We start from the raw sequence: 120,512 nt of genomic DNA, 5'->3' as shown, positions 1-120,512 counted from the left end.
GTATTATTTATTAAAGAAAACATGTTCAGTTTGCATTGGCATTTTATTAATTTTTATAATATTAATACGTGCACATGATTTATTAATATTTTCTCTAGAGTTGAACATTATTTAGATAAAAAATTAATTAAATAACAATTCGAATAAGAAACGTATCTTCATTCGATAAGTATCGAATAAATAATTTAATTCCACGTGAATTGGTAGACTTGGAATAAATCTTCGAATAATTTTTGTCAGCTCGCATGTATGTATATGGCGTTGCCGAGCCTCGAGACACTAAGCAAATAAGGATCACGCACGAATGAAAATTTAAACTTTTACATTTTTCAATATGTTTTCATAAAAGTATTATAAATGAATTGAGTAGCATTTTCCGATGAAAATAAGTCCAAACTTATTTTTTATATATATATACGCATAATGTTATGAAAAGATCATAATATTATTGGAGATATTGGAGTGCCTGATATTCGTCATCAAGAAAACCTACTCTTAAGATTAGTCCTTAAAAAATTTGTCACAGATACTTAGAACTTTCTTCTGTGACGAATACTAAATGTGAACAGGAAGGTCTCAAGGAAGTAAAATCGCAGAACTAAGTCCTTTGCCTGCATATCGTAAAACTTGTAACTCTCTTTTCGTAAAGGAGAAAATATAAAAAAAAAACACAAGGACAATCAGCAGACCTCCTCTTTATAGACAACAACTAATCAGGGCGAAAAACCACCATCACCGACATTCTTTGCGACAGCTAATAAAGCTGCTTTATAAATATAAAACTTTAAATAAAATGTTTTATAAATATTTTCTGCATGTGCTAATATTCACTGCATACATAGCAGAAAAATTACATTTGGTACACATGAGGTGTCATGCACACTAGAACATTAAAACAGCTGCCACGGTTAAACTACTTATTATTTTCAATGACTATTAAGCTGTTCAATAGCTGACCAAGAAAAACTCATGTGTGCAAAATTTGTCCGTGAGGGTGGATACAGGATAAATTAGATTGCACGCTTTTCTGCACCTTTCCCTCTATCGGTGGTTTTTAAAAATTTTGAAAAAGTGTGGCCTGTTTTGGACATCTAACCACATATTATAGAATTTGTTCAGACTTTTCGATTGCAAGCTGTGGTCACCAAAAATAAAAAACCAAAAAAAGGATCGGAAAATTGAAGATCTTTCGAAAATAAAATATATGATCACTTCTTATATTAATTCCTTGATAATGTCGTATCATAGACAGTGTGCTCAATTTTTCTCAGATTCTTTGTCGTGTTATGCCATTTTTCAAATAAAATGAAAACCGAATTTGTCGACGTTTTTGCTGTGAGAAAGAATGTTACACATGTTGAGTTTACCGCAAGTGTCAATTCAGTAATTCTAAACGTTATCTAAATGTATGTGACATCAACCGAAATGTATACAGGGTGTTCCACAATTATTTTAACAGCCGAAAATGAGGGGTAGCTGAGGTCATTTGAAGTAACTTTTTCCTTTGCGAAAATGCAATCTGCGGCTTTGTTTACGAGTTATTAACGAAAACCACTGGCCAATGAGAGGTGACGGTGCAAGAGAGAGAGAGAGAGAGAGAGAGAGAGAGAGCGAGAATGTCCGCAGCACGAGGCTTGGACAGAAGGTCGGAACGGACTCGAGCCACGTTCGAAGTATTAAACACGTCACGAAGCATGAACTTTCCGGATTTCTTTTATTACGTAAAAGTGATATTTTTAAGAAAAACGCTGTTCACCTCTACTTTAGAACGTCTGAAGAATATTTACTAATTTTTCGAACTCGAAATAATATGTAGTTTAACCGTGACAGCCGTCTTAATTTTCTGGTGTGCATGACGCCTCATGTGTACCATATGAAATTTTTATGCAAGGTGTACAGTGAAGATTAACAAAGTTCGTAAATGATATTTGAATTTAAATAATTCCGTGTCCGAACAGAATTCAACGAACGATGCGCAAAGCTAATTTAATAAATAATAATCGCGTTAAAGGACATAAGGGATATGTTTGTTAGAGAAATATGAAGAATATTATCAATAAGAAACTCACCCATTTAGTTGAGGATGCATTTGCTGGCTAGAATTGTGGCTCACAATGTCGAAGGGCACTGACCTCGTACAACACACAGCTGATTCCAGGTCGATGACCGCAACATTCGAGGGATACTGTCGGAGGAACCTCTGGTATGGATATTTATGAAATTCACTTGCACTGCACGGTCACCAAACACTGACCACTTAATGAATCACTGATAATCCGGAAACATAACGAAATATCACTGAGACTAGTTCGCGGATAATCGTTTATGCGACTCGTTCGTTCGGGAGTCGACGTTTCACTGCCGAAAAATCCAAGCCTAGACGACCATGGGTGGGCCCTTGTCGTTCGTCGTTCGGCCGTCCGAGGAAATGACACCCGATACCATTTTCTTTGAACGGCCGTTAATTATATCCTAAGAGCGCCGAGTACCGTCGGTGACAGCGGGTCGGTCGCAGTTTACGTTCCTACACACCTTGTTCATTTAATATGGCGCCATGCCCGTCGCCGATCTTCCAAACACCGTGAGGTATCCTATGGAAGGGTAGAGTTTTTTTATGGAATCGTTCAATCCCTCGTTAAAAATTGGTGGCCCTGAAAAGGGCCGATTACAATTAGCGGTAATGCTGCTCGAAGTGTCTTCCTCCAACTTCGTTACACCATTCGGCACGGCTTACAACTTGTCGCTGGACTTTTTCCAATGTATCATTGGTTATCATTGCGACAGCTGCGTGCATCCTCATGACAATGTCATCGACATTGTTTACCGCTTCTTTGTACACCGCATCCTAGAAGTAGATAAAATTAATCTAAAGAAACAGTAAAAAAATGCAACAATAATTTGAAAATATTAATTTCTAAAATTACCTTTAGGTACCCCCAGAAATAAAAATCCAACGGATTCAAATCAGGCGATCGTGGGGGCCACGGCACAGGTCCGCCACGGCCGATCCACCTGTCTTGAAAGGTTTCGTCTAGATGGGCGCGAACATCTGTGGCGAAATCGGCCGGAGCACCGTCCATTTGATAAAACATGTTCTGCCGGAACTCCAAAGGAATGTCTTCCAAAAGCTCTGGCAGAACATGTTTTAAAAAAATTTTATACGCTGGACCGTCCAACCTGTTAGGAAGGATGTACGGCCCAACGATAAAATTGTCACAAATTCCGGCCCATACATTTACCGTGAAGCGAACCTGCGTATGGTGTGACCGAAGCGCACGCGGATTCTCGTCGTGCTTCATCTGTCCATAAAATATATTTGGAGAACGATGGATTTCGCGCTACTTCTTCCAGCAGCCACCTTGAATATTGAATCCGTTGATCGAAGTCGGTATCCAGTAATTCCTGCACCCGTACGAACTTGTATGGGTGCAGAGAATTGTCCTGCAGGATACGGTGTACGGTACTACGGCTGACACTAGAAAAAAAATACATACAAATGCATAAACATTTACAGATCAAGAACATTTTTTTTACATAATTAAAAATCATGGTTACTTTAATTGTGACTTACCCCAAGCGGCGACTGATTCCTCGCACACTTTCTGTGTCGTCCTCCTCTATCAGCGCCTGCACATCATTTTCTGATCGGGGGGTCCGCGCAGAGAATGCTCTACCCGCCCCCTCATCATTTAACGATGAAATGCCGCGGGAATAGAAGCGATGTGCCAATGAACGTACGGCATATTCCGTTGGTGTACGTAAGTTCGGGAATTCTTCCCGCAATCTCCTGACTGTCGCGGCAGCATTACCTTCGCATTGCGCGAACACCCAAAATATTTGATACTGCTCCCGCGGTTGATACATTTTGAAAAACCTCGCGACGAGTTCTTTGGCACTGTCTAATGCTTTCTGGCCCTTCTTCTCGCGTTGCGAGCACATTATCGTTTGAAAAACAAATGAGAACATAGCAAATTCGACGAATAGAGTGACGATTCGTCAAGAGTGTAACAAACGAACGTCGAATGTTCATTTGTTTTTCAAACGATAATGTGCTCGCAACGCGAGAAGAAGGGCCAGAAAGCATTAGACAGTGCCAAAGAACTCGTCGCGAGGAACGACGAACGACAAGGGCCCACCCATGGTCGTCTAGGCTTGGATTTTTCGGCAGTGAAACGTCGACTCCCGAACGAACGAGTCGCATAAACGATTATCCGCGAACTAGTCTCAGTGATATTTCGTTATGTTTCCGGATTATCAGTGATTCATTAAGTGGTCAGTGTTTGGTGACCGTGCAGTGCAAGTGAATTTCATAAATATCCATACCAGAGGTTCCTCCGACAGTATCCCTCGAATGTTGCGGTCATCGACCTGGAATCAGCTGTGTGTTGTACGAGGTCAGTACCCTTCGACATTGTGAGCCACAATTCCAGCCAGCAAATGCATCCTCAACTAAATGGGTGAGTTTCTTATTGATAATATTCTTCATATTTCTCTAACAAACATATCCCTTATGTCCTTTAACGCGATTATTATTTATTAAATTAGCTTTGCGCATCGTTCGTTGAATTCTGTTCGGACACGGAATTATTTAAATTCAAATATCAATTATGTACTTCGACTGGGTTGCTTATTGTTAATCTTCACTGTACATATCGCATACAAATTTCATACGGTACACGTGAGAAAATTAAAACGGTTGTCACGGTTAAACTACATATTATTTCGGGACCGAAAATTTAGTAAACATTCTTCAGACATTCTGAAATAAGGATGAATAGCGTTTTTCTTGAAATTATCACTGTCACGTGGTAAAAAAAAAATATCAAAAGTTCATGCTCCGTGACTTGTTCATTGATTCTGACGCCGCATACAGTACCTCCTTCAACTGTCAAACTCAGCGGTAAACGCACGTGCCGCTCGGCCGATCGATAACCATATGGTTCGCGCCAATTCGTCTCATTGGCCAGTGTTTTTCGTTAATAACTCGCAAACGAAGCCGCGGATTGCATTTTCGCAAAGGAAAAAGTTACTTCAAATGACCTCAGCTACCCCTCATTTTCGGCTGTTAAAATAATTGTGGGACACCCTGTATAGCCTATATATATGTATGGAAGTGACGCAGTAGCGAAGCTGGTGTGAAATGGATTAGAAGAATATTTTTTGTATTATCTCTATTTTTGTTTTCTTTATTTCTTCTTGTAGTTTTATTGCTTTTTTATGTAGAGTATTGTGTTTCACATTTTTATAGTATCCGTAATTATTAATTTATTTAAAATATCACATTTTGATATAAAATATTAGGTCTACCGAAAAGTTCTGTCCGTTTTTGAATTGAAATATAACACAATTTCCATACATTTAATAATATTTATTGTAGAATATACTTTCCATCGTTACTTATGACTTCTTGCCAGCGTGATGGCAACTTGTAAATACCATTTTAAAAAAATGATTTATTTTTAGAGGCGACGAACTCAACTAGTGCTTGGTTGACATCAGCTTCAGTTTTGAATTTTTTTCCTGTAAAAAGTTTTGCAAAGAGAAAAACAAGTGATAATCGGAGGGTGCTAGCTCTGGGGAGTATGGTGGATGTGACAGAATTTCCCAGCCTAGCTCTGCGATTTTCTAACGAGTCGCCAAAGCAGCATGTGTTCTGGCATTATCATCGGTAGCCATGTTTTCACGATCGTGTCTCACTCAATAATGACATGAGACACCTTTGTTTCAGTTTATTTAGGAGAGTACATGTGTGTAAATGCAATGATAAAGAGAGATAGTCATATATGTCTCAAATCAACATGTGCATATGGATTGAAACTTGAAGTGACACTATCGGACAGAACTTTCCGGTACACCTAATACTACGTCGAACATTACAATTTTTATGAACTAATACTTTGCAATGGAACATTACAATGTCGAGAATGACAAGCATCATAAAAATATGAAAAGCATAGATATATTTGGCGGTATGAGCATTTTATAAATGCCATATTTTTACGGGAACACTTTGCGTTTCTTACATCATCTGGAAAGCAAACTTCGTTTCTGTTGGAAAATATGGTTCCATGAGATATTCATTTTGTTGCGTACCAGGAATATTTGATCATTGCTTTGAAAACTGTTGCAGATAATTGATTATGAATTAATTAGTGAATTTTGATAACACGGCTGACAAAATAGGGTGCACTGTGGCGGTATGATTTTCAATATTGACGTGAAATCCCTTCTTCATCTGTAGAAATTTGTGATTTACATAATACATTTTTATACTGATCCATTGAAGCCTGTACTGTTTTATGTGCACGAGGTCCGAAATCTCCTTTTATCCCTTGCACGCATAGAAAAACTTGTGGCAAAGGAGTACTTGCTGCTGCTAAAGCATATTGGGCCGTATAACTGTGACACTTAATTAAAATCACTCGAGTAAATTTCTACTGCCTTTTCTCCTTTATACAATAATCTCCGCGTATATTGAAGCGATATTCGTAGTCCGTTTGATCCGTATTTATAATATATTAGGCATTACAATTTTTTATAGAATTTTATACTCACCTTTGCAATTTTTCTACTTCTTGTAAAATTTTTGGTAGATTTCATAAAGTTTTTCATCTTATATATTGTGTAACAGTTCGTTGAGCAATCATATGGGTACTTTCAAATTTTTTACCCATGATTAAGATGCTGTAAAATGAAAGCTGTTCGATTGGAATGGTAATGCAGCAGCTGATGCCCACTGTAGTAACATTCTAGTTGTCACAAATTTCTTGTCACTTCTAGCTTCTGTAAAGCGATCATACGTATATTTGTTAATATATTCAAATCCGTCCTTAATTCCAATTCCTTTCTCTATTTTGAACCATTTTATCCTTTTCCATTTAGCGCCGTTCGGCTTTAGTTTTCGAGATATTAAGGAAAATCTGTTGCTACTACTGCATTGAATTCTGTCTATGTGTGCATTACGTGGCATGGCGTGCATAAGCCGCCAATCTACATATACGTAACGGATGAATAAAATAAAAATAAATAAAAATATAAAAAATAAATGCAGACAGTAAAATATAAATATAATAAAAACAGTACTACTATAACGTTATTATTACTAGTATTACTACCATTAATAATAATAATAATAATAATAATAATAATAATAATAATAAAAATAATAATTAAATTAAGGACGAATAACTAGAGATAAATTAGCGAAGAACTGTAATTGCAAAGAACGCTGTGTAATCGACTGTTACTATTCGCTAACGAATCGAGGCGTTCAGTGGCCCTGACATTGAAACATACAAACACGAGTATAAAAACAGGCAACATGTACTTGTTGTGACGATAGCCAACAGCTGACTCTCAAGAAGTAAAAACACGCATATGATTTGATGACGTATTGTATAGGATTTGCGACAAAATATTAAGATTAAAATTTTGTATAACTAATATATCAAATATTTATTTTTAATATGACAGCTTTTCATTTAAAAGGTATTGTACTAATAGATGTTATTGTTAGAAAAGTATTATTTATGTATTTAAAACGCAGTAACATTTTTAAACCTGGGCTGAATGATTTGAATTTGTTATAGATAATAGAGGAACTAGTTTACTAGACAATGCAGAAAATGCTTTTTTTTGTAATCTTGCTATTACTTAGAATGACAAAAAACTCTCGTTTTTTGAACATTTTTGTCTGAGTCTATAACGATAATTTGAAGACTATCTTTTGTAAATCTCAGTAACTTATATCCGTGCTAAAAATTTGATCGAAATCGGTTAATTCAGAGTCGAGCTACAGGCGATGAAAGATTTCAAAAACTGCAGATTTCTTACAGTTATGGGTTAAAATCGTGACAATTCTGCAATTTTTGTCATCTTTAATTTGTCGTAACTCATACAACGTTAACCAATTTTGATAAAATTTTCAACATGCATATAAGTTACTGAGATCTACAAAAGTCATTTTTTAAATTTTCGTTATAGGCTTAGATGAAAATGTTAAAAAAAGGAGAGTTTTTTATTTCTCTTTGTCATTCAAAATAATAGCAAAATTTAAAAAAAGAAAAGCATTTTAGTCATTATCTAGTAGACTATTTTCTCCATTATCTCAAAGAAATTTTAAAGAAAGAAAGTTTTTAAACCAGTTTTAAAAAAGTTACTGCGTTTTAAAAGGTGGCTGAATACTTTTATGGGCCACTGTATGTACTTATGCCTGTCACGTGCCAAGGACACTCGCTGACAGAACAGTCTAGCTCGGGCTAATCTCGCTGCCAGATGTATTAAAAAATGTATAGGCTTGCATCGAGCTTAGATATTGTCTTCTAATGATGAATTCTAAGGAATACAATTCGCGCGCGCGCGAGATTTTCAGGGACATAGCGGCGACTCGGCCGTTACGCTCTACAGGGTGGTCCACACAATTATTTCAGGTCATAATTTCGATATGAATGCATTTACGAAAAAATGTCAAAGGAATGATGCAATTGTTAATTGCACACGCATCGATGCACTTAAAAAAATCTAAGGTCCTACTGATGTAGTGCTCTTCGAGCCATTTATCTTCCTCCTTTGGCATTTTTTCGTAACTGCATTCATAACGGAGTTATGACCTGAAACAATTCCGTGCACCACCCTGTATACTTTACACTGCAGAATTTAGTACCTAATCTTAAACTATACAGATCAAATGGATCCCTAGGGTGGGGTGCAGGGTCTTGGTAGGAAGAGTGTGAGAATAACCTGTAAAAGCAAGTACATTAAATCCTTTCCAATTAGTTCTCAGTTCGTAAACAAAAATTAACAATTTGGGAAGAGCAGATATCATTATTTGAGTCTCGCGGCTCATTTTTATAGTTGCTGATTATCAACAACTATAAAAACAAGAGTCGTATAATCGTATCTCCTCTTACCAAATTGTCCATATTTTTTAATATTTTTAAAATATTTGTGTACATTTATTTTAGCTTTCTCTTAAACCGCATTTCCTATGTTAAAAAATTGCTTGTTTTAATGTAACGTTTAAAATTACTTGAACTTACTCGCGATAAACTCGCCAAGTGTAACTTCGCGGCGCGTTGCAACAAAAAATCTGAGAAAAATTAAGCACTCTGCTTGGGATAGTATCTTATCAAGGAATTAATGTAAAAATTGACTATATTTTTCTTTCCGAGAAGTCTTCAATTTTCCAACTCTTTTTTGGTTTTTTATTTTTGATAACCAAGAAATCTGAAAATATACATTACAACATTACAACATTCTAAAAAAACACCGAAGAGGTAAAATGGGTGGAAAAGCGCGGAATCTAATTTTCCCTGTTGTCCAAATCAGTTTCGAAGAAACTAGATTGTTCAATGCAACACGAGGAATGCCCTGAATTGCGAAGAATAGCTAAGGAGCGTAGGAAATAGGAGCGTGTATTTCCCAGATATGTAATTCACCAGTGTAACGCATAAAATACGTTTACTTATAATGCAGGTATTGCGATATAATAACTAAAAGTTGGACTTATGTAGTAGAAAACTCGGTGCGAGCGCTGTAAAACTAATCCACTAGAATGAACTGAATAGAATAGTCGGATTATCGTTGCACATATTGAACGTAATTACGCCGTGAGAGAAAGAGAGAGAGAGAGAGAGAGAGAGAGAGAGAGAGAACTGCCGGTCTCCGAGCGAACGCCAATCACCGTTCGGCACCTAACGACAAGGATGATTCAGCAGCTATTTAAATCGCGCGCTACATCCCATTCGCGACTCGTGATGATTGTCTCTTCTAATCCCGAACACCTGTAATTACTACTACGGACAAGTTACAGGATTGAAATTTTGCCGATTTCCGTGGTCAGCTATCTGTTAAGGGCAATTTTGATCGTTTTAATCGGCTATGCCGCTTCGGCGAGTTCAAGAATTCCTGTTCGTTTCGCGACCAATGTAATTCTGATCAATTTTGAAGCTCTCGGGAATTCTTGAATCGTTGGCGATTGCGTCGTTAACCTTCTCGGCGATCTTACGCGTGCACCCTTTCGTCGTCCTCGCGTGCCGATTTTTGTCTCACGCCGATAATCAACTCGACAGTCCGATTATATAGGGTATATACAAGTGATATGCCACGATCACCATAGTGTTATTCTACATCTCTGGATCAGTGATCTGCTAAAAAGATGGACCGCAAAATTGTTCTTGACCTTGAAAATCAAGGTCAGAAAGTAAGTAATTTCTTCATTTAAGTTTTTGAGAATAAATTCGTAATAATACTCAAGTGGCGCGTCTGACCATGACGTATCAATTCTACTCCTCATCATACTATTGGGCTGGCAGGAAAGTAATTTCGCTATTTCAATGTGAAATAAAACTCAATTTTTTCTATGCAAGAAATGAACTTTAATCAGTCAAATATTTTCCATTCTGTTCGATGATATTTTGTCATCTTTCTGGTAACTTCATGATTCCGCGCTCATAAAACTTGTAGCCCTTACCAGTAAAAAACTGGTGGAATCAAGTGCGATTCGAGGCTATCATTATTATTGAAATTTTTACCATTCAGAAAATTTTGTAAACTTCGAAATAAATGATAATCCGTTGGTGCAAGGTCGGGACTATATGGACATACATCACTTCCCAACCAACCTCCAATAATTTTATACGTGTTGCTAAAGATGTGCGAGGCCTCGCATTGACGTAGTGGAACACGATTCCTTTGCAATTTGTCAATTCTGACCTTATCCCTTTGATTGCTTCCTCCAATTTTATAAGTTGTTGTCAATAAACATCTGAGACGATTGGAAGTACACAATTGTCAAAATACACAACTTTATAGACCCATCAAATTGACAGCATGATCTTTTTCTATTGCAATTTAGCTTTCGATATGATTTGTGCTGGTTCATCACACTTAGATCATGACCTTTTTTGGTTAATGTTATTGTAAACGATCCAGTTTTCATCATCAGTGATAATTTGTTCCAAAAAAGGGTCGATTGCATTACGTTTAAAATGCGTATTGCAAATACTGATTCATTATGTTAAGTGAATTTCTTGCAATTCATGCGGAACTCAAAAATCGAGCTTCTTAATAAGTCCAAGACATCTTATGTGATATTCAATTGTTGTGTGTGATGTATTTAACCTTTTTGCAATCTCTCGTACAGTCATATGACGATTTGATTCAATTATTCGAAATTCGACGCCATAAACTTCACATATCTCTTTGTGAGTCTCGGCCGCTTTCCTGCCTTCATGAAAATGAAAAAGTAAAATGTGTCGAAAATGTTTATTTTTGCATTTGATATTAAAATTGTACACGGAATTTGTTTCTATAGTAATCTAAACGTGTCAACTGCCAAAGCTGAAAATAACAAAATTATAACCTTAACAAAAGAATGACAATGACAAACAAAACATTATCTATTGGTGCAAATCGAAATTACTTTCTTACCAATCCAATACTATCTACGCGAACTTAACGCATCGTCCAAATCAGTTCTCTTGAAAACAAAGCCATAAATGAAAGAAAGTTACTTTTTCTTCTGGTTTTATTTTTGCATGCAAAATCACTATCCGACCGTAAGTATCGTGTCTAAAATCAAATCGATCAATTTTAGCTCGCCAGTGATTATCTCGTCTTTACCGGTATCACCTGAGTCGGTGTATAAGAACTCTAGTGCGAGGTTAGGTTTTGTACACAATGTCGAGCTCAGCCCGGGTGAACGACCCGTACTGATTATTTCTGCCTTGTTTCTGTCTTCTGTTTGTATAGTCGCGATGTATTTGTCGCCTGGGTCATCCTTGCAATAATCCGAATATCAAATTCGTTATCTATTTTCCGTTGTTTCCCATGCAGCGCTGTTCGTTAGGGCATTGTCCTCGTGCATTGTAACGAACGTTCGGCGCTGCTTAGTTCTTCCAGTATTCAAAAACCTCACTCCTTGCGACTGTAAAACGACTGTTTCGCTTTAATCTATTGCGCTTGCAAATTTTGCTACAACTTTGTAGCCATAAATCGATTTTTTGATCGTATCATTCATAAGCTTCATGACACATCATCACATTTCTTCATTTCATTGTACATTAAACTTCCCTCTACCAATCTTATTAATTAAAATATAATATCCAATCTTTTCATTCTTTCAACACCACTAGAACTTCTAACAACTAAGACGTTGCGGGTGGTGATCGTGACATATTTTTATTTGTTACTCGATGAATACTATACGTTTCAATAAAAAAGATTGACCCTTTGACCTTGATTTTCAAGGTCAAGGGCCTTTCTTTAGCCGCTCTCCATCAATCCAGAAGTATTTTTATACACCCTGTTGATTTCAACAGTAAAGACACACTATAAACTTCTCGGCTACCCATTGCTAAGGATAAAGAATTAGCTAATTTACTCATCAAAATTACTTTGCAGGATCCTCACTATACTGGCCTATCGATTCCATGAAGACACTTGACCTTTTTGATTTTTTCATTACCAATAGTATAGCCCAGTATTACGTGGATACAGAAGGAAGCTACAACTTATCGTCTGACCATTCTCCATTAATAGCAATAATTAACACTGCAGTAATAAAAAGAAGACTGTACTTAGACTCCACAACTCAAATACTGTCTGGGATGCTTTCAGAGATATTATTGCCGAGAGAGTTAACCACAACGTAAGCCAAAAAGTTCAGACCAACTGGAAGAAGCTAGGAGGGTGGTCCCAGAAGTATCCGATCTAACAAAGAAAACCCAAGAAATTTGGGAACAAATATTTTCATTTTTCAACATAATCTCCTTTTAGCTGGGTACACTTTTGCCAGGGGTGTTCAATAGCTTCGATACCCTGTTTATATCGAGAACCATCGAGTTCCTCAAAATAACCATTAACTTTAGACTCCACCTCTTCATTCTTGGAAAACTTTTTACCTCCGAGCCATTTTTCCAAGTTTGGAAAGAAAAAATAATCCGAGGAGGCTAAATCTGGCGAATAGGGTGCGTGAGGGAGCAATTCGAACTTTAACTCCTGGATTTTGGTAAACTGGTGCATTGTCTTGGTGAAACAACACTTTCTTTTTCGCCAAATGCGGCTGTTTTTCCTTGATTTTGTCACTCAAACGCTGTAGTAAATTCGCATAATACTTGCCGTTCATTGTTTTTCCTTTTTCAAGATAATTAATGAAAATTATTCTACGCGCATCCCAAAAAAGTGACGCAATGAGTAACCTGCCAGCAGATGGAACTGTCTTCGTCTTCTCTGGAGCTGGTTCTCCCCTTACAGTCCATTGTTTCGACTGTTCCTTCGACTCAGGTGTGAAGTGATAAACCCAGGTTTCATCCATGGTTATGAATCAACACAAAAACTCGGCTTTATTCCTGTGAAACATCGCCAAACACTCGATTGAAACATCCTCAGATGCTGTTTTTGTTCCATTGTGAGCAAGCGCGGCACCCATCATGTGCACAGCTTTCTCATATCCAAATTTTCAGTCAATATGCGATGTACAGTACTTTTTGAAATGCCTACCATGTCTGCAAGCTCATGCACTTTCAGTCGACGATCGTCCAATAACGCTTTGTGAACTTTCTTCACCATTTCCGGTGTGGCCACTTTATTTAGTCGACCACTGCGGTGTTCGTCTTAGCAGCTCGTACGGCCTCGTTTAAATTCTGCCATCTAATATTTTATTGTTTTAAACGAAGGAGCAGACTCCCCTAGAGTAGAATCTAGCTTAATTTTGATATTGGTTGGACTGAGACCTTTCAAATGATAATATTGTAGCACGTAACGATGACCAATTTTTTCCATGTTTACAAATTCATTGAGAGCGTTCACTATTAATGGCTGTCAAATAAATCAAACTTGAAACTTAAGCTTTGTAAGGTTGGTACTTTCGACCATAGTCATTTTTTAAAAACAATAACCGCCATCTATACCTCAGGCCGGGTACTTCTGGGACCACCCTCGTACTAGTAACTACATCTCGTTGATTCAACAAGCTGCAATTAAAAAATAAAATAAACGACAAAAGAAAAGCCACAGCAAAATGGAAACGTGACTACTCTCCGGCTGATAAGACGATCTACAATCGTATTAATAACGCACTTAAAAGCAAGTTAAAAGAACTACGGGAAAACTCGTTCCAAAACTATATTGTAAACTCCAACCGATATGACAATTCAATATGGCGTGCAGTCAAATCAGCCCTTAAACCGGTCAAATTAGATCCTCCAGTCCGTTAAGAGCAATCAGTCAAGAGCAATCATGAAAAGGCGACACTTTTTGCTTTGATACTGATCAGGAAATTGAGAACTACTTAGCAAAATGTATGAACTACCATTGTCCCGACTTTGCCAATTCAAATCAGGAATGAAATCGCTAAATTAAGTAATAATAAATCATCTGGCTTGGACCTAATAACACTAAAAATTTTGGAAGAACTTCCAAAGAAAGGCGTAGTTAGCTAACATATATGTATATTCAATGCAGTCTTCAAACTAAATTATTGGCCTCATGCACTCAAAATTGTAGAAATTATATTAATCTTAAAGCTTGAGAAAGTTCCTAGTGACATTCCCTTGATCCTCTTACAGACCTATAAGTCTACTGTCAGATACTTCGAGAATATATCAATATAATCCTGGATCATAAACTTGGCTTCAGACATCATCATTCAAGAACCCACAATACCACAGAATAGTGCACATAATAAGCAAATCTCACGAAAAAAGATGCATTCTTCGGCTTTCTTCCTAGACGTAAAGTAAGTTTTCGACAAGGTATGGCATGATGGGCTCCTGTATAAAATCGAGTCTGTCCTTCCTACATTCTTTAATTTTTTCATTTCGTACTTGAGGAGCCGAATTTTTAAAACGAGAGTAGATGGTGAAAAGACTGAAATCTATCCAATAAGAGCTGGCGTACCATGAGGTAGTGACATGGGTCCACACTTCTGAACTACCAACATCAACCACAACTACAATAGGAACGTTTGCCGAGGATACTGCAATATCCGCATGTTATGAAGAGCCTATTATCGCATCTACTTATCTCCAAAATTATCTGAATATATTTAGTGATTGGACCACGAAATTGAGAATAAAGGTAAACGAAGACAAATTTAGCCATATTACCTTTACTTTTTTAAAAAGGGCCGTTGTTCCTCATTTTCTCTCAACGACATCAATATTCGGAGCAATCAACAGTACGGTACTTAGGATTACACTTAGACAACAAACAGCCGCCACACATCACTAAAAAAAGGAGGCAGATAGACTACAAATTCAAAATCATGTTTTGACTCCTCGGCAAATGATCTGAACTATCTGTAGAAAACAAAATATTTCTGTAGAAAACAATAATAATTCCGATTTGAACCTACGGTATGAAGTTGTGGTGCAGTGCTTGGAAATCTAGTATTGCCATTATACTAAGAGCTTACCAAACCACTTACCAAGGAACCGGACAACAGAAGACTAAAAATAAAATGGCCAATTGACCTTAGATAAGATCTTAGAAAGTCTCCTTAATGGAGAAAACGTCATCACATCATCACGTCATCATGGACATCATATATCATATAACAAATTTTGCGATCTCTGATCCCGTGATGATTTTCTTATAAGGTACGGCGTTACTGTACCGAAGCAGCTTGCAAATTATTGACAACTTCATGCCGTGAGCGAACATCTCTCGCTGAAACTTGTATAAAGGGCGCAGTCATATGAGCACTCAATTGGCCGTAAGAGCTACCCTCCGCAATTCCCGTGTTCGAACCCTTGGAGGATACTTGTCGCGCCCGTTCTATCTCGCGTGGGCCGGAGTCCGACTTAATCCAGTGAAATCTTTGCGTTTTGCGTGGCACCTTGTCGGTGTCTGGCACCCGAACACCTCACGCTCCGCGTCGGATGGACCACGTGCGTGGTCCGGCCTAAGAGCCTTAGAATCCCGAAGTCGCCGCAATCTATGTCTTATGATTCGCGAAAAAGAGACTACGTCACAGTACATGTACTGCAAATTTCATATCGTATTATATGCACGTAATTTCAAAATACGTATCGCATACATTTATTTGATTTTTAAAATACCCGTGGATTTTTCAAATAGTACAATCATAGACTAATTTCGCGACATCTCTACCTATGGTAAATGTAAAACACTTTTTTGAGCTAATAGTAGAAATTTAGACATTTTATTGGCATTCTGGTGATTTTTTAGACTTTTCGCGATACTTTTTATTACAGTCTTCACAAAACAAAGAGAAAGATAGGTTTTCCAATTTTTATACAGCGTCTCAGGGGTAACTGCAAATTGCTACGAATCTTGGCTAGATTTTCGAGTTTTCTGTTGATATCTTATACCTGTGTTTTATGAAACTAATTACATATTTCATTTTTTACTTAACGATGTTGCAATGAAGTTTTAATTGTTTTAATTATTAATAAATTTTTTAATAAATTATATAATGTGTATATGACTTATGTTGTTAGATTTTGGTTCGAGAAAAGGCATTAAACTTTATACGAAGAATAGTATATTTCGTATTTGTTAGAACTGTAGAAAGCAATCGCTGCCGACACAAGGACGAAGCAAAACCGTGTACATAATATAGCGTTCTTCATTCAATAAACACACATACATCAACTTTCGCGTACTTTCGAACGTACGCAGATGACATGATTATTTTTAATATACAGTGTATATTTCAATATTTTCTCATAAAATCAAAGGGACTGAGCTTTTTTCTCGTTTTCTGGCGATGTTTTCCACCATTTTCGTGTTTCAATCGCATTTTTAAGCAGAGAAATGTATTTTTCAGAATTTCCAGAAAATTTTTGGACAAGTAGTTGACGTAACCGCAACGGTGCCTATCTTTGTTTTCATCGAATTCCTCAATTTGTACAACGTAGTACCTACAGTCCTACAAATAGACGCCATAATTGTAGTCTTCTACCGACCGACAAGCAGTCCACAGCAACAGGCAAGTGAACACTTAAATAATTAATATTTTGCATAAAATTGTCAGTTTTTTGCCGCGAGCATTACAGAAAGAAAGTGATCATTGAAGCATTGTCTTCTATTTTTATTACTCACGGCGCGGAATATGTTTTATTTTTCGACATTTTTCAATTTTTATAATGTCGCCTCGGCGATGATTGCAAATCGCATCGAATCCTATCCCGGCCGCTTTTCTCGGGTTTTTTAAAGGATTCGTCAATCTTCTTTTGAGAAAACGATCATTTCTTTATACTCTATCGTTGGGCCAAAAACTTTTTATTTTTTTCTAATTTTAAAAATAAATTATTTATTTTTTGCATATGCCGTGTTCTCGTAAAATCGAAGGGATTGTGTACCTTTTCGCGTTTCCTCGAGATGATTTCCGTGATATTTGTGAATTTTTCGCGTTTTATGGTTAAAAGTGTATTTTTCTAATGTTTCTAATTTTTTTCTATGCTTTCAGAAGATGCTAGAATGGTTTATTGCCTTCACATGGATCTAGCGACCTCAGTGCCATCTCGTCTTCTTCGAGCATAAGAAGGTTTGACTAAACGCTGTGAGGTCGCGCTGAGATACCGGCCGCGAAGCTCTCCATATCAAAAAGTAAGTGCTATGTTGAATTTTCAAATTTTCGTATCATAGAGCTATTCTCATGTCATGCCGCGAATGTTACGGATATCAATATAACCGAAATATTGTCTTTCATTATCTATTATGCTCGCAGCGTGGTATATGTAAATTGCATATTTCGATATTTCTTGATTTCTCGGCGGTGAAGTGATGCAAATTAATTCGATTGCGATTTCTTTTCTCGCGTTTCTCATTTAACTCTTTGATCTTGTTTAAAGGATATGATTATGTTTCTTGAACATAAGAGTCGGCCAGTGTCTTTTTTTTCATTTTTTATAACAATTTCATAATTTTTTAATAACAATTTTTCGTAAATTCAATGGTGTTGTATTACTTCTGCATTCATTCACGGTACTTCCTCGGATTTGCATCAGTTTTTCACATTCCTGTTTTCGGAACCGTATTTTCTTGATTCTCTAGTTAATTTGAGTTTGTTCGTGTACGTTATGAGGCTAACTATCTTGAACCATCTTGCCTTCATGGAGGAAATCATGGTTCGGCAAGCCATCAATTTAAATCTTACCCATACGACCGGCATGCATCAATTGTTGAGCGCTGCTTTAGCTTCTTGAATTGTTTAAACAATTAGATTCATATTTCAAACACGAGGGAATGGCAATCGAAACATCATCTTTTATTTTGTATTATTTGCGACGCGGATTCTATCGTAGGTTTTAATTTTTTTAATTTTTATAACAACTCTGTAATAGCTCCGAACTGCAAGAAATCTTGCAATACAATTATATAGGTATTGAAATTTATAAAATATTTTATACAATGTTTTGCAATTTTTACTTTAATAATTTGTTTCGTTGTAATTTTTATTTATGTGTGTGAATTAAGTAGATGAGAAATATTCAAACTAAACTAAATTTTTTGGATGTTTCAGTGGCGTAACAAGGGGACAAGCCGCTAAACTTCTCGAGAGCCGGTACTATGAAACAGCTATTTCACAACGCCCAACGTATCCTGTGAACACGCTAATATTAGACAGTCCGTAATTAACATGTGTAAGATTCAAATGTGCTAGACGACTTTAATGTCATATCTTATGTGTATTGAATTTGTTGATTTTTCGTTTCTATTATTTTCTACTTATAATGACTTTTAATATTTTTGAGTTAAAATTTTTGTTGCAATGATTAAAATTTAAGAAATATCAACCTTAATAATTGTGAATTAGGAAATTTGTAGTTTGTCAGTTTTATGATATCTATCTATAATTTCAGTGTTATACAATTACTGAAAGTGAAAAGTATGATGTTCTGATTGTATTTTGTTATACTTTTGTTACTTATTAACCGTTTGAGTCCCAGAAGTTATTCAGAAAACACGGTCGAAAAGTGGCGGACAGCGTAATAACGCTTGTCTTAATTGATTGCGAAGTGAACCAAGCGGCGCGATAGCGCTCGTCAAGATTGACAAACAAAACAAAAAGAAAAAAATGAAAAAAAGCAGCTATGTAATGTACGTGCGTTACTAAAGTTTGATCGCGACACAAGATCTGAACACCGCAACCGCGCTGCTTGGAACTCAGACGGTTAATTATTTTATTCGTACTTTTTGCAGGTTTTGAGAGAAGTGTTTGACGTAAGAAAAATTGAAGCCTACCTTATTTCACAGCCATATTGCGAAGAGGTAATTTAGTTTCGTTTTGAAATTTTGTTTCTATCCAGATATAAAATGAATTTTCGTAAAACATTCATTCTTTTAACATATTTTAGATACTTGGCCGCATTTCATAAACCACGGTCGTGATAAATAAAATGTCTGCATCCTTGACTGTGCTGATTCTTTTCGAAGAAAAAAGGTAGTTGTGACTAATCATTCATACTTTCATTTATGTTATTTTATGATTTTTATAATTTCTTGTCTTTAAAATGTTTTCGTGTGATTTTAGTAATATTAGTCTTGAATGAGGATATGTATATAGCTTGTAATGAATTATCATCACGACGACTGCAAGGATTGAGTTCTTGTTACACCTAAATCTAAATAAATCATTCATTATTTTTCATAGAGATGCTTTTCAGTTATGTGAGAGTGTTAAAAATATAGTTTTAATACTGTATAAATATTTGTAGACACAAAATAATATCGTAGAAGTCAAATTTTGTCCAAGATAATATAAATCTTAATTTTCTAATTATTTAAGAGTATTTACAAATCAGATATTATCCATATTTTCTAAGTCTCTTTTGTTCTTAATTTTTTGAAGATGTTATGTAAATTTTGTACTAATTCCTATTACGATTCGTAGAGTGTAATGTGAGTACAATTGACAAGGGAATTGTCAAATGCTCATGCGACGTCAGCTTGTTGAAGTACTGAGTTGCTGCGTTGCGGGTAGCAGGTGGCAGGTGGCATATGTTTCAATCAGTTCATCACCGGTGAGTCCGTTCCATTATGCTTCTATAAGAGTTTGTTAGGAATTATAGGGCAGAGTCGAAGACACACACACGCACGCACACACACACACACACATACGCGCGCGCTCAAATGATATATATACAGGGTGTCCCAAAAATGTCTCGCATCACGGAAATGTGGGGTAGCTGAGATCATTATGAGTAACATTTTCCTTTGCGAAAATGCAATCTGCGGCTTTGTTTACGAGTTATTAATGAAAAACGTTGACCAATGAGAGGCAATGGTGCGAACCACAACGTGATCGATCGAATGCCATGTGCTCCTACCACTGAGTTTGACAGCTGAAGGGGGAAGCCGCGTTCAAATCAATGAAGAAGTCACGGAGCATGAAATTTCGTTATCTTTTTTCACCACGTGGCAGTAGTAATTTTAAGAAAAACGGTGTTCATCCTTATTTCAGAATGTCTGAAGAATAATTACTAATTTTTCGGACCCGAAATAATATGTAGTTTAACCGTGACAGCCATTTTAATTTTCTGGTGTGCATGACACCTCATGTGTACCATATGAAATTTTTATGCAAGGTGAAGATTAACAAAGTTCGTAAATGTTAATTTATTAAATTTTAATTAAAATAACTCCGCGTCCGAACACAATTCAACGAGCGATACCGAAAGCTAATTTAATAATAAATAATCGCCTTAAATAACATGCAGGATATGTTTGTTTAAGAATTGTTAAGAATATATCATTAATAGGAAACGCAGTTGCCGTTCGAAATTGTGGGTCACGATATCGGTGCACTGGCCTCGTACAGTGCACAGCTGATCCCAAGCCGACGACTGCAGCGTTGAAGGGAGGGACCTCGGAGGACTGTCGGGGGGTCCTCACTTTCACTGCATAAAATCCGAAACACTGATACTCCAAAATCGTAGAGGTATTCTGTGGAGCGTGTGGGGGTTTTATTTACATGTTATCACGACCTTGAATGACCTTCATAATAGTTCACTGTATTCGCCTCGAAACACTCTATCAGAATGTATGTAAAAAAACATACTGTTCCATTTAAAAAAAAAACAGAATTGACCTTCATATCTCCTTGCCGCATCCATCTGAAGAAAAATTGGTAATACCAGATTATGAGCCCCCCGATACCAAGTAAGTTTGGTCTAATGCATTTTCTCCTATCTTCAAAAACAAGCGAGTTATTCAGGTGACCTATTTAAAATGCCCCACTCTGTACAGGGTTCCCCGGAAAGAATCATCCGATTTCAAAAATTTATATTTTAAAAAATTACACACAGAAAATTATAATTCAAACACGAATATAACGGGAAAATGTGCGAGTTTTACTTTTTATTATTTTTTTCTCAATAGGTGGCACTAGCTGTTTGTTCGTCTATGGAACAAAAGGCTTTCTGTGTTCTCTCGTTTGCGAAATGTGAGTCAGTAATCACTGTTCAACATGAATTTCGCAGGAAATATGAAAGTAACCCACCGACAGCTCAGAGTATTCGCAGATGGTATCATCAGTTCTAGGACACTGGATGCCTGTGCAAAAGAAAAAGGCCGGGGCAACCAGGTGTATCTGAAGAAAATGTTGAAAGAGTGCGAGAGACTTTTTTACGCAGTCCAAGAAAATCCACCATTTCTGCTAGTCGTGAACTTGGAATGCGAGAACTTTCATATCGCAATGATATCATACGTGTAACGAAAGGAAGTCATATTGAACACTTGTAAACAAAAACTCACACATTTTCCCGTTATATTCGTGTTTGAATTATAATTTTCTGTGTGTAATTTTTTAAAATATAAATTTTTGAAATCGTATGATTCTTTCCGGGGAACCCTGTATAATATTAATATTGTTGCGAATTACTGCATTTCTCTCGCGTCGCGGCATTTTATATTTACAATAAAGTACATAAACTATAATACAACTCAATTCAATTATGTTAGAGATCTTTGAATTTGAAACGTTGATCGCTCGACGGTCCGATCTCGACTCTTCGATTGTCCGTCGATAACACACCTCCGTGGCAACCTCTCTCTTCTATTATTCTTTAAGGAGTGGTTCACAACAGGGCAGTTTCACATTACAGCGACTTGATTTGGCCGCCGAATGAGCGGCCATCCCGGCCGCGGCTAATTTCGCTTCTGTTGACCAACGACAATCGAACCGTTAATCCTGCCAGCTTCAGTCCTATAATCTCGAACTATCGTTCCATCGGACAACTGACAAGTAACCTCCACCGCAAGTACTTCTGTCTGAAAAGTAGGTAAACAAGGAAAGAATGTAATTAGTTACCCAGGTGGTCTTTTCCAGACAGTTTACGTCCTGACATTTGTCCACCGACTCAAGGGAAAACCACCAAAAAACCTTGAGCAGAACGTCAGTACTTCTACGACGCGTAGAGCTCTAATCTCTGTCGCTCACCCTTCCTCTTAATTCTTCGTTTTGAGGCTTGAGCGTTTCTTTCTTGAAGAAGTTTTGAGAACGTCTCACTTGTAGACTTCTCGGGAGTTCCCTGCTCTGATCAATCACCAAAACTCTTCCTCGGATGCACCTCCAATCACCACATGGGTGACATGGGATCCGATGCATCTCTTTTTGTGGACCAGTCAGGAAAGGGTGTACCCCCACCTGAGAACACGTCCTCACTCCCCAATGGGAGGACGTAATCTTCCAGAGGATACAACTTCCTTCCCCCATCGAACCGTTTCTTCCACAAATGGAAAGAGCTCAGCGTGTCAGTACACAGATCACTCCCTCGTCTTCTGCGAAGAAACGTCCTCTTCTTGGGTGAGAGACAGTCAAAGGTTTCTGTGTACAGCGTCGTAGCGAGCCAAGCGGTTAACGTGTACGATCTTCAGTTTCGACTTCGGAGAACGAGTTACACGATAAATAATGTCGTTCAGGCGGTCCTGTACCACATAAGGACCTTCCCACGCGGACTGCAACTTGGGACATTCTCCTTTCGTCCTTCGTGGTTGGAATAGCCATACTTTCTCGCCTGTAGCAAACGTAATTGAATTAGCGTAAACATCATACCAAGATTTCATTTTGTCTCCGCTAATTCTCAGTCTCTGTCGAATAAATTTATGAATTTTAGCCAGTCTGATACGCGTTTGCTGAACAAACTCGTCCTCCTCATATCTTGAATCAGGCGGGAGTCCTCTCAGAAGATCCATTGGAAGTCGAAGCTCTCTACCAGTGAGAATCATCGATGGAGTGTTCTTCATTGTCTCGTGTCTGCTTGAGCGATAGAATAGTAAAAATAACGGTATCCAATCGTCCCAATCCCGTTGATGATCCGCTACAAACATTGACAAATACTGCAGCAGAGTCCGAATCAACCTCTCCACGAGCCCATCAGATTGTAGATGCAAAGGAGTAGTGCGAGTCTTCTTAATACCAAGCAGCACCATCAACCGCTTGAAGACCGCCGACTCAAAATTTCTCCCCTGATCCGAATGAAGTTCCAACGGTACGTCATGACGACTTACAACTTCTGTAAGAAGGGCCTTCGCAACAGTCGTCGCGCGCTGGTCCGGCAACGGAACTACCTCCGGCCATTTCGTAAAATAATCCACAACGACCAGCGCATACTTGTTACCAGCCGCAGACTTCGGAAACGGTCCCACAATGTCGAGAGCTACCCTCTCAAACGGTGCCCCGACATTATAAATCTTGAGAGGTCCATGTCCCCTCTCTCTCGGACCTTTCCTTGCGACACTAGTATTACATCGACGACACCAGTCTTCCACATCCTTGCGATTATCAGGCCAGTAAAATTTTCGACGTACCCTATTCAGAGTTTTGTTCACTCCGAAATGGCCACCCGCCGGTGTATCATGACAATCTGTCATCACCGAACTTACCATTTCTCTTGGAACCAACAGTAACCACTTGTTACTTTTTCCATCAGGGGATTCCCACTTACGAAACAGTAGATCCTCGTACACTTCCAAGGAATCCCAGATTGATACGAGATATTTAATTCTCGTATTCCTGTCCGAAATCTCCTGCCAATCAGGCCTCCTACCCTCTTTTTTTCTTCACAGGATGAAACCAATTTCTTCATCCTCCTCCTGTTTTCTCCTCCACTCTTCAAAATCAAATGTTTCGTAGAGTGTCCGCAGAACTGCGTCTCCATTTTCTTCCGTCTTCTCCTCCAGGCGTTTGCATCGCGCACAATCCTGCGATTCGCAAGGCCTGCGAGAAAGACCGTCCGCGTTCTGATGGAGTCTTCCTTCCCGGTGTTTCACCTCAAAGTCATATCCTTGAATCCGCTCGATCCAACGCGCTACCTGTCCTTCCGGATTCTTGAAAGACAGCAATCAACGTAAAGCAGCGTAATCGATTCTCAGAAGGAATCTACGCCCATAAAGGTAATGATGAAAATGTTCAATAGATTTCACTATCGCTAATAGTTACTTCCGAGTAACGCAATAATTCTTCTCAGCTTTTCCTAGCGTCTTGGAGAAGTAGGCGATTACTCTCTCCCGATCTTGCTGAATTTGAGAAGGAACTGCTCCGATTGCAAAATTTGAGGCATCCGTGTCCACAATGAATTCTGTGTTAACCGACGGATAAGAAAGAATGGGAGACTCCATCAATTTCCTTTTTAATTCCTCGAACGAATGTTCCGCTTCTTCCGTCCACACGAAGATTTTCTCGTTCTCGGTCAAACGATGTAAGGGCTTCGCAATATCGGCGAAATTCTTAACAAATTTCTGATAATAAGTGCAAAGACCCAGGTAACTCTTCAACTCGGTCTTACTCTTCGGCACCGGCCAATTCTTTACTGCATCCAATTTTTCAGGATCAGTTTGTACACCCACCTTGGATACTACGTGCCAAGATATTTCACTTCTTTGCAGAAGAAATTACACTTCTTCGGGCTCATCAGCAAGCAAACTTTCTTTAGGCGAGCAAGTACCTTCCGCAGACGTTGTACTTCCTCTTCAAAACTTCTACCGAAAATTATGATGTCGTCGAGGTATACCAAACAAATTTTCCAGTTTAACCCTCTTAAGACGTTGCCCATTAGACGTTCGAAGATAGCTGGTACGTTACAAAGACCAATTGGCATGACTTTGAACTGCCATAATCCAGTACCCACACAAAAGGCAGTCTTTTCCTTATGTACAGGATCCATGGATATCTGCCAATATCCACTTTGTAAGTCGAACGTCGAAAACCAACAGGAGCCATCCAAAGCGTCCAGCGTATCGTCTATCCTTGGAAGGGGGTACGAATCTTTCTGGGTGATATTGTTCAGACGCCTGTAATCCACGCAAGATCTGGTGGACCCGTCCTTCTTCTTGACCAATACCACGGGTGAAGACCAGGAGCTTTGAGACTTTTCTATGACGCCTTGTCGTTCCATTTTCGACAATAATTCATCTACTTCTGAACGTCGATGAAGAGGTAATCGTCGGCGTGTCTGTTTTATGGAAAGACAGTCACCGGTATCTATCTTGTGACATACTACGTCACATTTTCCCACCTCTTCAGAATCTTTCGCAAAAATATGTGCAAATTCCGTCAATAACTCGGCAAAAGTTTTCTTTTGCTCTGCGGACAGGTTTATAGAACATCTCTGATGAAGATCCTGAAGATGATCCGGTACTAATGCATTCCTGTTTTTCTTTATCTCCTTCGTAGCCGAATCTTCTCCATACTTCAGCAACGACACTTGCATTCCTTTCAAATGAAGAACCTCGTTTGTAAAGTCCAGTTGACAGGCATGCTTTTTAAGAAATTCGATTCCCAAAATGCATTCTTCCATCATAGTGACGAAGAAGAACTCTTCTTCGGTCTCGACTTCTCCAATGGAAACAGGAAGACGCTTTTTACCAAAAATCGGTAATCTCAGACCGGAGACTGAAAAAATCTTCACTCCTGTCATGCTCGCCGAACCATTCTGCCTTGTAGCATAAGATTCCCGTAGAAGGTTAACCGATGAACCCGTATCGAAGAAGATTTTCCTCTTCTTCGCTCCAACGATGCCTTCGACGAAGAAAATCCCTCGCTGAATAGGTTCCAAACGCAGCACGACAGGGTGAAAAACGGAAGATGAAGTCGGACTATCCCCCATTATTCCGACTTCTTGAAGTTTCCCTGCGAAGTCTCCTTCCTTGTTTTCTTTAAACAATCCCGTTGGAGGTGGCCCTTCTTTCCACAGCTCCAGCAATGCGGCAACTCCCGTTGATGACCAACCACTCGTTGAGAATGCCGTTCAGCCGCACGTTCCAGCATTTCCTCGGAAGTAAAGGGATGTTTTAAATTCCGTTCACACGTTTTTGTTTTTTGAGAACTTAATTTATTGAGAGCTTCCATCTCTAGAGCTCTGGTCACCGTAGCTCTAAGAGATGTAAAACTTTCATATCTCAACATTTTCTCCTCATCTCTTCATTGGCTAACGCCGTCACAAACTGAGAGACAGCCAAACGATCCCGAACATCCATTGGACATTCTGAGAAAGCGCATTGCGCCAGCCTCTCAATCTCCGTGGCCAATACAGAAATTGTCTCCCCTTGTCGCTGTTTATAATTTTGAAATAGAACGTAATTTAGCTTCGAAAAGTTATTTCGATCAAACCGAAACTCGATTGCCGAAACTATTTCTTGGAAGTCGAAATACTTATCGGCGGGAAGAGAAGTCAGTACTCCTCGAGTCGGACCATCCAACGAAGCAATTAAAGCCGCAGCTTTCTTTGCTTCGTCCCAGCCATTTATATTCGCGACCATTTCAAATTGAATTCGGTACTCATCCCATGACGTGGAACCATCATAACGTGTCGGCTTCACGGAATATCCTAATCCAGTTACGAGGCGTGTAGAGTCACGACACGCAGGCAACAATGGCACCGAATGTGAAGCAAATACAGGAACACTCGGAGTAATAGGCACACTCACGTTATATACACTATTAACATTATTTACAACGGTGTCCGCACTATTTACACGCGCCTCCGAGTGTTCCACCGACGAGAATGCCGCAGATTTTAAGACAGAATTTCGCAATGAATACGATAGCATCTGGCATTGGTTCTCGATCCTTGCTATCCTCTCTTCCATGCGAGCCTCTCGTTCGGCCGCAGCAGCTTGTTCCAGTTCCTCGCGCTGAACCCTGTCCGCTTCCCGCCTCGAACTGCCTCTGCTGCTCCTGCAGTTGCTCGCATAATTCTTGTCGGAGGTTTGCAAACAGGATCTCCAGTGCCGGCGTGACATTTCCGATCGATTCTTCGATCCCGGACGAGCCCCCAATGTTGTGAATTACTGCATTTCTCTCGGGTCGCGGCATTTTATTTACAATAAAGTACATAAACTATAATACAACTCGATTCAATTATGTTAGAGATCTTTGAATTTGAAACGTTGATCGCTCGACGGTCCGATCTCGACTCTTCGATTGTCCGTTCATAACACACCTCCGTGGCAACCCCTCTCTTCTATTATTCTTTAAGGAGTTGTTCACAACAGGGCAGTTTCACATTACAGCGACTTGATTTGGACTAGTCGCCGTAACAATATAATATATTAAATGAAAAATTACCAAAATTTTGTTTCAAATAACTCGTCTCGTATCGAAGGTACGTGTTATACGTGCAAAATGTAACTTTTTTCTTATATGACATTTTTCTCTATCGGTCAAAGTCTTCATGCTATGACTGCTTTCGTGAAAAGTGAAATTTCCCACTAAAATTGCCATAACTTTGTTGAAACTGATCGTAGAACGATATTCCGGTGATTAGAATGTAGGTCTTAAAAGTACCTTACAAATAATATTGTAAAATTTATCAAAAAGTGTTTTTCGGAAAATGGAGCGGGATTGAGTAGGATCTGTTAAAAGTGAGTTTTTTTGTAGCTTCAGCTTCGATTAAATTATGGAAAAAATAATTAACAGATATCGTAATAAAACTCACTCGAAAGATGGTAGAAAAACCTTGAAAATGATGTCCTGTAAATCTCTGTACGATATTTTAAACGCGAGTAACAAAACTTTGAATTTTATAGAATTTTCATGATAGGTGGGCAAAAGTAATTGGGCGGGAATGTACGGCTGTTACCTCACCTCGCACAATCGATGGTTGGCCAAGTTGAGAATTGGTGAGGATTGGAGGTTGACGGGGAAAGCAGTAGTATAGCGGAGAATAGCCTAATGGTGGGGAGACGACTCTCTAATAAAATAACCGCCGGTAGTAAACTTGAGACGGAATGAAAATAGTCCGATGTCGGTTGATAATTTATTCGGACTCCCACAGTCCACGTAAATCAGTGTATAAAATTGAAGCACGGCCTCCCCGTGCAACTCGTACCGCTCCCCGTCCACCACAGGAGTGAGTCACCGCTCGACTCCACAGAGCATGGCCAGGGCCCGACCCTTTGACGAGCCAAGAGCGAGGGGTGGTTCGGTACGCAGGGGTAGCCGAACCACGTACTGCCCGTCCGCCCGTCGTGAGACGGTGTTGACGAAATGTTCCCCGCATCTCGACTCATCAGGGGAGAGAACAGACTTGGAACTCGCTTCCTAGAACTCCCAGAGCAAAACGCAATTGCTGCTCCAACCTTTCCTCCGCGCGACAGTGCAGGGACGTCACGGAGGAATCGGGATCGTTCGCGGGCGTCGACGTGGCGCCCGAGACGTCCCAACCGAATACCGACTCATGCGCTATGGGCTGGCCAATTGTTCCGCGGCGCAGGCCGGGACCGATCACATCTCCATAACAATCGGCCACGATCAAAAGATCTACGAGGAGATCTAAGGTCGGATCAGGGTCCGCCAAGACGAGGTCCTGCAGATGCGGGTAGTCGCGAACATCGACGGTCGCCTTGGACGCGTACGCGGTTAGTCGCCGGAGTACGTGCACGGAATGCGGCATAGGTGCGTTCCCGCGCTCGGTCAACCGTAAAACGATGTCGATCCGCGAATTCACGCGACCCACCGGAACGTCCCCCGCACCCGTCACGGTGATAGCAGCGGGCCGTTTGGGAATGCGGAGGGCCTGGACGAGAGATTGGGAGACGAAGGTCGCCTCTGATCCCTGGTCCAACAAGGTCCTCAGCGGCCTTACTACCCCCCCTCCCTCCCGTCGCGTGACAGTAACCAAACTGGAGCGGTCGCGAGCAGTACGGCCCTGTTCCCGCTTTCGCGTGCGACGCAGTTGTGGACCGGAGATGTTCGTCGTCGAATCCCGCCCAGGTTTGACCGCGGTTGCATCTGGCCTGGCACCAACACCGGGATCCTGATGAATCAGGGTGTGGTGCGAACCATTGCAAATGGAGCAGCACGACGCGGAGGAACACGAAGTCGCGGGGTGTTCCGATCGGAGGCAGTTGAAGCAACAACAGCGCGTCCTAACAAACTCCCGGCGCAGGTTGGGCGCCACGCCCCTGAACGCAGGGCACCGGAATAACGGGTGGTTGTCGCCGCACTTCCGGCAACGGCTCGCCGCCGTTGTCACAATCGCGTGGGAGCGTACCGGTGGTGGAGGTTGGGCCGGCCTACGCTCCGCGGAGACAGTCGATGGCTCAGGGGCCATCCTGAGCTCCGTGAAGGACCCGGTCCGATGCTCCAGAAACTCATCGAGACTGGCGTACGTGGGTGGATCAGCGGCGGCGCGGATCTCATGTATCCACGCCTCCCTCGACTTCGGGTCGAGTTTCTCCACCGTGAGATGGACCAGCAGGTCGTCTCAGTGGTCCACCGGCCGCCCCAAATTCTTAAGTTCGGGCAACGCCTCGTTAGTGCGACGGCGCAGCAAAGCGAGACCGCTGCCGTCGCGATCGCGGGAGAGCGGCGCAAGGGCCAGGAAGCTCGACAGCAGCGCACTGACCACCAGTTGGTCGTACCTCCTGACCAAAGCCGCCCACGCGATGCCAAAGTTCGCCGCTGTCACGGAGTAGTGAGCGACCTCGGACGCGGCCTCTCCTTCTAATGCACCCTTGAAATGCTGCAGCCGCTGGACGCCGTGAAGAGTCCGGTTCTTCACGACCAGCGACTCAAACTGGTCAGAGAAATCGCGGTAACTGCGCCACGGGCGTGCTACAGGACTCTGGATCCCGAACCTGGCCCGCGTCAGCCAACGCAGACGCCCCGCTCCTAAACGATGTGACCAACTCCACGAAGAAGTCACTTGCCTGCTCAAACTCCGTCTCGGCACGCTTAAAGTATCCTTGCGCGAAATAGTCTCGGCTCTCACGGTCCTCGGCGGTGGCCTTCAATTCTAACTGAAGGTGGAGGAGTCGGTATGAGTCCCACTCGGTCCGCAGGCGGCAAAGGCGCTCTTCGGCGGCGGATTTGGAGAATTTTGCCTTTCCCAAATGCTTGAAATTTGGCAGGATTCTACACAGTCCGCCAATAGTGAGCTCCTGCTCCTTAGTGAGTTGCTGCATTTGGGAGGCGGGAACAGTAGCATTTCTTGACTTCTTAAGTTTACGATCAACTGCGAGATCGTGCGGTGGCGTGTCCAATGTACGTCGATCGACTGCGTGATCGACGCTGAAGATAGAGATGTCTGGATCTCTTCTCGCGTTCCGTCTCTATCCGGCTCGAAGGACCAGAAAATTTTGCGTACGGCGCAAACTAACCGCCGGTAGTAAACTTGAGACGGAATGAAAGTAGTCCGATGTCAATTGATAATTTATTTGGACTCCCACAGTCACGTAAATCAGTGTATAAAATTGAAGCACGGTTTCGATCAGTGTATAAAAGAGAAGCACCATTCAGGACCGAACAGTTTTATTAACTTAGAATTATGAATAGCCACATTATTTGTTGAAAAATCAAAGTTTCCGAGTCTTGTTCCTCTATAAATGGAATCTAAACATTTTCCAGGAGAGAGAGAGAGAGTTTTATACAGTTCTTAAAATTCATTCATCTTGGTATCTGGCGTATCAGTGTTCTCGTGGGATAATAAAAGGTCAAATCATAACTGTATCGCCACCAAAACTACGGTTCACAGTTACATCTTGCGTTTTGCGTGAATCATGCCAATGAAACTTAAAACCGTCTAAATTAAATCTTTTTCGTTCGAGAATATGATGTTTCTCCATCGTTTATTCCACGACATGTACTTCTTAGCAAACGCAAGTCTCGCTTGTTTATGTCGAAATGTTAATATGGAGGTTTGGACACTTTCCTATACCATTTAAAGCGCTTGCTTTTTTGTAAAATCTGTTGCACACGCTTTTTACTGACCGGGACATTTAATTCACAATGTATTTTAATCACTGTTACACTTTCTTTTGCGGCAGCACGTAAAGTTAAAGACTTTTATCTCTATGTCAACTTCGTATTTCCACTTTTCGAATAATTTGTGCCATAATTATCAAATAATTTAATAATTAAGAAATGTGATTAATTAAGCCAATTTTTCGGTTCGAAAGACCTACAACTTTGTATGCCTTATTTATACGCTTTCGTCGTTATATTTTCTCGCTGCTTGTACACTCCCCCCAATCGCTACATCTAGACTGCATACTTAAGTAATTAGTATGTAACGCAGAGGTTCGAGCTCAACAGAAAATTTGAACATCTACATGTGCTTGGTTTAAATCCTAAATCCGAATTTTTTCTTATCAGAAGTCATTTCTTTGACTTCCTATATTGTTTTTTTATCATACAGACCTTTTCTCATCAGAAATGAATCCTTCCGCATGAAGGATATATACCGTTTCTTTGAGTTTTCCATTTAGAAAAACGGTAGAGGCATCTAAATGGTCTAGTGTCATATCTCTCTGGATTGAAGGGAGGGACCTTGGAGGACTGTCGGCAGGACTATCAATTCTAGTAGCAAGTCATTTGCGAAGTAAAAACATGATGCGATGGTTCAGATGTTCAAGCCTTCTATGCCACAATTCCTGAGATTGAAAAATGCTTATGGCACTGTACATATTCGCTTCCTCAACGTTCATTCATATTAGTAGTTCCTTTAGCCTCAAAATCATCTTTACGATACAGATCACATTTATTTCATTAAAGACAGGTATAAAACCTTTACTTGCTAGTTTACTAGTAGACAATATATTAGCATTTAAATTGGAAACATATAAGACGTTTGAAATCATTCTAATTTCAGAATGTCCTTTAAGTCCCTTTAAGTCTACCCCTTTAAGTCCACTCCCCGTCGGTTGAAGAATTTGATTATCAACGACTATTATATTTCGTTTCGATATCTAAGTGTAATTTTTTGCTCACGTTTCTTCAGGAGTCATGTGATCAATAGCATCAGAGTCGAAATACCACACATTAATTTTTGTATCATTGATAAGAACAGCTTGTAATAATAGCACGGTTCGGGTTGGTGGGAGGATTGATATAAATTCTGCTAGTAGTTACGAGAGTAACAAAACTGAACTAAATTTTATTTGAACACACGTATACAGGAACTAGTAAAAGAAATGCTTAGATAATAAGGGAACAGAAACTATAATTTAACTTAATACTATGCGAACTATCGTGCGTCGCGACGCTGGTTGATTCTGCCGGTTTGTCTGCGGCTGTCTTTTGGCCGACCGTTTCCACGTCGTTATCCGTGAACTGAAAAGGAACCAGGCGAGTGTCAAATTATGCTCGGACAAGAAAAGGAGGGCAGGGTAATTTATTGTTCCCCTTGGGATAAAATACTACCCGTCCTGGAAAGGACGCTCTGTTCTGCGTTCTTTCTCCACGCGCCTCTTCCGTACCGTTTCCTCCGGTGACGCACTCAAGGAGCACCTAGGATAACCACGCCAGCTTGCCCCCACCAGAAGTACCTGGGTTGAGAGGGAGCATTCTGCATGTCTCTTTGGTGGCTACCATACATGCCAACTCAGCCATAATCTAGACAAGATTCCTTATCTTATCCACTTTCTTTCCTTTTATGATGACCAAAATATTATCAATCTCTGGGAAATAAGCAAAAGTTTGTCCTGCAACAATGTACCATTTCTTCCCATACCTTGGGTCAAATGAAATGTGATTAAGTTATTTTATCATTGGTGCAAAAATTGAGCTATGCCTGATCTTTTCTCCGGAAGAAAAGAGTCTCCTTCAAACAGGATATGGTGGCAACTATATAACCTATATTGAGCTATCTTCAATACCATTCTAATTATCTGGGCTTTCCATGTTTTGCGAAGGGGACCCCACATTTAGAAGCATCTTCCCGCGATCTTCGAAATAACAAACTCCTCTAATGATCACGAAACGTACAGGAATCTACGAGCTGACCGAAAAAATTAGATATCGGCGATCGCTACACTTCTTGCAACGCAAAATCTTCGAGGAAATTTTTTGGGCGCGACAGAAATAACGCGAAATTCTATCAAACGTTCCTCCGGGGAATAGACGGTAGCGTAAAGCTAGATGAGTTTCCATGCGTGCGAAAATCCGTGCTCTTCGAAATCAGAATTCGTTTCGCAAGCCGAAGTCCGAGCCACCTCACAAAAATCACTGAATGCGGCTTGCAGTCTCTGGCATTCCCCTTTTTCAACGCATCTCTCGCTTTCCTTCCTTCGTTCTTTCTTTCTTCCACACCCTTTTTCGCTCTCCTCTCAGCCCTCTCTCTCTCCCTCATTTTCATTAAACAACGTGGTATGTGTTCGCGCACCGACACTGCGATCGTTGTTCGGTCTACGGGGGTTGTAAATTCCCGACTCTAATTTGACAATGTGGTTCGCGATGCTCTGTGCCCACTTAAAGTAACAGAGCTGGTAGTGAAGGGTATTGACTGTTGCACTTTTTAACAGAAATAACGACTTTAATTTAGAAGACTAGTTATAGTACATGGAGTGTTTTCGGTCTGTGTGGTGTCGAATGATTGTTGAAGACTATCCGCGCCTCGCGATGTACCGGCCTTTTTATTGAGGAAGCTTCTTTGTGAAGCTCCCCCTTCCCGGATAGAGACGTGCACTGATTGGTTTTTGCCGAAAGTTATGTTTGTCCAATCAGTGCCCTTTTAAATTTTAGCAACTCCCCGAGAGCGACTGGTCTCGGAGAGGACGTGATTGTTTTATGACACGGTCGAAGGGTTTCCGCCGCCTTCGACGACACAACGGAAATTCCTCCAGGTCAACTCACGGTAGCCTCGAGTACCGTGTTACGTACTCGGCTCGAGATGACCCTTCGGAAATCCTAGGTTTACGACACGTTATGGTTGGTGGAATAGCCGAAAATTAGTTTTGGAGGCCGGATGGTCGCCAGACGTAAAAAAGGTCTTTATCCTATTGTCGAATCCGTGTCGTAAACCTGGTCGACGAAAACTCGACGGAATTTGTTCTTCCGTGCCGGAGCAAATGTGCGGCGCAGATGTGCTGTGGAGTGTCTGATTGCTTGTTTTATGGGTTGAAAAATGCGGATAGTTGTACTGGCATGAAATGTTCTACGAGAACGGAACAGTATGACACAGAAGAAATTTTTGAAACCGCTCGTGTTTCTAGCTCGCTCGACTGTGATCCTTCGCGATTTTTCGGCAGCGGCGAGGACCGATCCTTCGTACCCCCACCTTACTCCTAGCGGGTCTTAACCCTTATCACTCCAAGAATTTTACAGAGTGATTTGTAGCTAACGAATGAACCATTACAATGAACCATTTCATTGTAAAGGATCAGGAAATTTCCTTTCGACCCCATCCGCGTAGTATGCAGTTAATCCGAAAAGTCGTCATTTTCTTCAGAATTTGACATTTTATTAAATTATGACCCACAGATGATTACCGGAACTCGAGCCACCAACTAGTCTTCATAGATTCCTTTTTTGCATACTTAGTATAGTTAAAATGCTTTCCCGGGTATATTGCCTGCAACACTAGAACGAAAGATTGCGCACTTGTTCACATCGTACGAGTTCTGTAGTTCTGTCTCGCTTTGTATTGATTAGTGACAAAACAAGCCTGGCGCGGGTCTGCCTGCAAGTGTGAACACGTTTGGATGGTGACGGCCAGCCTGGCAAGCTGCCATCACGGCACGCGTAATGTGAACACTCTAATGTAAATAAAATGTAAGAATGATTTGGTTTTGGAGCACAGCCCGAGCCTGGCATGTAGATCGTATCTCCTGTTCGAAAATTGTCCGTTTTTGTGTTCAATCTGAGCGCCAATTAGGGAGAATTTACTGTACTTGGTTCGTTTGTGGACTCTCCGCTGGGCTTGGATACGAGATATACAAATTAACGATATACGCAATATACGAATATGAATTATAGTATTATTATATTATCGCCAGGACTGCTCTGGTATCTGTGTCATGCTCATGCCAGTTTGGAAGAGGTGATTCAGTCCACTCCACTTGTGATTCCCTCCGCTAGTAAAACGGCGAAGTAACGTCGCAAAAATTGTTACACAACGTTTTGACGGTCACGGCGGTTGTAACGCGAGTTATTTTTCCTAACCAACGCGGCAGCGAGAGACCGCGGAGCCGCTCGGGACCAGCGTAGGCTTGTCCGGGGATAGGTAATCCCCAGGGATAGCGTAGGTGCCCCTGGGCCTTAAGGTCCCGACCATGACTCCTGACGATACTGTCGCGATTTTAAGTGCACCGAGCCGTTGTAAACCGCCGTAGTCATATCGCCTTTTTATGACTGCCGTAGTTTTAATAATAGAGTTAATTAGTCTTACCGCTCTAAAAGACTTCCGGCCACTGCTTTTACACAAAGATTAGAATAAGGAAATATAATACGTTTTTACCAATCTAAACCGCGTATACCGAAAGTCGATCGTACGTTGACCCTCGAGCCGCGATCAGGCCGGAACAGTGAAAATGCAAAAGATGTAAAGTCCCATTATAAGTACCAAAATGCTTCGAAATAGATTTACTGTAAATTATTATAAATTGAAGTTAAAACTTATTATAATTTATAAAGTTATTGAACTTACAATAACTTGAAACTTACAATAAACTTTTCCTGTTTACTAATGATTCGTTCATAATTATTTATCAAATAGCATACGAAACTAAACCAGTTGTACCTGAGACATGTATTTACATTCCGTAAGACATGTGCGATTGCCACAACTTCAGACATTTGACGCAACCATAAAAAGGCTCGACGCGTGACTTTTTTTTTAAGTGGAGGAAATCTGCTTTTCAGACACCCCTGCCCGCCTGGGGGTGCAAGGCAGGGGTAGTGTGGGTTTTGCTCCACTAAAACCTCCACGGCGACCTTAGGACGCGTTGCCACTACTGGCGATTCGGGGGAATCACGGGAACACTTAAGTATACTACCGCGGCTCCTCCCGCCCGACCGGCCATCCATTGATGGCCAGCCGTGTTCCGGGGAGGAGTTCAATTCCTCCTCCCTATAAGCAGTATATAAGTAGTGCGGGGAGGCTGCACCCTGCACCGCTCCAACTTGGTGGCCGCATCTCAGGACACCCAGGACCCTTTCCCAGCCGCCTGGGGGGGGGGGGTGATGTATTTACTCCCCCCCTCCCCACTCCCAACGAGGAAGAACCGTCGTCTAGTGGTGGGAGAAATCAGCCGGCCAAAATAAGCGCCGGCTGAGACCAAATGTTGGTCCTCCCCTCGACGCGTGACTAGTTTGTGGCACACATTATTGAAACTTAAATCGTAAGGCAATGAGTTGAAGACCCGAAAGGGAGTTAGAACGAAACCGGTATTCGCTATGGCTCTTTTTCTTACAACGTCGACTTACTTAACTAACAATAAGACGCTCGCACGCACGCAGTATATGCCGAGTAATTATTGCGGACCAAAAGTGGGTCAGAGAAGAAGTCTCCTCTAGACGAGAACCGAAATGAATCAAAGTTGAAAGTCTCGCTCATCTCGATGTTTGACGCTTTATCATGAAGAATGTTGATTCAAAGATTCACCCTCTACCAATTGGTGGCCATTTCTTTCCCGCGCTTCACCCTCATTTCCCTTCACCTCATCACCCTCACTTAGAACATCTTACATGTTAAAAACAGCTAAAGAAGTGCCTTTCCAGGAGAAGGGCCCAAGTCTGAATCATCACACTGTATAATAGCTGGGCCACCACAGCAGGTTATGTCAAGACTGTGTCGGAGTAAAAAACGAGATGCAAACAAGTGAAGCTAACGCAATAATAATTGATGTTGTGCACGGCGCAAAGTAACAGCCGGTAAAAATTACAGCATAAATAAACTAAATGCTCTACAATTGTTTTCTAGAAACCAATATGGTAAGTTTACGTGTGCACACAAAGTCTCGAAATATGCTGTTGCGCACAGCGCAAAATAACCACCGGAGTCCACGTAAATTTGTGTATAAAATTGAAGCACGGCTTCGATCAGTGTATGGGTGCAAGGGTGCAGAATAAAAACTCGTAATTGCCACCTCACGGGGGAACGTTGACAATACCTCCGTTATTAACACGTTAAGCGCCACGCCGAATTTTTGCGCCTTTCCGTTCAAGCCACAGTAAGCCGTCAGGCGGGCCCTGCCGGGCAGCGCGCCGCTAGGCGAGCCAGAGTATAAACAGATAACGGGTAACGTAACCCGGGTTGAGGACCGGAGCTTGTCTTCGTATGTTTATCTTTCCACTTGCAGATAAACTATACTCGAGAGCCTGTCATTTTCTGATCGTAATAAATACTATGTATATACTTTGTTTATATCCTTATAGTCCCTTCTCCTTGGTAGAAGATAAAAAACTGAAAAGCGAGGCCTAATGACGCTCGAACGCGTAAGAAATCCTCAGTTGCATACATATCGTAGCCCAGTTTCGTTCAGTTTCCAAGTTTTCTCGTACTTCTTCTTGACTAGAAATTCAAAATTTTGTTGACCCAAAAATCAGGATGTCATCAAGTGATACGTCAAGTGAACAAATTTTAGTGCCTACAATTCGTCATCGTCGTGTATTGCGCTCGTCGAGCGATGAAAGCTCATCAGAGAATAATAAATTAAAATAAATTAAATTAAATTTTAATAAATTACATTAATGTTTTTAAGTATTCTATTCTATTCCTTGAAGCATTGACCAAACAAAAACCGATATCGCATAATTTAAATGTTCAGTCTCACAAATACGCAAGGACCGACACACGCGCCGCGATAGAAGAACGAAAAATCTGTCGCCGGTCCGCAGGGAAAGTCTAGCGCCGGTCCCTAGGGACCGGCGTGGCGCTTAACGTGTTAAATATGCGGCAGTATATATAGACACCTCTGGCCGATGTTCAAGGGGAAGCATTGTCAGGTGTCGAAGGCCGGTCGTTGCCTTGGCGAGGCAAAAACGCCGCGTTTACTTTACAGCCGAGGCGAGCGTTTGACAGTCGGGCCAACGTACGTCGATTGTGTTATTGTCTTGCCACCTCGCCGTTTATTCGACAAAAACGGCGAAACGGCGTATACCGAATGTCGAACGTACGTTGACCCGCGGGCCGCGATCCTGCCGGAACACTTGACATATTTACAAAGTCAGCGATTCCAGTAATTCGAAGACGCTACCCCTGTACTACACACGGGCGCTCTTGTGAGTCGGAAACTCCTGAGCGATCTGAACTATCGAAATTTAAACTACGGACTCCTCGGAGGATGAGATGTCATTGGTCGATGGTGGCGTTGAATCCATATTCAGACGATGTAATGAAATTGAAGGAGACTTACTGTGATTAGTCAAAATACAAAGGGGCAGTGGACAAAATAGGGAGCCTAACATCAGCTCAGGAGTGCAAAACTCACCAGCACACGAGTGCAATTTCTGTGAAAATTCCAGCGAAGACCAGCCGAATCACACTGAATAATCAGAGAAACGAAGAATAACCAGAATTTAACAAACTTAAATTAAGAACCCTAACGACCTATTGGTGCCTCGGGTACCTCGGGGACGCTACTCCCGTACTCGCTCCCCCTCCCTCCCGAGAGTGAGACTCTGCGAGACCATCAGTCGGAAGAATATCAATTTCAGTATTCCTCGAACGCAAAAATCCCGTAATATTTCGCAAAAATGTTGCAAACGAGACGGAATTTAAAAACTAATATCTTGGAAAAAAGTGACCACTACGATTACCACCAGAGACCACAAGACAAGACCGAACGTCAACAGTGGCCAACCCAAACTTTTGGAAGAGGAGCACATCTGCTCCTTCAGCAGATCGCGCAGCAACGATGATCGCCTTGATTGATAACGATCAATAACTTTGAATATTTCTAATTACTTAATATTTATAACGATTTATTTTGTAAGGAAGCTATTTGAGCGTTCACATGACTACTCTATCGTCTAGATTTCTTATAGAAACTAGCAAAGAGATTTAGGGGGGGCCAATAGTATGAGAATCAATTACCAGCAATTTTCAAGGCAAATTTGGGAAAATATATGCTGCGACGCCGTCCTGATCCACGCGATTACCCACACAGACGCGGGAAAGGGCGACTTCGGAATTCTAAGGCCCTTACGCCACGCCACGCACGGCCGTACGCGCGAGAAAAGTTCTAGAACGGGGCCTAGATTTCGAACACGGGAATAGGGATGGGTAACCCGTACGCCCGGGCGGATCTCGCGGACAGAATCACGACGCCAAAATGGGCTCTAGATTAAAATTTTAATCGTGTCGAGTGTTACAAATTCGTGCAGCCTCGTGACTGCACTCGAGAGCTCGCGCTCTTTATAATGGGCGGAGGATGGTCGTCCGCGGCGCGCTGATCGAGATTTCGTTACAATCGGGGGGCCTCAACGGCGGCGTCCGTCGGAAAAGCGGTCTGAAACGCCGACACTGCGGGGGTTCCAGAGCTCTTCGAAATCGTCAAGTTCGAAATTAAATCGGATCGCGAACCGTACCGGACCCCCCGAGTTGACCTAACGCACGCGATATCGGTGATCGCCACACTTTTCCCCTTGCCGGAACATCATGTGCCCGAGGAAACCTTCCGGGCGCAACGGAGACTCCGTGAAACTCCGTTAAACGTTCCCTCGCGGGAATAATAATAATTTATTGAAATGACCACAACACACACGTTTAGCAAGATATGTACAATTATTTGAAGCACGGCTTCCTAATAGGCGCAAGGGCGCAAGATGGTACTTACACGCAAGGGCGCAAAATGACATGTGATATTAACCTAACGCGGCCTGTGAACTGTCAGCCGAGGCGAGCCTTTGACGATCAGGTCAACCTACGTCGATGATGCGAAGTGTTGTTATGCCTCGACTTTTGCCATTTTCGGCTTTCATATCGTCCAACAATTGCTTCAAGACGTTCTCTTCTTCGGTCGTAAGATTTACGAGACCCTTCGGTACGTCGACGGCGCAAACTACAGGCTGTCTCTCTCGTTCTTTCGAGTGTACGTCGTGGTCCTTTAAATACATTGTCAGCCTATAGCGCGTCGTCAGGTCCATCCCGATTAGAAAGTTAGGTTCGAGACTTCCAACACGTGGAAGTAATGACTTAGCGAGGCATCCTCAAGAGTCAGCGCTCCCTGAAGCAGACATGACAGATGGGACTCGCTTTCGTCCGCAAGTACGACCATCCGTCGGCAGGCACTTTTCTTTCACTCGAGTTCCAGGCATGCTTCGGCCGCTTCATTATTTATTCCTCTTGGCCGGTTGTATCTTTACTTTGCGTCGGTTCTTGACCCGTTTCCCGACCGTCTAATGGAGTCCAATCGCTGTCCTGGCGCGTTCTTCCTTCCGCACTGCGAACAGAATGGTCCCATTTCTTCGCGAGGGGCCACGGCGGTCAGTGGGTCTCTCATTGTATTATGAATTGTCTTCCGGGAATTCGAGTCAAAGGAGCTGTGGTGCGTACTGCAGTACACGTCGAACCCTAGCATCGAAGTAGCGATAAATTCGATAAATTACAGGGTCGTAGTAATATCACAGCGTCAATGATGACATACTGAAGTTACGTCTGGAAGAAAGACACTACTGTACGTTAAATCCTTTCACTCCGCATCTTGTGATACAGGGGTGTCGTTACGAACAGTGCAAATAATGTGGTAAAATAACATGAAAGAATTATTTTCGTTTTAAGATACAGTTTATCTTTTTGAAACTCTTACTTAAATATTTAAGTAAATCAAATTCTGTATTTTGATTACCTTTTTGTATTACATTTTGGATTTAAATGAAAATATTAGTGACTCAACATTTTCTGGCAATAAACTATTGCGTTTTTCTGTCACTATATTTCCAGCTGTAGAGAATAAACTTACCGAACTAACCGATCTAGCTAGAATGTTCAAATATACCTTTGCCAAATTTAATAATGTTTCATAGTTTTTTAAAATTGCTCTCCCACCAGTCCATCAGATTTAAATTATGATTTATCTGTGGTTCTAACAGATATGTTTCGTTCTGAATTGCGATCACATATTTTCATCGGCTGTGTATGATATTTCGTTTAGCATATTTCTAATATAAGTTGAAATTTTATTTTTTATTTCAGTGTTATAAAAAGTTAAATTTTGTTTCGTTAATTTTAATTTTTAATTTTGTTAAATCAAGAGTAACTAATTAGACTACTAATTGGCAAAGGGAAAGAATTTGAAAGCGCTTTACAAATATTTTTCATTAATAGATCTAATATATAAACTCAGAGTATGAGAATGAATATAATTCAACTTCTTTCCTCGATCCTTCATATCTTTTGATAACATTGAAATAAGAAATAAAATTACGACTTATATTAAAGATAATCTAAATACACTTTCAAATGCGTTAGATTTTATATTTCAAGAAATAAATAATATTAAACATTTATTAAAAAGTAGCTTCATTGAACGAGAGTTGTAAATTAGGTTTGTCGTTAGCACGAAAGAAAAACCAGATGCTACATAAACATTCCGTTGGTGATATTGACTTTTTTACGATGTTTTCTTTTGTAGTTATCGGTTTAATTTTGTTGGCTAAAATATTGAAGGAATCTTCTGACATTCTAAAGTATTCATAAAATCTTGAATTAGTCAATTCATTGTTGATATAAAAGCAATTCTCTTCCCGATTTTCAGTTCCTCCAAATTGATTGGACACTCCAACTTCTTTCTCCTCTCTTTTTTGTACTCCTGTTTTTCTCGTCTAATGCGACTGCTACTGCAATTAAATCTCTCCTCGAAAACGAAGAGTTGTTTGTCATTATGTTCACAAGGGAAGGACTCCAAATATGACGCTCACTTTTTGATGAGATTTGGTACAGTGATAGAACTTATAAAGCTGAATCCAATAATACCCGGTTTTGTAAGCAGACGGCATATAGTTTTTGCTAATAAAAGGCCAGAAGGTCTCACTGTTTTACACAGCGAGACACCGCAAAGAGGAAGTCGGGAAGCATCTTGCAGATCGTTATTTGTTGCATCGTTTCTTTCGTGCTTGCAACGTGCTCTTTGCACGTTTCCTTATAACACGCATGCACACAAAGACTGTCGCGCACTTTTTGCCGAACTATTGGTGATCCGTCTTGATATTTTAGTAGAAGAGAGAAGTTTGCAAAGAATGATGCGCTATGCCTATCACACCAATCACGGCGATACAACTATCTCCGACATCTACAACTACGCCATCCGGTACACCGATCACTTCTTGTTGCTGGAGCTCGAGGAGATCAAGCGACGGACCACTGAGGCCGAGCCAAAAAACGTTGCGCGGTTGCTAGTTGCAGACTACCGCCGATTTACCCTGACTTGTGGTTCTTTCAAAACGAGTTCGTCTTTCATACGAACAAGGTTAAAAGCGACGAGACCACTTGGTTATTTCCATGCTAGACCCCAAATACCTGCAGGATGTGGCTAACATCATCAAGGCGCCGCTATCTTCCAGGCGATTTGTTGCGCTTAAGGCGGTCAACTTAAAGAAACTTACAAATTCAGCAGACAAACAACTTCACAATCTTTTTCCGAAATGGAACTCAGATGAAGTTAGCTTCATAGAAACATGCGGTCGTTGGAGGGCGACCGCATGTCCGACAAGGTGTTATGTATCAAATGGTTGGACCTGCTTCCCTCTTCAATGCAGTACTTTCTATGAATTTACAAGGTCCACAAGCTGGAGAAACTGACCCCTGCGGCCAACGAACTGACGGACAGCGGCCCTTCGATCATGGCAGTCGAACATCACGCCACTGCTTGTGCGAGTCCGGGACACACTGAACCCACTCCTGAGGTTATTATGGCGGAACTTGCGGTCTTCCATGTACCAGCTGATTTCCATCACTATGGAGGGTTTTTAGCATCTTGATGTTGGACCTCCAGCGAGCTTTCTTCCAGATCTCTGTGAAACCACTCCATTCGGCCTCTTTGACTTTCTGGGAATGCCTATTTGATGCCTATGCCATGTCGGAGACCCGCGAACAGCACCTGCAGCACTTGCGGCAACTTTTTGCCATCGTAAGGAAGCCTCACTTCTCCATTAACATAACGAAGTGCTAGTTTGGCAAATGGAAGCTGACTTTCTGGTGAAGGATAGCAACCACCACGACTATTGAGCTGTGAAAATATCCCTGGACATGATGAATTACTACAGACGGAGCATCCCAGAGACGTTGCAAGAACCTTGCAGCATTACAAGAATGACTTCCTTCGACCTCTCTGAGTTCTCTCATGAAAGCTCAGCGTCACGGAGAGGAGATACAAAGCAGACTTCGCGGCCGTTTCTTCAGAAGAGTCCTGGAAGGATGCCCCGTCACCATCAGAACGGATCACCAGCCTCTGACTTTCGCGGCAAGACCTCACCTCGCCAGCAACACCAATTAGTCTTCATTTTACAATTCTCAATCAACAATTCTCAATACATCAAGGGTGGCAAGAATGCAATGGCCGACCCGCTCTCTCGCGTCTGCACCGTGGCCTGTCTTCCTCCTTGGATCTTGCCATCATCGCGAAGGCTCAGGCTGCACGAACTGGAGATCAAGGACAGAGATCTGCACGGGAGTTGTTCGCCCGTATATTCGGGCAAAACCATGGGAGATTCCGTCCAGCGGACGTATGACATTATGTCATTTAAGAGAGAGATTCTTCTGGCCTTCAATGAGTAAGGACGTGGCCCGTTGGGCACAAGTCTGTGAGCCCTGACAGGACGACAAGGTCAACTTCCTCAACCGAGCGATCCTGGGTAATTTCGACGCGGCCAACGGCTGATTTGACTACTTCCACGTGGACATTGTCAAGGCACCTGTCGTCGAGGCGTTTCAGTATTATTTAACTGTGATGGACCGGTTTTTCAGATGGCCTTTGGCGGTTTCTCTGGAGAGTATGCGAGCGGAGACTATCGCCAAAATTTTCTACTCGCAATGGATCTGCATCTACGGCACACCTCTTACAATCACCTCAGACCCGGGACTCCAATTCGAATCAGCGTTCTTCACCGCCATGTCACGGCTCCTGGGCGCTTAACTCTTCTTACCACTCCCAGTCCAACGAGATGGTCGAACGGTTTCACCGCACACTAGAACCAGCACTGATGTGTAGCCTGCAAGTGCCTTGACTGGACATGCTGCCAACTGTCCTGTTCGGTCTCTGCACGGCATTCGAGGAAGACTTTAGGCCTCGCCAGCGGAGATGGATTTTGGCTCAATGCCCAGGGGAATTTTTTGTATTGGAGAGCATCCATACATCGCCTTCTGGGTTCTTGGAGAAGCTCCCTGCCCTAATAAGATCTATGCATGCCGTTACGGCGGAGTACCATTAATCGGGAAAGCCGTTCGTCTTTGCCAACCATCGGAGTTGTTCGGAGGTGTTCAAGCGGGTGGACACCATAGGCAAGCACCAGGTCGTGCCTTACACCGGCCCGTAGATGGTCATCAAGCTCATAAATGATTGACTTTTGTAATAAATTTACACGGAGACGAGAAAAGTGTCTCTACAGCGGACTCAAGCCAGCTCATTTGGAGTTTGCACAGTATTTGTTTATAACTTAACTTAGTCACAAACATTTGATTTAATTTCTAATTCTGTATATGTAATAGCACATAACAATATTTATGCAATAAAATATAGCTCAACCTTTTTACGCACTAGTTACGTTAATTAAAAATAATGACATTATCAGCCTTCCCGATCGCGATGCATGCGTCTCTTCGATTGATTTCTTTGGTCTAGTTTCGTTGACTATTTCCGATGTTATCTGCTGTTGGTATTCTTGTGCCAATTTGTACGCTGGTTTTATCTTATCAATTGATATACGTACTTTTTTTTTTAAATTTATACTAGGAAGTTTTTCTTTTTCCTTTCCTCTCTACTTTGAATGGTCTTTCTTTGGCTTTGTTTCTAGCTGGCCCTGTCTTAAACACAGGGATATCGGAAGGACGGTTAAGGACGATATATATACATATCTATATTATACATATATATATATATATATATATATATATATATATATATATATATATTATACATATATCATACTATATATACAAATTTTACTGTCGACGAATTATCCAGGTCATCGGGGCATTCATAAAATGTTTAATCTTCTGAAAGAAAATTATAATTGACCGTGAATGAAAAGGAAGATAATTGATTTCGTTAGGACTTGTCACATTCGCCAAAAAAATAAATCCTATTATCCGAAAGCCATGCAGCCAATGCTAATCACTGACACCTAAACTCGTGTTTTTGAAAAGGTACAAATGGATATACAATAGTTTTCCCCGAAAATGCCAAATTTCAGTATGCTAGGAATTGTATCCTGTGGTATTGCTACAGCCCTGTGATTTATTGCTAGGTTGATGCTAAAGTTAGACGGAGTCGGTTGAGTGTGTCATGGTAGCCTTATATGTATAATACCCTAATAAATACCCTGCAATCCCGATGATTTTTGAACATGTTATAAAGGACGAGATTCTTAACGAACATTTATTGGGACAATAATTGCGGCTCGCCCTTTGTTTCGGAGATATTTGCATTAAACGAGTGCTACAACTACATCGAAATTTGCCTATATGTGCTTGCATTTACCTTAACAATTGTTTCTGAGCCTCCGCACAGCCAGGGACGACGTCTGTGCCACTGTACGGACTCTCGAGCCGTTCCCAGCGGCCGACGTCTGTGTAGTGTGCGGAGCGCTGAGTGGCCACTTGATATACCATTACGTTATACAGGATATTCCAAAAATGTCTCGCAATCCGGAAATGGGTGTACGAAGCTCAGTTTTTTTTTTTTTTTTTTGTTTAACGTGGGGGAAATCTGCTGGTCAGACACCCCCGTTCCGCCCGAAGGGCGGGGCGGGGGTAGTGCGGGGTTTGACCCGCTAAAACCCCCACGGCGGCCTAGGGCGCTGGCGAGTAGCGGGGGAGCCACGGGAACTCTCAAAGAACACAATGGCGGTGGCCGGCCGCGTCCCAGGGGGGAGATTTATACTCCCCCCATGAATCATCTTGCTTCGGCGGTGCGGGGGACCGCGCCCCACACCGCCTCGTCACTCCCAATATGGGGAGGACAGCTTCAGTTGGGGGGGGGGTGGCGGGCGGCGGGCAATTAAACCATTAATCTGGTAAAGCTCAGTTCCGCTCATTGGCTCGGCCGTCTCGCGCCAGCTGATCTGGCCTTTCATTAGCCACTGTTTTTCACTAATAACCCGTAAATAACCGCGGATTACATTTTCGCTACGGAAAAAGTTACTTCAAACGACCTCAGGAATCCCCCATTTCCGGATTGCGAGACATTTTTGGGACAACCTGTATACTTATATTTTTGTCGATCCCATGTTTATAAATCGTGTCTTTTAACGTCTCTCCATGATGAGTGATCTCGTAGAAATGTTTGCACTATGCAGAGACTAAGTCTTTCGAACTTCTTTCACGAGATGCAGATTCTATCAGTCGTCGCTATGGCATCAATCAGTAAATATATTTCGTTTAACAGAAATTTATTAGAATGTATAAGTGGCAATAGCGATAATATCAGTGATAACTGTAGAGAAAAAAATTGACGATCAGGTAATCGTTGACGCGATTAGTGAATTGCATGTTAGTGAAAACGATGAACCAGAATGCAAATAAGCAGGCAACGATATTTATTTTTTCATTGGGAGGATGTGGATACACACAATGCACAACGGGAAGTTTTCTCTAAAAGAAGCGGCTCTCGCAACAATGCGGAAAATATAACAGATCCAATAACAATGTTCCAATTATTTTTCATTGAGCAGTTTTGCACGCTTTTCCACCTATTTCTCTCCTTTGGTAGCTTTTCATCAAATTTTTCGGTTTGCAAGCTGTGCTTATCAAAAATAAAAAACCAAACAAAAATCGGAAGATTAAAGATTTCTCGAAAACAAAGGATTGTACTTTTTGTATATTAATTCCCTGATAATGTACTATCACAAGCAGTGCACTCAATTTTTCTCAGATTTTTCATCCGGTTGGGTCATTGTAAAAAAAAAAATGAAAACCGAATTTGTCGACATTTTTGCTATGAGCAAGAAAGTTCCTACTTGTTTGGTTTACCGCAAGTGTAGATTAAGTAATTTTAAACATTATTACATTGAAATAAGCAATTTTTTAACCTAGAAAATTAAATTTAAGAGAAAGAAGAAATTGTGATGTGCACATTGCGATATACAATAGTGCCTCTCTTCCCGGCGTAATTTCAGTATGTCATCACTCACTCACACCGCGATATTACTGCGACCCTGTAATTTATCGATTTTCTCGCTACGTCGATGCTAAGGTTCGACGGAGTCGGTCGAACTTATGATGCGTCATGCGACGCATATCTTGCTCTCTCTCTCTCTCTCTTTCTGTGTGTGTGTGTGTGTGTGCGTGCGTGCGTGCGTGCGTGCGTGCGTGCGTGCGTGCGTGTGTGTGTGTGTGTGTGAGATAGAGAGTTTTCTGATTGAGATTAGATCAAACATGATAAAGTTTGGACAAATATTTCTGATTGCTCAAAATAAGATCAATCACGATGTACAGTAAAATCTCCTTATCTGTCGTCAGGACCGAATCCTAAGGAGTCGAGAGTAGTACGCAGGAATTAATTTCTTCGAGCCTTCGCGGCTCGCCTTTATTGTTGAAGACACCTCGTGAGAGAGAGTGAGAGAGATAGAACGAAACCCTAGTCGAGCGAAACTATTTTGCCGCGCAAGGGTTATTGCGACGGTTTATATAAAATAATCCGAGAGAGTTTTTGGTTTTATGTAACGAGAAAACTTTAATACAACTTGTAACAAAAAGGCGATGGGGTACAGTGTGTTTGAAAATACGTAAAAGGTAAAGGTAAGCGAGTGACGGACGAGACAGAGGTACGAACATGTCGAGAGTCGGAGGAAAACTAAAAAACTAATTAACTAACGTCTCCCGGTCGAGAGGTCCTCGAATTTATTGGGGAGAGCGTATTAAAATCGGTAAGGGAAGATCCTTGGGAAGGGCGAAAGCCTTTCCCGAAGATTCACCGACCGGGATGATCCGGAACCTAAGGTCCGAAGCTGTGTCTCGTCGTTTTTACTGTTTTATGGCGGTGTGTACGCCTCGCGTCGGGAAAACACGAAAAAGGCATCTGCACTCCCCGCTTTTGGAGGACGTGGCTTTTATTATGTCTGGTCCGCCACATTCACCTCCCTTCCAGTGATTAACGCTAAGGTAAAGGGTGTCCCAAAATTCACGCAAGAAATAATTTTGATAGAAAACACAGGTTTATAATTAAAAATTGTAAATTTTTTATTGATTTATATAGTATACAGTATAGGGTTATGTATGGAATAGCATATCGGGTAAATGGCCTCCACGACTTTGCTGGCACATACGCACTCTTTTGTTGAAATTTTCCATGATTGTTTTGCATAAATGTGGCGGAATTTCATTGATACAGCGCTCAATTTCCTCCTTCAAGGCGTGGGTGGTCGTGGGCTTGTTGACATAAACCTTAGACTTCAAAAAACCCCAAAGAAAAAAATCCAACGGCGTTAAATCGCATGATCTGGGCGGCCAATTCTGATCACCAAAACGGGAAATTATACGACCAGGAAATGACTCATGCAGTAATTGAATTGTTTCTCGGGCTGTATGGCATGTGGCACCGTCTTGTTGAAACCACATGCCGTCCACATCCATGTCTTGCAATTTTGGCACAAAAAACTGGATTATCATGTCGCGATAGCGAGCACCATTAACCGTTATTGTCTGACCAGCTGCATTTTCGAAGAAGAATGGTCCGATGATGCCTCCAACCCAAAATCCGCACCAAACAGTGACACGTTGTGGATGCATTTGTTTCTCAACAATCACTTGTGGATTTTCTGAACCCCAAATGCGACAATTTTGTCGATTAACAAAGCCATCAAGATGAAAATGAGCCTCATCGCTGAAGATGATTTTGTTCGAAAAATCAGCATCCACTTTTTGTTGTTCCATAATCCATTCAACGAACTCCCTTCGCTGTGCGTGGTCAGTAGGCTTCAGTTCTTGAGTCAATTGAACTTTGTAAGCATGAAGATGCAAATCTTTCGTGAGAATACGCTGTACAGAGCTTCTCGAAATGTCCAATTCTTGACCACGGCGCCGAATTGATGTTCCTGGACTCTCAGCAACACTCTCTCGAACTGCTTCAATGTTTTGTGTTGAACGACTTGTTGAAGGACGGCCAGACTGTTTAAGATCACTAATTGATCCAGTTTCTCTAAATTTTTTAATTAGTCTCTTTACAGTTGATGAAGTTAAATCACTATTCCGACCATATTTTGTAAGAAAATTGCGAACTGTTGCTGCAAAACTTTCATTCTTTACAAAATATTGCTCAACAATAAAAATGCGTTGTTCTTTTGTGTAGCGCTCCATTTTTAATAACCCTGAACTATCAGCTGTCACGCTGTATTTTTTTTTTGGTTGCGCACAAATGGCGCAAAATTCAAATCTTGCGTGAATTTTGTGACACCCTTTACAAACTTGGTTGAAAAAAAAAATTATACGTATGGAAGATCAACGTGGTAATCTAAAATATATACATTTTACTGGGTGAATATGTCGCTTATAATATTGATAATTGTATTAGTAGTGGACAGCACTTTTCTTGGTTTATAATATGCGTACACAAGATATATCGGAGTATATTTAGAATAAAATATGGGGTATATGTTTTGGTAATGAAATGATATAAATCTTTATGGGGAGAAAGAGAAAAAAATATTACTAATAAGTGTATTCGTGTGCTAACGGCATTCCGAAGAAATCTGTAAATTTTACTCTTCTGCCGGAACGTGTTGTCGTTAGTATGTTTGAAGTGCCTTGTGCTTGCACTTCTGGTTGCAGGTTAGTCTTGTTGTGTTGTGTATAATTGTTTGCGGCATCTTTTAATGAATGTGCTGGTTTAAGGCGGTCGACGGAGATTTTTGTGTGTTTTCCGGCGATAACAAGGGTAAAATATTTTGTAGCGCGGTCAATTACTTTATATGGTCTGTCGTATGGAGGCTGTAAGTGTTTTCTTACCGCGTCATGGCGAAAGAAGACTTGTTGCGACGTTGCTAGGTTTTAAAAAATGAAAGGTTTTTTCTCTCCGTGTTTAACCGGAGCTGTAGGTTTAATTTCCTTGATATGCTGACGTAATTGTTTTACGAAATCATTGGTATCCTGTACTTTATGGTTTTCGAAAAATTCTCCTGGTAAACGGACACTTTCTCCATATACTAGCTCTGTTGAGCTTGCCTGTAGATCTTCTTTGGGCGCTGATCTAATGCCTAATAAAATAATAGGAAGTCGTTGCGTCCATTTGTTGTCTTTTTCGGGTAGGATAGTTCGAAATCACTAGTACGCTCGTGTGCGATGGTAAAAACTTCTTTATTTTCGCGGGCTATGTCTTAGGACGAGTCGCGATGCAGTTAATGAGTTTTCTTTTTCCTTTCGCCGTTTGCTCTGGTAAAATTCTTGAACAACACTGATTGGTCAACCCCACGCGTTGAGCCTTTCCAATCAGCGCTGCTCATTTTGTCCTTTTTACCGCCTGCCCCTTACGCTCTTTGCGTATTTTCGGGACGGCGTGGTAATCGGAGGGGATGATGAGTTGCACGTGACAACGTGTGGAACTTTTCCTCCGGGTCACCCGCGTCGGACGCAGATGATTTCTGTGCTCCGTCTCACAACTCGACGCCACTAAGATGTCGTCGAGATATGCGTAGCAGAAATAAAGTCCCCTTACTACGGTGTCTATAAACCGCTGGAACGTCTGTGCTGTGTTTCTCAATCCAAAGGGCGTGACCGTGTATTCGAATAATCCGAACGGCGTCGTTATCGCGGTTTTCGGGATGTCGTCCGAGTGGACGGGGATTTTGTGGTACGCTCGTACCAAATCGATCGTCGAAAAGATCGTCTTCTCGGATAGCATCCTCGAAAAATCTTCGATATGCGGAATCGGATAGCGGTCGGAGACTGTGCGGGCATTGAGTAACCTGTAATCTCTACAGGGTCTCCATCCGTAATCCTTCTTAGCAACCATATGAAGGGCTGAGACCCACTGGCTCTTAGACGGACGGATGTGACCGAGACTCAATAGGTCCCCAAATTCCGCTTTGGCGTCTTTAAACAGCTCCGGCGATAACCGGCGCGATTTGCAAAATACCGGAGGACCCTCTGTCGTTGTTATATAGTGCGTTACGTTATGTCTTACCTGCCGTTCTGGGTGTTGGGTTGGGCGCACCAGGGTCGGGAATTCCGCCAGAAGCTGCTGGTACGGCGAACTCCCCATTATCGCCTTGATGGACTGCGTCTCCATCGTGGCGATCCTCCCGGTGGTCGTCAGCGTCGTGGTCTCGTCCAAAAGTCGCCTGCCTTTGAGGTCCACCAACAGTCCGTAGCGTGTCAGGAAGTCGGTCCCGATTATGGGTTTCGACACGCCTGCGATGACGAATCTCCATGAGAACTTCCGTCGCAGTCCCAGGTCGAGGTTCGTCGGCTTCAGTCCGTAGGTACTGATGGCAGCAAACAGCTCGCACTTTGGTTTGTCCAGGGGACCCTTTATGTACGATCGAGGGTACACGCAGAGGTCCGGTCTGGTGTCTATCAGATACTCCTCGTTCCGTGTCCTCTCTCGTACGAAAAGGCGGCAGGTTTTTGGCACATCACTGATCGCCGCATTCGATGTGCCCGTGCGTTTCCCGCGCTGTATGTGCACGGCGACCTGCATTTTGTCGATTGCGCCCCGAACACCTGGTGATACCAGCAGTGGTCTCTGTTCCTAGGGGACGCGCTCCGACGCCGCTCTTTAGATTTCGAGCGACCACGGTACTTAGACTGGTCGGATCTCTTCGGCGGACGCGACCGGTGCCGTTCCGCCATCCGCGCCTCTATTTGATCCAACCGGTAGAGCACCTGTTCCAGCGGATCCTACCGCGCCGTCGAGACGCTAGCCACTTGGTTGTCGGCTGTTCCTTCGTGGATCCGGTCCGCTATGTCCGCCAGCACGTCGAGTGTCAGACCGATTTGCGCATTGATGATGGCTTTTGCCATCGCCGGCAGCCTGTTGGCCCACAGTGTCTTGAGGCAGGTCTCCGTCATTGTTTTTCCGGCCAGACTCTGCATGTGCCGCAGGAGCTGGGGCGGTGTACGGTCGCCGATTTCCTCCTGCTCGAAAAGACTTAACATTTTCTTGTTTTCCGAGGCGGACGTGCGTCGTATGAGCGCCCGTTTGAGCGTCTCATATTTCTCGGTTTCCGGGGGCGCGGTGAAAATGTCCCATACCTCCTCTGCGTATTTTGCATCGAGTTGGGCCATCGTATGGCAAAATTTGGTGTTATCTGCCGTGATGCCGCTTATCGTGAACTGTGCTTCGATTTGGTTGAACCAGATCTCTGGCCAGTCCGGCCAGAACGGCGGTATGTGAATACCTACACGGCAAACTTCCGGCGTCGCGGCACTCTCGTGGTTCACTTCGGTATTCATTTTATTGTTTCTGTCTAACTGTCTATGTCTAGTCGCACTGCACTTACTACCGCACAGCACTAATAATCACGTCGTGGTCACCAATTTCGGGTAGGATTTGTTCGGAATCAATAGTACTCTCGCGTGCGGTGATAGAAAGTTCTTTATTTCGCGGACTATGTCTGCGGACGAGTCGCGATGCAGTGATCGAGTTTGATTTTTCGTTTCGCCGTTTGCCCTGGTAAAATTCTTGAACAAGCCTGATTGGTCAACCCCACGCGTTGGGCCTTTCCAATCAGTGTTGCTCATTTTGTCCTTTTTACCGCCCGCCCCTTACGCTCTTTGCGTATTTTCGGGACGGCGTGGTAATCGGAGGGGATGATGAGTTGTACGTGACAACGTGTGGAACTTTTCCTCCGGGTCACTCGCGTCAGACCACATGGCCAGTGGGTCGCTGGGTCTGCTTCGAGTACCCTTCGGAAACTCTCCTAATTTATGACGGTCTCTTTAGCTATTGAGGAATTTCTTAAAAGGCTCTATTGCAAACATGTGCTATCAAGGTTTGGAACTTGTCATCTCAAAAATAGCTTCTTCCAAGGAGAGTCATAAATTACGCTGGCCGTTTGCACGAGGACTGAAGATCCTATTGTGCGCACGACTGGTCGCTACAGCACCCCCTTACCAGTGCAAACGTTGCTTAATTCTACTTAAATTAACTTACATCAAGGTCTAAAACTAGTATGTACCAAATCTTACTCGGTACTTTTTACAATGATATTTACATGTTTCCGACTTGCAGTCTATCTAGAAATCGTACTCGCCTACCCGAACGAATACGAGGGTGTTCCTGTGTGAAAGTCGGCGGGCCGTCTGAGCTTCGCTCGTCGTTCGGTTTCTGTTCGTCGTGTCGGGTCTGTACGTACTCGTCACTGTTGTCGTCGTCTAATATTTAGGCGGGTTTGAGTCGGTCGATTGAGACCGTAGTCTCTTTACCTCGAACCCGCACTACGAATGTTTTCTTACTTCGACATACGACCGGGACTGGGTCTCGTACGAATTCTGAAGAGGGCTTCTTACCGCGTCTGTTCTGATGAATGTTGTCGCCAAAACTTTGAAAACGAAAATTCTCTTCTGACCGTGCCGAGAACGATTCACCGGTCGTACGTCTCCAAAATGATTGCGGAGCTGGCGCATCACCTCGGCTGGCTCTGTTTCGCTGGTGCTTTCGTTGCGAAACATTTTCGTGGGTAGCCGGATGTTTTCGCTGTACACCAGCTCTGCTGACGATGCTTGTAGATCGTCGCGGTACGCGGCGCGGATACCTAGGAGAACGGCAGGTAACGCATCGGTCCACCGGTCGTCGGCGCGACACTTTATCGCGGCTTTTAATTGTCGGTGGAGGCGTTTGACCGTACCGTTCGCTGCGGGGTAGTAGGCGGTGGTTCTCAGATGCGTGCACCCGAGCAACACGCTCAATTGTCTAAAGAGATGGGACTCGAATTGCCGGCCTTGATCTGTGGTGATCCTTGCCGGTGTCCCGAAGCGCGCGATCCACCCCGTAACGAAGGTACGCGCGACGGTTTCGGTCTCGATATTCTCGAGCGGTAAGACTTCTGGCCAACGCGTAAACCTATCGATGGTAGGTAAGGCAGTATCTATTGCCCCTCGACATAGGTAGTGGTCCTATCAGGTCGAGGTGCACGTGCTCAAACCTGCTCGACGGCGGCGCGAAGGTGCCTACCTGACTCGAGACGTGTAGGCCGACCTTTGCTTTCTGACACGCGAGGCAGCTTCGACTCCATTCTCGGCAGTCTCTTTCCATCGATGGCCAAACAAAACGCTGTTTTACCAGACGGATTGTCGCCTTTGCACCTGGGTGCGACAATCCGTGTACAGCATCGAAGACTTGGCGTCGGAAGGAAGACGTTACGAACGGACGCACGTTACCGGTTGAAATGTTGCAGTAGACGGGTGCGTCGTCGTTACACGTGCGTATCCGTTTCAATCCCAACGAGATATCAGGCGCGTTTAGGAATTTTTTATTTCCTCGTCCCGCTCTTGCGAGTCCGCTAGCTTCGAGTAATCTAGCGGTGCAGTTACGGCTTCGAGGCGCGAAAGTGCGTCTGCGACCACGTTGTCTTTGCCGCTAACGTGTTGAATGTCCGTGGTAAACTGACCGATGAAGTCAAGGTATCGAAATTGCCTCGGTGTACTCTTGTCCGGTTTCTGTCTAAACGCGAACATTATTGGCTTGTGATCCGTGTAGATTGTAAATTCGCGACCCTCTACCGCATGTCGAAAATGCTTTATCGCGGTGTAGATAGCAAGCAATTCGCGATCGTACGCGCTGTACTTCTTCTATGCAGTTGACAAGGCTTTCGTGCAAAATGCTAACGGTTGCCACGAACCGCCTTGTCGTTGCTGTAATGTAGCGCCTAACACGAAATCTGACGCGTCTACCATGATCGCGAGTCGTGAATCGTTGGAAGGGTGAGCCAATAATGCTGCGTTCGCCAACGCAGTCTTAAGATTTTCTAGCCCAGACTGCGCTTCGCTCGTCCATTGTAAGGGCGCATTGCTTTTCAGCTTGCGTCCTCGCAACAGTTGATTGAGCGGAGCCTGCAATGCGGTCGCGCCGGGTATGAACCTACAGTAAAAGTTTACCATACCCAAGAAACCGCGCAGTTGCTTAACCGTTACGGGTCTTGGGTATTCTTGAATGGCCTCGACCTTTTCGGCCAATGGTCTAGTACCCTCGGCGCTAACCTCATAGCCTAGAAACTTCAACTTCGATTCCGCGAACACGCACTTGCTCGGATTTACGACTATGCCGTACTCTTGTAGACGTGAGAAAAGCGTACGCAGATGATTTCTGTGCTCCGTCTCACAACTCGACGCCACTAAGATGTCGTCGAGATATGCGTAGCAGAAATAAAGTCCCCTTACTACAGTGTCTATAAACCGCTGGAACGTCTGTGCTGTGTTTCTCAATCCAAAGGGCGTGACCGTGTATTCGAATAATCCGAACGGCGTCGTTATCGCGGTTTTCGGGATGTCGTCCGAGTGGACGGGGATTTTGTGGTACGCTCGTACCAAATCGATCGTCGAAAAGATCGTCTTCTCGGATAGCATCCTCGAAAAATCTTCGATATGCGGAATCGGATAGCGGTCGGAGACTGTGCGGGCATTGAGTAACCTGTAATCTCTACAGGGTCTCCATCCGTAATCCTTCTTAGCAACCATATGAAGGGCTGAGACCCACTGGCTCTTAGACGGACGGATGTGACCGAGACTCAATAGGTCCCCAAATTCCGCTTTGGCGTCTTTAAACAGCTCCGGCGATAACCGGCGCGATTTGCAAAATACCGGAGGACCCTCTGTCGTTGTTATATAGTGCGTTACGTTATGTCTTACCTGCCGTTCTGGGTGTTGGGTTGGGCGCACCAGGGTCGGGAATTCCGCCAGAAGCTGCTGGTACGGCGAACTCCCCATTATCGCCTTGATGGACTGCGTCTCCATCGTGGCGATCCTCCCGGTGGTCGTCAGCGTCGTGGTCTCGTCCAAAAGTCGCCTGCCTTTGAGGTCCACCAACAGTCCGTAGCGTGTCAGGAAGTCGGTCCCGATTATGGGTTTCGACACGCCTGCGATGACGAATCTCCATGAGAACTTCCGTCGCAGTCCCAGGTCGAGGTTCGTCGGCTTCAGTCCGTAGGTACTGATGGCAGCAAACAGCTCGCACTTTGGTTTGTCCAGGGGACCCTTTATGTACGATCGAGGGTACACGCAGAGGTCCGATCTGGTGTCTATCAGATACTCCTCGTTCCGTGTCCTCTCTCGTACGAAAAGGCGGCAGGTTTTTGGCACATCACTGATCGCCGCATTCGATGTGCCCGTGCGTTTCCCGCGCTGTATGTGCACGGCGACCTGCATTTTGTCGATTGCGCCCCGAACACCTGGTGATACCAGCAGTGGTCTCTGTTCCTAGGGGACGCGCTCCGACGCCGCTCTTTAGATTTCGAGCGACCACGGTACTTAGACTGGTCGGATCTCTTCGGCGGACGCGACCGGTGCCGTTCCGCCATCCGCGCCTCTATTTGATCCAACCGGTAGAGCACCTGTTCCAGCGGATCCTACCGCGCCGTCGAGACGCTAGCCACTTGGTTGTCGGCTGTTCCTTCGTGGATCCGGTCCGCTATGTCCGTCAGCACGTCGAGTGGCAGACTGATTTGCGCATTGATGATGGCTTTTGCCATCGCCGGCAGCTTGTTGGCCCACAGTGTCTTGAGGCAGGTCTCCGTCATTGTTTTTCCGGCCAGACTCTGCATGTGCCGCAGGAGCTGGGGCGGTGTACGGTCGCCGATTTCCTCCTGCTCGAAAAGACTTAACATTTTCTTGTTTTCCGAGGCGGACTTGCGTCTTATGAGCGCCCGTTTGAGCGTCTCATATTTCTCGGTTTCCGGGGGCGCGGTGAAAATGTCCCATACCTCCTCTGCGTATTTTGCATCGAGTTGGGCCATCGCATGGCAAAATTTGGTGTTATCTGCCGTGATGCCGCTCATCGTGAACTGTGCTTCGATTTGGTTGAACCAGATCTCTGGTCAGTCCGGCCAGAACGGCGGTATGTGAATACCTACACGGCAAACTTCCGGCGTCGCGGCACTCTCGTGGTTCACTTCGGTATTCATTTTATTGTTTCTGTCTAACTGTCTATGTCTAGTCGCACTGCACTTACTACCGCACAGCACTAATAATCACGTCGTGGTCACCAATTTCGGGTAGGATTTGTTCGGAATCAATAGTACTCTCGCGTGCGGTGGTAGAAAGTTCTTTATTTCGCGGACTATGTCTGCGGACGAGTCGCGATGCAGTGATCGAGTTTGATTTTTCGTTTCGCCGTTTGCCCTGGTAAAATTCTTGAACAACCCTGATTGGTCAACCCCACGCGTTGGGCCTTTCCAATCAGCGTTGCTCATTTTGTCCTTTTTACCGCCCGCCCCTTACGCTCTTTGCGTATTTTCGGGACGGCGTGGTAATCGGAGGGGATGATGAGTTGCACGTGACAACGTGTGGAACTTTTCTTCCGGGTCACCCGCGTCGGACCACATGGCCTTTGGGTCGCTGGGTCCGCTTCGAGTACCCTTCGGAAACTCTCCTAATTTATGACGGTCTCTTTAGCTATTGAGGAATTTCCTCAAAGGCTCTATTGCAAACTTGTGCTATCAAGGTTTGGAACTTGTCATCTCAAAAATAGCTTCTTCCAAGGAGAGTCATAAATTACGCTGGCCGTTTGCACGAGGACTGAAGATCCTATTGTGCGCACGACTGGTCGCTACATCTTCATGACACATAATTCCTGCTTTGAGTTATCTATGAAAACGTTCAACCATTCCGTTGGCTTGCGGATGATATGCAGTTGTCATAAGGTGTGAGGCGCCGATCAAACGGGTTAATTCTCTGAATAACTGTGATGTGAACTGTCTTCCTTGGTCGGTTGATGTTCTCGCGGGAACTCCGAAGCGGCTAATCCAGTTCATCAAAACTTTTGCAACTGCTTCTGCGGTGATTTCTTCCCCTGGCCAGGCTTCGGGCCATCGCGTGAATCGATGATCCACGAACGTCACGCAGTACTTAAAACCTTCTGAGGATGTGATCGGGCCAACTATATCCATATGTATGTGCAGGAATCTAGCGCTTGGTGTTTCAAATTTGTCTATAGGTGAAGACACGTGTTTAGATATTTTTGCTTTTTGGCATTGTATACATGTTCGAACCCATTGTGTGCAATCTTTCCGCATGGATGTCCACACAAACCTTTCTGAAATAAGTTTTATGGTGGCCTGTGTACCTGGGTGGGCTAATCCATGAATCTGTTGGAAAACCTTCTTGCGAAATGACGGTACAATATAAGGGCGTGCTCTCTGTGTTGAAATATCGCAGTAGATGTTAGCTTTACACGGTTCAAAGAAAATAGATTTTAATTGTAGGTTTGTACCGGATTGCAATAAATGTTGTAATTCTTCATCATCGGTCTGTGCTGCGGCGAGAGCTGAATAATTTATCTCTTCGATTTCTTCGATTCTCGATAAAGCGTCTGCGACTACATTATTTATGCCCGAAATATGTTTTATGTCCGATGTGAAATGTGAAATGTAGTCAAAGTAACCAAACTGCCTTGGGGATTTTTCTTTCTTTTGATTAAAAACATAGGTAAGCGGTTTATGATCGGTGAATATAGTGAAGTTTCTGCCTTATACCGCGTAAATGAAGTATTTTATGGCTTCGTAAATAGCGAGAAGCTCGCGATCGTACGCGCTATACTTAGCTTGAATTTTTTGTCAGGGGGCGAGTGAAAAATCCAAGTGGTTGCCAATCGTTGTTTACCATTTGTTGCACAGTAATTGATAGTGGAGCATTTATTGCTGGATGTACCAACAGCGTGGCGTTTGCTAGGCCTTCTTTTACTGCGACGAAAGCTTGTTTGGCCTCTTCAGTCCAATTGATAGGTTTATTACCTGGCATTTTTGGGCCTGTCAGTAGGCCGTTAAGGGGCTTTTGTCGTGTCGCAGCTGCTGGTAGTAATCGACGGTAGAAATTAACCATCCCAATGAAACGGCGTAATTGTTTTACTGTTGTCGGCGTCGACCTTATGTTCGGGTGGGCGAGTGCCCTTCTCATCTACCTGGTAGCCGAGAAATTTGACCTGAGAGGCTCCGAATACGCATTTACTTGGGTTTATGACGGAAGCTATTAAAAAATCGTCGAGATAGGCGAAAACGAAATCCAAACCTCGCGTAACTTCGTCTATAAACCTCTGAAAAGTTTGAGCTATCCCGCAAAGGCCGAAGGGTCCGTATAAATACTCAAATAATCCAAAAGGCGTGATTACGGCGGTTTTTGTAATATCCTCCGCAGCTATCGGTATCTGATGGTAAGCGCGCACGAGGTCGATAGTTGAAAAGATTGTTTTCCCGTGTAGATTTTGTGAGAAATCTTCAATGCGTCGTATTGGATATCTATTCCGAATTGTTCGTGTAATCAACCCGCGGTAGTCGACGCAAGGGCGCCATTCTCCGTTCTTTTTCGAGACCATGTGCAACGGTGATGACCACGGGCTCTTAGAAGGTCGAATAATCCCTTGCTTGAGCAGCAGGTCAAATTCCACTTTTGCTGCTTTATAACGGTCCGGTGCGAGTCGTCGGACTTTGTGAGAGATAGGCGGTCCAGGGGTCGTTTCGATATGGTGCTCGATACTATGTTTTGCAGCACCAGGCGTGTCCGCGGGATGTGTAATTTCACTGTCTCGTGAAAGTAAGACGTGATATTGCGAATCGCCGTGGATTGTCTTGATTGTGACAAATTTGTCCCGTACTATCGAGCCTTGCGTATTTCGCGATGTTGTGCTATCAACTAAACATCTGTTCTTGATGTCGACGAGTAGCCCAGAATGACCCAGGAAATCCGGGCCGATGATTGGTTTAGCGATATCCGCTACAATAAATCGTCATATTAACTCGCGACGTAGTTCAAAATCGACTCTTAGTGTAATTGTCCCATATGTGGGGATCCTTGTGCCGTTTGCCGCAAACATTTCGTAATTTGAGCGCGGCAGGTTCGTCGATAAGTACGCCCGAGGGTAAACGGTCACGTCCGCGCCAGTATCAATGAGGTATTGAATCCTTGACGCTTTTTCGGTGATAAAAAGGCGGCTTGAAGGGAACTCGTCATATGTTGCCGCGATTATTGACGAGGATTTGAGTCTCCCGGATTCGCGGTGCACGGAGAAATGCATTTTACGGCTTTATCCGCGAAGCATGCGTGGTACCAACACATACCTTGTTTACTACGACTATAGCTACGTTGGCGTGATCTGCCTCGCGTGAAGTTTTTAGTGCGTGGTCGTGCTTCCCTTTCGGTTAATTTTGCTGTCAGCGTGGCTACTTGACGCGTTAAAGCGTCTACTTGCTGCGCCAAATTGTTGTCCGGGGCGGGTGTCCTGTCGATGCTGGCTACGTGTGCTCTCGGTGCGAGTTCTACTATTTTGTCGGCGAGTAGGCCGAGTTTCTCCAACGTCGTATCCGTGTGCGTAGCAAGGATTGCTCGTACATGCGTCGGCAACCGGTTGAGCCATATAGTTCGAACTATATTGTCCGGCACTGAACTTTCCAGCCCCCTTAAGTACCGCAAAAACTGTGAAGGTTTCCAGTCCCCCATTTCTTCTCGCTCCAGGAGTCGCTGAAGACGCGATTCGTTCGACTGCGAGAGACGCGATATGAGCGTCTCTTTCAAAATTTTGAAGAGATTTTCAGCTGGCGGATTGATAATTAGGTCTTGTACCTCGGTTGCATACTTGGTTTCCAAGTTCGAGGCTGCGTACCAAAACTTCTTATTCTCGCTTTTTATTCCCGCTATGAGAAACTGTCCTTCCAGTTGTGCAAACCACATAGCTGGCACCTCGGGTGTGAAACTAGGTACGCGTATATTAATTTGGTTTACCTCTACACCGGAGGCGGTAGTTTGGATGGGGTAGCACCACTCTGATCGCGAAGTTCGTATGTTGCCGAACGAAATGTCACTAAAAGTTGCTAAGTTCTCGGTTATCACGCACTCGCGGTACTCTCGGATCACGTCGGGGTCACCAGTTTGTCGCAGGGGTTACTGCGACGGTTTATATAAAATAATCCGAGAGAGTTTTTGGTTTTATGTAACGAGAAAACTTTAATACAACTTGTAACAAAAAGGCGATGAGGTACAGTGTGTTTGAAAATACGTAAAAGGTAAAGGTAAGCGAGTGACGGACGAGACAGAGGTACGAACACGTCGAGAGTCGGAGGAAAACTAAGAAAATAATTAACTAACGTCTCCCGGTCGAGAGGTCCTCGAATTTATTGGGGAGAGCGTATTAAAATCGGTAAGGGAAGATCCTTGGGAAGGGCGAAGGCCTTTCCCGAAGATTCACCGACCGGGATGATTCGGAACCTAAGGTCTGAAGCTGTGTCTCGTCGTTTTTACTGTTTTATGGCGGTGTGTACGCCTCGCGTCGGGAAAACACGAAAAAGGCATCTGCACTCCCCGCTTTTGGAGGACGTGGCTTTTATTATGTCTGGTCCGCCACATTCACCCCCCTTCCAGTGATTAACGCTAAGGTAAAGGGTGTCCCAAAATTCACGCAAGAAATAATTTTGATAGAAAACACAGGTTTATAATTAAAAATTGTAAATTTTTTATTGATTTATATAGTATACAGTATAGGGTTATGTATGGAATAGCATATCGGGTAAATGGCCTCCACGACTTTGCTGGCACATACGCACTCTTTTGTTGAAATTTTCCATGATTGTTTTGCATAAATGTGGCGGAATTTCATTGATACAGCGCTCAATTTCCTCCTTCAAGGCGTGGGTGGTCGTGGGCTTGTTGACATAAACCTTAGACTTCAAAAAACCCCAAAGAAAAAAATCCAACGGCGTTAAATCGCATGATCTGGGCGGCCAATTCTGATCACCAAAACGGGAAATTATACGACCAGGAAATGACTCATGCAGTAATTGAATTGTTTCTCGGGCTGTATGGCATGTGGCACCGTCTTGTTGAAACCACATGCCGTCCACATCCATGTCTTGCAATTTTGGCACAAAAAACTGGATTATCATGTCGCGATAGCGAGCACCATTAACCGTTATTGTCTGACCAGCTGCATTTTCGAAGAAGAATGGTCCGATGATGCCTCCAACCCAAAATCCGCACCAAACAGTGACACGTTGTGGATGCATTTGTTTCTCAACAATCACTTGTGGATTTTCTGAACCCCAAATGCGACAATTTTGTCGATTAACAAAGCCATCAAGATGAAAATGAGCCTCATCGCTGAAGATGATTTTGTTCGAAAAATCAGCATCCACTTTTTGTTGTTCCATAATCCATTCAACGAACTCTCTTCGCTGTGCGTGGTCAGTAGGCTTCAGTTCTTGAGTCAATTGAACTTTGTAAGCATGAAGATGCAAATCTTTCGTGAGAATACGCTGTACAGAGCTTCTCGAAATGTCCAATTCTTGACCACGGCGCCGAATTGATGTTCCTGGACTCTCAGCAACACTCTCTCGAACTGCTTCAATGTTTTGTGTTGAACGACTTGTTGAAGGACGGCCAGACTGTTTAAGATCACTAATTGATCCAGTTTCTCTAAATTTTTTAATTAGTCTCTTTACAGTTGATGAAGTTAAATCACTATTCCGACCATATTTTGTAAGAAAATTGCGAACTGTTGCTGCAAAACTTTCATTCTTTACAAAATATTGCTCAACAATAAAAATGCGTTGTTCTTTTGTGTAGCGCTCCATTTTTAATAACCCTGAACTATCAGCTGTCACGCTGTATTTTTTTTTTGGTTGCGCACAAATGGCGCAAAATTCAAATCTTGCGTGAATTTTGTGACACCCTTTACAAACTTGGTTGAAAAAAAAAATTATACGTATGGAAGATCAACGTGGTAATCTAAAATATATACATTTTACTGGGTGAATATGTCGCTTATAATATTGATAATTGTATTAGTAGTGGACAGCACTTTTCTTGGTTTATAATATGCGTACACAAGATATATCGGAGTATATTTAGAATAAAATATGGGGTATATGTTTTGGTAATGAAATGATATAAATCTTTATGGGGAGAAAGAGAAAAAAATATTACTAATAAGTGTATTCGTGTGCTAACGGCATTCCGAAGAAATCTGTAAATTTTACTCTTCTGCCGGAACGTGTTGTCGTTAGTATGTTTGAAGTGCCTTGTGCTTGCACTTCTGGTTGCAGGTTAGTCTTGTTGTGTTGTGTATAATTGTTTGCGGCATCTTTTAATAAATGTGCTGGTTTAAGGCGGTCGACGGAGATTTTTGTGTGTTTTCCGGCGATAACAAGGGTAAAATATTTTGTAGCGCGGTCAATTACTTTATATGGTCTGTCGTATGGAGGCTGTAAGTGTTTTCTTACCGCGTCATGGCGAAAGAAGACTTGTTGCGACGTTGCTAGGTTTTAAAAAATGAAAGGTTTTTTCTCTCCGTGTTTAACCGGAGCTGTAGGTTTAATTTCCTTGATATGCTGACGTAATTGTTTTACGAAATCATTGGTATCCTGTACTTTATGGTTTTCGAAAAATTCTCCTGGTAAACGGACACTTTCTCCATATACTAGCTCTGTTGAGCTTGCCTGTAGATCTTCTTTGGGCGCTGATTTAATGCCTAATAAAATAATAGGAAGTCGTTGCGTCCATTTGTTGTCTTTTTCGGGTAGGATAGTTCGAAATCACTAGTACGCTCGTGTGCGATGGTAAAAACTTCTTTATTTTCGCGGGCTATGTCTTAGGACGAGTCGCGATGCAGTTAATGAGTTTTCTTTTTCCTTTCGCCGTTTGCTCTGGTAAAATTCTTGAACAACACTGATTGGTCAACCCCACGCGTTGAGCCTTTCCAATCAGCGTTGCTCATTTTGTCCTTTTTACCGCCTGCCCCTTACGCTCTTTGCGTATTTTCGGGACGGCGTGGTAATCGGAGGGGATGATGAGTTGCACGTGACAACGTGTGGAACTTTTCCTCCGGGTCACCCGCGTGGGACGCAGATGATTTCTGTGCTCCGTCTCACAACTCGACGCCACTAAGATGTCGTCGAGATATGCGTAGCAGAAATAAAGTCCCTTTACTACGGTGTCTATAAACCGCTGGAACGTCTGTGCTGCGTTTCTCAATCCAAAGGGCGTGACCGTGTATTCGAATAATCCGAACGGCGTCGTTATTGCGGTTTTCGGGATGTCGTCCGGGTGGACGGGGATTTTGTGGTACGCTCGTACCAAATCGATCGTCGAAAAAATCGTCTTCTCGGATAGCATCCTCGAAAAATCTTCGATATGCGGAATCGGATAGCGGTCGGGGACTGTGCGGGCATTGAGTAACCTATAATCTCCACAAGGTTTCCATCCGTTATCCTTCTTAGCAACCATATGAAGGGCTGAGACCCACTGGCTCTTAGACGGACGGATGTGACCGAGACTCAATAGGTCCCCAAATTCCGCTTTGGCGTCTTTAAACAGCTCCGGCGATAACCGGCGCGATTTGCAAAATACCGGAGGACCCTCTGTCGTTGTTATATAGTGCGTTACGTTATGTCTTACCTGCCGCTCTGGGTGTTGGGTTGGACGCACCAGGGTCGGGAATTCCGCCAGAAGCTGCTGGTACGGCGAACTCCCCATTATCGCCTTGATGGACTGCGTCTCCATCGTGGCAATCCTCCCGGTGGTCGTCAGCGTCGTGGTCTCGTCCAAAAGTCGCCTGCCATTGAGGTCCACCAACAGTCCGTAGCGTGTCAGGCAGTCGGTCCCGATTATGGGTTTCGACACGTCTGCGATGACGAATCTCCATGAGAACTTCCGTCGCAGTCCCAGGTCGAGGTTCGTCGGCTTCAGTCCGTAGGTACTGATGGTGGACCCGTTGGCAGCAAACAGCTCGCACTTTGGTTTGTCCAGGGGACCCTTTATGTACGATCGAGGGTACACGCAGAGGTCCGATCTGGTGTCTATCAGATACTCCTCGTTCCGTGTCCTCTCTCGTACGAAAAGGCGGCAGGTTTTTGGCACATCACTGATCGCCGCATTCGATGTGCCCGTGCGTTTCCCGCGCTGTATGTGCACGGCGACCTGCATTTTGTCGATTGCGCCCCGAACACCTGGTGATACCAGCAGTGGTCTCTGTTCCTAGGGGACGCGCTCCGACGCCGCTCTTTAGATTTCGAGCGACCACGGTACTTAGACTGGTCGGATCTCTTCGGCGGACGCGACCGGTGCCGTTCCGCCATCCGCGCCTCTATTTGATCCAACCGGTAGAGCACCTGTTCCAGCGGATCCTACCGCGCCGTCGAGACGCTAGCCACTTGGTTGTCGGCTGTTCCTTCGTGGATCCGGTCCGCTATGTCCGTCAGCACGTCGAGTGGCAGACTGATTTGCGCATTGATGATGGCTTTTGCCATCGCCGGCAGCTTGTTGGCCCACAGTGTCTTGAGGCAGGTCTCCGTCATTGTTTTTCCGGCCAGACTCTGCATGTGCCGCAGGAGCTGGGGCGGTGTACGGTCGCCGATTTCCTCCTGCTCGAAAAGACTTAACATTTTCTTGTTTTCCGAGGCGGACTTGCGTCTTATGAGCGCCCGTTTGAGCGTCTCATATTTCTCGGTTTCCGGGGGCGCGGTGAAAATGTCCCATACCTCCTCTGCGTATTTTGCATCGAGTTGGGCCATCGCATGGCAAAATTTGGTGTTATCTGCCGTGATGCCGCTCATCGTGAACTGTGCTTCGATTTGGTTGAACCAGATCTCTGGTCAGTCCGGCCAGAACGGCGGTATGTGAATACCTACACGGCAAACTTCCGGCGTCGCGGCACTCTCGTGGTTCACTTCGGTATTCATTTTATTGTTTCTGTCTAACTGTCTATGTCTAGTCGCACTGCACTTACTACCGCACAGCACTAATAATCACGTCGTGGTCACCAATTTCGGGTAGGATTTGTTCGGAATCAATAGTACTCTCGCGTGCGGTGGTAGAAAGTTCTTTATTTCGCGGACTATGTCTGCGGACGAGTCGCGATGCAGTGATCGAGTTTGATTTTTCGTTTCGCCGTTTGCCCTGGTAAAATTCTTGAACAACCCTGATTGGTCAACCCCACGCGTTGGGCCTTTCCAATCAGTGTTGCTCATTTTGTCCTTTTTACCGCCCGCCCCTTATGCTCTTCGCGTATTTTCGGGACGGCGTGGTAATCGGAGGGGATAATGAGTTGTGTTCGTTGTATCACGCTGTGATGCCGTTCTAATTTCGGCGTCGTTGAAGGGCGTAAATCTTCAACTCAGGATTTCCTGACAACGCGTATCAAAACGAATTCCCTACAACCTGGTCGGGTTCTAAGGATATTAAATTAGATAAAGGAACACGATGTTTGTAATACTTGTAACTTTATTTCACTTTCTACACGGTTGAACTGTGGACGGTAGAACGAAGGGTTAAGCGGTTGAATTGGCTGTGTAGTTCGACTGATCAAGAATAACGACGTGAGTGCTGGATGTTGTGTGTTTTATAATGTCGGTGTGGACGTGTGCTGTCTCAAAAGTGTGCTGATTCGTTGATGCTATTTTCGATGTGATTGTCTAGTTGGTTCGAAGTCCGCCCACGTGGACCCCGTTGCAGGAAAGTAACATTGTGGGGGATGGTTGATCCTCTCGTTGCCTTGTGTCTGCGAGTTTCGCGGGTTCGACTCTGACAGGTAATAATCCCAAGAAGTTCCGTAACTCTGGGCAATGGTAAACGGAAACTAGAGAACTTAATGTTGGAATTTGGCATGCTAGGCGAAAGTGGCAATATCCATAAAGGTATTGTCTTCGGATTTCTTGGGTTTAGTACTTGTCTTATAATCGGAAGGAGAGATATTTTACGGCACGGATTGCTAGAGACGTGGCTATCGTACGTAACTCGCACAAATGATGGACAAGAAAAGAATAAAGTAATAAAACAATTTGGCCGGTTCGGGCCGGCTGAACATCCTCCCCCCTTTGAGAGAGGGTATCGATCAATACTGCACTATATGTTTAAATCTGAATTGCAACCCAATAAACTGATTATGGTGTAGAGGCAGCAACAATGCTAGTGACGTGATTCTGATGTTTGTTTCTTGGTAGGACCAATAAGATTAGGTATGTCCTTCATCTCGCCGTATGGTATACAGAGTCGTTTGGACACCTGCATGTAGTTGAGCGCGGTGTCCGTTTTCAATGATCACGGACGTAATCCGTACCTTTGGGAGAATTAGGGGGTGTTCCTGGTTGAAGGGCATTGGTGAATGCTTTAAGCGTCCACCGACTCGCAGCATCCTGTCATCATCTAGGAAGGGGTTCAATTGTTGCAATTTACCCTTCACTGTCTGATTCTTGGTGAGGCATCGAATTTCTTCTGCGAAGAAAGTTGGACTTTGTTGGATGATTTCCACCGAAGACAATATGCAATGACTCGCTGCATCTTTGTCCATGATGAGTATCTCTCTAGAAAGGATATGTCTGATAGCATTGTCGCTAGACAGATTGCGGTTTTTTGCTCTAGAACTATCGACGGTACGGCACCTTCCCAGAGTGGCCAAATGGGTGGTTCTTCGTGTAGCCATTCTGGGCCGTGGTACCAGATTGATGATCGTAGGAATTCTTCTGGTGTTTGACCTCTTGAGATTAAGTCAGCGGGGTTATCGGTGGTAGGCACGTGGCTCCAATTTTCCACGTTGGTTTTGCTTTGAATTTCTGCGGCTCTGCTTGCTACGAATGTCTTTAAAAGATGTGGGGACGTTTGTAGCCAGTGGAGAACTATTGTAGATTCGGTCCAAAAGGTGGTATGTTTGATTGGTAGCTGCAGGGCCTCTCGTACTGTGTCTGGTATAATGATGATAGCAGAAGGGCGCCGCAAAGTTCGATGCGAGGAATTGACTGAGTCTTCAGAGGTGCGACCTTGCATTTCGCGACTAAAATGGTGACATGGACATGGCCATGTTCGTCAATTGAACGCATGTATATGCAAGCGCCAAAGGCGCGTTCACTGGCGTCACAAAAACCGTGCAATTCGAGTTCTTTTGCTCCGGTAGCGATGGTTTTCCTTTGGAACACGACGTCGTTCAGGAGTGGTAGTCTCTGATAATATTGGATCCATTCGGTATGGATCTCCATCGGTAGTGACTCGTCCCAGTCTACCTCCATGGTCCAGAGCTTCTGGAGCAGAATCTTCGCCACAATGATTACCGGGCTCAGAAGCCCTAATGGGTCGTAGATCTTCGCGATTTCGGAACTTATTGACCTTTTGGTGATGGGTCCGATGGATTTGGATGTGGTGACCGCGTAAGAAATGGAGTCGTCCGATGAATTCCACACAACTCCGAGCGTTTTTATTGTGGATGACTCTCCGAGCTGAGGCCTTTTATTCAGGTTTTCCTCTGCCAAACCTTGCAATAGGGCTGGATGGTTAGACGCCCATTGTCGGATGTTTAACCCTGCTGTGTTTAGCAGGTTTGTTAAGTCTTCCCGTAATGAGAGAGCTTCATCAAGAGTCGACGCCCCCGTAGTCGCGTCGTCGATATAGAAATCCCGGGTCAATGCCTGTGCCGCTTTGGGAAACTGATGTCCCTCGTCTTGCGCAAGCTGTGTGAGGCATCGAATCGCAAGATATGGTGCTGCGGAGAGTCCAAATGTGACGTGTTTAATTTGAATGTTTTCACGATTCCGGTACTGTCGCGCCAAAGGATGCGTTGGCATTTCCGGTCTTCTGGACGGACGAGAAATTGACGGTACATCTTTTCGATGTCACCTGTCAATACGTATTGGTGATTGTCGAGTCTAAGTAAAATATACAGAAGATCGTCTTGGATTTTTGTCCCAGTAAGCAGTGTGTCGTTGAGGGCAGTTCCTGACGTCGTAGCTGCTGACCCATCGAATACTACTCGCAACTTGGTGATTAGGCTCGTAGTTTTCATCACTACGTGATGTGGTAAATAATGGGGTGAGTAGCAGGGGCACTCCCCCCGATTACCCATCCTAGTCGAGTTTTTTGCATGTACAGATCTGGACCATTGGGAGGTGAAAGGTTGATCTGTCCAATGCTTAAGATAGAGAGAGCTGCCCCAGCGCCCAAGAGAAGATCGACTGGAGCGGAGAGATGGAAACTTGGGTCGGCCAAAAGAAGATTTTTTGACACGCTTATGCGAGATCGGTCAATTGTTTGACCGGGACTGCATGATGAAATGGTCGGGATAACGAGGAATGTTAACGTCCGTTGATAGTTGCTAATTCGAGATTTGATGGTAGCCGTAACCGCGTGTTTCGCGTAGGTCGTCATGGTATTGACAGCTCCAATGGGAAATAAACATTTATTATGTGGAAATCCGAGTCTTTTTGCGAGAGATTCAGTCATGAAATTAGTGGTTGCGCATGTGTCGATTAAGGTTCGGCATTGGATTGGTTGAGTCTGATTGTTCAAGATGGAAACCTGTGCTGTGACTAAGAGTTCATTTGTTATCGTGTTTGCAATGTAGGTGTGGTGGTTCTGTATTCCCGTCGGAGTTCAGAAGCCGCGAGTCATTGTGGTGATGAGGACTGGAATTCGTCGGGCCTCTTTGACCTCGTGGGTGAGTTAAATGGAACCGCGCGGTTCTGATTATTCTTAGGCTGATGCAACAATCTGTTTCGCACTTATCCGGCTCGAGGGACCAGAATGTGTCGCGGATCCGGCTCGAAGGACCAAAAATGTGTGTGCGAAGCGAGTCGAGCTTTTTCGACCCGCGATTGCGTTCGCTCGTTAGCGAATTTATGCCACGGATGAGGATTCTACGGAATACCTCGTGATCTGGCTCGAAGTATCAATGTTACGGTTGATACTGAGCCGAATTGCAATCTCCCACTATTCCGTCGGTGTGGTTCCTGCCCGATCGGCCGCGTCGTGGTCGTGAAGATTGACGAAGTGCCCGAAAGAGTCTGTCCGATTGACTCCGGATGAACGACTCGAACGATTCGAACGACTCCGTGTGAACTCGAGAGAGTGTCCGATTCACTGACTGCCAGAATGCACGACCCCTTATCACCGACTGTAATGTACTCGAGAGCTAGAGCTAGAGCGAGAGCCGCACCCCGACTGGTCGCGTTGTTTTATACAGGTTACCCCCACTTGAGATTCCTGAAGGAACCTTCACCTCCACGCCGGGATGCACTGATTGGTTTTTCGCGAATATTACGATTTTCCAATCAGTGTCCTCTAAACGTTTTGTCGCCACCCTCTCGTATCGTCCTACACGGGCCTTGTCTAGGAGAGGGGGGTGTCGCGTAGTTGCGTGGTCGGGAGGTCCCCTGGGGCCTGAGATATCGTCCCAGCTGTTACGCAGGGTTTGAAGCACTTGTTTTTTTTAAAGGAGCTGGAAAGCTATGGCTTTTCAGCGTGTCTTTTATTTTACAATATTCCACAAATTAATTCACACCGGTCTGGGACCTTGTCCGCCGCGCACAATATGCACCTCCGGATTACCGATTGTAATGTCAATCAATCACTGCTGCGTGCATAATTAGCTCCCTACTTATACCCGCGTCTTATCTCTTGTAGGGACTGAGAGTGGGGCGGGAAAGGTCAGCGTTACACCAGCGACGGTTGGGACTAAACTTTCCCTAGACCCGTTAAAATTCTCAAGTTTTATGACGGGGTTGTTTTCCGGGCCTTTCGGGTCTACGACGCGTCGCGGTCATTAAAAAGACGGAAGACACTGCACAGATGTTCGGCAGATGGAAAAAAGGTTTCCGTCTCTTTAGATGATCCTCGCTCCCCCCGTTGAGCGACCGAGTCGGTCAATACACGATCAGCGTACCTATTAACTAAATAGATCGCGATGCACTGGGTTGCTTGCGGTATGTTTAAAAATGTCTCTAAACACTGTTCTCGATGGGCAGAGGTGCCAGTTGTCTCACGTTCCGCTTGTAGACTCCTTGGGAAGTCCGCACGGTCACGACCCTGGCGACGTCGTCCTTTCCTGGGTGAAGTTGTGCCACACAACCGAGACGCCACTGCAGTGGTGGAAGATTATCCTCCTTCAGGACGACGATGGTGCCCTCGGTGATGTTGGGCGACCCCTTGGTCCACCCTTGGCGAACGTTGAGTTGGTTGATGTATTCCTTGTACCGGCGGGACGAAAAGTCTTGTTTGACCTTTTGGATATGTTGCCAATTGAACAGTCGGTTGCTGGGCGTTTTTCTGAAATCAATCTCAGGAAAACTCGTCAAGGAATCACCAATCAAGAAGTGGCCAGGAGTGAGTGCGATGGGATCGTTCGGGTCGGAAGATAGAGGAGTCAAGGGTCTGGAATTGAGTTTGGCTTCGACCTCTATTACGAAGGTGTTGAACTGCTCGAATGAGAACAGTTCTTCTCCCACCACTCGCTTCACATGGTGTTTGAAGCATTTGACGGCGGCTTCCCAAAGGCCGCCAAAATTCGGAGACAGCGCCGAGATGAAGTGCCACGAGATTTGCTTCTCCGTTAGGAAGTGGCGGATTTTGTTCTCCCCATTGTGCAAGATCTCGTGTATCTCGGACATCATGTTGTTCGCACCAACGAAATTGGTGCCGTTGTCCGAATAGATCTTTTCACAGATCTCCCTCCGCGAAATGAATCGTCGCAAAGCCCCGATAAATGTCTCTGTGGTCATGTCGCTTACGACTTCAAGGTGTATTGCCTTCGTTGAGAAACAAATGAAGACGGCAACGAACACCTTGAGTCGAGTGCGATTGCGATGTCGTCGCTCCTTTATATAAAAGGGACCACAATAGTCCACGCCGCAATTGGAAAACGGGCGGTGCTCGGTCACTCGTGCGGCGGGTAGGTTTGCAGGTTGTGGCAGGTGGGTCCACACGGAAGCACTTGACGCACCGCCTCACGATCTTCCGCGTTGCGTTTCTGCCGTCGATGGGCCAATAGGCCTGCCGGACGGCGTATAGGGTAGTGGTGCTGCGTGGTGCTTCTCAAGGTGGGCCTGGCGGATGATGAGCTCGGTCACATGATGACTCTTCGGCAAGAGGATTGGATGTCGCTGATTGTAAGACAGCGTCGAATTTACGAGACGGCCTCCGACGTGTAGCAGTCCTTGGTGGTCGATGAACGGATTCAGCGGAAGGAGCTTGCTCTTCTTGTGAAGCTCGGTGCCGGATCTCAATGAACGAAGATTGTAGGATGCGGACGGTGGCCGATTGGATCTCTTCGATGGTGAGAGGTCCTCTGGATCCGGCGGATCTCGAATATCGCTTCAGGCCACGTTGATTTGCGTGTTGAAAGCCAGGTGGGTCCGTGGCGCCAGTGTTGGTTCTTGCTGAACTGCGCTGGTGCTTGTCCCCGGGATAGCAGATCCGCCGGGTTGTCGTGAAAACGTACGTGTCGCCACGCGTTTATGTTGGTTTTTCTCTGAACATCCGCTACGCGATGTAAAACGAATGTTTTGAGACAGCTGGGTTCCTTGTGGATTCGGTCCAGAAGGTGATGGCTTCGGGATCGGTGCCGAGTGCCCCTTAAACCAAGGTCATCAAAATAGCCAGCAGAGAAGCTCCGCAAAGCTCCAGTCGTGCGAGCGGAACGGTCTTCAGTGGTGCCACTAGAGACCTTGCGCAGAGAAGATGTACCCGTATCCTGCCGCTGGTGCTGATGGATCGAACGTAGATACATGCTCCATACGCTCGCTCGCTGGCATCACAAAATCCGTGAAGCTCGATCTTGCGATGACCAGATTGGGTGACGTTTCTCGGAAACCTCTGCGAAGGTTTACCATTCGGTGTGTATGCCAACTGGAAGGTATTCGTCCCAATCGACCTTCAGTTGCCATAACTGCTGGATCATGAGCTTCGCGAGGTTAGTAACCGGTCCGAGGAGTCCCAGTAGATCGAAGATCTTTGCTACAGATGACAGGATGGAACGTTTCGTTATCCGTGTGGTAACGTTGTGATTCACGGTGAATCTGATGGTGTCCGCTGGTGCATCCCATACGACACCGAGGGTCTTGACGGTGGTCGCGTCGCCGAAGACCTTGGGATGTACTTGTTGGGCCGAGAGGTCGGTCAAAAGCCTGGGTTCGTTTGACCTCCATTGACGTATGTTAAGTCCTCCCTTCGCCAACGAGTTGATGACCTGATCGCGTACGGTCTGAGGTTCCTCCAATGTATTGGCACCAGTCAGCAAATCGTCGACGTACAAGTCCCTCTTCAACGTTCTTGAAGCTGCTGGAAATTGGGACTCTTCGTCGTTCGCTAGCTGGTGTATGCACCGAATTGCTAGGAATGAAGCTGCGGATAGCCCGAACGTGACCATATTCAGCTCATACGTGGTGACCTCGTGTCGTGCGTTTCTCCACAGGATCCGTTGGTACTTGCGATCCTCTGACCGAACGAGGAACTGGCGATACATTTTCTCGATGTCGCCAGTCAGCGCTTACACGTGCATGCGAAATCGCAGGAGTAGCAGCAACATGTCGTCCTGTATCGTGGGTCCTATCAGCAGCGCGTCGTTTAGTGATATGCCGCTACTCGATTTGGAGGAGCCGTCGAACACAACACGGACCTTTGTGGTCGCGCTCGATGACTTTACGACCGCATGGTGCGGCAGGTAGAAACCCGGTGACTGGGGTTCATCGGTTCCTACCTGAGTCAAATGTCCGAGCGCCAGGTATTCATTGATGACGGTCGAATACTCCGTCTTCAATGCAAGATCGCGCGAGAACGCCAAAAATCGATTTAGAGCGCGAGACCGTGATGCACCGATCATTGATTCCCTTCCGTTGAAGGACAGAGCTACGACGTACCGACCTGTTTCATTTAGCTGAAGATGTTGAGTGAAATGATCCTCGCATCGTTTCTCCTCGGACGAGAGGCGCCATTCGGATGGTCCCTCTTCCAGTTCCCAAAATCTTTTGAGGTCGAAACTCAACTTCGTCAGGAAGGTTTTCCGCGTCGTTTGGTGTTTCCTTGCAGGTGCGCTCCCCCCGATGATCCATCCCAGTTGGGTTTTCTGGAGGACGAGATCCGGGTTGCCACGTGCAGACAAGTTGATTTGCCCTATACTGAGTGATGCGAGGGCAGGACCGCTTCCGATCAGCATGTCTACGGGCGCTGGACGGTAGAAGTGCGGATCAGCCAGTTGGATGTTAGCTAGGATGTTGAATTGATCACGGTCAATCGGCTCCTCCGGTACGAACCCCGCAATGCGTGGGATTGTGAAAAATGTCAAATCCCGCTTGTAGGTCGAAACACGGGATTTGATGGTGGTTTTCACAATCTTGTTTGTGACCGTTCTCATGGCGTTCAGCGTCTCGATGGTTGCCGCCGATTTTGTGACGGGAAGCTGGAATTTCGCGACGAACTCCTCTGTGGTGAAATTCGCATTAGCGTAGGTATCGACCAATGCTCGACATGGGATTGAGGGTTGATCGCGACCTGCGACCTCGACGATCGCCGTGGTCATCAACCCTTTGGTCGGTCCCTCGGTGGCTCGAACGCGAATCCCTTCCTACGGCTGCTTCCTTCTTCGTTTTCGTCGTGGTCATTCGGGTCTGTCCGTAGATTTCGGCGGATCTTCGTGTAACTTGGTGTTGTGCCGTTTTCCGCATGTTCTGCAATTCCCGGCGTTGCAGTCCTTAGCACGGTGGTCGAAACGCAAACAATTCAAGCATAGGTTCAATCTTGTTGCCGTCTCGATCCGTTTCCTGACTGGCATCTCTAGGAACGCCTTGCATTGGAAGACGGGATGCTCTGCTATCTTGCAGATTGCACAATTGTTACCTTTGGCAGTTACGAAGGCTTGCCCGCTTGCTCTATTCGCTGATTGCCTGGGATGTTGTCTCCTCTGTTTCGTCCGGAAGGAACCCGGTTTCTGAACGTATCGTGCGGTCTCGGCTTGGCCTTGTTGGACTGTGGGAGTCGAGGTTGAAGGCGTTTCGCAGTCCCTATACTGATGCGAGGTAAGATTCAAAAACTTGAAGATGTCCTCAATTTTGGGCATCTCCGTAGTCGTCAGGGTGCGTTCCCACGTCCTTCGTATGTCTTGCCCCATGCGCGACATGGCGATGTTTGCGAGTAAGTCGCTTGCGATTTGTTCCCACGTCCGACCGAGAGCTTGCAACGACCGTACATGTAGTTGCATGTAATTGGTCAGATCCCGTATGGATTCGGAAGTCTCGTTCGGCATGGTCGGTGTGTCGCGATGAAGCGCAGCGTGATGAAGAATGAGGGCTCGCTTGTTTTCATATGTCTCGATCATATGAGTCCAAGCGGGTTCGTAATTTTCTTCACTGACGGTGAAGGCCTCAATCGTCGTCGCCGCTCTGCCGGTGAGCGAGAGGCGCAAGTAGTTAAGCTTTTGGATGTTACTTAACCCAGCGTGCGTGTGGATCATCGTCGTGAATGCGTCCTTGAACGTGACCCATTTCTCCAGCCGGCCGTCGAATTTCGGAAGGTCGATCCGCGGTAGCTTCACGGATAATCCCTTCGACAACGCGGACGGTGTAGGTGAGTCTCGCCTTGCGGGATTGAATGACTGCGCGTGAGTCTGGTCGACCCGTTCCGACGTGGTGACTGCGATGACGATGGCGTGATCATAGGCATCAGTCACCGTTGCTCGTTCTCCTTTGGCCGTGTCGAAGTCTTCTAGGAGACACAACTCATCCTGGATCTTGTTGAATTCTTCAAACTGTTGTCGAATGCGTTGTGTGCGTTCCCGGAGTTTGACACGCTCAATAACGGAGTCTGCGTATGACTCGACGTATTTTGTGAACAATGTCAATTGCGCCTTAAATGTTCGGCGCTTCGTTTTCAAGGAATGGACGTAGGTTTCGCCCTTGTCCATTCCGCTTGAGAGTGCACTAGTCGTTGCCATTGTAACGGGATCGGCTGCACTCTGGTTTTTCACTCTCGAATTGTATTTCCGTAGATCGCGAATCCGGCTCGAAGGACCAAAAATGTGTGTGCGAAGCGAGTCGAGAGCTTTTTCGACCCGCGATTGCGTTCGCTCGTTAGCAAATTTATGCCGCGGATGAGGATTCTACGGAGTGCCTCGTGATCTGGCTCGGTTACGGTTGATACTGAGCCGAATTGCAATCTCCCACTGTTCCGTCGGTGTGGTTCCTGCCCGATCAGCCGCGTCGTGGTCGTGAAGATTGGCAAAGTGCCCGAATGAGTCTGTCCGATTGACTCCGGATGAACGACTCGAACGATTCGAACGACTCCGTGTGAACTCGAGAGAGTGTCCGATTCACTGACTGCCCGATTGCACGACCCCGTATCACCGACTGTAATGTACTCGAGAGATAGAGCTACAGCGAGAGAGAGAGAGAGAGAGAGAGCTGCGCCGCGACTGGTCGCGTTGTTTTATACAGTTACCCCCACTTGAGATTCCTGAAAGAACCTCCACCGCCACGCCGGGATGCGCTAATTGGTTTTTCGCGAATATTACGATTTTCCAATCAGTGTCCTCTAAACGTTTTGTCGCCACCCACTCGTACCGTCCTACACGGGCCTTGTCTAGGAGAGGGGGGTGTCGCATAGTTGCGTGGTCGGGAAGTCCCCTGGGGCCTGAGATATCGTCCCAGCTGTAATGCTGACCCTTCCCGCCCCACTCTTAGTCCCAACAAGAGATAAGACGCGGATATAAGTAGGGAGCTAATAATGCGCGTAGCAGTGATTGATTGACATTACAATCGGTAATCCGGAGGTACATATTGTGCGCGGCGGACGAGGTCCCAGACCGGCATGAATTAATTTTTGTGGAATATTGTAAAATAAAATACACGCTGGAAAGCCATAGCTTTCCAGCTCCTTTTTAAAAAAACAAGTGCTTCAAACCCTGCATAACATTGGGGACAATCGTGGAGCGGAGATTTCTTTTTCGATGTCTACGTGGAAACTGCTGGTAAAAACTAGAGATTATATAAACAGTTGCTTCGACACGGACAAGAAGGAGTAACGAATCGACGAGAATTTATCGTTACAGATAGTTAATTTTAATGAAATGAATCTAGTCAAGTTGTTCAATTTTCATACACCGATCTATGTTACCAAACAGACGATGTATAATTTGTACAAATTAGAGTTATGCATCGATCATATGTATTTATGGTTACTGGAAAATATTCCGGAAATTCGAGATAGATTCATAAAGCTCGTCGATATTCTAAGAAGTATCGAGAATAGTAATAATAAGAATTACGCTGCCGCGATTCTCGCAAAAGAATCGTTCCAACAAAATTGTTTAATCGACTGTGAACTGCTAGCTCTATGTTTAGATTCAACCGTGTCGAAAGCGGATCGTTGAAAGTGTGGGAGAGATTAATCAGTATTAATGTAAAAACATTTACGCTAATGTAATTTTTTATTTTCTTCAATAAAAAGAAAAATACATTATATATGACAGATGATTTGTTTATCCACAATAACCATTTTACGTATATTTCATTTCCTTTTCTACGCAATACTTGTTCCACTAAATACACGTCGGCATACTTGGTAGCGCGTATCTCGTGTTCGTAAAATCCCCCAGCGATAGGTTTGTTCTTCGAGTCGGTCAACAGGTATGTGACGGGATTGGTTCGCTTCACCGTAATGATCCTAAATACTTCCGTCGACCAGTTCGGCGTGTATCCTTTGTCGAACGCAGTTTTGAACTTGCTTATGCGCACGTAGTTGCCAACATTGAATTTCGCAGGACCGGCGATCTTAACGTTGCTGTAGACGGTGGACAAGAGAGTTTTCGCATTTTTTCGATTCACGTCCGCTGATCGCATACGGATGGTACGATGTTTTCGATTATTATAATTTTCGATCAATGCGGGAAGCTCGTCGATCCATCGATACTTCCCGCTCAACGAGAAGAATTTCCACACGTTGTTCTTCAGCGTACGATTGAATCGCTCGACTATGGATGCTTTCATGGTGCTGTACGTGGAATAGTGTTTGACGTTGTGTTTTCTCAGATATTCTTGAAAATCTTTATTGTAGAACTCTTTCCCCATATCGGTCTGCAAATTGTTCGGTATTCTGCCATACTTTCTCAACACCGACGCGAAAGCTTTGCACACATCGTTGGCATTTTTACTTTTCAGAGGGACTACCCAGGCATATTTGCTAAATGTATGTTGAACCTCGACGATGTCGGCCTGCCAGAGATCGTCGAGTTCTCGCACGATCACTCGCCTGCGCGGGAAGAAACGCCTCGCTGGAGCGTGCAATTCGTTCACCAACTTTACTTTTTCATCGCTCATGATTACCACTGACACCTCTCTCTCTCTCTCCTGCTTTATCGGGTTCGCGGTCGCTTCAAAACGAAAGATGAATGAATTCTTCGTTTAACTTTATGCAATCGAGGTTTCTTCAGTTGCTCCTGCTGCCGCTGCCGTAACATTTTCCTCGTTTCTCGGTTCAATCATTATCTTCTACTCTTTCGACGATGTTTCGTGCAGCTCTTGTTGTTGTTTAATCTGATGTATTTGTTGACAAACGTGGTCGAGTCTCAACTCAATATTTGTAAATCTATCGTTCCAATTTTCGTCCACGAATATTGTTTGATTGGTTTCGCAGCAATTTCAACGAATGCTCGTTCTATCGAACCACCTGTTAAATTTATCAACAGGCATTTCATTCATTACTGCAGTAACGAGTATCGAACTATTTAATTTATAATCAATCTGGCTTCGCGAAGTTCTTCGATTATGGATATTATTTCGTTGTCGTGACCAGTGTGCCCGGCATTTTTCGATGCCATCAGCAATTTCAAACGATCCACCAGCTCGTTCGGATCGTCCCAATGCACGTAATCGATCGGATTGTTGGTTACATGCATCATCGTTGGAATTTGTATACCCTTTCCGCTCAACGTTGAAAACATCGGTTCTATGATAGTTTTGTACTTGTAACCCTTATTCCCCATTATCTGGTTATCTCGTTGATGCGCGCGCGTAGCGATGAGAATGTTTCTGTAAATATTCTTATCGGTCTCGGTGTACAGGTTCTCGTCGAGTATTCTTTTGAATATCAATACGTAGAGACCTGGAGTTCCCTCGTACCTAATTTTAATTGATAACGATATCGTCGTTACTTTCAACATCAAACGTGGTGTTTCCAAGCATCAGTTTGTCATTGTGAAAATACACTCCGTACACGTTGTTCAAATTTTTCGGTGGTCCGCTAAAGAAATTTTGCAAGTATTTGCTCGCTAAAGGTCCAAGATTGTTGAACACGATTCAAAAGCTTTCTCCTGTTGCGCCGAAAGTATCGTAGGTATCGGTTCGAGCGCTTTATTGTCACCCACCTCGTTATCGTCACTCTTGCCACCGTCGTCGTCGTCGTACAACACATAGTCGATGTCATCGATTTTCTTCTTCAAATGCATCCTTGGCGTTAAAGCTGCTTCGTCATGCTTCCTCTTCTTCTTCTTCTTGTTCCATTTTCTCTCCACCTTCTTTGTAGAGAACAGCGACTGCGTCTGCGGATCCGATGGCCGATCCACGATCGGCGTAGTATCGTTCGCTTCCGTAGCTGTATTTTGAACCAGCTGTTTCAACGGCACCACGATCGGACGTAAATTCGTCTCAATGTTCGACTCCGTATCCATTTTCCCAATCTTCAGGGCTAAACTCTTTTTACGTATGACGTCACTGGTCTTGGCTATTTCTTTGGTGATCGCGGCTCGTCGGTTTTTCTTAGACCGACGCATATCGAGCGGTACGATGCGACTCCGACGACTCTTGCGGTCCAAATGAGCCCCGATCACAGCACGACGAATTCGTTAAATCCGCGCCGGTAACGATCACGATTCGCAGGGCTGTCTTTGTCGATTACAAGGAATCCATACTTGTTTCGCCAACACCTTCTACAAAGTGCGTTGAACGTTTCGAACGACATATCTGTATTCACATGATCCTGATGAACGTGTCGCAGATTCGTGACATCTTGATTGAATAGAATCACTAGATTCGCATTTTCGCGAATCAAATGTTTAGGTATTCTCGCGTACGATTGCGACAGATAGAAACAATCGACGTGCGAATGTCCGCCCATCGCGAAATATTCTCTCATGACATCCTGTTCGTCGCAAGCAACGTCGTCAAAGATAAATGGAACGTTTATTTTGAAAGTGATGTAAGTCCTTTAAAAAAAAAATGATATATGACGTAATTTATGCTTAATTTAGTGTAAAATTTTTGTTTATAACTAGTTAGTATTTAATATCTTAAAAAATGCCAATGCTTTGTTCAATTTAAAATTGGCCGGTAAAAGAAATTGCGTAACCATTGATTATGAAAGTGGTGGAAGTCCAATTTCCATCACGATGCCAAGCCTATTACATACAAAAAATATAAGGATATGCAGCAGCTATTATCTTATATACCTCCTGTGCATCATGAATATTTCAAATATTTATATTTTTTATTATAATATTTTTATCAATATTTCAAAACATGAAGAGCATAAATAATTAATAATACCAATATCTTGTGTTAAGTTTAACAATATAGAAATATAATTAACGTTCAAAATAAAAAATGCTAATCCTATTTTATTTCTTGTTATTATTTATAAACAAAATTGGATTAATATGAGATATATTTTAAGTGATATTTGTTATTTCAAAATTAAAATTAAATGATATTTACAATTGACTAATTATGAAAGTGATGTAAGTCCATTAGCAGCCTGGAAATTGTATATTATTTTAGTTAAATTCGCCTAAAAGAAATTTATATAATCAAATTACATATTGATAAATTAGTACAAACATTCCCAGACTTCACATAATTAACCTATATTTTTTAATTGTCAGATCTGCTAACATTCAATTTTCTCGAAACGAAAGAAAATGGACTTGCACCACTTTCAAAATAAACGGTCCAAATATTGAATTCGGTCGACTGGGGAATCACGTCCGCGTTGTCCTACATCCTCCACGGACGAGAGCAAGTTGCTCAAGTATTGATACTTTGGTTGACGCAGCGATTTCGAATACACGTACACGTTTGTGAATCGCAGCCCATTCGGACTCTCCAACAGACTAATCATAACGTTCGTTTTACCACATCTTGACGGGTCGCTTATCACGCACCGTATAGTACTCGGTAGCAACGATCCGTGTTTCCGAATTATCTCATCGTAGTCGTCGAACGTGCGGCAGGTCGGAACCCAGATATTCAAGGACTGTCGTACGAAACGCATGCCCTCTCGCTCTGTTTTCTAATGATAAAATTCCTTCTCAAACGACAAAGTATTTATACGAGAGCTCGAGCATCGTTGAATTGACTCGGAGACGTAGGAAACGCGCGGGCGTTGAAATGAACCCTTCCGGGGTTGTAAGGCCCGGATTGCACGGTGGACGCGTATGTTCTTAAGTCGCCGATTGATTGCCCGCCAAATTAATTTTGGGCTATCGGATTCAAGTTTCGGATTAGTGGTTGTGCGTACTGTTGCGTGATTTGAAGACTGAGGGCTTGTGCCTTGTGAATGATTGCTCGCGGGATGACTGCTCGCGTGTACCGGGAGAATTGCAATAGACCGTTTTTCGGGTTTGCTCGACTATTTATATGGGTAGTTCCTCGTCGGAACTTGTCCTGGAGGGGGTAGGAACGCTAGTCGCTGGGTCGTGGAATCTCTGCGACCCTGGTTCATGCCCCGGAAATTCCGTCAGGTCAACTCAGGTAGCGGGCCCCGTCGCGTGCTCGACGTCGGCTGACCCTTCGGAAATTCCGGGTTTATGGGACCTTATGGCTGTCAAGGAAAACGGCTTATTTACGATGAGCAAAAAAAAGGAAAAAACGTCTGCCTTGTGATTTTATGCTATGTCCGGATGGCATCCGGACAATCTGGACGCCAAATGGTTGTGAAAGTGTCCTTGACTGCAGCCCAACTATGGTCACGTCCGTGTCGTAAACCCGGTCGTAAAGACTCCACGTGTTTGTTCCTTCGCGATGGAACAATCGTAGATATCAGTCTCCCCGTATTCCAATGATAGAGCGATTCTCCATGACTGGTAAAAACAGCTCTGTATACCGTTACAGACTGGTAAAAACAGCTCTGTATGCCGTTACGGACTGGTAAAAACAGCTCCGTATACTGTTACAGACTGGTAAAAACAGCTCTGTATACCGTTATAGACTGGTAAAAAACAGCTCTGATGAGGTTAGGTATGGGTCTGAAGAAGAAGAAGAAGAAGAAGAAGAAGGAGGAGGAGGAGGACCGACGAGCGGCCAAAGGAAAGAGAAAGAATGGTGGTAGAAACAGTGTCGAAAGAATTCTACCGATCGCCAAACGAGGCGGTTTTCTACCGCTGTTGTTACCTGCTTTGGGAGCTTTGGGAGCGTTGACAGGTGCTGCTGCTGGGGTGATCAAAACGATAAACGATGCGAAAGCTGCGAAGAAACAATTGGAAGAAGCGCGACGACACAATCGCGCTATGGAGGGCCGTGGAGTGTATCACACCGTACAAACGTGGAAAAGGAATGAAGAAAAGAAAAAAAAAGACAAAAGAAAGGAAAAAGATAACTCGGCGACGGACGTTGAATTGAAAATCGCCTGAATTGAAAATTACCGCATTTTCGCGGAGTTTTTATGCACGATGAATTGCCGAAACAAGTATGGGTAAACGAACGAGGAACAGTGAATCTGGATAGCGGTCATGGTTCAGGAACGCACTGGGTCGCGTATATAAAGCATGGTTCGCAAGTCAGTTACTTCGATAGTTTTGGAGATCTTCGACCACCGATCGAATTGATTCGTTATTTCGGACCAAACGCGGCGATCTCGTATAATCACAAGATTTATCAAAGTTACGACGAAAGCGTGTGCGGGCAATTGTGTGTGAAATTTCTGCGAGGAACTCTGATATAGTTCGTCGCAAGAATGTCATACACGTTCACGTTATCAGGAAGAAGTAGCATGTTATCGTCCAAGTACTTCCCGCCTATAGATCTCAACAATGCTGATTACGAACTGGGCCTGCTCGATTTGCAAACTTATTACACGATACCAAACATCAGTTCAAATATCGGAAACAATAAATACTATTTCGGTGACGAGGGTGAGGAGATAATCATCCCGGACGGTTCGTACGAACTGGAGGCGATCAACGCTTACTTGAGGCGTGAGATAAGCGCGCGGTATCCTTCTCCAACCAAAGATAACAACGATGTAGAATATCCGCTGATCTTACGAGCGAACAACAACACTATGAAAAGCGAAATTAAAAGTGCATATAAGATAGATTTTACGAAACCTGACACCGTGGGTCCTATCCTAGGATTCTCTAGGAATCGCATTCTATCACCGCATGTATCGGACACTCCCGTGAATATCATTAACACGAATATTATTCGAATAGAATGGAACGTAACTACCAGTTCGTACGATAACAGGAAACTGGTTCACATGATACACGAATTCGCGCCCAACGTGTCGCCGGGGTATAAAATATCGGAAACGCCAGCACGAGTCATTTACCTTCCAATCGTTACACGATCAATGGATGATTTAACGATTCGCATCGTGGACCAGTCTGCACGTTTGATTGATTTTCGAAACGAAGAAATCACGGTACAGCTGCATGTTCGTCGAACCGTCTCATTTTTTTTTTTTTTTTTCAGGAGGAGGGGAATGCATTGCGCACGCCGCCCTAAGATGTTGGTGGGCGGGAGTGTGGGACTCCCTGGCGAAAAGGGTGCAATACCAAGTATACCCACTAAACCCCTCCTCAGGCGTCAGCCTTTGCGCAGAGCACCCACCGCGGTGTCCCCTCTCGGGATTCCTGCACGGTGGGTGTCTGGATCATAAGTCAAAAACCGTTTAACTAAGGCCACGGTAAGCCTATACTAAACCTAAAGTCAGAAAAAGAAAACCTAAAAATTAAAACATAAAATAAACGCCTAGCCTTAAGGCTGAGGCCTGTGTCTCGTAAGGTTGCTTCGCACCCTGCGGTGCCGTCGTTTCTCTAGCCTGTCAAATTCCTCTCGCTGCTTGATCACGTCAGTGACGTAGCTAACGAGAGTAGTCCTTGTATCTTCGTCCTTAAGCAGCGTCATGAAGCTCCCGAGACTGATGGCGGTCCCCATCGCCCTTTCGGCGGCGCCCCTCTCGGCAGCGAAATGCCCGCACTCCAGGAGCGCGTGAACGGGGCCATCAGGCTCCCCCCCCGCATGCCAGGCAGAGATCACTATCCGTAAAGCCCATCTGTAGCGCCGTGGTTTTACGACGCCTTTTTGACGCGCGGGGATCGAACGTCAACCCTACCGGGGTTGTAAGGCCCGGGCTTCACTTGTCTGAAGACGCGTCGGTTTGTAATGGTTATCGGTCCGATTGACCGATTTTGAATGAATGAGTGATTGAATTCCCGAGTCGAATGAGTCTCCGGTTGCGACGAGGGAGTCTCCGAACGATTGAGACTGGTCGACGCACGGGTGAGACTCCGTTATCGAGAATGTATAATAATATTGCTTGAAAATTACCGAACCACTCTTGAACCACTACTCGGATTGAATTACGACTGAATATATGACTCTCCTCGACTGCTCGCGTTTTTTTATGCCCTTTTCCCCACTTGAGATTCTTGAGGGAACCTCCACCTCCATGCCTGGATGCGCTGATTGGTTTTCTCGAAAATTACGATTTCCCAATCAGCGTCCTCCGAACGTTTCGTCACCACCCTCTCGTACCGTCCTGCACGGGCCTTGTCTTGAAGAGGGGTGCGACACGTAATTGCGTGGTTGGGGAGGTCCTCCGGGCCTTGAGATGTCATCCCCGCGACGGTTGGGACTAACTTTCCCAAGACACGTTCAAAAATCTCAAGTGTTTTGAGGGAGGTTTTTTCGGGCCTTTTGGATTTACGACACGTCGCGATCATTTGAAAAGACGGAGATACTGCCCGGATGTTCGGCAGCTGCCAAAAAAGGTCTCCGTCTCCTCAGATGACCCACGCTGGTCCGTGCCATAAACCCTTCACGAGAGAGGTCTGCGGGAGGTTCTACGTGACGGAACACCATCCTCGCCAGGTACTCAGCGAAGCATCCGTGCCCGGAGATAAACTGGGTTAAGCGAAAGCTGAGTACTTTAGGGCCCCACTGGATCCACTCGCTGATATTGGGAATCAAGCGGTGGGTCCAGCGTCCATGCCTTGCAGCATCCCATCTCGCTTGCCAACGCTGCTGCGTGACAAGCTTCTCCTCAGCCTTCACCCGCCCAGCCTCCGACACGAAGCACTCCGAGCCCCTGTCGAGGGTGGACAGCCTGCGGAAAATACGCAGCCTTTCCTCCGCCACCAACACCAGGGGCGGCACGCCCGCCAGAACGCAAACGGCGTCGAGGGACACGGTCCTGTACGACCTGGCTACTCGAGCCAGGATCGAACGCTGGACCGCGTTAATGGCCTTATCGTTGCCACACCTCGACGCCACGTGCGCCCAGACAGGGGCCGCGTAGAGGACCACCGACTCGACCACCCTATAGTAGAGCAGCCGAGCCCAGTAGCCCCCACCCCGGATGTTGGGAAGGATTCGGGCTAGCAGGCCCGCGTACTTGGCTGCCTTCTCGCAGCTTCGCCTGACATGCGCGCGGAAGCACTGATTTCCCTCGATCAGCAGCCCGAGGTAGCGCACGCAACCGCCGCTACGGAGGGACGCCGAACCGAGGGCAAGTTGAAGGGCCTCCGGCGCCTTCCTACTGGTCAGGTGCAGGACCTCAGTTTTCTCCTCCGCCAGCTCAAGATGTTTATCCCGAAACCACGCGTGGATGCGGGCGAGCGTTTGCTCGGCCAACGCAATCACGCGGTCGGCACTACGCGCGCCGACGAGAAGGGCGACGTCGTCGGCAAACCCTAAGACACTACAGTGCCTGGGAAGAGGCATCTCGAGGAGACCATCATATTGGGCGTTCCAGAGCCAGGGGCCGAGAACGGAGCCCTGAGGCACCCCGGCATGTACTGTAAAACGCTCAGGTCCTGTCGGGGTCGTCGCCTCCACCACGCGCCCGCTGAGATAACTACTCAGCACGCGCAGCAGCGGAGCCGGGACCCCTTTCCCCGCCAAGGCGTCCAGAACACCGTCCCACCGTACGGTGTTAAAGGCATTCCTGACGTCCAAGGCCACCATCACACAATGCAAACCTGTACGCTTAGCAGCGTCCCATGTGTCGATGAGACGACACATGGCATCGACCGTGCTTTTGCGCTTGACAAAGCCAAATTGGTTGCTTGCGAAGGTAACCCCGGACGCAAGGCGCTCCTTGAGACAATACTCGAACGCCTTGGAGAAGTTCGAGAGAAGGCAAAGCGGGCGCCACGACACCACGCCCCCGGGTCCAGGCTTCTTGGGAATCAGCACAAGCCTGCCCACCTTCCATGCCTCCGAGAAGTATCCCAGTGTGATACATGTGTTAAAAAGGTGGGCAATATGGCTAAGTGCCTCTCTCCCAAGAGCCCAGACCACGCAGGACGCGATACCGTCGACGCCGGCCGCCTTCCTCTTGACCCTTTTGATGGCCGCCTCGACCTCTTCCTCTGTAAAAAACTGCCTAGGAGAGGCAGGGTACTCTAAACAAAAATCCTCAATTCGAGGGAAAGGAGCCCCACTAGGAGGCTCCGTTACAAAAAGCTTGCGGACGACGCCCGCAACCTCGTCGGCGCTAAGGGATGCTGGCGGGGAGCGTCCCTTGACCCTACCCCTGACCCAGAGGTATGGCCGGCCCCAGACATCCGCCTCTACCCTATCAGTAAAAGATCTCCACGCTGAGGACTTGGCTTTCGCAATAATGCGGGCCAAGTCCTTTTTTAGAGCTTTGTACGCCGCGATCCTAACCTCCAGAACACAGGCGTCCCGGCCGCGCCTGGCCCTCTGGAGGCTTCGTCTAGCTCTACATACAATTTTTCTGGCCGTCGCAATCTCGCTACTCCACCACCACACGGGGCGCTTATTGCGCAGCCCGGGGTGGAGAGTGCGAGACGCGCGTCCGGCCAGTTCGACGATCATGTCTATGTACGCGTCCACGTCCTCAACAGTAACAATACTGAGAGGGTTAGCTTCATGCGCAAACTTGTGATAACATTTCAAAAAACATTTAATATCTACGCTCCGGCGCGGAGGGCCACTGTGCGGTCCCCGCCCGGCAGCGCAGTCTACAAATTTATGTAGAATGTACCGATGATCGGAGGCAGTCTCAACGTCGAGGATACTGCTCTCCATCAACCTTGCATAGGCGCCCCCGCCACAAAGCATAAAATCGATGAGGGAGCGTTGACTCCCCCGCTCGAACGTAAACGCCCCGGCACTCCTAACCGGGACGAGTCCAACCCTATTAATGAGCTCGAGGACGGCGTGCCCCCTTGCATCGGAGCAGACCGATCCCCAGGCCGGGGACTTCGCGTTGAAGTCCCCGCCCACTGCAATCTGGCCCAAAGGAACTTTTCCAATTAGGGCTTCAAGCTCACCGAGAAGGGCACCGAATTCGGTGAGCGGGATATTCGGGGAGAAATAGCAGCCAACGAGGGTGAGATCATCCACGCTGACCGCCACCGCCCCCCGGACGGCACCAACAGGCCTAGCTCCCGCCCCCGCAGCGCCCCTCCCCGTGACCCAGACAGCCGCCTTTCCGGTTTCGTCCCTGTGCCAGTCACCTGGAACGGTCCAGGGCTCCGACACGAGGACAGCGTCGACCTCGAGCTCGTGCACGGCCTGCTGGAGCAAGTCGTGAGCTAGTCGACACCTATGCAGGTTGATCTGGAGGACGTTAAGACCCCCCAGTCGGATTCTCTGCGAATTGGCCGTACTAGTCATCGCAGTACGCTAATATAAAAATAAAATAAAGTAAAATAAATTAACTTGAAGCAGGGTTTACCTTTGGCAAGACGCCTGTGTTAAGCCAGAAATAAATATGCAGCCGGGTAAAGTTCCTAATAGTAATCCAGTGCGGCACTTATTAGTTCGGCGTAGTCGTTGCACTCACCAAACTGCACTTTAACGACTTAAATTAAAATTAATTCAAACTTATCGGTTATCGACCGATAAGCTAACGTTAGTTTAAATAAAAGAAAAAGAAACGAAAAAGAGACGAAAAAGGTTTTATAAGAAGACCGACAAAAACTCTGCTCCGGCAAAAACGGGCAAACAAAAACTGGCCGAGTCGGTCGCGTGTTGTCACAGGCGCTACGTGACGTCAGGCCCGTCTACCGTATTTTGACGGAGAGGACCGGCCCCCTCCGCACGTCCCTGCTCCGCGTTGCTTGTAGAGCCGTTCGGCTCCGGTCGTGTACCGACGCTTCGCTCGGCCGCGCCTGCGCAGCCGCCTGCGCGTCCCGTGTTGCGCGGCCTTAGAGCGACGTCATCCAGGCCGTCGAGCCCGTTTCCCCCCGCGCGTCCCTGAGCCGGCGCTCGCCGCAGCCTAAGCTTCGGCTCCCCTCGGATCGCGTCGCGACGAGAAGCCGAGTCTGCGCGCCGGTCTGCGCAGACATCGCTGCGCGTCGACGTCGCGCTCGTAGGCGCGGAGGACTCCCCCCCGGCCGTTGCACCGCGCGGTGCAGGCTGCGGAGCGCCACCCGCACGAACGATGCCACCCCCGATATCGCTCATAGCCTGCCCCTGGAGAGGAGCAGTCTCCGTATGCTCTTTGCCCCCGGTGGGCGAGCGAACCCCCTTCTCGACCGAAGGGGGAGAAGGCCGCGCGCGCGGAGTTGCCCTAGGGCGCCGCTCGCTAGAGGGGGGCTTCCCCCCTTTGTTCTTAGCCTCATCAAGGGCCTTGCGATAGGCAGGGCACCGGAGACCCCCGTCCCGGTGCCCGTCCTGATCGCAGACTACGCATCTCTCTCGCCCCTTACACTCGCTAGCCCGGTGGTCATCGGCACCGCATTTGCGGCAGACCTTGGAACGGTCTGGCCCTTCACATTCGGCGGCCCGATGCCCGTAACCCCGGCACCTGAAGCACTGGAGAATTTCCTCGCGCTCAGTTACCAGACAGCAGCTCCAACCCACACGTAGTGGGCTGAGAGCAAGGATACGCGCCGCCACCGACGCGGGAGCCAGAATGGATGCATTCTGTCTCCCGGCAAATGCCGGTCGGAGTGCGCGTATCTTGTAGCTGTTAGTCGGGAAGTCGGGCAGCCTCCGGTGAATGGCCGCCTTTATGTCGTCGGCGGTCGCATCGCCTTCGACACGGCGAAGATGTAAGGTGCGGAGAGGACCCCTCCCCACACCGACCGACGCCCTAAGCCCCTGGACCTTCTCATTAACAAGGGTACTGAGAGCCCTGGCCTTAGCCCCGTCGCCCCTCACTTGTATGAGCATGTGCCCCTCCCTGCTGGTCCTGACGTCGGAGACGAGAATCCCCGCGCCGTCAATGTCAACCTTGTCTTTTACGGCCCGGAGCATTTGAGCGTAGGAGAGATTCTCGCCCCTCACCAGAACCGTGTCGGAGGGCGGCTCGGAAGGGCGACGCACTAGGCCGGCCGGGATCCCCCAGATCTTAATAGAGATTCCGGTTCCCGAAAATACCGCCTCGAGCATCTTTCGGAACGGCTCAGGCGGAATGTTGGGGTGGGAGGCCATGGCTATGCACTTGCATGCCATCTTGACTCCCAGCTCCCTAAGATGCGCAAGAGCCTTGAAAGCGTTCTCAGCAACAAAGACGCTCGTCCCGTTGACCCTGTCAGCTGCAAAAAATATTTTTTTCTCGCGAATTCTGGGGGGGGGGGCATCGCGGCGCGGAATAGACGTCCTAATCGTTAGAAAAGTGGACTCACCCACCGTTGGAGGGTCCGCCCTCAGGTCGGCAATCCCCGGGATGCGGTCCATGAGAAAGTGGGCAGGACCCACTCCCACCTCAAGGTCAGCCGGGGCGAAACAAGCCACATCGTCGTCCGGGCAGCTAGTAAGAGGGTTGCCCTCAACGATGGTAGTTGTCGTGAATGCCGTTTCCGCCCACCTCCTGTCCACCAGGGCTCGCAGCGATAGCCAGTCCCTGGACCCGCGCGTCCACTCCACGACGTCGTGGTCGTCGACTTCCTGCGGGTCACAGGTCTGGGTGCCGCAAGACCTGTACTTCGGCGAAACGGAGCCACTAATATCCATATTCTCGGTTTCCTCCGTCTGAGTGCCGATCGAAACCGCACGGCCCTCAGGCTTCTTGGCCGGAGCTGGAGAGCTCCGTGTTGGATGTCGAGGAGTTAAAGTTGATATTGCGGAGGCGCGGTCATTCCTCCTCATCGCCTTAACAGTGTGTTGAACCTCGTTGAGGCTTCTAATGATGGAGTTGAATAACTTTCTAGTGTCCTCCTCCAGCTCAGTGGAGGCGCCTAGCCTCTTGCAGAGCGCACGCGTGCCAGCGACCGCCTTCTTGACTTGAGTTTCCAGGCCAGGCAGGGGGCTCACGCAGCCACTCATTGAAGTCGACTCGTCGGAGGTGCCGTCGACCGCCTCCTCGGGAGACGATACCGTGGTCCACGTTCGTTTAGGCTTGTTTTTTTTATTACCCACCGAACCCTTAACAGAGCCGAGGGTAGGTGAGGAGGGGAAGGTAAATAGAGAGGAAGGGTGGAGCGGGGAGAAGAAGGGAGGAGAGGGGGGATTAGGCACCGGAGAGGAGGCCGTAACGACCACCGTCCGGGAATTCTCAAAGTCTACGGTCTCACGTACAGGATCACGAGATCCCGACGGCGGAGACCGTGCCAAGCTCTTTCTCGGCAGAAAGGGCGAGCCCTCCTGCACGAGATCGAGGCGCTGACTTCCAGTAGCCAACGCTTCCAAGTCGGCCTGGTTGCCTACCGACTTGGAGGAATTGCGGGTGCCGGGAAGCACCCTTACCTCGGCAAAACCGAGGGACGCAGGCGGCACTGTAGGATCCTGCTTTTTTGTATCGTCTCTAATCATTGTAGAAAAAAGAAAGAGTTAAACACATAGGGACAAAAACAGTGTAAAATAGAAGTGTAAATGTATGATATGGTCAGGAGGATCGCCGGGTGAAGGGGCACCGGCAGCCCGTCCTGGACCCCCCCGATGTCCGAGCGTCCCTACAATCCGGTGGCCTCCCCCCCCCCCCCGCTCCCCGCAGCAGGGTACCCGTCCGGACGCTACTCGGCACTACTACGGGAAGCGGGATTTAGCGTAAACGCCCTACCACTGTGCAGGGCACACTGTGCACGCCCTCCCAACTGGCTGGGCTGGGTTCGGGCCCCCCTACTAATGGCGGCCCGGCAGTGCCCACCGGTGTTAACCGCTGTACCCTTCAGATAGGGGGCGCACACGGCCACGAGGAAGTCCCCTCAAGACCCCCGATCATTCCCTCCCCCGACGATCACTGCACCGCACTCCCAGACAGCAACGCTTCGAACTCGGAGACTTATGCATATTCCGGTGTACCTATTGACCAGGTACCCGGCCCATTCATAACCCGCCGGGGCTTTCCCGTTTATAGATAGGCCCCCTTCATTCAAGAGTGAACCCGTTTATAGAGTTACTCGATTCACCCACTGGCTCCCCGAAAAAGGGGAAGGCCTCTCTTACACTCACCCCGAGACAAAGGGTGCCCGGAAGCACGCGTAGAAACGTGTGTGTAAGTGAATATGAGTGGTTGTGCCCGTCGACAGCTACCACTATTGCTGCGTCATTCGAGAGCCTGAAACCCTTCGGCGAGAACAGCCGGTACCACGTGAAGGTGAGGAAGACTTGAACTGCAGAGGCTATGGCCAAAAGGCCTTAGTTACGCATGACAGTCCCTTATCCGACCAAATGCACGAGGCCTTGTCAGTTGCCTAACCCGCTCCGAGACACGGGAGCGCGAAATTGGGTTTACTTTACCTGTCCCTTAAAAAATCGACGCTCAAGTACGTTCCTCGTTCGTACTCCATTCGGTTGCGGTCCTGTTTAAGCGATTCGCTCGGTACGTCCTGTTTAAGCGTTGTTTGTATGTACATTGTTGTCTAAAATTAAAATCGAGCAATTTTCGATCGCCAGTCGAGCATTGCGTTTTTACGGGTATCACCTGTGTCTGTGCATACGAACTCCAGCGCGACGTCAGATTTTGTACATTTGTATCGCTGCCATGTATTTGTCAAATCGAATACTCTTCCGACTCCTCTCCACTTCGTATCCGATACTTTTCGAATACACTCCTATTTCTTTTCCTTTTCATTTGTTATCATTTTTGTTGTACTCATCACTTCGTCATGGAGAATCTCATTGCGAAACAACATACCCTCTTCGGGCGCATCTCGCGTACCAGCGAGAATTTAAAGAAGGTGGGCGAAGAGAATATGTCGAGGAGTGTAGTCCAAAGCACCTTACCTAATCTGGAGGTCAAGTGGCAGCAATTTATTAACATCGATCTGAAAATCCGGTCACAGTCTAAGGCGGCTGACCGGGATAACAAGCATTACACGCTCGATTCCTTTTCTACCGCCGAAGACAGATTTACGATGGAGAAGTTACACCTCCTGGATCAATTGGAGTCTATGGAGCCAGCTCCACCAACTGTGTCTGGAGTTCACACCACATATTGACGATGAATTGAGTCCGAGCGACATTACCGAAATCGAACTCCCTTCGTTCTCTGAGTCCTACCGGGACTGAACCCGATACATGAACCTCTTCACTTCTCTCGTCCTCGAAGATCCATCTTGGAGCGACGCTAAGAAATTTCACTACCTGACAGCTTGCCTCAGCTCTCATCCTCCGCATGCCAGTTGCCTGGCAGAACTGAAGCGAGTATTGCACAACTGATTGAAGTGAGTATTATACATCTCATTTAACGTCGTTGCCTTGTTGAACTCATTGGATGTTCCAGTGGACAACTCGTCTCACTAGATGGTTCAACACATTGTTCGAGGATTAGACAATGACACGGCGAGAGACTGGGAGCGGGAAGTCGACAGTCGCACCGAACCAGCAAAACTCTCCGCACTTCTCGAGTTCCTCGATACAACGATCCGAAGCACAACCGCATTCGAAGCCAGACATCAATACTTCCGCCCAAAAGCTCGCTCGGGCCCTAAGCGAGTCAGAGCTCATATTGTTACCAGTGGGACAAATGACAACAGGAAGAGCATCTTCTGCCAGGGAACGCATATTGTGTTTCTGCCCCGGATTCCAAGAGCAAATTCCAGAGGAACGGCTGCAAAGAGTGATAGCAAAGAAACTCTGTTCGAACTGCCTGCGCCCACACACACTGTACTGTACTACCAGCCTGCCACTCCTGGACAAAGGGCAAGACACAGTACTTCTAGCAATTACAATAGTTCAAATACATCAAGAGGGTCGCATCCCATGGATTCCGGATGTCGGGTGCAGTGCATTGAGCTTCAAATGGCACGCGGACACCGACGCATTGTCATTCGGTGCCACCGACCCCACAGATGCAGCTGATATACGCCGACTCACCAAAACGGTGAGTGCTGTCGCTGGTGTTCCTCCAACTGCTTTGGACGAACAACATGAACTGGGATTACCAGCTGCTACAGACACTATCGGCACAATGGTCAACACTGACCGTCGAGATGGGAGCACTACAACATATCCGCATTACTCAATGGTCAGGAGTGACAGCAAGCAGCGCTGCCCATCAACTACACGTATATATGGATGGCTTAGAGAATGCTTATGTTGCAGCAGCATACTTACGTAGCTGCGACTCCTACGGTCCTTTTCGGGTGAATTTTTTAGCCGTGAAAACCAAGGTGGCGCCCTTGAAGAGTGTGTCACACCCACGACTCTTGGCTCATCTAAGACGTCAACTTCGTGTCAAGACCGAAGCAGTGCACCTGTGGTCGTATTCCACAGTCACCCTTGCCTGGCTATAAAGAAAGCCGACCCGGTGGCACACATACGTGGCAAACAGAGTGTCCGAGTTCCAGATCCGCGGGATCTCGGCGCAACAGCTAATGGATTACCCACTTTGGTGGCACGGCCTAACCTGGCTCCTTCATCTGGAGTCTACCTGGAACAAAACACCATTATTCGACACCACAATCGTACCGATCTGCTGTTACGGCACCACCACTTCGGAGCCGGCCTTCTTCCGCCGCTACTCATCCATGGAAAGGCTGATCCGGATCAGCGCGTGGTGTCTGCGATGGACGAATCCCAGACGGACTGAACCAACACGGCCCAGCACGTCCTCATTATGCCTTGAAGAACTCCGTTGGCGCGAGGAGTGCTGGGTCAGACTAGCCTAGCAACAGCACTACACGGACGTCTTCGCCTCACCTACGAGGACTTCAGCATGTTCCTTGCTCAGGTGGAGGCCTGCCTAAACTTACGACCGCTCCAGCCTTTCACGAACGACCCAGAGAACCTCAACCCACTAACGCTAAGGCATTTTCTGGTCGGATTCTTATTGCAGTTAAATTATTGCAGTCCATTATTGGAGTTCCCGAACCTTCCACCGAGGACATCTCGACGTCCACGATGTCCCAGTGACAAGATTTACAACGCCGATGTGACCAGTATCGCAAGCGATGGTCTGCAGAGTACCTTCATCAGCTCCAGACAAGGTCGTAGTGGACTTGAATTCAGCTGTACGTGGTTGTCGAGGACCTCGTCAAGTCGGAACTAACTCCACCGCCGAGATGGCCACGAGCACGAGTAGTCGAGATCCATCTCGGAGCGGATTCCTGCGTCCGCGTCGTCACTGCCATGGCAGCGTCCAGCCAGTTCAAACGATCGGTGACGAAACTCATTCCGCTCCGACGTTGAACCTACTTATAATTACATCTATCCATTTCTAACCATAAGAACAAGTATTGGTTTACATGGCATTCATGCGCTCGTACTTGGGTACAATTTAACACATTCGGCGATAGTAGATGGCGGGCGGAATGTCTAAGATCAAATTCGATCAATTTTAGATCGTCAGTCGATCACTGCGTTTTTACTGGTATCACCTGTGTCCCACGTATAAGAAATAAAATCAATCTCAGTTCGAGTTCGACGCCGGCCCAGGTGAACGACCCGCGTTGTATGTATTTAACGGTATTATATTTGCATAGTCGCTATGCACAGTAAATTCTCCTTAATTAACGTTCAGATTATACATTTAAATGGATAATTCGGGAAGAGGAGGTACGATTATTCGAGCTTTACGGCTCGTTTTTATAGTTGTTGACAATCGGCAACTATAAAAATGAACCACAAGACTCGAATAATCGTATCACTTCTTCCTAAATTGCCCAATTTCTTTTTTACACAATCTGAGCGTCAATGAGAGAGAATATACTATATTCGTCAAATGGGCCATCCTTCCAAATAATCCCAATATCAAATCCGTTACCTATTTTCCGTTATTTTCTATGAAGCGCTGTTCGTCAGAGCATTGTCCTCATGCGCTGTAACGAACGTTGAGCACTACTCAATCCTTCTAATTTTCAAATTCCCTACTCCTTTATCTCTCATGAACAATGAGCCACGACAATATAAATAGACCCGCACAACATGATCGAACTAGTGAGTTCTCGCTAGTTACGCTTGTAATCTGCCAGCACTTGCAGAACAGTTCCGCTCTTTTCTATTGCGCTTGCAGTTGTGAGGCAAGGCGACATTCCGACGCCTAATCTAATCGCACCGGATATGCTATTATAAACACTTACATGTATAAAAACGCGCGGACCTCCGAATAAAGCAGTCATTGACCAGTTCAATTCTAACCGAGCCACACCTTGTTCGTCTCATTAAAACCTTCATTACTCGCTCCGTGTTCTAAGCGTTACTTTGGTACTTAATTACTTTGGTTCAGACAAGATCTTTTGTGAACTTTAAGTAATAATTCTAAGTTTGTGATTATTTGAACTTAATCTTCTTCATACGAATCGGTGAATTCGCCCGTACGATAGAAGAATATGAAGGAGCATACGTCATTTCTTCAGGACCTGCCACGGTCCCGTGACATATAATTGGCGATCCTGCCAGGATTCAATCAATTCAAGAGGAGGAAACAGCCTACGGTGCGATCTACGGAAAACCTACCGCTGGGACTACGTGTGCCACACTCACTCTGGACCATTGGAACGAATCATTCAAAGGTAAGGAGTTCACGACGTATCGGAACACTCATCCAATTCTGTCCTCAGACGGCCAACTATGCCACACCACAATGAGCAACTCAAGAGCAAGCTCACCCACACGAAGCTTGACGAATACCCTAAAATCCATAATGGCTCAATTAAAACGTATCCAAGATACGCAAACTCAAATGCAGGGAACTCTACGGAAACTGCAGCAGAGAATCGAAACTACTGATCGAACATTCGAAGTGCAAACGAGCGAATTTCGACGAGCATTCGCCTCGCTAGAAATCAACGCACTTTCTGATGGAGCAGCCATCACCGAAGACGATGACGAAGAATATCGCGAGGGACGGCCATCCGTACCATTACCAAGGAACGGACCAGCAGCTCAGCAAGAACAAAGCACGTTGAGCAGAGCCAACGAAATACTTCGCACTATCAAGATCCTACGAGGTAAGGACGACATGGGAGTGGAAGAATTTATCAAACAGGTAGAGTTTGCCTGTGCCACCTGTAGCGAACCACTCATCCTGCTAAAACTCATTATGGCGGAAAAAATTACCGAGAATGCACAACGATGAATTGACTCGGCAGACGTAGGAAACGCGCGGGCGTTGAAATGAACCCTTCCGGGGTTGTAAGGCCCGGATTGCACGGTGGACGCGTATGTTCTTAAGTCGCCGATTGATTGCCCGCCAAATTAATTTTGGGCTATCGGATTCAAGTTTCAGATTAGTGGTTGCGCGTACTGTTGCGTGATTTCAAGACTGAGGGCTTGTGCCTTGTGAATGATTGCTCGCGGGATGACTGCTCGCGTGTACCGGGAGAATTGCAATAGACCGTTTTTCGGGTTTGCTCGACTATTTATATGGTTAGTTCCTCGTCGGAACTTGTCCTGGAGGGGGTAGGAACGCTAGTCGCTGGGTCGTGGAATCTCTGCGACCCTGGTTCATGCCCCGGAAATTCCGTCAAGTGAACTCAGGTAGCGGGCCCCGTCGCGCGCTCGACGTCGGCTGACCCTTTGGAAATTTCGGGTTTATGGGACCTTATGCCTGTCAAGGAAAACGGCTTATTTGCGATGAGCAAAAAAAAAGAAAAAACGTCTGCCTTGTGATTTTATGCTATGTCCGGATGGTCACGTCCGTGTCGTAAACCCGGTCGCAAAGACTCCACGTGTTTGTTCCTTCGCGATGGAACATGCTCCCCCCCGTTGATCGGTACGATCGACTAACACGATTAACTATGTAATGTCTATTTTTCCTTGATTCCCGTCGTACTGCGGTGAAGGTCCTGGATCGGGAAGTGGTGCCAGCTTCTTCACGTTTCGTTTGAAGACGCCGTTTGCGGTTCGAACGGTGACTGCTCTGATGATTCCATCAGCTCCTGGATGGACCTGCTGGACTCGTCCCAGGTGCCAGCATAAGGGAGGAGTGTTGTCCTCCTTCAGCACAACGATGGTCCCTTCTCGAATACAGTGTGAACCACTTGTCCATTTGTGGCGAACGTTAAGTTGGTGAATATACTCCTTGTGCCACCTGGTCCAGAAGTCTTGTTTCACCTTCTGGATGTGTTGCCAGGTCGACAGTCTATTGTCCGAGGTTGCCCTGAAATCGGTCTCGGCAATTGCCGTTAAACAGCTGCCAATCCGGAAGTGACCAGGAGTCAAAGGCGATATATCGTTTGGATCGGGAGAGAGGGGAGTGAGCGGACGCGAGTTTAGAATGGCTTCGACTTCGACTACAAAAGTGTTGAATTGTTCGAAGGTGAATAATTCTTCACCGACGACTCGTTTGATGTGATGTTTGAAGGCCTTTACAGCGGCCTCCCACAGTCCCCCGAAATGCGGAGACAGAGCCGGCGTGAAATGCCACGTGATTCCTTTTGTGGTGAGGAAGTTTTGCAACCTCTCGTCCGTTGGGAGTGTTCTGCAAATTTCCCTTAGCTCGTTGTCGGCCCCGACAAAGTTGGTCCCGTTGTCCGAATGCATGTTTTGGCAGGCCCTCCTGCGTGCGACGAACCGTTTGAGGGCCGCCATGAAGTCATCCGTCGTCAAGTCGCCTGCTACTTCGAGGTGTACTGCTTTTGTCACGAAACAGGTAAATACGGCAACGTATACCTTTATGCGGGTGCGATTTCGGTGCCGTCGCTCCTTTATGTAAAAAGGGCCGCAATAATCGACACCGGAGTTCCGAAATGGTCGACTCTCGGTGACGCGTGCCGCAGGTAAATTTCCCATCAGGTAGTCGACCGTGGGGGGATTAACCCGAAAGCACCTTACGCATTGCCGTACAATTTTTCTGGTTGCATTCCTTCCATCGATGGGCCAATATGTTTGGCGCACGTCATGCAAGGTTGCGGTGATGCCTGAATGAAGACCTTTCGTGTGAGCGTCGAGGATGATTAAATCAGTCACGTGGTGACTCCTTGGCAATAAAATTGGGTGCTTCTGAGCGAATGCTAATGTGGAATTTTGGAGGCGACCCCCCACGCGCAAGATACCCTCGTTGTCGAGGAACGGGTGCAGAGGTCGAAGTTTGCTTCTAGGGTGTAATTCTCCGGATTTTAGGTTTTTTATGTCTTGTGTAAATGTGACTGACTGAACGGACCTGATGATGCGGATGTTGGCTTCTTGTAGCTCTTTGATGGTCAAGGGGCCTGTGTTGCGACGGGCAGGCACCAGACGTAGACAATATGCTACAATTCGCCGTAGTTTTTGGATGCAGGAATACCGGGTAAGCATGTCGTTGGATTGGTTGATTGCGGTGGCGAGGCACGTGATCTTTTTTGCTTCTGATACGTCGTTTGAGGGAATGTGTCTCGAGTTGGGCCATGTGGCTTCTGTTTGAGAGAGCCATTCTGGTCCGCATCGCCAAAGTGCTTTGCTGAGAAATTTCCCAGGCGTGATGCCTCGAGAAAGTAGATCGGCCGGATTATCCTTCGATCTGATGTGGCGCCATGACGAGATGTCGGTTTTTCCTTGAATGTCGGCTACGCGATTCGCGACGAAAGTTTTTAATGTGGACGGTGGTTTATTTAACCAGTTGAGAACGATCGTCGAATCGGTTCAGAAAACGGTAGTGTGGATGTCTTGTGTGATGGCGTCGCGAACTGTTTCGTAAAGTGACGTTAGGAGGACGGCGCCGCAGAGTTCCAAACGCGCGAGCGTGACGGTCTTCAGGGGTGCGACGCGGGATTTTGCGCAGATTAGGCTGGTCTCGATTTGGCCGCGTGCATTGATAGTCCGTGCGTATAGACAGGCGCCGTAGGCCCGTTCGCTTGCGTCACAAAACCCGTGTATCTCGAGTCTTTCCGCGTTCCTGAGACTTACGTGTCGACCGAATTCGATTTGATTTAGTTCTTGTAATGACCTCTCGTATTCGGTCAATTCTGTATGGATGTTGGCCGGCAGGGATTCGTCCCAGTCAATCTTCAATTGCCAGAGTTGTTGCATGATAATTTTGGCGTGTATTGTCACGGGTCCGAGTAATCCCAATGGATCGAATATTTTGGCGATGGTTGCTAGGATGTGACGTTTGGTCACCTTGTTGGCTGTGGCTGTCTGTACGGAGTAGCGAATGGTGTCGTGCTCCGCGTCCCATGAGATGCCCAACGTCTTCATCGCGGTTGCATTGCCCAGGATCTTTGGATGGATAAGATCCGTGTGCAGTCCCGCGAGAAGTTTGGGTTCGTTGGAGGCCCATTGTCGAATGGTAAGACCTCCCTTCCGCAGTAACCTTGTGATTTGCCGTTGGATGACCTGAGCCTCTTCGATCGTGTCGGCACCGGTCAACAGGTCGTCGACGTACAAATTACGTTTGAGGATTACTGATGCTGTTGGTGTTGCGTCCTGCTCGTCGTCTGCCAGCTGGTGTAAGCATCTTATGGCAAGATATGGTGCTGAGGAGAGTCCGAAAGTGACAGTATTTAGCTCGAATGTAGCTATTTCGCCGCGACTGTCTCGCCATAAGATGCGTTGGTATGCACGGTCGTCCGGTCGGACAATGAATTGCCGGTACATCTTTTCGATGTCCGCGGTTAGGACGACTGCGTGCATTCGAAACCGAATCAACAAGGTGAATAGGTTGTCCTGTATGGTCGGACCGGTCAGTAGAGTGTCGTTCAGCGACAGCCCGCTGGTAGATTTGGCTGCCCTGTCGAAGACCACGCGAACCTTGGTGGTTGTGCTAGTAGGTTTCTCGACGGCGTGGTGTGGTAGGTAGCACCCGGGTGTATCGACGGTGTCTACCTGTGTCATGTGCCCGAGCGCGAGGGACTCGTTGATTACTTGGTGGTATTGTTTTCATAATTCCTCGTTCCGCGCTAATCTCCGCTCGAGTGCCAAGAAGCGTTTGAGGGCCATCGACCGAGAACCTCCGAGCTGCTCCCTTTTTTCGTTGAAGGGTAACGCGACCATGTATCGTCCGGACGCGTCACGCTTGACGTTGTTGCTGAAATGTGTTTCGCACTCCTGCTCTTCGAGTGTTGGATGGTGCCTATGGGGTCCTTCTTCGACCTCCCAGAAATTTTATAAATCGAACTGTATGGTGGCAGTAAACGTGTTGCGTGTTGTTCGCGGCGTAGGGATCGGGACGCTACCTCCAATGAGCCATCCGAATTGAGTCTTTTGGAGGATTAACTCGTCGCTGGGTCGTTTGGAGATATTGTATTGCCCGATGCTGAGACAAGACAGCGCCGGTCCGGTCCCTAGCAACATGTCGATTCGTTCTGGTCGATGGAAATTCGGATCGGCTAATTTGATGTTCGAAGGAATGCCTAGTTTCGCTCGGTCGATTTACACGTCGGGTAGCGGGCCTGCGATTCTCGGTATCGTCAGGAAAGTCAGTGTCCGTTCGTAGTTCGTAAGTCTCGATTTAATGGTTGTCGTGACCATTGGTTGGTGATGGTGTTCAATTGGTTTAATGCCTCTATCGTCGCGGTTTGCTGTTTCGTCGGTAACCGTAATTTTTGCGCTAGTTCGTCCGTCATGAGATTCGCGTTAGAACATGTATCGATCAATGTTCGGCATGGAACCGGTTGTTGATCGCGATCTAACACGTAGATTGTCGCTGTTGTCAATAAACCGTTCATCTGTCCGTCCGAAATGAGGGTTTTGAGTCGTTCTGTTCGCATGTCCATGGTCGTGTCGTTTTGTCATTCGTCCTTGTGAGACGCGTTCCCGGATGCCGCGTCGAGGTGCAATTTGGTGTTGTGCTTGCCATTGCACACGCGACACCGTCCCGCCTTGCACTCTTCGGGTGCGTGGCCTGGCCACAAGCAATTTTGGCATAATTTGTGCGTTTGTGCGGTCGCGATTCTTTCTTGTGCCGTCATAGAGCAAAATTTCGGACACGCGAACGCTGCGTGGTTATCGAGATTGCAGATTTTGCACGCTCGTGTCGAGGTTGCGACAGATGTTTGTCGTCGAGGTGTCTGTGGGGAGGTCGGAGGACGTCGTCGAGGTGTCTGTGGAGAGGTCGGAGGACTCCATCGCGTCTTATTGGGCAGCCGATATGTGTTCGCGGCAGTGGGCTCTCGCTCTTGATTGGTCCTAGCCCTTGCAGTCCCGATTGATTCGGCCGTTTTGCAGCTATGAGACGCGTTTCGGAGATGTTTGAATACCGCGTCGACATTCGGCATGCGAGTGTCGGTGAGTGTGGTTTCCCACGTTTTACGAATCTCGGGATTCATTTTTGAAATTGCGACGTTGGTGATGAGATCGTTCGCAATGTTTTCCCACGACCGTCCGAGAGCTTGTAATGATCGGAAATGTGACTGCATGTGATTGACAAGATCGCGGATTGAATCGGCAGAATCGTCTGGCATCGCGGGCGTATCTATCAATAGCGACGTGTGCCTAAGTACGAGAGCGCGCGTATTGTCGTAATCCTCGACCAATTGGTGCCACGCGGCCTTGTAATTGTCTTCACTGATCGTAAGTGACTCGATCGCGGATGCTGCCTTTCCGGTTAGGGATAGTCGTAAATAACTTAGTTTTTGGATGTCCGTGAGACCTGGATGTGCATGAATTATGTTTTTGAACGCATCCTTAAATGTAGTCCACCTTTCAAGACTACCGTCGAATTTGGGCAGATCTATCTTAGGTAGGTGGATTCCGAATGTTGTCCCGGACATGGTAGGTGTGGGAGAATCGGTGGTGACTCGAGTAGCGGATCTGAGCTCCGTATCGGCTTTCGTGAGCTTGTCTAACAATACGTCTGCGTTGGCTATGGCGGTATCATAATTTTCCGTTACCAATTCTCGTTCGGCGTCGTTTTCGTCAGGGTTCTCGTGTTCATAAAGATGGTTTTGAACGTCGTTAAAGAGTTCGAATTGGATTCGCATTCGTTCGACGCGATGTCGAAGTTTGGCGCGTTCGACGTCGGATTCGCGAAATTCACTAATGAATTTGGAAAGATTGGTCAGTTGTGATTTGAATATGCGGCGCTTCAGTTTTAATTCCCGAACGATCGGTTGATTCTCGGTTTCGTTTGCCATTGTATTCGAAGTCGCGAATGAGAATTAATAGGAACGGGGGATGATTGTATGAAAGGAACCTGATTGGCAGTTCAGTAACAAGCCTACCTTGACTGGATTCCGGCTCCTGCGTGATGTTTCAAGGCTGAGCGTGGTCTGACTGGACTGCGGCTCAGGGTGGCTGTTGCTTGGCTGCACTGCCCGTTGATGTGGTGTGCGGTCTTTCTGGTTGTTGTTTCTGTTGTCACCACACAGATCACTAGAATCCGGCTCGAAGGACCATGAATTGACTCGGAGACGTAGGAAACGCGCGGGCGTTGAAATGAACCCTTCCGGGGTTGTAAGGCCCGGATTGCACGGTGGACGCGTATGTTCTTAAGTCGCCGATTGATTGCCCGCCAAATTAATTTTGGGCTATCGGATTCAAGTTTCAGATTAGTGGTTGCGCGTACTGTTGTGTGATTTCAAGACTGAGGGCTTGTGCCTTGTGAATGATTGCTCGCGGGATGACTGCTCGCGTGTACCGGGAGAATTGCAATAGACCGTTTTTCGGGTTTGCTCGACTATTTATATGGTTAGTTCCTCGTCGGAACTTGTCCTGGAGGGGGTAGGATTGCTAGTCGCTGGGTCGTGGAATCTCTGCGATCCTGGTTCATGCCCCGGAAATTCCGTCAAGTGAACTCAGGTAGCGGGCCCCGTCGCGCGCTCGACGTCGGCTGACCCTTCGGAAATTCCGGGTTTATGGGACCTTATGGCTGTCAAGGAAAACGGCTTATTTACGATGAGCAAAAAAAAAAGAAAAAACGTCTGCCTTGTGATTTTATGCTATGTCCGGATGGCATCCGGACAATCTGGACGCCAAATGGTTGTGAAAGTGTCCTTGACTGCAGCCCAACTATGGTCACGTCCGTGTCGTAAACCCGGTCGCAAAGACTCCACGTGTTTGTTCCTTCGCGATGGAACAATTACCGCGACACAATCGAAAAAATTATAGCAACGTATAACAAAGTTTTTACCTTAGACTCAGATCCCTTACCCTGTGCCTCCCTTACCCAACATGAGATCACTCTAAAAAATCCTCGGCCCATTAACATCAAATCCTACAGACCACCAGAATGCCATAAAACAAATCAACCGACAGATTCAAGAAATGTTAGACAAAAATATCATAGAACCGTCAGACTCCCCTTTTAACTCTCCAATATGGGTATTTCCCAAGAAACCAGACGCATCAGGCAAAAAGAAATGGAGAATAGTAATCGACTTTCGCAAACTAAACGAACAAACGGAACAAGACGCGTATCCTCTACCCAACGCCGACGAAATAATTCAGCACCTTGGTAATGCAAAATTCATTTCCGCACTCGATCTATCTGCTGAATTCCACAAAATTCCTATGAACGCCGACTCGAAAAAGTATACCGCCTTTTCTACATCCGAAGAACATTTCAACGAATGATGGACACTGCTTTACGTGGACTAATAGACAAACACTGCTTCGTATACATGGATGACATTATTATTTTCGGACAGACGATTGAAGAACACAATAAGAATCTGGTCATCGTATTTCAAAGACTGCAAGACTGAGGACTGAAATTACAGATTGACAAATGCGAATTTCTAAAACCAGAACTCGAATATTTAGGACACATAGTAACTGCAGACGGAGTAAAGCCAAACCCCAATAAAATCAAAGCCATCAAAGATTTCCCTCAACCCACAACATCTACCCAAGTAAAAGCTTTCCTCGGACTAACCGGATACTACAGAAAATTTATTAGAAATTTAGCGAAAATCTCCAAACCCCTCACAATCCTTACGAAAAAGAACGGACCATTTAGATGGACAATTGATCAAGAAACGGCATACAGAGACCTGAAACAAAAATTGTGCTTAGCACCAATCCTCAAATATCCCGACTTTTCCAAATCATTCACCTTAACCACAGAGGCCAGTAACGAAGGCATAGGAGCCGTCTTGTCCCAAGACAACCTACCTTGTAATTTCATATCCCGAACACTCAATCCTGCCGAACGAAACTACTCAACGACGGAAAAAGAACTCCTAGCGATTGTATGGGCAACAAAACGTTTACGACATATCCCATAACTATTAAATCCAACATCCCAGTAAAATCAAACGTAAGGGTCAAAAACCCAGATAATTTCCCAGAAAAAATTAACGACATGTTACCCGACATCGAAGAAATAGACTCTCCCTCAAATTCGGAAACCGACATCCTATACGATCTTTATAACGATTGGAAACTTGATCCTACACCGTCCCCTTTATGCTTAAAACCTAATCGAAAATCCTATACCCAACTATCGCCTACATTATTCGGAACGTATAACGAAAAAACATGGCTTTGCAGATTACATTTGATAATGCTTATGGAAGATGAAATAGAACTCGGAATAGAAACAAGATTCTCTAACTATGAATCAGCTTCACATCAGTTAATGATTTGATTTCTCTCCCATCACTTGAAACAACCCGTCACCCTAGCTACAAACCCTATTAAAGAATATACGCGAGAAGAAAAACAAAAGATCATCGAAGAAACGCATAACAACAATCTGAAACATTTGGGAGAAAACAAAACCATTGATACAATTAAACGAGAACATACTTGGCTCAACCTGGAAACCGATGTTCAAAATTACATAAAACATTGCAATACCTGTCAACGTAACAAGCTCACGCGTATTAGACCTAGGGAAGAAGCTATTATAACCGACACCCCTCTGAATCCCAACGACAAGATAGCAATGGACATAATCGGACCCCTCCCACTAACGAATAAAGGAAACCAATTTATTCTCTCAATGCAAGACTACCTTACTAAATACCTAATGCTGATCCCTTTACAAAACCAGAGAACAGAATCTATTATAGATAAACTGATATCCCATTATATTTACGTCTTCTCCTCACCGACACACATCCTCACTGACTAAAAGCAAAACTTTGTTAGTAAACTCATGAAACAATTCGAGAAAATATTCAAAATTCAGCATATTAAAACAACCAGTTTCCACCCACAAAGCAATGGAGCTCTCGAAAGAACTCAGGACACGGTCAAAGATCTACTGCGGACCAGTATTGACGAAACACGAACTGATTGGGATGAACAACTCAATCTAATTTCTATGGCATTTAATACCTCCGTTCACTCAATCACGGGATACACACACTTCGAAGTAACATTCGGTCTACCAATGTTCGGCCAATCTACCCTCATCGATTGCGTTAACACCCGCTTTATCCCATAACGAATTATTTAAACTTTGGAAGCAACGGCATAACGACTATATCAATTACGCAAAAATCAATATCGAAGTCAATAAGAAACGGTATAAACAAGACCAAGACAGAAAGATCAGAATCCAAAGTTTATATAATGTCGACGACTTAGTACTCTTACACAACGACCACAAGCGAAACAAGCTATCCCCGGAATTCCTGGGCCCTTACAAAATACTCGAAGTGCGAAAACCTAACTACCTCATACAAATCTCAGACAATAAAACCTTGCTAACACATGGAAACCGATTAAAACCTTACCATTTACCTTCCAGGCTAAAACCCGCGGATTAGAAATCACCAACCTCAATCACTCACAAATCATAGACGAAAATATAGAAACGGTCTACATGTCGGTACGGTTAATGAGATAAAGATTAACATGATTATTAACCCATCCGACATTAGCAGCGATCTAGACAAAGCAAGTCAACTCATAACCGAAATAAAAAAATACATGCAAAGTTTGTAACAATATTAACACGGCTTACCTCATAGAAAAACTGCGCAAATTAAACATAGAATACAACCGCTTAAGTAACCTTTTACACCTACGCACCAAGCGAGGAATTCTGAACGTAATAGGCTCAGCTTCCAAAGCACTTTTCGGAACTCTCGACGAAGATGATTTAATCCTGATAAATCAAAATAATGACAAATTATTCGACGAAAACACAAAACTTTCCAAGATCATACAAAATCAAACTGCTATGTTCAGAACCGTCCTCAATAGTCAAGCACTCCCACACTTTATACAACGATACGAAGAATTCACTCGCAACACGCACAATACCGAAAGAACACTTGGATTACTGTTATTAGCCGAAATTATAGTTACAGACATTAGGGAAAACATCGACAACTTACAAGAAACAATCACTCTAGGAAAACACGGCATTATACGACAAGAAATTATTGACTCAGTACAATTTATGGACGCTTACGAGAAAATCTTGAAAACACTTTCAATTATATCACATATATCACCTAAATTGCATAACTTCCAAACATTGATCGACATCAGCCAACTCAAAGTCTATAAACCAACCGCCAAATTATCTATTCAGTTATTATACCCATATTAGAAGAGAATGAACGGACAAATACTAAATTGTACACCATCCCCTACAAAAAGGGATCCACCTTCGTAGCGTCCCTGCTTAAACACGAACACTTACTAACATCACGAGGGCAATTCATACCAGTTGACATCACTTACCTAGACCACTATTGTAGATCCACCAGCTTTGTGAAAATCTGTAGACGTACTCAACCCACACAACACGCTAATGCTTTGGAATGTGCAAATTACAATGAATGTACGCTTACCCTCTTCAAAATCCACGAACTTACGTTTTTACCGATGTACGCGCCTAACACATACATTGTCATACCGGAACACACGATCACGATTACCTCACTTTGTAACAGCGAAAAACAATTTATAATTGACCAACCCGTCAAAATCACCAACAACGAAGATTGTACCTTTTTATACAACAATAATGTGATGAAACTTGGAGGTACTACGCTTTCAGCCAAGATCTAGATAAACTCAAGGCGTTATCTATAGTACCCAAAGTAACTCCAAATTTCAAAGCTTATACCAACAGCCTAGATAACATAGAATCACAACTCATTGGCATCTCACACAAACACAGAATCAAATCAGCCGTTGAATTATCCGTCTCAATCATCACGTACCTTAGTTATGGAACATAGTTGCTACTGTCCTATTTGTATTATATAAATGTAAACTCTTCTCATTCCTAGGAAAGTGCATACCTTCGACCATTTGTGTAAAAATATGCTGTCAGGAAAATGTTCAAACCAATAGCCCTCAACAATTCGAAAGCGTACGGTACTCAACCGCCTCGGAAGACAACACTACACAAATCTCGTGGCCTAGCGATCTACCAGCCTACGAACCACCCCAATGGAAACCATCAAAACTCGGAAAAAGAAAGATTGTTCGATTTCTGGAACCAAATCGAATCTAACAACGGGGGTGTGAAGCAAGGCGACATTCCGACGCCTAATTTAATCGCACCGGATATGCTCTTATAAACACTTACATGTATTAATACGCGCGGGTCTCCGAATAAAGCAGTCACTGACCAGTTCGATTCTAACCGAGCCACACCTTGTTCGTCTTATTAAAAACCTTCATTATTCGCTCCGTGTCCTAAGCGTTACTTTGGTATTTTCTATGGAAATACTTAATTACTTTCGTTCAGACAAGATCTTTTGTGAACCGTAAGTAATAAATTTCGCGATTATTTGAACTTAACCTTCTTCGTACGAATCGGTGAATTCGCCCGTACGATAGAAGAGTATAAAGGAGCATACGTTATTTCTTCAGGACCTGATATGGTCCCGTAACACAGTCATCGCTGCAGCTTTCTTTCGTAAGCTTCACGAGAGCATCACATCATCACATTTCATCATTTTATTGTACATTTCTTTCCTCTGTATATATCTTATTTATTAAAATGTATATAGTTTATTACATCAGCGTCTTATAACCATACAGTCCACGTTTCTACCTTCCAATACCACTAGAGCCCTCAACAATTGTACTTGCGAGAAGTTTTTGTAAAATTCAACAGTCTATGCCGCTGTTATAACGCTGCCGTTATAACAATTGATCGTGGATTAATTCATAGTACCTGAAATACCCCTTCTTTTTTGGTTGGGCTTTACAACTCTCACCCAGCTCGTAATTGGTCTAGAGTCGGACAAGATAGGACGAACCTACAGAATATACGAAGTGTTTCAAAAATATCTCGCAATCCTGAAATTGAACGTCCCTGAGGTCATTTGAAGTAATTTCTTCCTTATGTAATCCGCGGTTATGTTTATAAATTATTAACGAAAAACGCTGTTCAATAAGAGACGAGCTCGGCAGGCGCGAAGCTGCCCAGCCAAGAGTCTCGCATCTCTGATCTCGCCTCTCATTGTTCACTGTTTCTCGTTAATAACTCGTAAACAAAACCGTGGATTGCATTTTCGCTAAGGAAAAATTACTTCAAATGACCTCCAGAACTCTCACTTCTAGATTGCGGTACGTTTTTAGGACACCCCGTATACTTAATGTATAGAGTACACAAGAAGAATTACAATAAAAGACAATGGGTGAAGCTACTTAAAGAAATGGTAATTAGAAATAACAATAGTTTGATGGGAGTTCTCAACGCAAGGTGCCCTCTATGGAATTGTTATACGTCCAACAAGGATCCGACATGGAAAACTAATAGGATACAATCCTCAAACTGAAAAATAAAGATTGAAAAAAAATAACTTGGGGAATCTGGAGAGAAAAATGAATGGAACAGAAAGAAAATAGTCAATAGAAGAAAATATCTGAAGAGCAAGAAACTGCATTAACACATTCCGTGCCCATACATACCACCGGTGATACACGTTAAACTTGATCTTCAGGTCACGTGTACCACCGATGGTACACGCAGTCATATTTATTTAATGCGCTCAAAACATATATTTTATGACAAATGCAACTCTGTAAAATATATTACTACCAAAAAAAGAGGCATTATACGAAATGCAGGATAGAACAAAACACATAAGTTTATTTAATTTTTATATATACAATGATTAATAATTACATTTGAACATGCGATAACTTTAATTATCTAGCAAACTGTCGATTGTTAGACATTTTTTTCTGACGGAAAGTTTTGCTACGATGCAATTGTTTCTCTGAACCCGGATTATTCATGCCTTTAAAATAACCATAACCACCTCCGATTAACCTCTTTCGAGGTCGCAAATTCTTGCTCACTGCCACTTCTACGACGAAATAATGATAAGGAAAATGAGACTTGTACTTACAGGATTGTTCATCTTCATTACGTGAGTTTAACGAAGAAGATGTCACGAAAAACAATTATTAAACCCCGGCACGAAATAGACAGACTCTACGACACTAGCCAATCAGCCATATTGAATAAATGAAGATCGACAATTCTATGCTTAATGATACCCATTCGATTATTTCGAAAACAAACGAAAATTTGAATTAGGAAACATATGAACCTCAGGAAACAATTCAAAATTGTTTTAGTACCTATTTTTAAGAAGGATACTCAAATCTATAGCTGGTGGAACAAGGAAACCAAAGGATTTCGCAATTTCTGCCAAGTCGTCTTGATACGTTTTTTCAATTAATAGACGGTTCGCGGCACACCTTTTCCTAACAAACAGGAGAAATGTCCTAACGCTATTTTCTTTAATATGTTCATTGACTATTACTTGATAGATCTTTGCTAATTAAACGATAAATCAAATTCAGAAGTTTCTAATGAATTGTTCAACTATCCAATAAGTTACAATTATTTCCTTCGATATTTTCGTTTAATTATCATACAAAAGAAAATTGCGAAAGTCTAACGAGCCTATTAATCATTCCAGAATTTGTTAAATTATTTAACAAAATTTCTCCCAATGACTAGCCTATATATTAAGATTTTAAATTTTCGTGAAAATAAAAATACCGAGATCTGTTAATGATGATAATTAATGACGATTAAATTATTTACTGGCAACTTCAGGAATTAGATCCTGATGTCGGCAACATGGCGACGTTGGTCCGCTTTCATTAAGTCTTTCAGATAGAGAGGTTTGTCTGGTTAGTCGAATCGTGTGTGTTATAGTATTTCTGAAGACAGATTGTCTGAAGAAAGAGAAAAAAGCGACAACGAAGAAAGACCGACTAGAAAAAGATATGGAAATTACAACGTCTCCCAAGTGGTGGGATAGCGAGTGTGCAGAACTACATGACAAAATAAAGTATCATACCAAAAAAGCATGCAAATCGTAACAAATTGATGAATTGAGAAAGAAATGGAAGAGATTAATCAAAGAAAAGAAAAGGCAAAGCTCACTAGAAAGATAAGAGGTCAGTCAAAGCTCAGTAAAATCTGGAGAACTATTATAGGTGTAACGAAAGCCATCATGGGAGAAGCATTGAATACAGAAATAAGAAACAGGAATGAAAAAGAAGACAAAGAAATTAAATTCATAGAGAATAAAAATAAAAAGATAAATCGAGGTAATGAATTTATTGTACAAGAAGAAGAAGAACAGATAAATCAAATTAATGAAGAGGAAATATGGAATAAACTGCTAACAAGCAACGAAATCCAATGGACAATTGAATATTTGAGGAAGAAAAATCCTACCCTGGAAAAAATAAGATTGACTAGATAGTAATAGGAAATCTTCTAGACATTATGAAAAAACTGTTGGCAAAAATAATAATGGAAAATTGGAAAACAGAAACAGTAATTGAAAATTGGAAGGAAGGCTATATTTTCCTTATCGACAAACTGGATAAGAATACTGTACGTCCTATGACCCGTCATGCATTGGTAAAATAGCAGGAAGAGTACTAAATAAGGGGCTCAGTCTGTTAGGGCCGTACGAATATATCGCACGGTGCGCAGATTGAAAGTTGCTCCTTCAGATGCTGCGCCTCCAACGGCAACTTAATGGCGGTGGAGTTGATTTGTAAAAAAGCTCAAGCTGTGTCGTAATGCAAAGCAACACAGTTTAGGTTTACAGTTGTGTGAGAGTGCTTGACACGTCTCTCGTGAGAGTTACCGAAAGACTCCTGGTTTCGACAAGTTTTGTTTTGCAGGTTGACTTGCTCGGGGTGGAGTCAATTTTGTTCGGCCCATTTTTGAAGCCTGATTGGCTTCTCCCCCAACCTGCCCCCACTTCCGAAGACGTTGCTCTAGGGCCTTGAGAAAAGGGCAAGTCGACGGAAGGCAGTTGAAAACCACCTTGGGTCTCCGGCTAAAGTGCAGTAAAATAGAACCATTTCCTTATTTTTTACTTTACCGGTACTAACCGTTAAAGTAAACGGTATAAAAATGTAGTTATAGCGGGTCGTCGTTGTAAATCTGCCGAAATATTGAACCTTGTCCCGTAGGGTTCGGTTTATTTTATTGGTCTGTCAGGCACCTTTTCTCGGGGCCGTAGATTAGGCCCCGTAGGCCCTCGAGTGACCTGACAGATTGTCTGGTGTTGATCCGTCCAGGACCGAACATGCCGCCCCCTTGAACGGCTCTGTTCAACATTCGTTAACAAAACGCGTTACACCTTCAGATCCGCAGCGACTAAATTACTAATTTAACTTAGAACACATTAATAACGCATCGCAATGATTGCTTACATAAATATGCCTTAAATACAATGCTTAAGCTACTTGAGTTGGTAAAGGACACAGTTTCTTTACACTTCTTTTGTACAGTCCATTCGCGGTTTTAATGGTCGCTACCCTTACAACACCGTCATGTCCCGGATGGATCTCCATGATCCGCCCCAACGGCCATCGCATCGCTGGTAGCGTTTCGTGTCGAAGGAGTACCAGCATGTCCACCTTGATCGCATCGGAGGCTCCAATCTTCCATTTGTTACGAATACTTAATTCGTTTAAGTACTCTTTATGCCAGCGCGTCCAAAAGTGTTGTTTAATACGCTGTATATGTTGCCACAGAGATAACCTATTCGTCGCAATAGTCGTGAAATCATGTTCAGGCAGACTAGTAAATGACTCACCGATTAGGAAGTGAACAGGTGTTAACGATTGCTGATCGTTTGGATCGGACGAAAGGGGTGTTAGGGGACGAGAATTGAGGGTGCCTTCAATTTGAACTACGTACGTGTTTAGTTGTTCATACGTCAACAAAGTGTCTCCAACGGTTCTTATTAGATGGTGCTTGAAACTCTTCACAACAGCTTCCCATAAACCACCAAAATGGGGTGACCTGGGTGGTGAACAGTGCCATACTATTCCTTCGTTAGCTAGATGTCGCGCAACTTGATCATCGTGATCCCTTGATCTTACTAACGTCAATAGCTCTGCGATCTCGTTTTTTGCACCAATAAAATTTCTAGCATTGTCGGAGTAGATATTTTTAGATCTGCCTCGTCTTGAAAAAAGTCTATTTAATGCTGCGAGGAAGGCTTCTGTGGTCAAATCACTAACTAATTCTAAATGTACAGACTTTGTCACGAAACAAATAAACACTGCTACATACACCTTGAGGCGTTTTTGGTTGCGAAATCGTTTCTCTTTCATAAATAATAGACCGCAATAGTCTACGCCGGTGTTCTCAAACGGTCGAGTCGCTACGAGCCGATCGCGGGGAAGGTTGCCCATCAGGTAGTCAGGCGGACCTGTCGGTTTAGCCTTGAAGCATCGCACACATTTGCGAATTATGTGGTGTGTCATATTTTTGCCATCAACTGGCCAGTACCGCTGCCTGACCGCATTTAGTGCCCCTTGTATGCCAGAAAGCAAGGTTTGTTGGTGTTCGAACTGAATTATCAGTGTGGTGACTGGATGCGATTTGGGTAGTATTATGGGATACCTTTGTGCATACTTGATGTCGGCGTTTCTCAACCGACCACCTACACGAATTATACCCTTATCATCGAGGAAAGGGTTTAAATTAATTAATTTGTTACGTTTATCGAGGGGCCCTTTTGCTTTCAACTGTTCGAATTCCGAATGAAAAGTCTGAGCTTGCGTTCGTTTTATAATCCTCTCGAGCGCTATGCGTAATTCTATTACGGAGAGACTACCCTTATGATTACCCTTGTTTAATTCTAACTCTTTAAACCTCAAGCAATAAGCCACACAACTCTCTGTAATTTGGAAAAAAATGAAATTCTAGAGAATATGTCTTCCCTTTCTAGTACTAATTTACTAAACAAGGAAACATTACTCCGTTTTTCCGGAATCTCTATGGTAGGCAATGACATATTGGGCCAGGTATCTTCGTCCCGAACCAACCACTCAGGGCCATAAAGCCAGGCTAAGTTGTGAATAAATTTGTCGGTCATTTGCCCTCGAGAAATGTAATCCGCAGGGTTGTCCTTTGTGGGTACATGTGACCAATTCATAGATTCTGTGAATTTTTATATCTCGACTACACGATTTGCAATAAAGGTTTTTAATTTGTGTGGCGACGATCTTATCCACCATAATGTTATAATTGAATCGCTCCAAAATCTAACCTTGTTCAATTTGACCTTTATATTTGAGACTGTTGCTCGATATAATTTGACCAATAGTACGGCAGCACATAATTCTAACCTAGGTAGTGAAACTGTGTTCAACGGTGCTACTCGTGACTTAGCGCAGATCAATCTAGAAATTATGCTACCATTGCTATCTGTGGACCTAAAATATATACAAGCTCCATAGCCGCGTTCGCTAGCATCTGCAAACCCATGAAGTTGTATGCAGGTTGGTTGTGTGACTAAAACCTTTCGAGGAATGTGAATATTGTTAAGGCTGGGTAACTGCTGTAAGTAATTTGTCCAAGCAGTGTATATGCTTTGTGGCACCGATTCGTCCCAATCTAGCTTAATTTTCCAAAGTTCCTGCATTAGAAATTTGGCTAAACTAATTACCGGTCCTAATAACCCTAATGGATCGAACAATTTCGCGATTTGTGATAGCATGGTTCTCTTCGTAATAGGCTGCGACGTTGCACCAATATTGACAGTATACGAAATTATGTCAAGTCTCGCATTCGAACAGACACCTAAAGTCTTTTTTGTTTCCGATGCGTTAAAGTGCACAGTCTCGTCCCTACTTTGTTCGTTGCAGGCTTGAAGTAGGGTTTCCTCATTGGAGGTCCATTGTCTAAGATTAAAACCGCCTAATCTAAGCAATACTATTAACTCGTCTCTAAGCTGAGCTGCTTGTGAGACAGTATTTGCTCCAGTTATCAAGTCGTCCACGTAAAAGTCGTGTTTCAGAGCATCCGCTGCCAAGGGTAAAGCTTGACCTTCGTCCTCGGCTAATTGTGTCAGAGATCTAACCGCGAGAAACGGTGCTGGGTGCCGTACCATAAGTCACGGTATCTAATTGATAAGTTTGGACGGTATCATCCTTAGAATTGCGCCAAAGAATCTTCTCGAACTTTGCATTAGTTGCGTGAATTCGAACTTGTCTAAATATTTTCTCTATATCTGCCGTTAACACATAATTGTGTGTTCGAAATCTAGTGATTAATTGGAAAATGTCATCTTGTATTGTAGGTCCTACTAGCAGTGTATCATTGAGGGATATTCCACTAGAGGATTTAGCTGACGCATCAAATACGACCCGTAGCTTTGTTGTACTGCTAGTGGTTTTTAGCACAGCGTGATGGGGTAAATAAAATCCTTCATCTACGCGATATTGTTTCACGAGCGACATGTGTTCTAACTGCAGATATTCATTGATGAATTCTTTGTATTGTTGGTTTAATTCAGGCTGACTCTCTAAGTGATTTTCAAGAGTATAAAATCGTTTCAATGCCATTTTACCTGAAGTTCCTAATTGAGATAGGGTCTAGGAAGTCTAACTACGTACCGACCTTGCTCATCGCGATACGTATTCTCCTGAAAGTGTTGCTCGCATGCCTTCTCTTCGACGGAAAAATGCTTTTCACTTGGACATTCCTTTATCTTCCAAAAATTTGCAACCTGATCATTGAGATCGTGGTTGGCCAGATGACACTTAGCGCTCCTAAATGAGTTGTGCTGACAATTGGTTTCTCCCGAGATTAGCCAGCCTAATCGCGTCTTTTGTAATACGCACCTCCCATTAGGTAGCCTGATTTGTCCTACGCATAATAACTTGTAGAAGAGGTATTCTCCTAGCAGAGCTTCAATAGCTGTTGGTTTATTGAATTCCGGTATAATGGGTATACCTGACCGATCTACGTGGCGAGAGGGTAGACGACCCGTTATTGACGGTAATACTAAAAACGTTACGTTTTCCGAGAAGCTGGCTATTCTAGATTTAATAGTGCTTTTTGCGCAATATCTAATACTATTACTAGTATTCCCGAGTCCCGTAACTGGCATATTGATCGCGTGCAAATTTAAACCTAAAGTATTTGCGAGTTTTTCTGTGATAAAATTCGATTGAGAACCGGGATCGAGTAGTACGCGGCAATGATGTTCCCTGTTGTTCTTATCCAGAATCACAATTCGTGCTGTGGATAACAGAATTTCTGCATTTTCCTGAGAAAACAACGTCACCGCACCTGACGATCCTTGTTCGGCCTCTTTGGGAGTGCTTGCAGAGTCTACCTGACACGCGTTGGCCTCCTCGAAATGCAACAAGGTATTATGTCTTTCGTCGCATCGACCACAACTACTCTACATACATAGGGACTCTATGATCTGGACGGAAACAATTTAAACAGAGTTTAGCCCGTTTTACCTCCTGCATTCTGGCTCGGGCATCTAATTGTAGAAACTGTTCGCAAGACTGTATAAAATGTCTTTGTTTGCACATTGGACAATTAAAGGAGTCCTTAGCACTAAGCAAGGATTTACGTGCGTCTTGCTTAGTTTTTACGAAGCGTTTATCTCTAGCAGCGGATGATTTAACACTAGCGAGACTTACAGGCTCAAAAAAAAATTACAAATGAACTTAAATAGGTCGTTTATGGTAGGACTGTCGTTCCCAATAAACCGTCCCCAATGAATGCGCGTAGTTCTATCTAATTTCGCGGTAATTATGAATATCATCATTTCGTGTCAGTCGACCGGTTCTTTAAGCGATCTTAACGCGTTGATGTTCATCTCCGCGCAGTCCGCCAAACCACGTAAAGCCGATGGGCAATTCCGATCGATCTCGGGTAGGTCATGTAGAGCCCGAATGTGTGAATGAATAATTTTACGTGGATTATTAAATCGCTTCTGCAAGAGGCTCCATGCTACCCCATAATTTTCCTCCGTTGCGTTCAATGCCTCAATCACTGTTAACGCATCACCGCGTAAGTAAGATTTTAACAAATGGAATTTATGTACGGCGGGTATAGATTCGTTTTCATGCACCAAATTGAGAAACATGTCGTGGAAACTATTCCACTCCATGTAGCTTCCATCAAATGGTTTAATTTGAATTTTTGGCAACAGAGACGGTACCTTGACTAGCGATGACGCGGGTATAGAATTTAACGAGACTGTACTCTCCAAAAGGGATGGTAATTTATGTTTCATATCCTTAATATAATCGCTACACCTATAATAAACCTTTTACACCTCATCGCGTGTGTTTTCGTGCTCTGGGTTGTCTTCCAGAGTTTCAATTTCCAATTGAATGTTGCAAAAGCTTGTAAATAGCTGCTCTAATTTTTCTTCGCGCTTCTCAAGTTTTTCAAGATCCCAATCTTCCGAATTTAAAGAATTGGAGAATCTTGTCAATTGCGCCTTGAACGATGTACGCTGCCTTACAAGCTTTTTTACCTCCTCCGACATTGTTTTGACGTAATTGAAGGCAGGTAAGGGACAGAAGGAAATGGATGGTGGGTCTATGGCCTATCTGAGCTGATTCACGCTTAGCCGCTATTGATGAGCAGAAGGAAATACGGGCTGCTGACACGCGTGCCTTCGCCGTTCCCTTCGTTGACGATCCGAATGACCTGGGCTTGTTGTACCGCAAAAGTCGCCTCGCCACCAAATAGGGTAGTTAGGAACCGTTGTTTCGTAGTCCTGGTCCCTTGGGCAGGTGGTCGTTACGAGTCGTAGGTGGTTCGCCTGTTAATTCTCTGCAGCAGGCCGTCCAAATAATTGTTACAGATATATTAGGGTGTCCCATAAGTTCCTTCCGCGCCGCGCTACGAATGACTTTAACTGGCTGTGTTTATATAAACACGAAGACTTATCTCTTGGCTGTTTAGGGTATCGGTTGCAGTCGTTCGTTGGTGACAAAGTTCCTTATCAATTTTTTTCTGCGCCGTTCGATATGGATAGCCAAAATAAGCATTTGCGACATGTTATGCTTTATTGCTTTAAAAAAAGTGATAGGGCAAAGGACACTGCAAACGAGATTTGTACCGTTTACAGTGATGGTTCTACGACTATTAGGACAGTCCGCAATTGATTTGAGAGATTTAAAGCTGGCAATTTTGATTTGAAAGACGAAGACCACAGCGGCCGACCAACAACGACGGATGCGGACCTTGTCAAAGATATGCTCGCTGAAAATTCGCGATATAGTGTGTGCGAGATAGCGAATGCCACTAACATACCCAGGACAACGGTACATAAGCATTTAATCAAGATGAGATATGTGAATCGATGCGAAGCTCCACACCGTCGATAGGTGTTGACACCAGCCTTATGAACCGCGTCTCTACGTGCGATTTACTTCTCCAACGACATGGAAGAAATCCTTTCCTAAAGAGACTTGTCACTGGAGACGAGACTTGGATTTTATACCAAAATGTGCATCGAAAACGAACTTGGTCAAAAGGAAATAGTCCCTCAATTGTTGCGAAGTAAGGACTTCATACGAAGAAAGTTCTTTCGTGCGTTTGGTGGGACTGGAAAGTCGTAGTCTACCACGAGCTCCTTTCTCAAGGTGAAACGATCAATTCGGCTAAATATTGTAATCAACTCGATGAATCGAAAGCCACCATAGCAGAAAAACGGCCAGAATTGGCGAACCGACGCGGCGTCGTTTTTCATCGCGACAACGCAAAACCGCGTGTTGCGTTGTTCGTAAGACAAAAATTATTGCAGTTCGATTGGAACGTTCTACCTCATCCTCCGTACTCTCCAGACATTGCTCCATCCCGATTATTACTTGTCCTTCTCGTTAAAAAATTCTCTCCATGAAAAACGGTTTAAATTCGTAAGCGAAATAAAAACGCACCTTGAACAATATTTTGCAAATAAGCCTCAACAATTTTGGAAAGAGGGCATAATGAGGCTTCCTGAGAGATGGAAGAAGGTTATAGAACAGAACGGTTCATATATATCATAATAAATCCATCTTAAACAAAAAATATCGTGTATTCATTTCGCATCAAAAAAAGGGAAGAAACTTATGGGACACCCCAATATAACTCTCTTACAGTTTTCTGTAGCCGGGGAGAAGTCCGTTGCGATTGTCTCCCTTTGCAGCTAACAGATGAGTCGAGAAGATGTCACACAACAAGATGCTGGACACTTCTTCCAAGGGTGTATCCGGCTCGAAGGACCAAATGTTAGGGCCGTACGAATATATCGCACGGTGCGCAGATTGAAAGTTGCTCCTTCAGATGCTGCACCTCCAACGGTAACTTAATGGCGGTGGAGTTGATTTGTAAAAAAGCTCAAACTGTGTCGTAATGCAAAGCATCACAGTTTATTTAAAGAAGTCCCAGGTCTACAGTTGTGTGAGAGTGCTTGACACGTCTCTCGTGAGAGTTACCGAAAGACTCCTGGTCTCGACAAGTTTTGTTTTGCAGGTTGACTTGCTCGGGGTGGAGTCAATTTTGTTCGGCCCATTTTTGAAGCCTGATTGGCTTCACCTCCAACCTGCCCCCACTTCCGAAGACGTTGGTCTAGGGCCTTGAGAAAAGGGCAAGTCGACGGAAGGACCACCTTGGGTCTCCGGCTAAAGTGCAGTAAAATAAAACTATTTCCTTATTTTTTACTTTACCGGTACTAAAGTAAACGGTATAACGGTATACCGTTATATAACGGTATAAGTAAACGGTATATAACGGTATAAGTAAACGGTATATATAAATATATCGAGTGACCTGACAGATTGTCTGGTGTTGATCCGTCCAGGACGGAACACAGTCTATGGTCTGAAAGATAGAAACTTCTACATGAAAACCAAACTGGGTTTAGAAGTCACAGATCTGCAATGGACAACTTCAATATCCTATTGATGGAAGGAAAAGAAGAAGGTCCTTACAACAACATTGATCACAAAATACTTACAGACACATCGCGAATCAAAGGATGCCCCATAAAGATGCTGATTTGGATTAAGGAATAATTGAATAATGGGAAGGTGAAGATCCGGAGAAGATTTAGAGAAGAAATAGAAATTGAATGGAGGAAGGGAGTCCCGCAGGGAAGTATATAAATTCCTCTCCTTTTTCATCTCTATGTTACAGACCTGCCAGAAGAGTTTAAGGAAAGTCAAGTAAAAATATTATACATCAATATGCTGGCGATATCGCAATTATAGCAATAGTTAAAGTAAACCAGTTTATTAAAAAAAAAACAATCTTCAACTCAATATCGAAAAAATCAAAGTTATCAATTTTTCAAGATTCCCCGAATCACCAAAAGAAATAGGAATTAAGAAGAAGAAACAGGAATAAAACTCAAAACAGTGAATTCGGCAAGGTTCTTAGCTATAGAATTCGATAGCAATCTGTTGTTCAATGAACACATCTTAGCGGAGGTTGAAAAAAGAATAGGAATTATCAAATACCTGTATTAAGGAGGAAACAGAGTAGATCCCTTCTTGGTAATTCCAATTTATTCGGGTATGATCGCTTTTATTATGGAGTACGGTTCGCAGATATACCTGAGAACCCACAACTGCACAAACATAGAAAGAAAGACAGACAAGTTGAAAAGAGTTAACAAACAAGAAGCGTATGGAATCTCAA

At 44.9% G+C, this 120,512-nt stretch overlaps 9 protein-coding genes, 2 long non-coding RNA genes and 1 pseudogene across 11 annotated transcripts; 1 reads left to right on the top strand and 11 right to left on the bottom strand.

Annotated features, from left to right (window-relative positions):
* Nucleotides 1–5,353: 5,353 nt before the first annotated feature.
* LOC143260692 (uncharacterized) lies at nt 5,354–7,225 on the bottom strand (annotated as a pseudogene).
* Nucleotides 7,226–10,352: 3,127 nt separating this feature from the next.
* On the bottom strand, nt 10,353–11,930 carry LOC143260645 (uncharacterized). Its single transcript, XR_013034919.1, has 2 exons — nt 11,431–11,930; nt 10,353–11,340 (listed from the first exon to the last, which is right to left on the bottom strand). It is a non-coding gene; the product is annotated as an uncharacterized LOC143260645 (long non-coding RNA).
* A 5,507-nt stretch (nt 11,931–17,437) lies between these two features.
* Nucleotides 17,438–20,486, top strand: LOC117221854 (uncharacterized). Its single transcript, XR_004490583.2, has 5 exons — nt 17,438–17,574; nt 18,491–18,611; nt 19,171–19,239; nt 19,326–19,411; nt 19,862–20,486. It is a non-coding gene; the product is annotated as an uncharacterized LOC117221854 (long non-coding RNA).
* A 31,692-nt stretch (nt 20,487–52,178) lies between these two features.
* On the bottom strand, nt 52,179–52,733 carry LOC143260691 (uncharacterized). The gene has a single exon (XM_076527013.1). It carries the CDS (start codon nt 52,731–52,733, stop codon nt 52,179–52,181), a length of 555 nt encoding a protein of 184 aa, XP_076383128.1.
* A 4,109-nt stretch (nt 52,734–56,842) lies between these two features.
* LOC143260690 (uncharacterized) lies at nt 56,843–57,271 on the bottom strand. The gene has a single exon (XM_076527012.1). It carries the CDS (start codon nt 57,269–57,271, stop codon nt 56,843–56,845), a length of 429 nt encoding a protein of 142 aa, XP_076383127.1.
* Nucleotides 57,272–61,924: 4,653 nt separating this feature from the next.
* LOC117225136 (uncharacterized) lies at nt 61,925–65,399 on the bottom strand. The gene is made up of 2 exons (XM_076527011.1): nt 64,551–65,399; nt 61,925–62,911 (listed from the first exon to the last, which is right to left on the bottom strand). Exons 1-2 carry the CDS (start codon nt 65,397–65,399, stop codon nt 61,964–61,966), a joined length of 1,797 nt encoding a protein of 598 aa, XP_076383126.1. The 3' UTR covers nt 61,925–61,963.
* Nucleotides 65,400–65,599: 200 nt separating this feature from the next.
* LOC143260689 (uncharacterized) lies at nt 65,600–66,028 on the bottom strand. Its single transcript, XM_076527010.1, has one exon. The coding sequence runs from the start codon at nt 66,026–66,028 to the stop codon at nt 65,600–65,602; it is 429 nt and encodes a 142-aa protein (XP_076383125.1).
* Nucleotides 66,029–68,086: 2,058 nt separating this feature from the next.
* Nucleotides 68,087–69,303, bottom strand: LOC143260688 (uncharacterized). The gene is made up of 2 exons (XM_076527008.1): nt 69,078–69,303; nt 68,087–68,943 (listed from the first exon to the last, which is right to left on the bottom strand). Exons 1-2 carry the CDS (start codon nt 69,301–69,303, stop codon nt 68,087–68,089), a joined length of 1,083 nt encoding a protein of 360 aa, XP_076383123.1.
* A 1,873-nt stretch (nt 69,304–71,176) lies between these two features.
* Nucleotides 71,177–71,953, bottom strand: LOC143260687 (uncharacterized). The gene has a single exon (XM_076527007.1). The coding sequence runs from the start codon at nt 71,951–71,953 to the stop codon at nt 71,177–71,179; it is 777 nt and encodes a 258-aa protein (XP_076383122.1).
* A 1,766-nt stretch (nt 71,954–73,719) lies between these two features.
* On the bottom strand, nt 73,720–74,748 carry LOC143260686 (uncharacterized). The gene has a single exon (XM_076527006.1). It carries the CDS (start codon nt 74,746–74,748, stop codon nt 73,720–73,722), a length of 1,029 nt encoding a protein of 342 aa, XP_076383121.1.
* A 22,783-nt stretch (nt 74,749–97,531) lies between these two features.
* Nucleotides 97,532–100,546, bottom strand: LOC143260685 (uncharacterized). Its single transcript, XM_076527005.1, has 2 exons — nt 99,660–100,546; nt 97,532–99,233 (listed from the first exon to the last, which is right to left on the bottom strand). The coding sequence occupies exons 1-2, from the start codon at nt 100,544–100,546 to the stop codon at nt 97,532–97,534; spliced, it is 2,589 nt and encodes an 862-aa protein (XP_076383120.1).
* An 11,748-nt stretch (nt 100,547–112,294) lies between these two features.
* On the bottom strand, nt 112,295–117,369 carry LOC117218909 (uncharacterized). Its single transcript, XM_076527004.1, has 8 exons — nt 117,176–117,369; nt 116,920–117,133; nt 115,697–116,124; nt 115,473–115,624; nt 114,961–115,422; nt 114,705–114,911; nt 113,829–114,011; nt 112,295–113,748 (listed from the first exon to the last, which is right to left on the bottom strand). Exons 1-8 carry the CDS (start codon nt 117,367–117,369, stop codon nt 112,295–112,297), a joined length of 3,294 nt encoding a protein of 1,097 aa, XP_076383119.1.
* Between the last annotated feature and the right edge of the window lie 3,143 nt (nt 117,370–120,512).

This window comes from Megalopta genalis, chromosome 16 (genome assembly GCF_051020955.1).
Source record: "Megalopta genalis isolate 19385.01 chromosome 16, iyMegGena1_principal, whole genome shotgun sequence".
NCBI lineage: Eukaryota > Metazoa > Arthropoda > Insecta > Hymenoptera > Halictidae > Megalopta > Megalopta genalis.
Note: the sequence above shows the minus strand (reverse complement) of the source record. Positions and strands in the feature narration are given on the sequence as shown.

Coding starts and splice junctions, on each gene's coding strand:
- LOC143260691 (XM_076527013.1), bottom strand. CDS start 52,733: ATGAATACCGAAGTGAACCACGAGAGTGCCGCGACGCCGGAAGTTTGC.
- LOC143260690 (XM_076527012.1), bottom strand. CDS start 57,271: ATGAGCGGCATCACGGCAGATAACACCAAATTTTGCCATGCGATGGCC.
- LOC117225136 (XM_076527011.1), bottom strand. CDS start 65,399: ATGCAGGTCGCCGTGCACATACAGCGCGGGAAACGCACGGGCACATCG. Junction 62,912..64,550: donor TTTTTTCGACGATCGATTTG/GTACGAGCGTAC, acceptor TCAACTGTAAAG/AGACTAATTAAAAAATTTAG.
- LOC143260689 (XM_076527010.1), bottom strand. CDS start 66,028: ATGAGCGGCATCACGGCAGATAACACCAAATTTTGCCATGCGATGGCC.
- LOC143260688 (XM_076527008.1), bottom strand. CDS start 69,303: ATGGGTAATCGGGGGGAGTGCCCCTGCTACTCACCCCATTATTTACCA. Junction 68,944..69,077: donor TCACCAATACGTATTGACAG/GTGACATCGAAA, acceptor GACTCTCCGCAG/CACCATATCTTGCGATTCGA.
- LOC143260687 (XM_076527007.1), bottom strand. CDS start 71,953: ATGACCACAGAGACATTTATCGGGGCTTTGCGACGATTCATTTCGCGG.
- LOC143260686 (XM_076527006.1), bottom strand. CDS start 74,748: ATGACCACGGCGATCGTCGAGGTCGCAGGTCGCGATCAACCCTCAATC.
- LOC143260685 (XM_076527005.1), bottom strand. CDS start 100,546: ATGACACAGGTAGACACCGTCGATACACCCGGGTGCTACCTACCACAC. Junction 99,234..99,659: donor GAATTGACCGAATACGAGAG/GTCATTACAAGA, acceptor GCGCCACATCAG/ATCGAAGGATAATCCGGCCG.
- LOC117218909 (XM_076527004.1), bottom strand. CDS start 117,369: ATGTCGGAGGAGGTAAAAAAGCTTGTAAGGCAGCGTACATCGTTCAAG. Junction 115,625..115,696: donor ATCAGGCTACCTAATGGGAG/GTGCGTATTACA, acceptor CAACTCATTTAG/GAGCGCTAAGTGTCATCTGG. Junction 114,012..114,704: donor TCAAGCCTGCAACGAACAAA/GTAGGGACGAGA, acceptor AAAAATTCACAG/AATCTATGAATTGGTCACAT.